Source organism: Ylistrum balloti, unplaced genomic scaffold (assembly GCF_031769215.1).
Source record: "Ylistrum balloti isolate Yb309-2 unplaced genomic scaffold, AGI_CSIRO_Ybal_v1 Utg369618, whole genome shotgun sequence".
NCBI lineage: Eukaryota > Metazoa > Mollusca > Bivalvia > Pectinida > Pectinidae > Ylistrum > Ylistrum balloti.
The window spans coordinates 1,215,356-1,359,534 of NW_026781890.1; the positions used below are offsets into that span (position 1 = coordinate 1,215,356).

At 34.9% G+C, this 144,179-nt stretch overlaps 6 protein-coding genes and 1 pseudogene across 6 annotated transcripts in view; 3 read left to right on the forward strand and 4 right to left on the reverse strand.

Moving 5' to 3' along the window:
* The first annotated feature begins 20,682 nt into the window (after window positions 1-20,682).
* Window positions 20,683-31,665, forward strand: LOC132549323 (aldo-keto reductase family 1 member A1-like). The gene is made up of 10 exons (XM_060213250.1): window positions 20,683-20,772; window positions 22,150-22,317; window positions 25,839-25,955; window positions 26,186-26,263; window positions 27,226-27,342; window positions 27,535-27,641; window positions 28,795-28,876; window positions 29,637-29,720; window positions 30,929-31,011; window positions 31,475-31,665. The coding sequence occupies exons 1-10, from the start codon at window positions 20,683-20,685 to the stop codon at window positions 31,515-31,517; spliced, it is 969 nt and encodes a 322-aa protein (XP_060069233.1). The 3' UTR covers window positions 31,518-31,665.
* Window positions 31,666-34,360: 2,695 nt separating this feature from the next.
* Window positions 34,361-41,641, forward strand: LOC132549389 (aldo-keto reductase family 1 member A1-like). Its single transcript, XM_060213319.1, has 10 exons — window positions 34,361-34,450; window positions 35,778-35,945; window positions 36,997-37,113; window positions 37,319-37,396; window positions 37,612-37,728; window positions 38,108-38,220; window positions 38,609-38,684; window positions 40,190-40,273; window positions 41,443-41,525; window positions 41,611-41,641. Exons 1-10 carry the CDS (start codon window positions 34,361-34,363, stop codon window positions 41,639-41,641), a joined length of 957 nt encoding a protein of 318 aa, XP_060069302.1.
* Window positions 41,642-47,804: 6,163 nt separating this feature from the next.
* On the reverse strand, window positions 47,805-58,141 carry LOC132549221 (glycine N-acyltransferase-like). The gene is made up of 5 exons (XM_060213139.1): window positions 57,991-58,141; window positions 56,702-56,815; window positions 53,097-53,211; window positions 52,497-52,623; window positions 47,805-49,430 (listed from the first exon to the last, which is right to left on the reverse strand). Exons 1-5 carry the CDS (start codon window positions 58,066-58,068, stop codon window positions 48,962-48,964), a joined length of 903 nt encoding a protein of 300 aa, XP_060069122.1. The 5' UTR covers window positions 58,069-58,141; the 3' UTR covers window positions 47,805-48,961.
* Window positions 58,142-66,558: 8,417 nt separating this feature from the next.
* LOC132549169 (uncharacterized) lies at window positions 66,559-68,916 on the reverse strand. The gene is made up of 4 exons (XM_060213092.1): window positions 68,455-68,916; window positions 68,090-68,260; window positions 67,295-67,582; window positions 66,559-67,098 (listed from the first exon to the last, which is right to left on the reverse strand). The coding sequence occupies exons 1-4, from the start codon at window positions 68,914-68,916 to the stop codon at window positions 66,559-66,561; spliced, it is 1,461 nt and encodes a 486-aa protein (XP_060069075.1).
* Window positions 68,917-70,348: 1,432 nt separating this feature from the next.
* Window positions 70,349-73,861, reverse strand: LOC132549231 (E3 ubiquitin-protein ligase Midline-1-like; annotated as a pseudogene).
* Window positions 73,862-75,210: 1,349 nt separating this feature from the next.
* LOC132548864 (sorting and assembly machinery component 50 homolog) lies at window positions 75,211-87,862 on the forward strand. The gene is made up of 14 exons (XM_060212763.1): window positions 75,211-75,298; window positions 76,934-77,005; window positions 77,285-77,386; window positions 77,623-77,710; window positions 78,034-78,137; window positions 78,353-78,498; window positions 79,556-79,643; window positions 80,463-80,591; window positions 81,856-81,927; window positions 83,029-83,112; window positions 83,888-84,029; window positions 84,463-84,609; window positions 85,183-85,324; window positions 87,177-87,862. The coding sequence occupies exons 1-14, from the start codon at window positions 75,278-75,280 to the stop codon at window positions 87,220-87,222; spliced, it is 1,383 nt and encodes a 460-aa protein (XP_060068746.1). The 5' UTR covers window positions 75,211-75,277; the 3' UTR covers window positions 87,223-87,862.
* Window positions 87,863-139,743: 51,881 nt separating this feature from the next.
* LOC132549313 (vesicular glutamate transporter 1-like) overlaps window positions 139,744-144,179 on the reverse strand; it is an 84,974-nt gene continuing 80,538 nt past the window's right edge. The window contains exons 11-12 of the mRNA XM_060213239.1: window positions 141,197-141,324; window positions 139,744-140,157 (exon numbers count right to left, since the gene is read on the reverse strand). Of these exons, the coding sequence (XP_060069222.1) occupies window positions 139,744-140,157; window positions 141,197-141,324 (542 nt within the window). The remainder of the gene's footprint in view (window positions 140,158-141,196; window positions 141,325-144,179) is intronic.

Here is a 144,179-nt window from a genome sequence, read left to right on the forward strand (position 1 = left end):
GGACGACTTTCAGAGAACAGCCAAGAGAAGGACTTCTTTAAAAGTGGCAATGAGGTCATTTCACATAGCTGGCAAAGGGGATTGTGTTAAAAAATAATGTACCCAGCCCTTAAATATGAGGTTCACAACTTATCGATCAAACCTCGTAGCTAATATTGTAACCAGAAGGAGTGGTGTATTCATTTAACCCTTCAACAGCTGTATCAATTATATTCACTTTGAAAAGAGACACCCAAATATTTTGTGGTGGCCAAGTTAAATCCCTCGCTACACATAAACTCTAATGTGCAATATTTCCCGTAGATGGATTCATCAAGTAAATGAAATTTACGAGAAAGCGTTTAAATAGGTAAATTCATTAAAACTCTAAAAAATGAGTTTCAAGTTAAACCCTTTTAAACAATTTTAAATCTTCTATTATGCCTATTTAATAATATGTTATGGTCAATTGCACGGAACAATTTAAATAGCTGCTAGAGCCATTACAGGATTACGCAGAGGTACCTCATTTGATACATCATGTAAAGAACTTTCTTGGGAATCTCTCTCTGATAGACCTCACATACATAAATTAATATTAATTTTAAATGTTACAGGAAACAGTTCATTAGCATTTTCCCTTAAATTTTAGGACATATTTAAGATATAAATTGGTTATGAAAATACATCCTTAAATGAATATATATATTTTTAAACTACATAACAGTAACAATAGAGAAACGAAAACTATGAAAAAGCAACAACCAAAAACAAAACATCCTCTAACTTCTGACTTGTAAGTACAAATAACACTGATTTCGACCCAAAACTACAACTCTATGGGAGGAATTTATTTCTAAACACCTGTCTATAATTAATGACAGTGTCATGGTAATAAATTACTTCAGTTTCAGCAAGTTCCTACCAGGAGCGGCTTCAAAACCTGACCACGTTTAGATACCAAGGAAAGTTCATTTCCTGTAAAGCTAGTTTTTGGTGAGTAGACACAGATTTGAGAGTAATCAAAAAGTAATCTCCAGAACAATGCAAAAATATGATTCTAAACCCTACATTGTCCACTTCATTATGATGGGCGAGGATTTATTTTTGAAATATAAAGGAAAAACTTTATCAAGGGATAATCCAATGAACGTCAATTATCAACCATAGCAACGCCTAGAAACTGTGTTGTTCTACTTAAGATACTTGATGACATGTCTCTACAGCAAACGAAGGATATAGTGTAACCTTTTATATAGCATAGTGAAAATAAAAGATATCCATTTAGTTCGACAAGATATTTCAATGCTCCATGGTGCAGACCAACAAGCTACATTTGTCGCTATTTCCCAAGTATACTTAGATAATTTGACTCGTTTGCTTGCGATTGCAATTTATCTAATGTAAATTCTCTATAACAATTTAAATATCTGTTGTTCAAAAATGGCGAAACTGTTTCTTTTACAATAAAGACTTTTGTAAATCACGGCATTCGAAATAAAGATGTAATCACGTATCAACTTTGAAATGAAGCCAGCAATTTGAGCTATGACCTTTTTCTTGGACATTTAAAAGATTCTCCATAATGTTCTTGCAACTTAGTGAAGAAACTGCAGCTTGTTATCTTTTACCTGTCATTCAACCATTCACAATATAAATACACCACACTTTAATATAAATACACCACACTTTAATATAAATACACCACACTTTAATATAGATACACCACGCTTTAATATAGATATACCTCACTTAAATATAGATATACCACACTTTAATATATATATACCTCACTTTAATATAGATATACCTCACTTTAATATAGATATACCCCACTTTAATATAGATATACCACACTTTAATATAGATAAACCACACTTTAATATAGATATACCTCACTTTAATATAGATATACCTCACTTAAATATAGATATATCACTTTAATATAGATATACCACACTTTAATATAGATATACCTCACTTAAATATAGATATACCACACTTTAATATTATAATATATATATACCCCACTTTAATATAGATATACACTTTAATATAGATATACCACATTTTAATATAGATATACCTACACTTTAATATAGATATACTTTAATATAGATATACCACACATTAATATATATACACACATTTAATATAGATAAACCACACTTTAATATAGATATACCACACTTTAATATAGATATACCACACTTTAATATAGATATACACCACTTTAATATATACATACCCCACTTTAATATAGATACACTACACTTTAATATAAATATACCATACTTTAATATAGATATACCACATTTTAATATAAATACAACACACTTTGATATATATACACTACTCATTAATATGTATATACTTCATTTTAATATATATATATACCACACATTAATATAGATACACTACACTTCTATATAGATTTGTGTCATGTGATCATTGATCTTATCACAGTAGATGTAGCTTCGTCATTTCATCACGTGATCATTTATGGTATCACAAGTTGAAGCATTGTGATTTTATCACGTGTACGAATGAAATTTTGTGTTTGCAACATTTTTCCATCGCCATAGGAACTTCGTGAAAATATATGATAAGAAAACATTAAATCACAAAGAAGAATAACATACCCTTGATAGAATATCGAGCATCAGCTAATATATAAAACATATATGATAAATATGAAATTAAAAAAGGAAGATTTAAACCACATACCGCTTACAAAGACACGAATAGATATTTATTCCGAACATTGTGTGAATGCGAAGGTCATCGGAAAGTCACGACAGAATCAAGACATTCCAGTTGTTGTTTTTGAGGACACAAGTCAAAATCAATGTCCAGTGTCTGCTTCCTCGAGTATGTTTAGTATAAGCACGATCATGCTGCAACTGATTTGCACATAACGCTCAGAAACAGACGGTAAATCTGCATCTGCTCTATTTGTAGATATAGACAGGTAAGTTCTGACGTCCTAATCAGTCTGCTCTATTTGTAGGTATAGACAGGTAAGTTTTGACGTCCTAATCAGTCTGCTCTATTTGTAGGTATAGACAGGTAAGTTCTGACGTCCTAATCAGTCTGCTCTATTTGTAGGTATAGACAGGTAAGTTCTGACGTCCTAATCAGTCTGCTCTATTTGTAGGTATAGACAGGTAAGTTTTGACGTCATAATCAGTCTGCTCTATTTGTAGGTATAGACACGTAAGTTCTGACGTCCTAATCAGTCTGCTCTATTTGTAGGTATAGACAGGTAAGTTCTGACGTCATAATCAGTCTGCTCTATTTGTAGGTATAGACAGGTAAGTTCTGACGTCCTAATCAGTCTGCTCTATTTGTAGGTATAGACAGGTACGTTTTGACGTCCTAATCAGTCTGCTCTATTTGTAGGTATAGACAGGTAAGTTCTGACGTCCTAATCAGTCTGCTCTATTTGTAGGTATAGACAGGTAAGTTTTGACGTCCTAATCAGTCTGCTCTATTTGTAGGTATAGACAGGTAAGTTCTGACGTCCTAATCAGTCTGCTCTATTTGTAGGTATAGACAGGTAAGTTCTGACGTCCTAATCAGTCTGCTCTATTTGTAGGTATAGACAGGTAAGTTTTGACGTCATAATCAGTCTGCTCTATTTGTAGGTATAGACACGTAAGTTCTGACGTCCTAATCAGTCTGCTCTATTTGTAGGTATAGACAGGTAAGTTCTGACGTCATAATCAGTCTGCTCTATTTGTAGGTATAGACAGGTAAGTTCTGACGTCCTAATCAGTCTGCTCTATTTGTAGGTATAGACAGGTACGTTTTGACGTCCTAATCAGTCTGCTCTATTTGTAGGTATAGACAGGTAAGTTCTGACGTCCTAATCAGTCTGCTCTATTTGTAGGTATAGACAGGTAAGTTCTGACGTCCTAATCAGTCTGCTCTATTTGTAGGTATAGACAGGTACGTTTTGACGTCCTAATCAGTCTGCTCTATTTGTAGGTATAGACATGTAAGTTCTGACGTCCTAATCAGTCTGCTCTATTGGTAGGTATAGACAGGTAAGTTCTGACGTCCTAATCAGTCTGCACTATTTGTAGGTATAGACAGGTACGTTTTGACGTCCTAATCAGTCTGCTCTATTTGCAGGTATGGACAGGTAAGTTTTGACGTCCTAATCAGTCTGTTTGCTCAAACAGTTTTCTTATGGAGAGTTTTATGCTAAACCACACAGAAGTAATTGGATTGATATGCTTCAGGCGGAAAATAGTTGATTTGGTCACTTAAGAGGCAGCTGTTTGAAGCATTACACCGATAATATTGCTTCTCATGAGGCGTAACAAATATCTTGCAAAACATTTTCACATTCTAAACGTTTATTTATCGTAGTAGATAACATGGTTTTACTATATTCTGCTTAACTTAAGATAATCTCGAAGAAAGTCAATTTTATTGTTATACATATCAAATGACCCTGGTCATAAAATGATTTTTTTTGGAACTGGCCCTATAACGCTGTCTCTGTTATTATAACATTGAGATTGATTTTCTGTACTAATCGTTTTTATGGCAACGTATCATTTTAGTAGTTCTTGCGTCTTCATCTGCATTTTTAGAAAAAAAAATCATCGTAACGTATATGATAACTTTTGTTTTATTATCATTATTGTTATTGTTGGAGTATTTCCGTGTGTTTCATGTCATCATTCCTATCACAAAGGTCGTGGCATCGTGATTAGTGTCATGTGACCATCGATATATTATCACGATATTTCACAAAGAAGTGCTGCATCGATATATTCGAAATCAGAACTGTCCACGTAAGGGTTAGAATATACTATATTACCATCATGGACGGCGCAGAATATTCATGCCAGTATTTAATTTTTGTTGGTATCACTGCAGATTTAAAACCATGACACATGTTACATTATGACTATAAAAGGGGTGATATTATGTTGACGACTGTTATAACCATATTTTTTATTTATAAAGTAAAACACTCCTTTAATGTCATATGTTGAATGTCTATCAATGTGCAAAAATGACTCTCTTCATCATATAAATCAATTTCTGAAAACTCTGTGTTTTAAGTACGTGTTGGAAATCTATTCCTAAAGAAAAACGATATTTTGTTTCTATGACCAAAGTTGGACAAAGTCAGTCTGTCATGAGATTTGAGGAATTATTGTAAGAGAGAAGACTGGTGTGAATTAGCTCTCATCATAATCTTAAATTGACTTAAAAACTGTTATCGGATTGAAGTTAGTAGCTTCGGAAATATGATGGACTCCAACATGTTTGAGATACTTCAATGTGACGAGATAAATAGCGAAACTTTATCTCAACAAAGTGTTAGTGACATCGAGTCAGCAACGGCGACAACGATGACAGTCAGTGAAGCGGACAGTGACAGAGTGGACAGCACTGTTGCGCTCGTGCAGAAACCTGTACAGGTGAGTGGCACACAGAGAAAACGTAAAAAGGCCAACGATACCGATCAGTGTTGTACTCCAAAAACTAAGAAATGTAAGACTCAACCGAAATTAAAACAATTATCGAAACGTAAGGGTAAAAAACAACACGACCCGGAATCTGACCCTACCCCTGACCCCCCAGTTACCAACCCCCCCGTCACCAATCCCACCTCATCCCAACGGTCTGATCAAACGGACATCGCACATATCAAAGACCTAATATCTTCACTAACAGACAACATGTCCAGCATGCATTATTTATTCACGAAAAGAATGGACAATCTTGAAAACAAAATAACTGATTCTTTACAAATCAAAATTAAAACTGAAGTTGAAAATGCGAAAAAGGAAGCTAAAAGTGATATTGAAAAAGAAATCCAAAATATGAGAATGGAGGTGGACAGAAAACTGAAAGGCTTGCGTGATTCGCTCAGGGATGAACTTAACCAAGGGACAAGGGGAAATACGAGTGTCAATGACCGACATTGCTTAGACATCTCAAACAACAAACACAGGAACATTGTAATTAAAAATTTGGAAATGTTAAAACAAGAAAAGAGTGACAATGGTAAAGACTTTACCAAACAAAACGTAAAAAAACTCCTACATGAAGGCCTAAACATGAACATCACCCTAGAAAACGTGGAGCGTAAACAATCTAGGAACACATACCCAGGTGTGCTAATTGTAACATTAGACACAACAGAAGAAAATAAGCAAAAAATAATGAGCACAAAGTCAAAACTAAGAAGCAACAGTAAATACAAAGACGTGTACATCGACAACGACAAAAGTAACATTGAACTGAAGGCCGACCGAGCTCTCAGACTAGCACAGAAAGGACCACGAGAACAAAATACGGCCGTGCACACACGTACCTGGGGTGATCGCACGGGTAACAACAACTGGGGTGAACGAAGTACATCCTCGTATTCTGGATCACTCCACCATGACGGGCAGCGTGACGGACAACGGGGCCCACGAAGGGACTCGACACCCTATAAACAACGCCGCAGCAGTTTCCAGGAGGATAGAGACGGATTTCAGGACAGACATAGGTACAACCAGAGAGGACGTAATAACAGGAGAGATCAAACTTCTAGATGGTCGGACTCGAAACGAAACGCATGGAGGTAGGAAGCACAGGAGTCGCGGGGTAAGGCACATATAGGTTTCCTCAATGTAGGTGGATGGGCTATGAGACAAGATGTTAAAGGTTCTCAAAATTCTTTTTTCAGAGAAACAGTTGTGAAATCCCTCAATTTTGATATATTTTGTTGTGCCGAAACATTTTGGAGAGATAAACATCACTTCAATATGACAGGTTACAAGTGTTTATATAAAAACAGAAAAACTAATTCTAGGGCCAAAAGAGGCAGTGGTGGTGTATGTATTTTCATAAAAGAGGATTTTTACCAAAAATATAAGTGTGTCACACTTGACGATTCAACTGAAGATTGTCTATGGGTTAAACTCGATGATGGTGATGGTGAAGTTTTTGTAATATGCGTATGTTACCTCCCTCCTAAAGATTCCTCACGAGCTTCTGACGCGGAAAGTTTCTTTAGTAGCTTGATAGAAAAAGTTTATCTATACCAAAACTTAGGACATGTCTATGTGATTGGGGACTTCAACGCAAGATGTGGTGACCTTACTGATTATGTTGAAGGTGTCGATGACATAACAGACCGTATCGTTATCGACAGTACCATAAATGATCATGGTTATCAGCTGATCGATTTCCTCTCTGATACCAATTTTTGTATTGTTAACGGCAGGTTAGGTAACCAAAATTTTACCCAGGTGTCATCAAAGGGGAAGTCGGTTGTAGACTACTTACTAGTATCTCATGAAGGATTGAGCAGCGTTAAAGATTTTAATGTTCAGCTCATGTCTGATATTAGTGAACGCTTGTCATTAAATCATATTGACCGTATTCCTGATCATTCCTTGCTAGAATTCAAAATCAATTTATGTAGTGTAGAAAATGAAACAGATGTCACGAAAACAAAGTGTAATGGACCTAAACGATACGACACCAAATATATTCCTGAAAATTTCATGAATGATGATGATGCAATGAGGAAAATTTTAACGGCAATTGACGAAATAGAGCATGATTTAGAGGTTTCCTCCGATGTTAACCAAGCATACAGCGACTTTACTAAGTTAATAGAAAGCGAAATGGAGGCTAAGTTACCAACACTAAAGGTTAGAGATAGTATGGGGAGAATAAACTCTACTCTGCGACGGAAACCTTATTGGACGGAAGAGTTACAGAACTTAGTTCACGAGCGTAATGAAAGTGAGAGAAAATGGCTTAAGTGTAAGGGTCATGCAAATTTAAAGCGATTACTAAAAATTCAATATATAAATGACCGTAAACTTTTTAATAAAACACTTAGACAAGAAAAGCACCGATACCAAAAACTTAAACAAGATGAATTGCTCGACGTGTAATAATTCCCCTACCGATTTCTGGAAGAAAATAGGTCAGCTTGGTATGCAAAGAGAGAGATCATATACCATACCAAATACAATGAGAGATGCAAGTGGTAACATTACGAAAAACTGTGATGAATCTTTAAAAGTTTGGTACGATTCTTTCCAGAATCTTCAAGGCGCTGACACGTCAGACGCTACAGTTGTAACAGAAGACATAGAAAGTATATTGGGGCCTAAGCTCGACACCGACAGTACTATATTGAACCTACCTATAACCCGTCAAGAAGTTGAAGATTCTGTTTATCGCGCTAAGTTAAATAAAGCGGCCGGTATCGACAATATTCAGACCAATGTCCTCAGAAACCCAGTTTGTGTTGATCTTTTATATACAATTATTGTTCATTGTTTTAATAATGGCATAGTACCAGACAAATGGACACAGAGTATTATTAACCCCATTTTAAAAGCAGGAAAGGATCCATTGAATCCTCAAAGCTACAGAGGAATCGCACTTATATCTATCCCATGTAAAATTTACGCCGATGTTTTAAATAATCGGTTGTCAAAATGGTTAGAAACGAATGAATTACTTGTAGATGAACAAAACGGTTTTAGAAAGAATAGAAGTTGTTTAGATCACCAGTATTTATTGTACTCTATCATAAATAACCGAAAAATCCAGAAAAAATCTACTTTTGTATGTTTTGTTGACATGAAGAAAGCATTTGATTGTGTAAACAGAGATCTTTTGTGGGCTAAGCTAGAACATTATGGTTTAAATGGATATTTCTTGGATGCTATTAAATCTTTATATTTTAATTATGAATGTAGAATTAGAATAAACCGTGTTCTTACTCAACCTGTAACTATGAAGCAAGGTTTAAAACAAGGCTGTAACGCATCACCGACACTTTTTTCCATGTACATAAATGACTTAGCTAAAGACATTAATGATTTAAAATGTGGAGTAGATATAGAATCATGTGTCACCTCCATTCTTCTCTATGCTGATGATATTGCTCTCATTGGACCCGACGAAAAGTCAATGAAAAAGATGTTGAATGTATTAAATATGTGGTGTAAAAAGTGGAAAATCGAAATAAATCAAGATAAAACTAATGTAGTACACTTTAGAAATAATTCCATGCCTGTTACTGATCACACGTTTTCATGTGGTGATATAGTTATCGCCTTAAATACTAAGTACAAGTACTTGGGGCTATGGTTTGAGGAGCACATGGATTTGCATTTCACTGTAAAAGAACTCTGTAAATCTGCGAGCAGAGCACTAACATCGTTGTATGTAAAATATTCTCATGCCGGTGAAATAACATATGATGTGTTTAACAAGTTATATCAAACTTTAGTTCAACCGGTTCTTTTTTATGGCTGTGGAATATGGGGTATAAATAAATACCGTGAGGTGTCCACTGTACTCCACAAAGCGTGTAGATACTTTTTAGGCGCCTCCCGTCGATCAAGTAACTTAGCCCTCCGAGGTGATATGGGATGGCATTCTTGTAATGTTAATCAGGTTTTAGAAACGGTACGCCTGTTTTTAAGAATAAAGTGTTGTAACGACAGCCGTCTTATGAAAAAAGTACACCTATGGTCTGTAAGGTTGAAAAAAATCCTGGGATTCTAGAGTTATTACAGTCATAGAAGAGAAAAAATTAAGTGAAATTGTAAACTCGACATTTTCTATTAGAAACAAGATAAGAAATATTAAAGAAAAGTTAATTACTATAGATACAGAGGAATGGTACAACAGCTTGTGGAATGATAGTAATAGTGTAAACGGTAACAAGTTGAGAACATACAGAACCTTTAAATCTGAGTTAGCGCCAGATTCTTATGTCAAACTCGTGACACAAAAAAAAAAAAAAAAATAAACGGAGGGTAATTTTTAATTTAAGATGTGGTTCTCTACCTCTTTCAGTCGAAACCGGCAGATTTACCAAACCTGAGATTCCATTAGAGAACCGTGTTTGCAAAATATGTACAAATGTAAATAATTCGATAGAGGATGAGATACACTTTTTAATTGAATGTAATGTATATAATGATATTAGATCATCCTTATTTAGAGCAGGAATCGAAATAAGAAATGATTTTTGAAGCCTTAACGATTTAGAAAAATTTGATTTTATAATGTCTTGCAGGGAATTACAAATTCCACTTGCTAATAATTTATACAATATGTTCCGGAGACGTAGCACTTTAAGTGAGTAATCAATGTTTTAACAGTGTCTTGTAAGCCATTTCTGGCTGAATATCACGTATGATTACATTTTTAGAATATATGCTTTAATTGATTCGTTGGGTAAATCAGGAACTTTTTTATATCGATTGATTATCTATTATTAATTATAATTAATTATTGTAGGTAGCGTAAGTTTGGCAAACCTCGATGGTAGGGTTCTCCCCAACCCTTGGAATGCCAAATTTCACTACTGATGAATGTATCATAAATAATTTTTGCCATGTGTATTGTTTTATTATTTCATATATAACATGTAGCTACAGTATGGATGAGACCTATTTTAGTATTACAATATATATTATAATTTATATATTTCGTATATAATCCAGAGAGCTTGTTAGGTAGGGGCTGTCCCAATCACCTGTTCTCTGGATTACGATCTGTGATAAGTAAGTTTTAATTCATGATATTGGATTTACCTGGTTTAGTTTAATATGATTGATCCCAACGGTCTCACTATGGTTTTATATTGTGTACTTTACATATGATGTAATTGTGATATATGACACTTTAATAAACAAATTTTGTATTGTATATTGTATTGTATTGTAAACTCACTATTTACCTGCGAATCTCCATAACAATGATCTTATTTAACGACGCCGTTAAGTATAATCAATGCACAGATATAAAGGAATCTTCCTTCTTTAAACATCTAGTAGTAATCACACTTAGATCTGAGGACGCGTGATCCACAAAAAAGTGTTTAAATCTTAATAACAATTAATTCAATGTCAATCGATACAGCATTTGAAATACTTCCCGGTTCTTGTTCTGATAAACACATGTTACACATACAATAACTAAGAGACAGATTAACGGGTCATCCTTTCATAGAAATTCAGCTGTCTGTGTTCAATATCCTTGTTTTGCATCTGATAGTTATTTAATTATTGAATGAAATATACCCTAGTAAGATTAATATGGCGAACATAGCATCGCTTAACTTGTACTGAAAATGTAAACCACTAACCTCAGCAAACGCGAACAGAATGAAGGCATAGCTGACCGCCTTAAATAGACAGCATCTTCAATCAGTCTCGTGCCAGTACGACTGATATAAACATCTAACAGCAAATTTTCTTTAAAAAATTTCGACTTATTTTGTATAGATAGATAATCACCACTGTTAAATACTATATTTGTTTGGGAAAAAAACTGTAAAATTAGAGAAAAAAAAACACTCATAAACTCTTCATATTTTGGCAGTAGCATAACTAATGCTATAGAAGGTATATGATATAAGCATAGAAGATCGGACAACAACATTATCATTTTGTAAGAATTACTAACGATGAAAACCAAAACAACTTTATGGATCTGGAAGTAGTCGAATTCCTCTTAAAAAATGAGAAAATGTAAAATGATACATTTCTGGTGAAGGGTTTCAAAATCTGAATATTGTATCAAGACATATTTGTCATATGATCATTAGAAAACACCATCACACAATTTTTGACAAATGTGGAAAAAATTCCTCATATGATATAAATATCAAATTTCACTCGTAAAATGCATGTACTTATACTTATTCTTTGTGAATGTCATTTCGAAGCTATAATGTGGAAAAATATATTAATATTATAGTTGTGTAACTTTCTGAAGTAGAACACGAAATGTAGTTTTATGGATCTTTAATAAAATTCTATTCTTAGATACCGTTTTTAATCATTCTGAGAAATACTTGTTTTAAAAGTATTCATGATATCAAATAATTGTAATAAATTAACCAGGATTTATGGCTATAATTTGTCTGAAATATTGAATAAAATGGTCACAGCAATTTTAACAGAATCTTGGAAAGTATATATAAATCACACGCGACAACAAACATGTATAATACATACCGCCTATGGCGTCCCGTCCTGTAACATATTCCAAACATGGTCCAACAAGTTCTCATTTAGAACATTCCAGCACAGTAATTGCACACATGTGCGTCCACTACAAAGTCCACTGGAACACACACTCGCCGCACCATTCTGTGTCCAGTGGAAACATGCTCGTCAATACCTCATCATTAGGAGCCAGCTGTTTGTTCGTAATATTGATGCAGCGAAACGCATTCAACGTAAAATGCTTGCGCACTCAACGAATCCTGGTTTATAAAAGGACGATATCTCAATGTTCTCTTTATATAAAATTAATATACTTATATATATAACAGTAAGTAGGATGTAAAGTAATGATATATATCAAATGACGAAGTGATCTGGAATAATCTCCCCGCGTTTAAAGACGAAACATAGTTTGACCTGTATTCGTCAGATTTGTATTAATGCCTATGAGAAATGTGATTAGGGCTAATGAGTACTTCTGATTTCCTGAGCCGAGATGTATATCACGTGATCAGTTGTTTGAATCAATAGCAGTGACATAATTAAATGTATCATAGCGACTGTGTCATTGTTAAGATTTGTCGCTAATCAGAAGTGTTAACGCAGTAGATTCTGTATATCATCACTGTATCTAACCCGAGTAAGGTCTGCAATATGTACTATTTCTAATGATGTAGTATAATGGTATTACCTTTCACACTAACACAGGATGATGCTTTGATTTTTCTCCAGTTCAAAGTTATTCATTATGAAATGTATTAAAATCATTTGAGTCATTTCTTAAATCAACCGCAGCATGCTTATGTTTGATTAAGAATATACTTTTTCAGGTGTGCAAAAAAATCCGCATTTAACAAATTTCGTTTATTAATAATGAAATTTCAATTTCAAAAAGTAGTGGGAACTCGGGATGTCTGAATGCACGATATTTAACAGCAAACATTTCACCGGGGTCAATTACTTGGTCACATCTTCACTAATTAAACAAAACACACCTGTTCTATTTCTGAGTCACGTGTTCTTTATCGACAAATGTATGTCAATGTTCACTTCATTTACCTACAAATTCATCAATAAATATTTTAAAGGACAGTGTAGCGCTAATTGTCGGGATAAACATATGTTACAGTGGCTATTAGTAAGATAAACTAAGTTAAAGAAACACTTATAAATAATCTATATCCTTTTGGCGGGTATTGTTATCAAATAATGAACTTTATTTCGGGAGAAATTGCTGATTCTCTTAAAATTATATGCAGAGAGAGAGAGAGAGAGAGAGAGAGAGAGAGAGAGAGAGAGAGAGAGAGAGAGAGAGAGGGGGGGGGGGGAGGAGGGGGGCACATGGTCAGTTCAAACAGGATATATAAATGTACTGTTAATTGGAATCGACTATGCGCTATGACCCTGACATAAGTCATATGTCATCGGTGATGTACGGCAAAGAGCGGGAATTTAATCAAAGACCATTAAAAATGGGTGGGCTCCATTCTCATTTCAATTGATGGATATGACAAATACGCAAATAAAGTATAAGACCGGTAGTTAGCTAATTCGGTGTTCAGGGAAAATGTGTCCATAGTAAGACAGAATGGAAGAAAACAGCGTGAGTGTCCAGAGAAAGATGTGGTAAAATGAGTGTCCCAAGGGAGATGTGGTGGACTTTGAGTGTTCCAAGGGAGATGTGGTGGACTGTAAGTGTTCCAAGGGAGATGTGGTGGACTGTAAGTGTTCAAAGGGAGATGTGGTGGACTGTAAGTGTCCCAAGGGAGATGTGGTGGACTGTAAGTGTCCCAAGGGAGATGTGGTGGACTGTAAGTGTTCCAAGGGATATGTGATGGACTTTGAGTGTAAGGGAGATATGATGGACTTTGAGTATCCCAAGGGAGATGCGGTGGACTGTAAGTGTTCCAAGGGAGATGTGGTGGACTGTAAGTGTTCCAAGGGAGATGTGGTGGACTGTAAGTGTTCCAAGGGAGATGTGGTGGACTGTAAGTGTCCTAAGGGAGATGTGGTGGACTGTAAGTGTTCCAAGGGAGATGTGATGGACTTTGAGTGTAAGGGAGATATGATGGACTTTGAGTGTCCCAAGGGAGATGTGATGGACTGTAAGTGTCCCAAGGGAGATGTGGTAGACTGTAAGTGTTCCAAGGGAGATATGGTAGACTGTAAGTGTCCCAAGGGAGATGTGGTGGACTGTAAGTGTCCCAAGGGAGATGTGGTGGACTGTAAGTGTCGCAAGGGAGATGTGGTGGACTGTAAGTGTTCCAAGGGAGATGTGATGGACTTTGAGTGTAAGGGAGATATGATGGACTTTGAGTGTCCCAAGGGAGATGCGGTGGACTGTAAGTGTTCCAAGGGAGATGTGGTGGACTGTAAGTGTTCCAAGGGAGATGTGGTGGACTGTAAGTGTTCAAAGGGAGATGTGGTAGACTGTAAGTGTTCAAAGGGAGATGTGGTAGACTGTAAGTGTCCCAAGGGAGATGTGGTGGACTGTAAGTGTTCCAAGGGAAATGTGATGGACTTTGAGTGTAAGGGAGATATGATGGACTTTGAGTGTCCCAAGGGAGATGTGATGGACTGTAAGTGTCCCAAGAAAGATGTGATGGACTGTGAGTGTCCCAAGAGAGATGTGATGGACTTTGGGTGTCCCAAGGGAGATGTAGTGGACTTAGAGTGTCCCAAGGGAGATGTGATGGACTAAGTGTCCCAAGAAAGATTTGATGGACTTTTAATGTCCCAAGGGAGATGTGATGGACTGTGAGTGTCCCAAGAGAGATGTGGTGGACTGTGAGTGTCCCAAGGGAGATGTGGTGGACTTTGAGCGTCCCGAGGGAGATGTGGTGGACTTTGAGCGTCCCGAGGGAGATGTGGTGGACTGTGAGAACTGGGCATATGTGATATAAATCTTCATTACAATAAAACTAATATACGTGTCTTTAAATATCACGATGTTGATACTTTAACAGAAGGTTTTTTCCCAGATGACAAGGTTACCTACGAGATGTATGTTTATGGGATAAGAACATTAGGTGTATGTTTTGTTCACAACCAGGTTAATATATACCGACTAACAATATTTGGTACATCAATACCACTGAAACGCTAGATTCCTATGTAAACTACCACTTTGACATAACCCTAACCGCATTTTCACGCCTTTGTATCGGTGATCGGTTAATCAATGATATTTTATTTACGTTTTATGTATCAATGTACTCAATGTGTAAATTTCAAATATGATATGTAAACACTGCATAGATACAACAATTATTTAGTCAGTATCAGGTGACCAGATACTCTATATCTCGATACAATAGGGTAAGTTAAAACAGTGAAGGAAATACCTAGCAGATTGACAAATAGTGAACGAATTGTGTATCATGGAGGCAAACTCATGCTGAAGGTGGTTGAGAAATAGTACCATTTATGGGTTTTTTTTTTAATGCATGGATTCAACTTATTTTTGTGCTTTAAGTAATGTTTATCTTCGTTAGTGTTACACAAACTGAGAAGTTGTTGAAAAGTATTCATTATTGTGATTTTTTTCTCAAAACATGAAAATTTGTAATCAATCAAACTGACAGAAAAGTCACGATTGTTCTGGTCAAACGAATGCACTGGCAAGTATTTGTCAGTACATACTGACAGAAGTTGGTCGACAGATTCCCCCTCTCCGTGCCTGTGATTGTATAGCCTGACAGTACCCCAAGACCCTTGGACCGGCGTTATTACGCTTTCTCTTTTTCGAAAAGCCACAGAGGGGTCTTTGGTGTGCGAGAGTGGGCAAACCTCACACGGGCCACCGTTTAAAGTCCTATCCGTTGGACTTTTGTTAGTGGTTAGTAGTTGGAACGGTTAGGTGTAATTAAAATTAAAACTTGTTTTTTGTTATTCCGTCTTGAAAACCTTTCCAATCATATCGAATGTATGGTCTTTAATTGGTTGTTTGTTTGTGTGTTGTGTTGTATGTGTGGTTGTGTGTATAATTCTAGATTTTGAGATAGCAAGTATCGGTGGTGTGTTTTGTTTTTTTGACCCAATAGTCAGTGTTGCATAAACAGTTCTGTAAAAAAATATCGTGAACTTTTTATTCTCGTTGACCTACCTAACAGGATTGTATATGCTACCAGCCAGGGTAGAAGACCCGAATCCGACTGCAAATCATTACATGACCAATGTACCCCGAGGTTCCCTTTATGTTTAATCTATGCTGGACGTAGGGCCTTAAATGTGGATTTTTTTGTGTGTGTTTTTCTTTCGATTTAGTCGTTTGTTTAACAAACACTTTAAAAGGTGTGCTTACTTGTGTGTGCTGTTTTATTTATATTTTTTCGGCAGCGAACCTTCCGCTCGGAAACCCCCGGGGGACACAACTGCCTTCGTTGTATGTGTAGACAATTTTACAAATGTGAATGCGGGGTTGGGGCACAGAGGAGGACACAACATACCTCATGAGGTTTCAGTATGCACCAATAAATGAGAAGGCAAGAAGTGATCCTCTCTTGTAAAGTATCCCTGTATATCCTGGGAACCCTATCTGTTGTGAGTAGTGTTGTTTTATGTTTCTGTTTAGGAGTTGTCTCCCTTCAACCTTTCTGATTACCGTTTATATTTTATCTAAGAAGTTGGTCTTTCTGAGAAATTCGACGAGCAGTCTATGTGACGTTAAAAGCTGGCAGACGGATGTGTTTTGGGTTTTTATTCTTTTGAATGGGATATTTTCTTTCCTGATCGAATCTCAAAACGAAAATCATTGTGTTTTGAGCTCTCTTTCAATTTTCTTTGATATCGTTTATATGGGGTACCCAGGTTAAGTTTTGCTCAAATATCATTCCTAAATATCGTGTTTTTGAAACAGATTTAAACATTTTGGTCGCCTAAGTAGAGCTCTGGTGTTATGACAGATTATATCTATCACTTTTGGCAATACGTAGCTTGTCGAATTTCCCGGAATATGTTAAAGTCTGCATCCTTCCCATGGTCGTCAGTTTTCACTTTCGACCGGCACAGAGAAGCTCAAACTTTTGACACAAGATCTCTTCTGGTTAAAAGGCGTTTTAGGCCTTTATTGTAATATTCTGTGAAGTGGTATTCTTTTTTAAAACATATTGTGATATGTGGTGGAAGCGACATGAAGAAGATATGACGAACACAGTCACGTGACAAGGTATGAAAGAATGGATATAAAAGAATACATGGTAAGTGCCTAAAATATCAGCTGAATTTTGCGACGGCAAAGGCAGACAAAAGAGGCGAGCCTTATAATTTAACCATGGTCATTGATTGAAAATCAGATAATCAAAACTTCATCAGTTTGGCTGTTCAACCTTTGTTTACCTGACGTTGACGTTACGCTAAATTTTGCCTGATGACGCACGCCAAAATAAATGCTCCGCGCAGAGGAGTAGTTCCAAACTTCAGCGGATATGACAGCACTTTTATGAATTTTCGTAAATAGAATTATTCATTACAACATATAAAATCACTTATCTAAACATTTATTTATGTTATTAAACGTAATTTTAAAGTCAATTCAGAAAGTGATTTTGTCGAATTACCGCACGTGCTAAAATACAGCTGTTTTCCGTCACATCCAAATACAGCAAAAATATATTTGGCAGGCTTATTCCTTTAACAACACTGCCAGTTGCACGATAAATATGTTTAGCTGATAGTATAATAATGCTGCTTTATGAACCGAGTCAACTTTGCAGATCTCTTTAACCGGGCATTTAAATCGCCATATGAAACGTTCCTGTAATTGTTTGGGGTGTGACGGTCTGGACTTTCCTGTGTCCTATATTTAGAACAGTGGTAGTGGGATTAGCTTCCTGTGGTTATGGTGTAGTGGTTGGGTGCATGGCAGAAAATGCATTCCTGTGGAAGTTGGCACTCCGTTTATTTCAAATGAGTTTTTTAACGATTCTTTACAAAGGTTTCAGTAAGTTGACGTTATGTTGGACCATATTAGTACATTTAGCTGATGTGGGAGATTTAGAATTTAACCTGTCATATTTTTTGACATTCTGATATTATCAACATATGATAGCCTAGTTGAAAGGCAAGAAAAACTAATCAGAACGTGCCGCTAAGACTGTCATCATCGTCCCCTCCGTCGAGTGATTCAATCATCATGCCAAGTCGTTATCATACCTTTCTCTAATTACATCATCTATCATCTACCTTAAAATGAAACATGGGTGACATGTTGGCGTACGTCAGAATTATTGCCATGACAACCTTTGTATACCGGTAATTAAATCGTTAAAAAAGCGTTATGTCAGCAATTAATTTTCTTTAACTCCCTTTTAGTATGAAGTTGACTGTTAATGTAGGTTTTGGTATACAAAAATTACAATTCAATTCCTAATGATAGATGCTAAATGTTGTTGTAAATGCAGATGATTAGCTGGTGGTCATTAAATGCTTGACCCTTGTCAACTCGCCCACAAGGTGATGAGTGACACTCTAGGTAGTCTGCACTAGGTAAAGCTGGTAAACAGACTAACTACAGTGATGGTAGACTACACATGCCGTTCGTGACACACTATAGACTTGATATATTATTCCTATTTCCACTGTGAATTATCACGATGTTGGCGATGATGTTGATGATATATTTGTATAACAGCCATGTCGGTGTGTAATAACCCGGAGCGGTATCATTAGTGCATAATTATCACTCTTCACAACACTGAACTGTTTTTAGAACATCCGTTTGTTTTGTTTCGGGTACTTCAAATTTACAGATATATTGTGGTAAAACTATACATATTTAAATGTTTACATATCATTTCATCAATGCAATCTCTGGAGATGATAGCATTTAAGATTATCGAAACAATTATCCTACACAGTTGCATGTTATTGACTAGGATAGGATTAGGATAGGACTAGGATAGGATTAGGATAGGACTAGGATAGACCAGCACTGGCTATAATTACCTATTAATTCTCTTATCGTCCAGGTATTGAACGTGCACGTCATATTGTACATATTACTTCGCATTTTTGAGACCCATTCGTTATGTAAAGTATAGGTAGATACACAGACCGATTACTTCCTGTTGGAGGAATGAATCGGCAAACGTACCCCGATTTACAACCTGTCACGAGAGTGCACGACAGTATCGTGAATATATTTATTTACCTGTACCTGTGAACCCGGACAGGCCAGAACTATCGAGAATACCATGATGATAAAGCATTGCATTCAGCTGTGATGTACTGTTAACTTTCGGACCACATAGAAATATGAATACTTTGGAACTACCAGTGTTGTTATCTTTATTTGTATTTAACAATATAAAGAAATATTTTCTCACAAATTTATCCAAATTATAAAAATGCTTTACAAAATTAATTACAATTTTTTTAAATAGAAAAAAAAAATTGAATTAGACTTTTCTTTGTCGAAGAGACTGAATTTTGCTGCATTATTCCAGTTTTTGATGAGATGTGAGGGAACATGCTTATTGCATGCTTATAAATATGCTTATTACATCATATTGGTCAATCAATGCAAACCAGCAATCATGTAAGCAATAAGGCCATCAGGAATTTGTCTTCTATTTTGTTATTTTGGAAACCTAACTAGTACTAAGTATACATCAAGTTTCAAGTTTCCACTTGAAATGGTTACACTAGGACGCAGGATTTTTTCTCGACTTCGTTTGCAATGTTGGCCCGCTCTCTACATATTTACCAAATATTGAACTGCTATATTTCATTATCAAACAATTCTGAAATCATTTTTTTCTGAAAGTGGGATAGGTATGCACTGATATCATAAAATCGGAAAAAAGACTTTGACAAAAACTTCATCGAATAATGGCATTCCGCCGTGAACTAAGTGTGAAATATTTGATCACGATCATCGGGATGAAGACATAGCTATATAAGATGTAGTAAAAGGGTTAGATGGTATGTTATTTACAGGTCACAGATTGCCAAAGATACACACAACAAAGTCATCACCTCTTACACGTGTAACTGACGTCAGCCATAGGGTATGGTTGGTCGGTTGTTTTACTTAACATCCGCTCCCACCCGTGGATGTACCTCACAAGCCACTTGTGCGAGTACGTCCCAGGTATATCGTTGTTAACCAGCAGGACGGGATTGGGGTTACCCCCTCCACTGGCGAGGTACTGATCTTGTCCATTAGGTACGTTGTCAGAGTCGGGGTCAAGATGCGGCGGGTGGTGCACTGTATAACTCCCTACGGTTCAGTACAGACGGCGTACTGACAGGGTCAAGCGCCCTTATGCGTCGTATCTCCTGGTATTTTATCTTAAAATTATTTTTTTTTTGTCTTGAAGTTTTGCCCTGGTAGATAAATGGATTATCACGTATCGATCATGTAGTTTAAATAATGTGTGATTTTTATTAACTTTATCTGCCATATCCAGGACTTATGCAAGTCTACAACTGACAGCGTGGTACATAGGGACAAGGGTTTGGTATGTATTGATCTGTCAAATGTCGTATAAACATACGTACAGTAAAAAGATGATCATATAATTTGTTGATTCATTCCTAATTTTGAAGACTCATTTTGTTTACACACGCGGATCACACGTATCCGGGTTTATCAGAAAATTTAGTGATAAGTAAAGACCATTCAGTTATCTCACACGCACAGACACACAGGCCAGGACACACACATACACAGGACTGTATCAGCGCTAATATGTCGGCTGGAGCTCCACTTACCGTTCCCATGCCGGGGAAGCCATATCCCACTGTAGGACTGGGAACGTTTACTATATTTGAGAAAACCGTAAGTATATGTTATGGATGGAAGGCAGGGGGCGTTAATTGGATACAGTTACAAGCCGCTCACAAGAATTTCGCTGCATTATGAATATCTTTTGAAATTTTTCAAACTTTGAAATATGAAAATATTGGGTTATATTCGAAAAAGTCAATCTTAATTTATCAAGGTAAGATTTGAGTTATAAATAAACCTACTTTTTGGAAAGAGCAGCGGGAGGTTATTTCATGACAACTCCATTTCCCCTCGCCGACGCCGGTGTCGGTTCACCGGTGTGGCGTGAAAATTGCACCCCATATTCATTCGAACATATCTTCTCTAGAGAACTTTAACTTTCTAGATCCATCGGTCCTCTCCAAACAACACTTGATAACATATTTTAAAAGATGGAATAGTTCTCGTTTATTATCGTTATCGATATAATAAGTATGAGAGGAAGGTAAGAAGGCGGGAGAGGACTGAGCGGGAGATGATTGAGCGGGAGGGGAGAGAAAGAGAACACAATGTGAAATTCTGTTTGTCTATTTTGTTTGGAATGGAAAGTTATTATCACCCCCTCCCCGCCCCCTAATGATATATTGACGTATAATATGGATACAGATGTTCACTAGGGAATGTGATAAACGTATTCGATGTTTTACATCTTCATCATCATCACATCATCAGTATCCACCAAAATTGAAGAGTTATCGAAAAAAATAACCTACCCTGTGTTAAAAAAAGATCCACGTTCTTATTGTCCTAATCTTATAAAGGTAACGTATTGTTTGGATTTCATTAACAAGAAAGGCCGATCAAGAGTATACATTTCTTTGTGGCCTTTACTCGAAATCTCCCTTCGGTTTTTTTTTCAAGGTCAGTTCCTCCCTCCACACGACAAAGGTTTGTTTTAAAAGTTGACTTCCGTCCCCCGTCAGATTTAGCTCCCCTTCACTGTGCAGACTTACAAACGAGATATCCTTATCGTGGTGTCTGAAGTGTTTGTTTAGTCACTGTATGTACACGTTAACTACTACTCTCTGGCAATGTCTAAACTTGTATAATCAGTTACTTCCATCGACATCAATAGACTGGGACTCTATTGATAAAAAATATAACGTGCATGTAAAAAGGAAGACAATACAAGGAAAATATGTAATAACAGGAGAGTTCAGATGTTGAAATTAAAATTTTCGTTTTAGTAAGCATTTAATTTGCTGAAGTACTGTAAAATGACATGTTAGCGCAAACGTGAAAATCGGGCTAATATAAACTCAACGCTATCAACATTTTAGTGATCAATAAATAATTATAATCGATAAGTATAATTCCAATAGCACGTAAATTATCACAAGGAATCTTCTTTTCTCCAATAGAAACCCCCATTTTTTCTTTCTTTAAAAGGGTGGTGCAGAGGAAGTGTACAACGCGGTCAAGGTCGCTATTGCTGAAGGTTACCGCCACGTGGATTGCGCGTTCGTTTACGGTAATGAGAAGGCAGTTGGGGACGCTATAAAGGCAAAAATCGCAGACGGAACTATTACCCGGAACGACATCTACATCACCACAAAGGTATGTGACGTCAGAACAGGACTGTCCCTGTTGATTGACCAATTTTTCATGAAGTTTGCTATGTCATTGTGTATGTATAAATCTATGCCTTATTTCGCAATAACGGATATATTCTTTCGTCACACCTTACGATCAGCAACTACAAGTATGTATGTGTTTTATATGATTTTCTGTGAGGTGTGTGTGAATATTTTTAAATCATCGCATCACTTTCAAACTTCTGCGGAAATTCCCTTATCGGGTTCTGTTGTCTTTGACCACGCTAATGTAAAGTTTACACACGATAATCCTATAAGAAACATATTGATACTATCATAGACGATTTCCCCTTGATCTCCCTATAAGAAAATTTTGCTCACATGATTAATGGGTTCTTTATAATAACCCTTTTAGAAAACACGACATTGTTACAATAATATGTAGTTTCTCCACGATAACCCTATTAAAAAACACGACATTGTTACAATAATATGTAGTTTCTCCACGATAACCCTATTAAAAAACTCGACATTGTTACAATAATATATAGTTTCTCCACGATAACCCTGTAAGAAAACACGACATTGTTACGATAATATATAGCTTATCCACGATAACCCTGTAAGAAAACACGACATTGTTACGATAATATATAGCTTATCCACGATAACCCGGTAAAAAAAAACACATTATTACAATAATATATGGTTTATCCACAATAACCCTGTAAGAAAACACATGTTACAATAATATATGGTTTATCCACAATAACCCTGTAAGAAAACACATTATTACAATAATATATGGTTTATCCACAATAACCCTGTAAGAAAACACATTGTTACAATAATATATGGTTTATCCACAATAACCCTGTAAGAAAACACATTGTTACAATAATATATGGTTTATCCACAATAACCCTGTAAGAAAACACATGTTACAATAATATATGGTTTATCCACAATAACCCTGTAAGAAAACACATTGTTACAATAATATATGGTTTATCCACAATAACCCTGTAAGAAAACACATTATTACAATAATATATGGTTTATCCACAATAACCCTGTAAGAAAACACTTTATTACAATAATATATGGTTTATCCACAATAACCCTGTAAGAAAACACGACATTGTTACGATAATATATAGTTTCTCCACGATAACCCTGTAAGAAAACACGACATTGTTACGATAATATATAGTTTCTCCACGATAACCCTGTAAGAAAACACGACATTGTTACGATAATATATAGTTTCTCCACGATAACCCTGTAAGAAAACACGACATTGTTACGATAATATATAGTTTCTCCACGATAACCCTGTAAGAAAACACGACATTGTTACGATAATGTATAGCTTATCCACGATAACCCTGTAAGAAAACACGACATTGTTACGATAATGTATAGCTTATCCACGATAACCCTGTAAGAAAACACGACATTGTTACAATAACATTTAGTTTCCCCACGATAACCCTGTAAGACAACAAATTATTACAATAATATATGGTTTATCCACAATAACCCTGTAAGAAAACACTTTATTACAATAATATATGGTTTCTCCACGATAACCCTGTAAGAAAACACGACATTGTTCTGATAATATATAGTTTCTCCACGATAACCCTGTAAGAAAACACGACATTGTTACGATGATATATAGTTTCTCCACGATAACCCTGTAAGAAAACACGACATTGTTACGATAATATATAGTTTCTCCACGATAACCCTGTAAGAAAACACGACATTGTTACGATAATGTATAGCTTATCCACGATAACCCTGTAAGAAAACACGACATTGTTACAATAACATTTAGTTTCCCCACGATAACCCTGTAAGAAAACACATTATTACAATAATATATGGTTTATCCACAATAACCCTGTAAGAAAACACGACATTGTTACGATAATATATAGTTTCTCCACGATAACCCTGTAAGAAAACACGACATTGTTACGATAATATATAGTTTCTCCACGATAACCCTGTAAGAAAACACGACATTGTTACGATAATATATAGCTTATCCACGATAACCCGGTAAAAAAAACCACATTATTACAATAATATATGGTTTATCCGCAATAACCCTGTAAGAAAACACATGTTACAATAATATATGGTTTATCCACAATAACCCTGTAAGACAACAAATTATTACAATAATATATGGTTTATCCACAATAACCCTGTAAGAAAACACGACATTGTTACGATAATATATAGTTTCTCCACGATAACCCTGTAAGAAAACACGACATTGTTACGATAATATATAGTTTCTCCACGATAACCCTGTAAGAAAACACGACATTGTTACGATAATATATAGCTTATCCACGATAACCCGGTAAAAAAAAACACATTATTACAATAATATATGGTTTATCCGCAATAACCCTGTAAGAAAACACATGTTACAATAATATATGGTTTATCCACAATAACCCTGTAAGACAACAAATTATTACAATAATATATGGTTTATCCACAATAACCCTGTAAGAAAACACATGTTACAATAATATATGGTTTATCCACAAGAACCTTGTAAGAAAACACATTGTTACAATATCATTTGTAAAGCTTGCATTATTGATAGTATTTACATTTTTGTACCTAATCACCAGTATAGAATAATCATATATGTAAAGTACACGCATTTTAGCTATGAAGATAATATCGACACTCAGAGAAAGGTCATATGCTTGTTTGAAGTATCTTTTAAACTCATCGAAGTATCCACCAATCATTATACTGGGTAGTTATCTGCCAGATCAGCAAAATGAATAACCAAACCTTTGTCAAAACGATAAGCATTTCACAAACATATACGTATATCTCATTTTCATTCTTTAACTCATAACATTCTTTCTTGGAATTAGACACAGCATACTATTAAACCATATATAATCAATCATTCTCTGCGACGGTCCTCTCGTATGTTATTCAATGAAAAAGTCACCAGCTACTTCAAGGTGATCCCGCCTCGGGATGACCCACTCTCTTTTACGATGAATCCATGAAATAAACAGTCCCTGATATTGCGGGATATCTATCAGTTCAGACGGTGTGTTCTATATGATAGTTTTGACACAATCTTGTGTTTTGTTGTTATGTTATTGTTCAGACAGAAATATGTTTGTAACGTTGTAGCAATAACATGAATAGAGAGTCTCACATGAGTTTTCGTTTGATATTTGAATTTCTAAAACGAGTCTTGAAATTTTTCATTGGCTAGATAAAATTATTTATCACGTGATCAATTTGCTAGCAGATATGATGTCAGTTCCGCTCTATGTCTATGATCTCTATAATTACGTCTCAAGTCTATTTGTGAATGTGTGACATCATTTAATAGTCTAAGGTGGTATCATAGTAAGCTTTATTACAGATGTGTAGTTTGCAAAAATATGGCATGGATATGTAAATTGTGTGAATTGAATAGCAAGGCAATCGTGTGACAAAGTTGTGATCACGTTGTAGATTCAACAGGTGTGTTTTACGTTATAGCTCTGGGACACCCATCACAATCCCGACCACGTGGAGGAATCTCTGAAGAAGTCACTCCGCGATCTCCAGACCGAATATGTTGACTTGTATCTTATACATTGGCCGTTTGCATTCAAGGTAACATAGAAAATACTGGAAGATTCCACTGTCGTTTTGGTTCGGGTTATTGTTAAACATCATATCAACAAAGACGGCCTCGTAGTGTATTGAGAGTTAAATACATGTGTTAAATGTGTGATTGGGGAGGGGGATGAATGAATCTGAAATATTTAATAATACGAAAAGAAAATCTTACAAATAAATAAGGGAAGAGACTGTTAATAATTCATTAATATTTATACTCCTAGGATGGAGATGAACTCTTCCCTAAAGATGCTGATGGTAATGTCATCTTTGCTGACCACGACTATGTTGATGTGTGGAAGGTGCGTATACATAACATACCTATATTGAAGTGTTGCGGACGGCACAAGTCTTTTCGTCTTCATGTTTTTATCTTACTGAAATTATTTGAGTATACGTGCGATGACACATGAAAACTCTAAATTATTTAATCGATTTGTAGTTTATTGTGTTTTTGTTTGATGACGCCCGTAGGTAAAACTGATAGAACATAAAAAAACAGGACACAGGGACTTGTTTTCGTTTATTTCAAGTTACGTTGACAGTCTATTTTCTTAACAAGACGTGCCTTGCTGGACCTAAAAGTGCACACTATGATTATTTGACTGGCAACGAATTACTCGCAGAATATGTCGTTGTTGCAAACATTCAAAGACCATCGTCATATACTCTTAACTTTGACGGTGTTTTCGTCAGGACAAACACGTAAAATTTTAGCAATTTTCCACACTCATGTCATTTATCTGATGAAACAACAATTTGTCCTGACGAAAACATCGTCAAAGTTAAGAGTATATGACGATGGTCTTTAAATGTTTGCAACAACGACATATTCTGCGAGTAATTCGTTGCCAGTCAAATAATCTTAGATGCATCAAATGTACTTTCGACCATCTCGATAAATGGGAAGTCGTGGGATAAGAGTAAAAAGTAAAACAGACTTACCGCGAAACGAGTGATACATCCGCCATCTTGTGACGTAGTTGCCCTACCGTGGAGTAGAGGACACTTTACACACGGAACTTGTCTTTTCCCCGTACTTTTGGAGGGTAACCGTATAAAGCTTTCCTTTGCTTTTCTCTATAGAACATTTCCCACTAGACATTAATACACCAAGAAATAGCACGAGGACACAGAAATTTAGACTCATTTCTATGACAACTTGTTTGACGTCCTGTTTTACTGTTTAGTTATCGAATTTGGTTCCTGTGGTGTATTTCCCGATTGTTGTAAAGACACGTTATAACAATATATCTATATTCAGGCGATGGAGAAACTCGTTGGAGCAGGATTAACTAAAGCAATAGGAATTTCCAACTTCAGCAAGAAACAGATAGAAAGAGTGCTAGAGGTCGCTACAGTAAAACCTTCTAATATTCAGGTATGTCTCTAGAGGCTTCACATTGTCGTTATAATATAATTCAATAACAACTGTATTGATGAAATCACGACTGTGGTTTTAGAAATTTCTTTGGTGACGCTGGATCATAAACATGATTAAATGTGTTCGCAATTATTACAATACGTTTTTTGACTGTATTGACTGCAATACATAAAACATCTATTTATTAAGATTGAAATCCATCCGTATTTCCTGAACGAGAAACTTGTTGCCTTCTGTAAACAAAATGGGATGACCGTCACAGCTTACGCTCCACTGGCGAACCCCAGCAGAACATGGTATGTATGTGCCTGTTGTGTATAGTTAAAGATTTTCTCTTTCCATATTGTTTCTCTGTCCGTAGCGGACAACACTTTTTTCATAGCAGGTTTAATATTTGAGGAGCAATTTTTTGTCCGTCACTTTGGCGAGGAAAATTTCATCACGGTGATAAAAAAGGTAGAAAAGCTTTAACGGGATTTCATTATTCTTCATCGAAATTTATCCATGATAAACCAGGAGAGGATTGAATAAGAATACTATTAATTGATCGCATCATTACTTATTATCATCGATTAGAATCTATTAACTTCGAAAATGCGACCAATTTCTCAAAATTAAATTCTCTTTCGTAATCATTGCATAAATTGTTTAAATCACGAGATTGCGGATGGAAGTTATCGCCTGGTCCCAAGTTTATCTATATAGATTATCTATATTATTTTTGTATTATTCTCGGTCGATAGTCAGAATTCCTCAAATTAATCTTAACGAACTATGCATGGGTTGGCACTATGGCAATGTTTTGTATGATTACAGCAGTGATAACAATGATTACAGCAGTGAAAACAATGCTTACAACAGTGATAACAATGATAACAGCAGTGATAACAATGATTACAACAGTGATAACAATGATAACAGCAGTGATAACAATGATTACAATGATAACAGCAGTGATAACAATGATTACAACAGTGATAACAATGATAACAGCAGTGATAACAATGATTACAATGATAACAGCAGTGATAACAATGATTACAACAGTGATAACAATGATAACAGCAGTGATAACAATGATTACAATGATTACAGCAGTGATAACAATGATTACAGCAGTGATAACAATGATTACAGCAGTGAAAACAATGATTACAGCAGTAATAACAATGATAACAGCAGTGATATCAATGATTACAGCAGTGAAAACAATGATTACAGCATTAATAACACTGATTACAGCAGTGAAAACAATGATTACAGCAGTAATAGCAATGATATCAATGATTACAGCAGTAATAACAATTATCACAGAAGTGAAATTGCTTTGACACATATGCAAATTAGTAAAACTATGTTTTGTTTTTCCCACATCAATATCTTCTGGAGGAAGAATATGCTTTTGAAATCTATTATTGAATTAATCTCACTTTATCATCGCCTTTGCAGGAAAAACGCAGAAGAACCTATCATTTTTGACGAGCAAGTTTTGAAAGACATATCATCCGCAAAGGGAAAATCTATTGCACAGGTAATAAAGACGTTATAAGCTGCTACAGTGAACGCAATCATATCATTCAGTCAATGAAATACTCGTTTAAATGTTTATAAATTCTTCAGTGCTTTTATGTATGGGGTTCGCATTACACGGAGTACAGGCTATTGTATATATTACGTTATATGTAACCTGTTGTGTTGGCTGTATATGGTCATTATGAAATAGTTTCAATAGAAATGTCTACTATACTTTCCAGTCGTTCAGGCGTGTTTATTTCCTTCACTGTGATTTCTATGTAACATTGATAAATAAATGACATGACCGGGTATGTTTATAATACATTTAATTGATGATTCCAGAAAAAATATAAACAGTACCCTGTAGTAGATATGTTGTATTACTATGTGCTTGTTAATTGGTGAAAATGTTTTCTATGAAATATTGTTTATTTCCATAAGCTTTTGTTAAACCTTTTGCCATAGCATTAAAAAAATATGGATTGACCTTATTGACATGTCGGTATTTCCTGTGAAGGTTTTGATAAGAAAAAAAAATATAAAGACAATATCAACATGGCAACATAATCATAATTCAAACTCAAATTCCATAAAACTGGGGCAAAATATGAACAAATGAAAGATTTTACTGGTGTAGAAGGAGCTCATGTTGTCAGCGAATTAAAGAAAGAGCTTAAAACGGTAGATTCTCGTGATATTTTGGATAAAGACTTAATAAAACTAACGGATGACTTAATGGTGCTGGTTACATGTACATAATTATGACATACTTGCAGGTTGTGTTAAGGTTCCACCTACAGAGGGGTATTGTCGTCATTCCCAAGAGTATAACTCCAGCCAGGATTAAAGAAAACTTTCAGGTTAGTGCCCAACTCAATTAATCCAATACTGACATCAGTTTCTAACGTTGGAGGTACTTTTTGTGAAACGAGTCACTTGGTTTGTTGAAAGGTAAACAGAGGTAAACAAAAGTTGCCGTTTATATGTAAATTATGCCATGTGTTTACATTTGTACAAATGTAATGTATCTATTTGTTAAAATACTTACACACAAAATTATATTAAATTTTATGACATTTTATGATAGGTGGCACCTACACCCATATATATATATATATATATATATATATATATATGGGCAGTTTGAGGCTCCCACGGGATACGCCAAACTCTAATGAAATATTGAATAATTTTCAAAGTAGTAGGTGCGAGAAAGAAGTATATTACCTGTATCTGAGCGAGAACGGGGTATCTCAGTCTCGGGCTTTGATCATGTAACATCCGGCGTCAGTCTGTCAACTTTTTCTACATATCACTACTAGTTATGAACGACTAAGCGTATGTTGACCAAATTTTGGTTAGAAACATCCATGAGGGGAGAGACATTTTCCCTCCGAATAAATGGTGGGTCTCAATCAACTGCGACGGGAGGGGCAGGACCCATTATAGGGGAAATTCAGCAAATTCTTAAAATTCCTAATCTTCCTGTAGGAATGATTGGAATTTGCTCAAAGTTTGTTTGAAACAGGGGCGTAGTGGGCGGGGCCCAATATTGGAAATATAGCGAATTATTTAAAATCCTACTTCTACTGTAGGGACGAGTAGAATTTGCCCAAATGTGGTTTGAAACATTGTTGAGTGAAGTGAAATCAGTTTTGTATAAAAGTTGTGTCTCGAGACCCTGGGGCAGGAGGGGCGGACCCTATAGGAGAAATAGAATAAATTCCTTCTGCTGTAGGATTGGCAGGATTGTTTTATGTTGTGTGCTTGGGTATTTAGAATTTCCCCGTTAGTTTGATGAAGCAATTTCAGGCAAACGAACCCGGATGAGCGATACATGCCCTATTGGCCTCTTGTTTTCTCATTAGACCCGTCTTGTCGGATCAATTACCGCGCACGATCTGTAATATGGAGGAATTGATGTTGAATAATTTTACCTCACACATCTTGACACGCCATGGACGAGTACGTCGCCAGGCACACCATTCAAGGAACGCCATTAATACTAAATTCCTCTTTTTTATCATATACAGTATATGTAATATAAAATTTGTATTTTTTTTTTCAGTTATACGACTTTGAACTTTCCGAATCTGAAATGCAACAGATAGCAGGATTAGATAGAAACATGCGTTTCTATAAAGAAGGAATGTAAGTAAATAGTCCGTTACAACACTTACACTAGTGGTACTGAACATTCACTCTGAATCAGTTACACTATCAGGCTTAAATTCTACAATTCTACAAAAGGTTTCCCCTGTGTGTCCCTTACCGTTCAGAACACCTGCCTGTCGAGTTTGATATGAAGCCAGTTGTGATTATATCAGGGAACTCTTACCGCCACCATCAAGATGTCCGATATCAACACTTCTAGATTATGTGTCTTCCAATTTATTTTAGTGTGTCTTTCGTTTATTCTCCCTCTCATATATATAATTTTATTTTTTGTAGCAGCTTTCGTTATAAAAAAAGAGTAAATACTTACTCACTCAATCTATATGTTCATGCAGATATTATATTATTTTAACGAAGATACACAATTAGTGAAAATAAAGATATTATTCTTATTTATAGTGATAGAAAATGCATACTAATATACCTTGTTTTATTACAGAGCCGCTAGTCACAAATATTATGGTTTCCACGACGAGTTCTAAGCCACGTGAAAAAACGATTGTTTGTACAACCAATCAAATAAACAGAAAAGACGTTTGATGTTATATAGTCAGTGGTACCATTACGTCATTTCCACCGAACGGGCATGCGGACCAATCAATATTGAATCCACTTTTCCTCACAAATGTGTCTGTATCCTCCTTTCTGTTATAGAATAAAAAAAAATTGAATATGATATGTGTTGTGATTTGTTTAAGTAATATTTTATCGTCAGGGATTACGCACACCAGACCATACATCCGTTTGAAACTGAAACCAAACTTCAACATTTCAGTACAAATATTGCCACTGTCGTTTTAAAGTGCATCTCCCATTCTAGATTTTGTCATTTCTTTCGATGAATTTTGTTCTGCATCAGTTGCTTAATAGATTACAAATTTAGGTTCTTACCGTAACTGACGTGTCCTAGAAGTACAAAACAGCGGTGAAACATACTTTGTACAGTTAAATTAATTATTATGTGATATATGTGTCAATAAAATGGCACCACGTTTTGTCAAACAACTATCCTCTCCACCCCCATCTTTGGCGATACCTAATTACAACATAAGACCGATTCACCCAATTATTGGGGTTACAATTTTTAAATGTTTAATGACGCATTACGCTTAAACATTAAAAAAACGTTTATCGCAAATGACCGAATGGTAACACGAAACACACGCATACAATGCAATTTAGACCGAATATTTAATTCTATCTTATAAATGTACATGTGTTCAAGGAGGATAAGTAGTTCGGATATAGAAAGGTGGTGGAAACAACGTGAAACAAAATAACCATATTTATGTACAGATGTATGTGTAGTGAAATGTGATTTTAATTTTTGTTCTCTGTACAACCTTCTACAAGTAGTCCTTTAGCTTGACAGAGGTTTAAACAAGCGGAGAGAACAAACACATTCCTTTAACCTTAGAAATAAGCACGTGAATTACCTGCATGGTGATATATTGTACAGGTGATGCATACAGTTTCAGCCTGGTTTTACTTTGATATCTAGTCCGTTCGTTTTTCCTGTTTATTGTCTCCTGTGCCAAGTACACTTATGCCTTAATGACAATGTACAATTAACTTGTCCTCACCTAGGACATCGAAAGAACCAATAATGGCGTCCTCATAACACCTGTGTCTATTTCCATTATAGATGTAAATTGGAAGTGAAATGTTTTCAGTCCAGGTTTGTTTTAATCAAAACGCTTTTGTTGAAACGGCATCAAAACAAATTAACATGATTTATAATACTGTTTCTGTTGAATTTTACAATCGAATCCCACATTTTTTGTATATAGTAGTATCTTTCAAGAATGAATAATATGTACTTGTTTTAGAACTTCGTCACCTAATGTTAACTACAGTAACATGTACAGAATACGTCAGTAACACGTGTCATGTAGGCAATCAAAGAGGTGCCAGATATATATATTACTTAAGTTTAGAAATGGTCTGTGTGTACATCATAACCTTTATCCGTGTTAAAGATCACAAGAACACATTGTATAGAAAAAATTGAAGAAAATCAAAATTTCGTTTTTTACTGTTCAGAAATACTAAAGAATTTATATGAGATAAACAGAAAATATAAGATAACAAGGATGGAAATTAATTTCAATCAGAGGAAATCGCACTTTATATAATAAATTATTTTTTTAACTTTACAAAGACAATCACTATTATTTAAAACCATTATTATGGTATTATACACCATCAATGGCGTTTGAAGAGCCTGGTATGTTTGAAGGATGTACTCCTGTGAGACGTTAAAGAAGTCCAGTATTAAACCCTTTTTTTCTGATGCACTTCATTTTCCAGTATAGACGTTAGCGTATGTGTAAAATGAAATAATTCATTTCCACATATTATTTTTTTAACACCCCCCCACCACTCTAACTCCCTGAATAACATATATTCTTAGTTATTTTTACGATGTCCTTTTTGAAATAGATTTTAGTCTTGTATTACAAAGTAAGGGTGTGCTGCTTGGATTTTAAGAAAAATTGAATGCGAAAATGCCATGTTTTCATTTGATGCAACGGGTTTTAAATAGCATAGAAACAAAAAAAGAGAAATTTTCTAAAATTACGTTAGTCTGACAATCTTCTATTATTCAATTTAAAAAAACTTTTCAGTTTTGATAGGAAAAAGTTTTTCCAAGATCACGAAATCGGCTGAAGCATTTATTTCCGGGTCCTAAAAACCTGGGTCACCAAGTCGGAATTCCCGAGTTTGAAATCGGTGATTTGTGGCGATCATTCATGCAAAATTTAGTTGAAATCTACCCACTACTTCTGGATTTATACTGAAGTGAAGTAACTTAGCAACTTAAGATTGTTGAAATTGTAGACACTATTAACCGAATCACGCCGTCAACTACGCCGTCCAAAATGTACTCCACGAGCGAAATTCTTTTAGACGTGATATAAATAGTCTGTTTTCAACTTGAAAGAACAACTAATATATAGCTGACAGAGCATATAAAAAGACATAAGTCTTAGATATTTTGTTGGCATTCATTTTATATTTAAGTAAGTCTTACTTCGGGTCTAAACCTCTAAGGAGTAGATAATTAAAAGTCAGGTATTTTTCTCCAAGTTAAAATTTGTTTTTAAATCATTTACAGTATATAGCCTATTCACATAGCCATTAAATGTACACGCAGATAACATCAGGAGCATCTTAGATAAAAAAAAAACGATGACAAAGCCATTATATATTCAAGAAGTTCATGAAAAGATAACGCATCATATTCATACACAGGGAGGGTGATGATAGCGGACAAACAGAGCAGAACATACACATCTACTTTGGTAATATCGGATATACTGACATGTCTTCCGGAGTTCCATTAACTGTTCCCATGCCAGGGAAACCTTATCCCACTGTGGGACTTGGCACGTTTACTTTATTAGGGAAAACCGTGAGTATATTGGGCCTCCGGTAACGGATACATGTACCCCCGTCCTTAAGACTACAAAGCTTGAAACGAGGACACCTGTCTATGTTAAATTGATGAGTAAGAAAAATTATACAAGTTCATGTATATATTAAGATTTTAGTTACTACGTATTACCTGGTAAATTATTAAACAATGCCATTGTTACTTCAAGGTGGATGTCACCATGTCACAGAGAGAATACATTAGTAGCAGCGATATATGTAGTGTTTCAGTCCTTAGTAACTGAGTGGGTCACCATCAGATCACATATCTTTGTCTTAATGTGGGTGTGTTATCAACATGATATACTCCAGCCTGGCGAGGTCTTAAGATATGAAAACATCACAGACAATCGAGGTCATGATATATAGAAGATCACGCCGAGAGAGAGAGAGACGAGTTCAGATAGTATCAAAACGTCATGAGAGGTGTGACCTTCAATTTGGAGGCGCTTTGCTCAAGTTTTGATTGTTCTGCTCTACTTTGCTCGATAGTATAGTGAGGACATTTAGTGATGTACCTAAGCACAGGTCAAACAATGGGGAATACGGTATGCGAATAGAAAGAAACTACCACCAGAATCATAATTCAAACTCTTATTTTACAAATCTCTCTTCCCATTGTGCGATACAGTCACCTCCCCTCAGACTTATTTTCGCCGGTAAAATACATTAACTTCCCACAAACTCACTTTCTCTTGTGAAATACATTTTTTTTCCACCAAACTCACATTCCTTTGTGATGTACACTAACTTTCCACAAACTCACTTTCTCTTGTGAAATATATTTTTTTCACCAAACTCACATTCCCTTGTGATGTACACTAACTTTCCACAAACTCACTTTCTCTTGTGAAATATATTTTTTCACCAAACTCACATTCCCTTGTGATGTACACTAACTTTCCACAAACTCACTTTCTCTTGTGAAATACATTTTTTTCACCAAACTTACTTCTCTTGTGATGTACACTAACTTTCCACAAACTCACTTACCCTTGTGAGATACATTAACTTTCTCCAAACTCACTCCCCACTGTGAGATTAAGTATCCTACTCCAAACTCACTCCCCCTGGTGAAAGTACCCACCTCCAAAGTCAGAGAACGTGTAGACTATTTTTCCCATTTCTTCTTAAACTGTCTTTAAATTGTCGAAGGTAACATCTTCACCTTTATGAATATATACGATTCATTTTGAATTTATTGTGGATACTTACAATGCTGACGAGTTTCTGTGATCTGACAGGTGATAACAGTTGGATTTCTAATTATATGCATTGCTTTCACGACATACGTCCACATTTAAAAGGGTGCTTCCGAGGAAGTAGCCAATGCGGTCAAGGTCGCCATTGCTGAAGGTTATCGCCACGTGGATTGCGCGTTCGTTTACGGTAATGAGAAGGCAGTTGGGGACGCTATAAAGGCAAAAATCGAAGACGGAACAATTACCCGGAACGACATCTACATCACCACCAAGGTAGGTGACGTCAGAACAGTATTGTTTCCGGTTATCAATTGTTTCGTTTTGTCGCACAATTGACAATGAGTAATATCAAAACAATATGTTACCTCCTTAACACTGATTTTTTTTTTTTTTTTTGGGGGGGGGGGGGGGGGGGGGGGGGGGGAGTTGGGGGGGGGGTTACTCCAATGCAGAAATATTGGGCGGTACTTCCTCAAGAGTCTACAATTTTGTGTATATATGACAGAGACAAAGACGGGCGGACGGGCGGACACACGGAGGGGAGAAAATCAGATAGACTGAGACAGCAAGAGACAGAGAGAAATAATGCAGGGAATATGAACATGTAAAACACCTGACCTAAACGGACAATTTTATAAGACATTTATAATTCTATAACTCGTCTATCTGCTAAACTACACAAGAGATCCAAACTGACTGCTGTGACGGGAACATCCAGTCACATTCATTTTAATAATTCATAGACTGATGATCTTAAGAAAAAAGTTTTGATAATTCCTAAGAAGCATTCGAAATAGAATGTAGACGTAACATGAAATCACAATTCAAACAGGTGCTCGTCCGTCCTCATTCCCTCAATAAACTACCATTTGAAACGCTGTATTTCAAGGATGTTACCATCTGTTCCCATTCGAATTTATTTTCCATTTAACTAAATCTTCAGTATCTTAGATATTCATTCAGTGAGTGCTGACTATTATTTTTAATGGGCAAATCGTTCACGCATCAATCATTAATGAACATATAAAAGAAGTGTTTTGGTTGGCATAACACCATGATGACATCACTCTTCACGAAATGACTGAATGGGTGTGGTGTAACATAACACCTTAATTCAGTGAACATTTCAGTAATATTGCAAAGATTAACAAAATAGCTTTTATATTCTGCATTCTCGTCATAGGAATAAAAATATGATATGCCAGCTAAACAATTGTGACATAGTTGACAATGACGTCACTTCTGACTACTACAGTTCAAAGTTCAGATTAGAAATGGGGTTCCAAACCATAAAACATCACTAAAGTTTTGCTTTACTTTGTAGATATGGAATACATATCACAATCCTGAACACGTGGAGGAAGCTCTGAGGAAGTCACTCCGTGGTCTCCAGACCGATTGCGTCGACCTTTATCTCATGCACTGGCCGTTTGCATATAAGGTAACATGGGCTCGCTCTACAAAGTGGGACGGAACAAAGGGAGACGTCGCAGTTCAGTCGATGAATGTCTGAGAATATTTTTCAGTCTTGTGGTCATCCAACTTCATATCAACCATATGTAATCAACCATAACTATTATTATAATGTGTGATAAGAATGAAATAGGTAAAGGTTTTCACAAAAACAATATTTATATCCGTTTCAGGACGGAGATAACTTGTTTCCACAAGATGCCGAAGGGAATTTCCTCTTCGCTGATCACGATTATGTCGATACATGGAAGGTAGGTTCATGTACCTGTTACTGTGTCATTCATTATATTGTGAATGCAACTTGATTAGCAATAGGTTAAACATGATTATGTTTTCATCAATGTAGTACAAGAGTGCTGCGTGTCATAAAAAGAGAATAGTGTACATTTGTATGATAGTGTTACTACATGTCTCGTTTCGTGACATTTAAGATCTCTCTCAATGTCAGAATTGTTCATATTATCAGGCTATGGAAAAACTAGTTGGAACAGGATTAACTAAAGCAATAGGACTTTCCAACTTCAACAAGAAACAGATAGAAAGAGTGCTAGAGGTCGCTACAGTAAAACCTTCAAATATACAGGTATGTTTAAACTCTGTGTAAAATTCTGTTACTGCTATCAGTGTTAAATATATCAAACAAACCAACAATTAACCATACTGAATTAAAGTGAATGAAAACTTCCTACTCGAGAACGATGATGATATTACTGTTGGCATTATACACACAAACACCAATGAAATATTATGACGTGTTGTTTCAAAGAAATTTAAGTTACTGCAATGTTCTCAAAAAATGAATATATCAAATGTCTGTTTTGCATGAGTATAAACATAATTATAGATAGAAATGCTATCTTCCTGTTTCCTACAATGATGCATTATTTGTCTGTATTCTAATTCTGATTTAATTTTGAAAGGCAATAGTCACATGTTTCTCTTGTTTACTCTCGTTTATTTAGATTGAAATACATCCCTATTTCTTGAACGAGGAACTGGTTTCTTTCTGTCAATTAAATGGGATGACGGTTACAGCGTACGCTCCACTGGCTAACCCCAGCCGAGTACTGTATGTGTATACTGATAATATGATGTGTCTATTTGAGACATCATTGTATGCTATAATCACTTCTTATAAACCATTTTATCCCACGCGTCGACAAGATGAATTGTAACAAACTACGGACATTCTTGTTAAACTTTCATAACTAAAGTGTAATGTTGAATAGATTACAAATTTGTCATTTCTTCAACTGTAGAAATCACGACAGCACATAGTCAAATGTCAAAGAGTAACATTGTCCTTGTTATAGTGTTCGTTTTGAATGACGATATTCATATTTGACTGTGGAAATATAAATGTCATTAATTTGTTATCAAATTGATTATTTTGGTTAATGTTTTTCGTAAATATCATGGATGTACATACACGAACGACAAAAATACTATCCTCAATTTTACAGGGAGTCGGAACCGAACATATTTGAAGAACCAATTTTAAAAGACATTTCGGCCGCCAAGGGAAAATCTATTGCTCAGGTAATGATTATTAAAGAGGAGTTATCTCCCCTTTGTCACCATTTAAACTTATTACTGACAACTATTCCTCGTTTGAATTAACATATAACAGAAAATAGTAATGCAACTTTACTTCATTTGAAAGCGTTGATCTGAATTTTGATTTATCAACATATTGATGATAAAAAAAATATTCGTGATTAGTGGCATTGTGGCAAACATTTAATAATTTATATGTGATTTGGAACGAAAGGAGAAATGTAGCTCATCATCTAATAAATTAACATAAAATCTCAGAATAAAGAAAAAAGAAAGTTTCATGAGGAACGATTCTAATCAGCTTTAGAACCACAACATTATCGCTAATGGAATGTGTACGGGCGAAAACATTTGATAACATTTTGAATAAGGCTATATACAAATGATAATAACATATGATAACATTTTGAATAAGGTTATATACAAATGATAATAACATTTGATAACATTGTGAATAAGGCTATATACTATTGATAATAACATTTGCTATATATACAAATGATAATAACATTTGATAACATTGTGAATAAGGCTATATACAATTGATAATAACATTTGATAACATTGTGAATAAGGCTATATACAAATGATAATAACATTTGATAACATTGTGAATAAGGCTATATACAAATGATAATAACATTTGATAACATTGTGAGAAAGGCTATATACAATTGATAATAACATTTGATAACATTGTGAGAAAGGCTATATACAATTGATAATAACATTTGATAACATTGTGAGAAAGGCTATATACAATTGATAATAACATTTGATAACATTGTGAGAAAGGCTATATACAATTGATAATCACATTTGATAACATTGTGAGAAAGGCTATATACAATTGATAATAACATTTGATAACATTGTGAGAAAGGCTATATACAATTGATAATAACATTTGATAACATTGTGAGAAAGGCTATATACAATTGATAATAACATTTGATAACATTGTGAGAAAGGCTATATACAATTGATAATAACATTTGATAACATTGTGAGAAAGGCTATATACAATTGATAATCACATTTGATAACATTGTGAGAAAGGCTATATACAAATGATAATAACATTTGATAACATTGTGAGAAAGGCTATATACAATTGATAATAACATTTGATAACATTGTGAGAAAGGCTATATACAATTGATAATAACATTTGATAACATTGTGAGAAAGGCTATATACAAATGATAATAACATTTGATAACATTGTGAGAAAGGCTATATACAATTGATAATAACATTTGATAACATTGTGAGAAAGGCTATATACAAATGATAATAACATTTGATAATATTGTGAGAAAGGCTATATACAAATGATAATAACATTTGATAATATTGTGAGAAAGGCTATATACAAATGATAATAACATTTGATAATATTGTGAGAAAGGCTATATACAATTGATAATAACATTTGATAACATTGTGAGAAAGGCTATATACAAATGATAATAACATTCTTACAGGTAGTGCTAAGGTTCCTCCTACAAAGAGGTGTCGTTGTCATCCCGAAAAGTATCAATCAAGCCAGGATCAAAGAAAATAAACAGGTATGTAACCTACTTAAAGATTTGTTTGTGGGTCGGTAGCTCTAGAACTAAATGTCTGGTAGGAACTTTTGACTTAAACTTGTCTTTATTTTATCAAATGTATATCGTAGGGGATAGGGCGCAAATTTTCTAAAACTCCAAGTTTCTCTCAAAAATAATATACAGCGCCTTAATATTTACAGAAGATAACACAAATCTGTAGATTAAACAAACTATTTGATAATTGATATATTTAGGTTGGGTAGATATGGGATGCAAAGATATTAAGAAATATATATAGAGGTTAGTGGTGGGGGGAGTGGAGGTCTCCTTCGTGTTCAATCTTTGAAGAATAGTAACTAAACTTTTGAATAATTTAATGAATTATGTTTAAGGATGAGTGAGTGAATTTTTCCCGACTCACCAGGCACTAGTTAACACTCCCCTATTCCATTCATTCGACTTTTCACAGTTCATAATTCTTTCCTTGAGTTGCTTTCTCCTGAAACTTCAAGCAAGTTTAAAAACTACTATATGAATGATTTTCATTCTAGTTTTCATTCAATGTAAATAGTATATATGTTTCTATAAATATATATATATATATATATGATCAATGTAAGTAATAACGACAGTATGGACAAGTAAATTGTCAAATTTTCGAGGCAATTTGGCCCTTCATCAAGACACAAATACTACATAAGTTACATCACATACATAGGACATAAAACAGATACAAAGTTATAAACTAAAATTGAGAACGATAGTGTAATTTTTTTGTAATGTTTGTAATTCCTTGTCGTTACCTTTCGAGTTAATGGTGAGTTACTTTCCCTTACTTAACGTATTTGTCATAGGTATTTACCTTAACATTTCAGCTCAGATACTTCTATGGTGTAATCTGTACTGTTTAGGTACTTCCCTCGTGTAACCTGTACTGTTTAGATACTCCCCTCCCCCCCTCTCTCTCTCGTTATATGTTGTGACTTTCTCCTCATTCGCTATATAACGTCCAAGGGGGGATTTTCCCTAATGTTACCTGTAACGTTCAAGTTTCACTTACGGTCCTTTCTCAACAAAAAACAGTGTCTTGATGTATGGTACATTTACTACCCAATAAATACACGAGACAGCGGAGAACAAATACCAGAGATAGTAACTGAAACACGAGACGTCTTGATATTTTTCAGTTATTCGACTTTGATCTGACCGAGTCTGAGATGCAACAAGTGGCAGGGTTAAACCGAAATTTCCGCCTCTTCAGGGAAGAGATGTAAGTTACTCTACTGTTACAGTAACAATGATGTTCTATTGTTTATAAATTACAAAAATACATTATAAGTTTCATTTCATTGCAGGGCGATACGTCACAAACACTACGCTTTCTAATAGGTTTGAAGCGCTCCCAAGACAAACAACGACCAATCATACCCGGAAATGTTGATGACGATCATCAAAAACAACTAATGAGAATGCTGACGAAAACAACAAATTCTGTCTCGACTTTCTGTTACAATATCACTAACTTAGTTTTTTTTTATTTCTGACATTTTTTTCTGTGATTTGGTTGGTAAACATACAAATTGTATTGCCCCCTGTACAGAAAAGTTTTCCAATTGCAATATAAACATTTACAATAGCGATGACCAACTCAAATGCGTATTTCAGGTAAGATAAACTGTATTGAACAAGAGATACATTTTGGATAAACAAGTTCGATGTTAAACAACGGAGTGATTTGGCATTCATATAATTTATGTACCTCTGGCTTGTATATGCAGATTCTTTCGGAAACTCTTTTTCAGGTTAAGTGTCGGTGACCCCTGCTGAAAACAGTATTTCATTGTACATTTCGATGGAAGTCCTGTCTCCTTGACTCTTCTTTCTCCCTCCTACTAAACAATTGTTGGCAGAAATGCCAACAAAGTAATAGACATGCAAGTGTAATTCAAACACCATACCAATGTTGTTGAAGTTCACAAAGCAGTATATTTACCCTGTCAAAACACTTAATGTTCTAGAAGCAATTGGCCTGTTTTGACCACATTCCAGTAGACTAACGAATTGTTTCGATATGACATCGGACAAACTTGATTTTTCTAGCCGATAAATAAAACAAATATGACGTGTCTATGATTTTGACTTCATTTTCTAAAAATTATCAATTCAAAGTCTTCTGTTTTGATATATTTATGTACTTAATTCCCTTTGTCAAAACTATTTGGGTCTTAATAAAACAATTCAGTGATGATCTCCAAGGCAAATAACAATGCTTATCGTTTGTTAAAATATTACACTTTGTAGGTATTCTGCTCATGGTCAAGTTAAAGTCTTCCATCTTATATTCATTACCGTCGATTTGAATCACAAGCGACTTCCGTATATTCACAGCTATTGACAATGTTATAAATATTTAAATTTTATTTTACTTTTGACCAAATCGTTTGTGATGTGTAGTTAAATAAATCAGAAAGACTCTTGTTATTGAGTGTCCTGACTATGGGTCTAGGTCACCAGGTGCACATAGTTTTGAAATTTAATAGAAACAATAACTCGTGTGCATAGATTAAATTTTCTTGGTTAAGGAAATGTCATTTTAATCCGATTCAACCCTAGACGAACCTAATAGATATGTGATCATGTTACGAAGTTACCGGGAAGTTCACTTAATTTCAGCTTAATTTCATTAGTAAGTCAATCTTTAAAAATTGTAATAAAATAATTTGAGAAGAAATGGAATATTGTTGAGCTTTGTTGGAAAATATGACTTCGCGTACTAGTAGTGCAAGAATATAAAGCTTTGCTGAGAATGATTTAATTCGGGAAAACTTGAAACTCAAGTAAACCCTAGTATATATATATATATGAAATACAGGTAAATACGCATGTTCGGATTACGAAATGTGAGTCAAAATATATCCTGACATGCGAGTGAACATTGGTAAGAATGCTGTTAATGCTGGGTTCTAGAAATCAGTTATCAATTACCAGGTACACATTCACAATATTACGTATTATTCAGAGTCACAACAGTTCTGATAATTATGAAGATTCCGAGAAAACTTTCCATAAGTCAGTAAATCTCCTTACAGTTGAATGCGATCTCAATGTATGATCGTATCTGTATAAAACAAGGGTAGTGTAGACTTATGGGACACAAAATACCTTCATCACAACAAAAGTTAAACTGAAAGTCCAAATCAATGAACAAAAGTCAACGTATGACCAAAATCAGGATGTACAAAAGATCTATGAAAAAGGAGAAAAGGTAAAATGTTTCAGAAGGTAACGCATGTCTTCATTAACAACTCTCACCATTTGTTGATATAAATTACAAAATACCATAACTGTCTCATGCACGAGAAAGACCATTCTTGCACTTATAAAGAAATACGGAAAATTCTGTTTTTGTTGTCATTCTCAACGTCAATCTACATATAAAATTTAAGGAAGTAATCCACAAAAATCTCTTATGAACAAGACATTTTCACAAGTTGGGCGTGTTTCTATGAGTGAGAGGGTGTGTGTGTGTGGATATCTTAAGGCAGGGGTGCTTGTATTGTATACATAAAAATATTCAGTGGATTACTCCTTTATGAGATGATATTTTTATAGAACATCGTCATGACTATATATAATTCGTGTTTAATTGTTACTCTCAAAGTCAAACATTAAACCAGAAACTTACAAAAAAAAAAAAAAAAAAAACAGCGCGTCAAATGTCTGTTGGTATGTAGTATGCGATTAATAGACACGTTTTATTACACAGTATCCAATTCGATCACCCATGCAATAGTTATAAATCTGTCACTTGTGTAATGTACCCTTATGCGTTTTTCATTTGCTGTAGCAATTAGAATTCAAGTGTGATGTCGTAATATATGATAACATTATGAAAGGGAACTGGTGCAACAAAATGGCTGTCTCCGTTTGATTTTTCATCTATAATTTGACTTTAAAACATGTCAAAATGTATTTTTCTCTCCGAGTAATGTAATAAAAAGTATCTTAAATATTCTTTTATTTCAAATGAGACGAGTTGAAACTCCTCTTGAAGTTTGCATTTTTAACTATTCGTTTCATAAACTTGATACATCAGTGTAATTACAAAGGTAGGGCGGTAGAGGTTTTATTGAATCTATAAATCAGAAAAAAGTCACAATGGCTCGTCTCGTCCAACAAAATGTCTGTACAGATGTACTGTAAGACGAGTATCGAGAATTGTACATAAAAAATAATTGAATTATGGGATTGGTGTACTTCTCCATTTTAAATTGTCATCGATCACTTTGGATTTTCTTCAGTCTCCTCCCAGGCATTACAAATCAAGTTCTAGAGGGACTGATGATGCAGTATGATGCAGATTAATTCATTATTTGGCTCTATTCTATCTAATTCTAAGGTTTCATTCACTCGTGTGTATTTTGTACCATCTTTTTATCGAGTGAAAAAGAACGACGAAAGGAGAAAGCAAATGAAAATGTTTGCGTCAATATAATATATATATAGTAAAGGCATGTTGAACTAATTTACTGTCTAAACTTTGAATTCGTCCTTCAGATATTTCATGAAGCTCATTATGTTCATCATGCTGGTTACTTGTTTTAACAAAAATAATAATAATATGAAAATAAAAAGCTTAAAACGTCAGAAATCCAGGAGGATTATTCTTTTCTCAAACGGTACTTTGGTTTATACTTTGAAAGACCATTAGCAACCAATTATGATGACATTACAAATGCAACAAGACATATTTGGAGTAGGACGTCATACCTGGTTTTAACCACGGCATTTTCTGAACATGCTATTTAAACTGAAATTTCTCACAGAGGAACTATAGCGAGTGGAGGGGAATCATATGAAGTTTTTTTTTATAGTGTTACCCTACAGCCCCGTCAGGAACATGACACAGCACGAGTACAGGCAACCGGATATAGTTAGGAAGCAAGCCCATACTATGGAATCATATAATTTATTTACAGGATATTTTTGCGCAAAAAATAATTCTGGATGTCAAGTTAGTATTTAAGTGGTCACTGTTTCAAGAATCTGCACGACGTCAAAACGAAGTCGCACTAGATTTGTCATTGCTTATATCGTCAATTTTTCGTTGCGTGCAAAAAAGTCCCTTCAAATTATTCTATACTAAACGATGACGTAGAATAAGATTCATATACCTATCTCAGCATATCCGTATTTTTTCAGGTACTGGGTTTTAAGTGTCTTCAGGGACCGATACCTCTGTATTCAAATCAAATGCCACTTGCAAGTTGAAAGAACACTGAAGAATGCAGGCATGTTGGTTTTAAATATATCTTAAAATATATGCAACTATTAAATATATGCTATGCTTTAAACTATGACTATTTCAGTATTATCTTGATTAGAATGTCGCATAAGAAACAACGCGGCAACCTAGCATTGTTGTCTAACACTACTGAAAAGATGCTGACTTTTCCGCACACAAAACATAACAGCTCTTTTTTTAAAGTTAATACAAGAGGCCCAATGGGCCTGCATCGCCCAGCTGTTTTTCCATTGACATTGAGTTGTGTAACATTGAATAGTTACAAGTTTCGACTACCTGTTAAGAATTCAAAACAGTTTACCTCGTAATGTTGAATAATCTTGTGCATTTCGACAAATTTGGAAACCATCATAACAGCATGTTATTGGCGAAATATCAATATCTAAGGCTTTCTGGTTAATAAGAATAAGTTGTTTTCAACCCATTTGACTAGGGTGACGTTGAATACGGATCGACATAGCTGTTCATTGGAACAATTAATGCTGTGATGATTTTGTAAATTGTCAGCATAACATTAAGATAGGGACTCTGGGTGGATGGCAAAAGTGGGAGCATGCACAGTATAAAGGTTTTAATTGTAATGTTATGGTCCAGGAATTATTTCAGAGGAAAGACTGAATTGAGTACAAGGCCTATCCTCAGTATGAACAAAAACATACAATTCAACTGTTTATTATTAGGTGGAGAATGGGGTAGATTGAGAAAATCACCTTGAAGCTGGGTCAAGGTCATTAATTAAGGTCCATTAATTTGGACAAACTTTTTAGCCCTTCATCCCAGCACGATACAAGCCAAATAACAGTACCGTGGGCCTTTCAGTTAAAAGGAAGAAAATCTTTCACGATTTTAACACATTTTAACAATTTTGGTAGACCTTTGTACCAATATACTAAAGGCCCAATGTTATTTCCATTTGCCTTTCCCTTACTGAGAAGAAATCGTTTGAAGATTGTTTAACACATTTGATTCTGCCTTTCGGTAACTAAAAAGTAATTTGACGATTTTCATATTTGACACATGTGAACTTGAACGTTTGTCAAGGTCTTTAATTTAAACAAACTTTATGACCCTCCATCCCTGCTTGTTACAGGCCCAATATCAATATGAGTAACTGTATGTTCTCAAATGAGAACCATGCTAGCAACAACGATTATATCGGGAGTACTAACGAATACCTACTTCATGTTCGACAAAGAAAATGTGCATCATAAAAAATTGGTATTTCCGTCACTTAAGTTGGAGTTACTATTGATTAGTTCACTTCGTCATTATCACATAGAAAATAAGACGCGTGCAAAAATCATTAATTAAGGTTACCCAACATAGGTGAACTGAACTCAGTACTTGGTTTGTATGGTATGTAATGTATTAGCAAGTAATAAAAGGATGCCGTTTACACGATATTATGTGTATCAGGTGTGAAAGGAGAAATATAAAAATATAAAACAAACTAAAATATACCGTACCTACATTGATACCTGCTTTCTCCAACTCAAACCGTCAAGTACCCATCTATTGGTCAAGATAGATAACAAGGCGTTTCCGAGCTATCTATGTTCACTTCCATAAACATTAATAGTTCAATGTCCCTTTTTAGGATATAACGAAGACTTCATGTTAAACTGGCGCTACTCTGGATTTCATATTGAAGACGTGATCCAGTATGAATTTGAAGGTTTAATCAATGTCACCAGTAAAAATGGACAGAGAAACTTGTCAGCTTATGGTGTTTTATGGATCATCCTGAAACTTATATATAGTGTCTTCAGCAGTAACAAATATATTTCACAAGTGTTTCTAATGTTTTAGTATCTTTTACGAGTGCGCAGCACTTCTATTTATTTACATTTTCACAAGCAAAATTGCTATATCACTGGCATATTTATAAATAGATGGAGCTGACTAGCCATTTCGCAGACACTACTCACTCATTATAACTTCGCGTCAAAACATAGTTAGCTTGTGATAAATTATTTCAAACATGATACAAAAAAAAATTTCAAAGTATATCTATTTTTATATTCACATAGATAATGTTACTTATCCATGTCAACATTAGGCAATATGTGCAAAATATCTATCTTTTCCCTTCTTTTTGCGACAGATAATTATCATATATATCAACTTTACAACACTCCGGCTAAAGGAAATGTAGTCCTTTGTCTGAGTGCAAACAAATGCCCGTAAGTTTTCACTCATATATTCCAGTTTTCGTTGAGAGACTTGCAAAATAGCCAGCAAACATCAGTGTAAACATGTTTTATTAGAATAGTTAAATACATTACATCAATAATTATTTATAATTTACAAAGATAATGTTAAACTCTACAATTAAATATTAAATATTCAACTAAGTTATCTCATTCCATTGTCATTTAGTCAACTGATTGATAATTGGTAACGATATAATTTTTATGGTATACTATAGCATTTACATGACATTTAAGGATGCCTTTTTCAAAATATAATGGAATTCTGTGTACAGGATGCTCAAAACGAATTATGAAAATAGCCTTCATTACTGCAGACGATCAATTGTATCGATCACAGAGTCTTTCACTAATGTTTGTTTTAGATTGTAATTAAACGCAACTTAACATTATGGATCCCGAGAGTTGTTTCATCAATGGAACAGTAACAGGTCCAGCAGGTCTTTCCAAGTTCTTAACCCTTAACAAACTATCCATCTACTATGACTACTGACATTTCTTATGTGTGAATATTGACATTTTCTACGAGCAAGAAACCAAGGAAAAAGCATTTCAGTTACAAAGACATGATGCATGAATATTAGACATATGTATAACATTCGCAACGTATTGATCGACACGGATACGAGAGCTTAATTTCGTTAAAAATGACACTTGATTTTAACAAGAAACTACATTTCATATTTGGATACCGTACAGATCAAATGAATGGCCCCAAAATACAACGTACAATATGTAGTTCCATATGAGGTTCAGTTAATTTCCATGTCCTATTGATTTATACCTTGGCCAATGAATATGTTATTATAGTGAGAACAATCTGTGGAGTCTTCCGACTTTATGAGTTTACTTTTACAATGTAGACATAATGGTATTATTTCATGGTTTTTACATTAAACGATATTTCATTTTAACAACGGAATCCATGATCATGTCAAATTGGTTGTACATTTGTGTATTCGATGACATTTGTGCGCCTTGTTTTAATGTCTCACACAATATTATTATTAAATCTGTCAGACAGACTAGCAACGACAGGCGAAATCATCTCTATTGCTCTTCCGGCTACCAAAAAACATGGCTAATGTTGAGACACGATGCCCTTCAGTTGATAGCCACCCGGGATCCTCGGAATCATACATAACTATAATTCTGTTTCACAATAATATTACGAACACAATAGATAGTTATTTATTTCCAGTACTTGCTCGCTGAAGACTGACTGGGAAGTTGTTCTATACTACTATGATTCAATCCTTTTCTATAGTAAAATGCTGTACTAAATGGCTGTTCCATTTTCGTAAACCCAATTCTTTCATGTAATGCCACCGATACCGAGTTTCCGTCATCTATACCGGCCATACAGCATCCATCCTGAGCTATCATTTTCTGTGTTAGAGCTACAGTTATGTATTTCCCTAACTTTTTATCCCTGTGTTCCGGAATGACGTATGTCATTCCCAACAATCCAGTGATGTGCTGTAATGTCCAGGCCACCAGCTGGCCGGATGAGTCTTCGATACCAACACTTAGACCCTCAAGCAGTAACATGCGCTTTACGCTCTTGACATAGTCAAAATCTTTGTACCACACACCCGTTATAATTGTTTCATAATCTTCTGATCGGAGACTTCTTACGGAATATCCTTGTGGTAGGTCACTGAAAGGAGTAAATATATATTCAAAGGATGTGACACTTTTTTGCGAGTAACCTATACGGCATTTTATCAGTTTGACAAAAATGACCACACATATATATATGATTTTACTTGTAATACATCCTCGACACTCCACGGGTTACGATCACATTCGCTCTCTGCACCTCTACAAAATGTCATGCCGAAATCAAAGGTTCCATTTGCCGACACTTTGTGGCAAAGACGAAAAGACTAGTTTGATTCATTGATGTATATCAAACGAATTTCGGGGTCGCATAACGATAAATGGTAATGGCTTAGAAGTTTGTAATCTTCAAAAGGAGCATATCAGTTTGTTTTTAGCCAGTGTTTTTTTCTCCTGGAACCAATCAAATTACTTCGTTTGTGCTTTCAAATCAACCATGACATGTTCCAGGGGTGCAGAGAGCGAAATTGATTGTAACCTCTGCAAAGAACACATTGTAACAAATGCATAAATCGATTGCAAATTTTACATAATCAAATCTCAAATATGAATGTTTCTTCATTCCTAAGGTACATATATTTGCTATGTGTTTCATTTCACCAACACTAACACTTTTATCCACAGAGAGCAATATTGCCTATTTTCCTTTTTTCTCATTTAGGAAGGTTTTCCATGGCGGGTGTCATCTATAATGCAAAAGATGTTTACCCTTCCGGAACGCCTAGTTTTATTGTCTTTATGATTTCCACGGGACAATGTTTACTAATTTGACATTAAAGATTCTGTTGACAAGTCGGTTTGATTGAAACGTACGAGTCAAAGAAAGCAATTATGTCGTGAATACTCATACTGAATCCATCAATCTGAATTCCAGTGTCCACTAGAAATATTTAAATAATTAATAAACAACAAAACACCTCATTATTTGTGCAAATATTGTTATAACTTCCCCACAACTATTGGTGTACTTGTTCCTTTCGAATCAAATGTGATGGCAGTCTAAATACCTATCAAGTGACTACACGCAAAGTGAATCCGCAACTCCACTTTAATGTCGGGGCTACATAAGGGCCAGAAAGCGCGTACCTTAATTGAGTGCCATATGCAATATTCTAGCATTTGATTGTGTTCGCTGCAAAGAATAGCTTATAACACTTGTTAAAGATTACTTTGAAATAAATTTGTAGTGTACACAGCAAAACATTTGTAAAAAAAAAAAGAAAAAAAAAGAATTAGGTAAAGTGTAATAGCAGAAATAAAAAACACGGTTATGATTGGTCAGAAATATAGATACATGTACATCTCTGGGGAAGATGTGTTGTCGCTAGTGATGACCAAATATATTGCATGATAATAATGTACATATTACCATTAATGTTGATTTTCATTATTCTATAGATGACAATACACAACGTTTCATTCCATGTCTTAATTTTACATTTCCTACCGAGTTGAGAAAAAATTAATTGTTGACATTTGACAAAAAGGGCTTTGTTAGCAATGATGATACTCAAAAAAATCAATCTGATCTCTCTCAAAAAATCTACCTCTGTGAAATGATAAAAAAATGCTCCAACTTGTTGTTTAACTCGTAGGTTGACCAACCAATTGCTAACCCTAACTAAGTTTTGGGCAACTGGAGTCAACTTTGAAATTCATTCTATTTCAAAGGTGAAAGAATCAAGTAATGTTCTCTGCTACATATTCGGATAGATACTTGCTTTATCTTTCTATTTAGAAAGTCCGTCCGCTACTTTTTACTGTCATAAATGAATAATGAAAAAATAACTTTCATATCATTAGTGTCATCATGTCAACAAAATCGCAATTCATATTCAGAATCGAAGAAACAAGCTCTCATTGTGTACAAAATAATGACTTGCAGAGTAACTCTTTGGGATATACAAGTCGAATAAAACAAGGTATTGTGGAATGTTTTTCGTCCTAAATTTCTCTAGAAAAAGCTCGTCATTGCACACTCGGTACATTCATAAACTATCGTGTAAAAGGAATAGAGCTGGGCAGTTGCGAATTTATAGAGAATACCAAAATGTATGGAGCAATGACAGAAAAGAAAACGATGTCGACATCTTTCCGATAGTTCAAAGCATTTTAATATGATATGCATTGGTAGGCACAGCAAATAAATGTGAAAATATCCTGTCCATAAACACCAATTCCAACATTTTAACAAGTAAATTTGACCCATAGCTTCCATTGTAAAGCCATACATTGAAGGTCTGATAAAGCATGACACAAATTAGAAATACTGAATATGAAGATACAATAGTTATGCAAATAAAAAATCATGTACTTCTGTAAACATTTTCAGAAATGTATCTATTTGATTTGTCAGCAAAGTGTATATATCGCAGAAGATGATTATGCAACTTATTCTAGCTCGTGATCTATAATATGATGTGCATATTTCATGTAGGTATTACCAATCAACTGATCAATAGAATTGGAAGCGTCATATATAACAGTGTACAATATATATTGAAAAACGAACGTTACCTTGATCAAGGTGATATTAAGTTAAGATAGATATTTTGGATGTGTTAAATATTTGTAAGTTTGCCAGTTGGTTCCGTTGTTTTATACATTCTTCTCATTTTAGAACGTCTCATTAGTTTCTTGGACTGACCAAGGTTTACATAGCGGGTTTCGTCGAGGAAGTAGAAGACGCTTTCTCTTCCTGAATACCTGGTCTTCTTCTCCTTGTACTATTTTTCAGGAGTCTCCTTGTAAATTTTTCTTTTGTTCATATTTTAATTTGAGTTTGGAATTTGATTGTGTTTACATGTTGGTTTTTTCTTGTTGTTTTCTACTACTCAAAATGTGTATCAAGTTAGAGTTAACATATTTATAGCGTGTGCAAGTACAAACACAGACGAACTTTTGAAATCAGTCTACAAACTACCAGCTCTGTCAAATAAACTATGCTTAATGTCCTGAAAATAGGAAAGTTACAAATGAAGTGAACTGGGATGAGATTACAGTTACATAAACGACGTAAGCGTTCCTCTTAAAGAATGGTTTTAAATCGCTGGAATGGAACTCCTACAACAATCACGCAAAAAAATAAAAAAAAACCACTTACGGTAATTGGATCCCTGTAGCACAGTAGTACAGTGGCACTTCCGCCGCCAAATGTTCCACATACAGTGCTTCCGGTGACGTACACAGAACGTTGTTAACTATCTGTAAGGTTTTGGTCCATAAACCAGCTATGAAAACAACAAGAAAATATCAGTCAAATTCGATATAACTAGGACAAAATATGTTCCGGAAGAGTAACCGTCTTCTGCTTAATCGACCGCCATGTAAACCTAGTCCAATTGAATATTGAAAATATCCCAGGGAAATAACTATGACAACCGTAAAACTTCCCCATAATTTTCCTTAACCTGCTTCTTTTGAAACCCTGTGTTATGAGTTTGTCAGTTCACATCTTGCACGATCATATAACAATTTTTCATTATTAGAAACGTTAAGTGCGTCAGTTTTCTCAACCTCAGTAATTATTTATATGTAATCGCTTCTGTTGAATTTAAACGCAGACATAGCGATGCTCAATCAATTCATCTTTAATTATCAAACTACAGTTATTTTTGTTTGACATTATGTAATGTTAGTCAGTTACTTGATCAATATTAGATAATTGGTTATTCGATGTTGTATTTTATTGTAGTTTGCTTACGAAAGAGGATAACAGGCTGGCTCAAGATACCACTTTTATAGAGCAAATTCCGTAACACATTATCTTCTGCCTCTTCAAACTTGTAAAGATGTGTGATTTTCTCGTGATCAGGATCCTAATTTTTTATAACAGAAAAATTGCAGTATTTGTAACATCAATATAACATGCACATGGCAATAATTTCAAATCAAAAATTCATTTAAATTGAATAAGTTGATATCATCAATTCGCTGATTGGTTAAAAAACCAAAATTATCAACATCTCTTCCTGATCTACAATCGATCATAACATTCTGTGATAGTATGCATGTGTTACTTCATCATATCAAATAGTGTTATATCAGCTTATTATAGCAAGTTATGGTAGTATCACCGTTTACCGTTTTGAAGTTTGAAAGTTTGACGATGAAGGGAAATTTCCAGGGGTAGAAAAAAGGTGTAAGTTTGGAGATGTTCAATCAACTAGCCGTAGGGAAGTAACGAAAGACATAATCGACCTGTTATACAGTTAATTCGTCTATGTAACCTTTAAGTGTATAATTCACTAGTGTTATATACACTTCCACTGGCAACGTCAGTCAAAAAGTGGATTGTGATATCATGATATAGAGATTGTACAAAAGACACACATGCAAGTAGAATATCCCCTTTAATAGACATTTAGAATTAGACACAACAGAGCCAAAACAAAAACAAAAAACAAAACAAGACAATACCAACATGTCAACATAATCACAATCCGGACTCAAATTCAATAAAACTAGGGCAAAATATGAACAAAAGAGATATTTACACGAAGATTTATGAAACCATGTATAACGAGTTTGTCCAGTAACGACTTCTTGTACGAAAAACGTAATAATGCGAACATACCTTTGACTATCCGGGGAAGGGTGTCGCTATCCAGAAATGGAAAAAAAGCGGGAAAATTTAAATGATCACACTTTTCATACAGCTTGGTTGAAAGCTGTTCATGTTAGTTTCGTAGTAGGAAAAGAAGGAAAACACCGAGATAAGCGGCTGTTGTAGAAGAGTCTGTCTTGTCCTTGGTTTCCAATTCTGATGATTATATACGATGGACTCGGTTAACAAGATTTTTGTGACCTGTTTTGATAAGCACTGCGATAAATTCTGCCCCTTAGGAAAACAATACAAGTCAGCCAAAATGCTAATTCATATCATTATCTTTCGGAGAGTGTAAACGAAGCTCCGAAAGATCACGTGTTGACGTTGGCTAACTCCAATCAAAACAGCCATGGGTGGTAGACTAGGTTAGTTGGAAGCTGATAACCTTTTTCTCTCAGACAGTGTTATAATTTTGTGAAGGGTCAAATTTTAATGATAACATTGATTAATTTCAAACGCATGGGAACAAAATAACGAAAGCTAAGCATTTAGTCTCTTTAAAGAGAAGAGATGGAGATACTGAGTCTGCCACTATACTTGCTAGTCAGAGGCATGCATTCGGAGATTTATACATAATATTGAACTTTGTCACATTGATCACGTAATGACATTGAGGACATGTCTGTTTGTACGTCGGAGATTGTATTCTGTTGATTTTCTTATTCAATTTGTGTCATTTACACAAAACTTTTGTCAGATAGTTGGCGGAACTTTCGGTTTATACATCTACGGAACATTCGAATGTTTTTCTGTGTTTATTGTGGAGTAATTTTGAATTCTTTGGAGGACAATAAATATGTCCAAGCACGGACTTACCGTGGACGGAGCGCCTACATGTACATGTACGTCTCATGTGAGCGGTGTTGAAAATGTTTCGATAACTGTTTCTCCTGTACAAACCGGTGTTAAAAGACTCACCCCAGATACTTCTCCTAGCCCAGACTCCGTAAATAATGTTTCGAAAAAAACCCCGCAAATTTCCGATACCCCGCCCAGCCACACCCAGTCCTCCGAACATTCAGAAGGGGTTTGTTCACCAAATCCTGACATCCCAATAAAACCAGATGATATTAAACGCATGGTAGATGAGCTTGTGGGTCCTGTATCACATTTAGTTGCTCAGGTATTGAAGACCATATTGATTGATGAGTTTCGTCCCATGATCGAGAGCTCGGTTAAAGAGATTATGGAATCCAACGACAGTATAGGTCGTATGATAGCCAGCTGTGTTGAGAGCAAAATTCAATCTGACCCTCATCTTGTAGAGAGGGAAGTTGCATTAAAGAATGTAGAAGTGCATGAAAATGAAATAGCAACACTGAAAAACTGTATTGATCTACGGGAAAAGAAAATCGAGAATCAAAATAATATCTTGAACCAACACGAACAATACTTGAAAAGAACTTGATTGAAATGTTTAAATGTGCCTGTTCCGCAAGAGCAAACGAGTTCGCCTTTTGACCCATTAAAAGCTGTACTGAATATTCTACGCATGCTTGATATTGACATGTCCCCTCATGCTATATCTAGATGTCACATCTTAGGTCAAATTTCTGATGGTAGAGTTACAATCGTCGCTAGATTTGTGCGATACTATGATCGTCAGATGGTTTTCGACGAAAAGAAAATGATGAAGGGTAACGAGCACAGGACAATGATAGTACAGTCCCTTACCAAACACCGACAGATGATAGTGAGCGAGTTAAATTCATTCCTTTTGGACACGAGACGGGAAAATCTTCGCGCTAAAGGGAGAGAGATCTACTAAGATCCTGGTGTCGAGGTCAAATCACCAATCTAGTACCAATGGGAGGAGTTCCTCCTAAGGATGTACTGTACATACAATCAGCCTCTGGATCTCAGACATGTCTATATGTTGTAAAAATGTTAAAACTTCGATTTTGAGGAATTCGTTGATTATTATTACTTTTTTCTAATTATATATTAAGAAAGTATTGTTACATATGAACTAATTCATAAAACTGGAAAACTGAATTGTTCTTGTATGTCATTGCCTTAAAATTTATATGTATATTGATTGGAGAGGGCGTCGATAATGCCGCTTGATAATCTATAGTTTAAAAAATTCGTTCATCTGGAGCAAGATATCCACGAATGCGCGACGCGGCATGTCCTCAATAGCTGCACAAGGTGAGTGTAGCAGGATAGTGCAACCCCGTACACTTGAACTCACTGGACTTTTTTCTTCTAGGGATATTTTAAAGATAGGGTATACCACCTATCTTAAACAATTACTATCAAGCTGAAATGTGGCGTTTGTAGAGAAATACGTTTTTGTACAAGAAATAAATTTGTATGGTTACAGCTTCAACAGCATTATCCTCACATTTCTAAATGTGTTTTTTTTTTCTTCAAAAAATATTAATCTTAAGAATAAGGACGGATATTATACAAAACCCTATAACCTGTACGATTTCGTTGTTGTAAATGAAAGACGAGTTGAGTCATATAACTAAAATACAGCTAGTAAAACTGTGTTAATGTGTGAGATACCAGTCTGTTAATAACTTCATAACTATATAAAATAATGATATTAAATATCAATGAATGTAATTAGATAAAGACCCGTTCTCGACACATCTTAAGTCTGGTAATCACATTAAAAATACATGATGGCTGAGGTTAAGAATAGTAGAAGTGACACGTACATGAAGATTAACAACTTTAGTGTCACTTACCTTCAAGGCTTGCTCTGTAGTTTTTATGAGAACAGCACTAAAGTCCGGCCATTTGTCCACATACACGTCATATCCGGTCAACCCTCGTACTATTAATGATATTGGTTGATAAACCTGAAACAGAAAACTATTGTTGCATATTAATATACCTAAACGTATAATTTTTCGTTATCACTAACCTGTCGCTGAAATTTCTTAAAATAATTCCTTTATTGAGATTTTCACTGCGAAGTACAAATTAGTAAATTTTCATCATGAATAGCTTTCTGATCTAATAAGATATGTAGTCGTGTATCTTAACACAGAGACTATCGATTCATTTTTGTACCATCTTCAAATACATCACAATAGATATCTTAAGCTCTTACAACTGCATCATGCTAGGTAAATATTCGGCCTTTAGTATATGTATAACTTTAACTACAATCATAGCTGAGTTCTGTAAACTGGTAATCACCTTGTACAGTCTTAAGACTGATTAGAATACACGTCCCTCAAGTCACGACCTTATTCCTAATAGACGTCAGTGCGTTTAAAAAAATACGTATGATTTAGGAATTTTATTCTATTTCGGATTTAGTGAACCATCTCATTTGCATTTTGAACATTCATTTTTTTTCGCTTGCTGAATTATATCACTTAATAATCTTAGCATCAGTGACGAGTCCTAGATGGACGAAAATAACAGTTTTCAAATTATTGAAAATCTTTCTGGATATTTCGCAAAGGACGACTGAAACTATAATCCCCATACACTGTATAATTAGACTGTCTACTGAAACTGTAAATCTGGTCATCTAGTTCGTTATTACATACAACATTATACATTTATTGACCGAGTTTGAGGTCGGCCGACGGCAAGTTTGGTCCGAAGGTTCAACATAACACACCGAAAGTCTAGTCTACAAATGTTTTATTTTGACTTCTACCGTTGATATTTAAGAAAACAGATCATTATAGATAAAGATAAATGACAGGAAATCATTTCAACAATTTTAATTCTGAAATGAATTTTCAACAACAACGTGGCTTGATATTATCGTTTAATGATGGAAATTGTCGAGTAACGACCGGCAAGTACCGAAAACGACCGGGAAGTACCGAAAACGACCAGGAAGTACCGAACAGTAATGAGCTGTGACGTAAGCAGTCAACATCGAGATGTTGACCTCTGAAATTTTTTCAGACTTTGTTCACTGTAGAAAAGTATAGAGAATAGAAAGTAAAAGTATAAAAATCAGTGTTTGATGTTTACACTGAATAAATTGAATGCTGGTAAAACCACTTACCATTATCGATTGTGGAAGGTGTTTCTTTAACACGAGCATCATATCAGGAAGATATTTGGGTTGTAGTAAAACCGCCATGTTATTTTTCTACAAACACAAAGGTACAGAAAAATTGGTTCTGAATACTCGCAAATACATATCATTAACCCAAATTGAAAAATATTTTTTCTCTTGATCATTCATTTGTATATATTTTGTAAATCGTAGTCCTAAAATAAAGTATATTAAACGAGATTGAAGATTCTGTCATATCGCATGTACATAGGACTGGTCAAAGTAACTTCCATTATTTTTTTTAAAATTTGATAAAAAAGTTAATATACATACTTTTGTGAACCTCGATTTCGAACCTGAACAAACAGAGATAAATAATTCTCACAACTTCATAAAACAATAATCCAACAGCTGTTTTTACACGGAAGTTCTCCCGAAAATACTTAAACGTGCGAATTTTAATACACACACACACACACACACACACACCGTCACTCTTCTTCACCCCTCACTCGTGCTCACAAACGTGTGATCAAATGTCTAAATAGCTAAACAATATACTGTTAACTTAATAACACAACATTCTTTGGAATTCATCGTTATTTCCTACACTCATTTTACTGTGGTTTTGTCGTACTTCCGGTAATGCACGATCCGGGATGTTCTAGTGCGCGACGCTCAGTCAGCCAGGACCTGAATACGTATGCAGTGTTAGCGGAAATTTTATTACTCTGAATATAACAAGATACTGCCATATAAATCAAAATATATTCTTTTTTACCCAATAACACTATCAAACACCAGGGCCTTATATAGATCTAAGTTATGAAATCGGCTTACATAACTATTGAAGTTCCTCCTAAAGAATAAACATTTATAAAATAATGAATTAAGAAGTTTATTGAATAATGGTGCACCTCCCAGTCTAGATCTTAACAATTCTTTTGTTCCTATTTGATATTCCTCACAGGTTCAAAACTTAGGTCTTTAACATCACTTGCGAGTCCTTGAACAGCTGTTAGATTTATTTAAGTTCTCTATTTGGTATCACTGTATTCAATCTAAATTTGTATTGAAAGGTGCTATTCATTTGTATGTATTTTGTAAATCGTACTCCTAAAATAAAGTATATTAAACGAGATTGAAGATTCTGTCATATCGCATGTACATAGGACTGGTCAAAGTATCTTCCGTAATTTTTTTTAAAGTTTGATAAAAAAGTTAATATACATACTTTTGTGAACCTCGATTTCGAACCTGAACAAACAGAGATATACTAATTCTCACAACTTCATACAATAATCCAACAGTTGTTTTTACACGGAGGTTCTCCCGAAAATACTTAAACGTGCGAATTTTAATACACACACACCGTCACTCTTCTTCACCCCTCACCCGTGCTCACAAACGCGTGATCAAATATCTATTTATGCTTGCAAACTAAAACATCTAAATATCTCAACAGTATACTGTTAAATTAATAACACAACATTTTTTGGAATTCATCGTTATTTCCTATACTCATTTTAATGTGGTTTTTATCGTAGTGACAAAATAAGTATTCTGCTAAATATATCGTACTTACGGTAATTCACGATCCGGGATGTTCTGGTGCGCGACGCTCAGTCAGCCTTGTGGTAGATTAACAGTCAATATTGATATTGAGCTGAAGTATAATATATTGGTATTCACAACAAATTGTCATATATAGTGTGTAGGTATTTAAGGATCAAAATAATACGGCTAATTCATCAAGATGACACAGCACAAGGTTTATAGATAACATGGCAGACGACAGACACTTTTCAACTCAAATATGTTTACAGTGTGTCTGGGTCACAGTAGACAATTGGTAGTACTAAAAGCAAGATATCACCTACCGGATCTTTACCGACACCTACCGATTAGCGGTAGTACAATACTAAACACGCCGGATGTTGACCATCACAAATTTATCAATACAGCTCCCAAGAAGATATATAAGAATATATTACATATCTCGTATTTCACTTATTCTTCATGTAAATATTTTCATATTACAAGGATTGTAAAAAAAAAAAAGAAAGTGAATAACGCCTTTCCATACAAATTTAGAATTACATATAGCATGACTCCATAATTTGAAGTATGGTAGTAAGATGATATAACAATGTATGACATCAAAATTTACGAATTATTAGTTTATTAACGAACTCTCACGTGACACTTACACTATATGTACTCTTGTTGTGTCATTGAAATGCGATGTTCGCGTTCCATGATGTGATCATTCTATTTGTGATACAAAGTCCACGTTAAAATCAGTGTTTACAAGATTACGTAAGAGATCGATGTTAAAAAGGTATCTCGTCTAACATAAACCTAAGAAGTTTATAAAAACAGTTTAAATCTAAGACTGTACATGTTATCTACACTGGCGTGTCAAAAAGTTACTAAACGAAAAAAAACATGGCAAATGAACAACAGTAGAAATATAGATGAACGATCAAATGAAACATTTACATTCATAAAAAAAACTGTTATTGTTATAGCGAGGAGACAGGAAGTTGTCAGAAATCCTACTTACCAGTAGTATGTGTTGTGAAGTATTATTCTTATGGGGGTGGCTAATCTATACGACAGACATTCCTCCTCTTGGTTTAAATAGTTATGATGAGAAGAAATAGAACGCGTGCCATAACTATAATAGTATGCTATCATTATTGTTTGTTTTTATCCATAATTGATTTTTACGATTGCACCTGTCCTGAACTAAACGTTCCACTGTATCTACATGTTCATTCGTTACATGGGAGATATACCAACTTATTGGTATTTAAACCGCTTGAAATGTAAATGTAAGTCTTATCAGCAGAACACTGAAAAAAGATGAGTACATACTCAAAAGTATCTAAAAGTATTTTCAATTTTCTCATCAAAGCAAAGATGAAGGAAATGCTGTTTTCTTTACAATTATTTAATTCGTTGTAGATGGTTCTCTATGTAAAGACAAAATATGGTGAGTGTTTCTCGTCTGTTTGAATGTCCAGGACTGTTCATGAATGGTTGTACGTGTATGTGTCTTCATATTGTCCATCTGTAGGGCTGTTTGATAGCTTGTCCATTATAACGTGGAATTATAGGGAAACACCGCAGTAAATCCAGCCAAGTAGACACAATACTGCTGAATGGATCTGGGTTTTTTTTTCTGAATGAGTCCTGATTTACAGAGCGAAGTAACGAAAACGAATTATACAAGTGTTTTATATATACTTTAGGTGTATACTTTGCAGTCACTGGTGATGAACTCTGACCTTCACAACCAGCAGATGATTAGGATAAATGAGGCAAGAGACCATTCATTAAATCATCTTGATTAACTCCACAATATCGATTTCTTAATTATCATTAATCAAAAGTGTCACTAAATTTATCTATTGCAACGCCATGTCTCAGCTTAAGGTTTTTCTCAAATAACTTTTTGTAGGTTGATACAAGGACTTGTCAACCTTCCAAAAGTGATATATCTCTTGATCTGCGTTTGTAGGTTACTACGAGGCCTTGTCGACCTGCGAAAGGTCATATATAACGAGGCTGTATTCCGAGGGAAACATCACAGTTCAATGACTGATTTGTGATATGATACGTATTTAAGTTGAGAGTTGAAAATAAAAAAAAAAACAAAAAACAAAAACAAAACAAAACAAAAAATAAAACGAAAACAAACAAACAAAACAAAAGTCCTAACTGGAAATATGAGACGATGTTATCTTTTCAGTATAAACTGCGCACAAATATAAAAACAAAACTTCAAATATGTAAAATCATATTTTGGCGGGGCTCATTTTTCGTAGGTTTCCAGAACAAAACTATTTTGTTGAGACTGAATTTCGTGGATAAATATAGCTCAATAGATCTGGTTATGTGCAATTTGTGGACATATGATTTCGTTGTTCTTAGACTACAGACGAAAATAAAACATCCACGAAAATTATTTTTATGAACAAGATACAATACACATATGAGTAAAATATTTTCCCATTGTCCACTGTAGCATGATATACTTTGACGGTTCAGTTAGGACATCATTCTCTGTTTTAGATTTTCAACAAATGTAACATGTATAAAGACATGTTATTGGAATGGCTTTAATGAAAAGAAATTCGGACAATATTCCTGATCTGTGTTTATGAATTTGACTTCCCACTAAGTAACGTATATATTCCAATCAGTCACGCGGTTCACTATCTGTAGTGAGTGACCCTGACTTCATTATCGCTTAAACCTAAACCTGGAACGAATTTAGCGAATGAATATTCAATAAGGCAAAATCTAAACACAATGTCAAGAGATTAAGCGTGCCATAATAGAGAACGCACCTGTTATGATGTTTTCGTTGGGGTACAGACAAATCCTTAGGTACCTTTGAGTAGTTCGTCAGGTCGCACAGGTTTTCGCTCATGTGGGTAAGAAAGTTACTTTGGCGAATAAAACATTTCAGGTATTCCAAACGTCCGGAGAGATTTAAGATGACACCCGAGCTTCAAAAATATGTAGTTATTACAAGTATCGACCATCAAAGTAGTACAATTTTTTTTCTTGAGTTGAAGCGATTTTTTCCTTTTATTGTAAACAATTGTAAAAAATGTTATAAAATATGTGGAGAATTGAAATTCTAAATTCTAGTTTCAACGCTGTAAATATGACAAAGAAGTGTTGTTTCTTAACCAACCTAACGAAATACTTTTATTGATAGAATATAATTTTTTTTGTAGTATTGTGTTTACAGCATGAGATATTCTTTGGCCCCTTTTCAATAAACTAGCTTTAACATGACATTGTAAATTAATTGTACATGACTGCAAGCTACAGTATCATTATGCAAGGTTGCCAAGGTAAAGGGACGACAATAATTTGTTCTCAGCGCTTAAGTCCTTCAGTGTTTACTTTACCGCCATCCGGTTCCCAGGCACGCCCATCAGGATTGAATTGAAGAGAAACGTGTAGCATGTTGCCATTTTGAAGGATATGAAGCTACGTTATATTCCTACAGCTCTTCTATCTACGAGCACCTCTCTGCAAGTGATAACTATATAGGTGTATATCGGTAATCATATATCATTATAATGCAAAGTTCCCAGATTCTTTAATATTAATAATATAGGCTATGAACTTTACATGTGCACCTCACCGCATGCGTCTAGGAAAACCTTTCACACGGAATAGCGTAAACGTCTCTTTTGATATTCAATTTCATCAGCTGGAAACTCGGCATTGGAGTGTATTTTAGTAAAAGTTCAATAGACATTGTAAAGTAATGGCACCAAATACATAGTGTAGTCAAGATATCTATTATATACGAACATTGGGGTCGGATACAAAGAGAAACAGAGATATATAAACATATATACAGTACATCTGTACTGTATAATTAATTTATGTCTCATCACGACACGGACGACACCAGTATTCATTTAACGACTATCACTTCATGTACCTTAGATAGCCTTTCTATTCGAAACCTTCTGGTGTATCCCTCTACAGGTGCCGCCAGAGTCAGGACGACCGAGTATTAGTACCATATCTAATTTTGTGGAGATAGAGAATGCTAGAGATACAGAGAGTAAATTCGAGTCAAGAATGTACTGTTGGATGTTTTGGCACATTTTTTCCGTTATCTTAAAAACATTACTACCATGCAATAATAACTAGGGGTCTAGCGGGATGAAGTAATTAAGTTCGCGGTACATCTGGTCTTTGTTTTCAATATGATATACACTGAGATAAAAAAAAAATTCCGGAAATTTCAATCCGTCGATACAGATATTTCATAGGATGTACAATGTATTTGGTCAGACACAGACACTATTTATAATTGTATAAAATGGTCAGGTCTTCCGGAATAAGATATATAGGTGCTTTCCTCATGCTCGGAGTTTTAGAAGAGACAACACAATATATAATGGCAAGAAAGACTATCAAATGTATTATGTATCAACGACACATGCTCATGAATCCTACAACACGCACACACAAACAATTTAGATCAAACATCACTAAAAATTCAATCGCATTTAAGATAACTTTACACATTGTTGTTTCCCGATATAACTACATATATTCAATTACGTCTCTTATCATTCATTCTAAAAGTAAATCTTCTCTCGGTATCAAGGGCAGTAACTCTTCGTCAGGTGGACTATTGAAGGTATGACAAGGCGTATTAGACCAAGTAGTTTGTTTATAATGCTATAATGCATATAATGACGAAGACTTTGACAATTTCTGAAAGGTTCGCACAAGACTGTCATCTAAGATTTAACAAATGTAGATAACCGTTTCTTCTGTCTAATTGGCGATATATTAAACATTATTCAGGGAAGTATGATACCAGGAACATCAACGTGAATTATTAGAAGACAAAAATTTCAACTGGAACCACTATACACATCATTGTACATGTACGCGCAACGAAAAACCGCTGTGCAAATGACAAACCGATAACAATAATTTCCTATCACTTTTGGAATACTCGGTCAAATATATTTCAAAAAGCCAGAAATCAACTTAAATTTAACATAAAAAGTAATTATATTTCGTTTGTACCGACGCACAATCTGAAATAGGAAATATGTTTAATTGTGACTGTGTCTGCATGTGCATCGACATTAATACTGAAGATTACAAATTGACGAAATTGACGACTCGTAACATCAGATAACACATCATATTAATGAACAGCAAGTGTTTTGACTTCAATGTTTTTTTTTCAGCTGGCGATTCTCGTGTTTGAAGTCCCAGATGTTTGTTGTAACCACACACGCCTATTTCTAATTTTATTTTGATGCCGAAATTATTCAGAATATAAACCTACATTTGTGGTTATTGTGAAATCATCTAGAATTAAATTTGTTGAATTGAAATCCACAAGTTTGTTGTAACCACACTCACCACGTTTTCATTTTATTTGGATACTGGAATAATTAGGAATATACACATGCGCTTGTTGTTAATTTGATGTCATCTAGAATTAAACAAATCTTTATTTAATCTTAAGTTTTGTACGCGTCCTTCTTTCTGTATCAACATTTATTTCGACCATTACTTACTTTCCTTAGTGACCTCTGGCATCACTTACGAAGCAGCAATAGTATGCATATTAATTCATCGTTGAGATATAATGTTTCTAATTCTAAATTTGTATTAACGTGCTATTTACCGTAGTGTCTATTATGAAACAGCGAAGCTGTGTAAGTCTGATAATAATTTTTTTTGTGAATTTTCAATTTCCCGAAAGTATGATTCATTACAGATGTTACTATGCTACATAACCCTTCTAAATTCGGGCACACGTTTGTATAGTCTTTATGATGACCTCTATTTGCCATTCCCTTTCCGGTTATATAGTCAAATGTTCTAGATGCTTGTCTGTACATATATGCTTGGTGGTTTCGTTAATACAAGTATGTTTCGCATTAAACAAGTTAGCATAACTCACTGGGATCGTACTTACTATATATGAAAAATGTTGTGGATGACGTAGAAGACGCTTATCCATTCTGTTCTAATTCTTGTTATTTCCTATTTGAACGTTAAAAAAAGTCAAATATGGTACCAGAAACACACAGAAGAGAATATAAGTCTACATGGTTGTTGTAATCATTATCCTGTCATTCCTTTCTTGTTCCTCTATTTACTGGTGTCAATCAGCTTCGTCACTGTATTTGAGTGTGTCATGGAGAAACTTTTTTATCTTAGAATGTTGAGGAATTCCATGTGTTATTTTGTTTGATGTTATCATTCTGTAAGGACCGAAGCGACACCATATGCTTTTCAAGTCGTTAGTTGAGTCTGTAGTGCAGCTTATTACAACGAGGGATTAACGCTTTGGTGTATTACAGTATCGTGAACCGACTTTGTCACATATTGAGATAAAATTTTAATAAAAGTGCCTTGTTGATCACAGGCAACGGTTGAAAGGGCAATGGGCCATCTACAAATGCATTTAGTGTATATGCATGTAGTTTCTTACTTGACCTCCTATATGAGTGTGTTGCAATAGCTACATAAACACAACTGACCACACTTATGAGTAATGAGTGAATTTCATAAATCTGTTTTTGGGTTTGGAATATAGAAATAAAAATCCATTTCACTTGTGGTTATTCTTAAATCTTATTGAGAGGAATATTTAAAGACTCCTATGTTTTGTAGATATAATTTCCATGAGCGATATGACGTTTGAAGCTATGCTTTGTGAGGCTAATACTCTTCCGTACATAGACATATCGAATAGGAATTGCAAGAAAATGATGGATCAAAAAGGCACCTAGCCTAATCATAGAAGACAAAGGTAGGTCGAAAATGGATAGTATGATTAGCAATTAGAGTAGACATTTTAAAAACTGTATTTCTGTGTTAGCACGGGGATTAGTAACTGCTCATTTTGCTTATAAATCATAACTAGTCAATTCTAAACAAATAAAACTAATTTTAATAAATAAATAAAAGTACGAAATTTCATTTTTGTCTTATATAAAAATACATAAACTTTGTCCTTAAGTAGATTTCATTGTCATGTCCAAGCTTGATCACTTAATTACTGCTGCAGTTATCGGAAATCATCACATTATCTCGTACTACACGTCTAGGTTTCCGTGTGAATTTCTGGGGGCTCCATGCGTAGCTGTAATCTTTTAACGAGTCCAGTTTCGAAAGTTGTCTTTTCGAAACGAGTGCTCGCCGTACAAACACCTTACATCCAAAATCGACCACGGATTGTATTTGATTCAGAAGACGTTTCCTCCCTCCAAGAAGAAGGTCGTGTTCCCAATCGACACAATTCCCTTTCCTTGTGACAATTTGTGAGTATACTACATGTCGCTTTCCTCGTGTTTTCGTTTGCACTGATACCTCATAAACTGCAGTTTTTCTCGACCTGTCTTTGAATAGCTGTTTGCGTTTTAAACATTTACCTCCAAATGTTGTAGTAAAGCCTCGTTTTAAACTCGGTCCAAAGGCGTTCACTGGAGTATATGCAATACGCCATGTAGACCAATCTAAACGGCTGCACGGGAATGAAGAGCGTGTTACTTTCTCTCTATGTATGAGTTTTGAGTCTTCCTTGGCCTTTCTCTGTAAAAACGCCTACAGTGTATGTATGCAGTTTATGTAAACAATATACATGCATTTATCATGTGTACGTTTACGACATATTTAGTGATCTATTTCAACGTTTATCTGTTTGTAAAATAATCAGACTTATGGCATTTCTTATTATTATTGTTTTGAAGGAGAGATGTTTCAGTATCTATGTTTTATACAAAATAACATTGATGTGAATGAGATTCTTTTGAAATACTATTACCTGTTTTTGCTTTTTCACAATTGGTTTTTTTTGTTGACTGCCTGGCTTTTGTTTTCGTAATGGCACCGGCGCTTTTCCTTTTATCATTTTCGGACTAGTAACTTTAGGCGGTGGTACTACTATAGGACATGATGCAGTTGAGCTTGTGCTACTGGCTCCAGACTCGTTCTTGCGGAGTGTTCCAAAGAGTCCCTCCAATTCTCTATTGATACCGCCAGGTCCATATCTGGAACGCACTTCAGCTTCATATTCCTTCAACGAAAGAGTAAAAATACTGAACACATCAGGTAAATTTGTAAACCGGTTTGAGAATTCAAAGACATAAGGGAAAACTGTTGTTAGTATACCTGATTCACTGGTATGCGTTGTTAACGATAACATGAGAACATGTGGTCCCCTTGTAGATTACTTTTCTTTCGATCGCTTTGGATTTTTCTCAGTCGCCCCCTAGGCTTCAAAATCTAGGCCTTTAGCATCGCATCACTGAAGAGTCCAAGAAGGACAAAACAGCTGTAAGATGCAGTTAAATTCATTGTTTGGCGCTAAACTTGAAATGATTGACATTTTGCTAGTAAAGATGTTCGTATTTTTTTCTAATCTGAAATGCCAAAATAGATTTTAAACCTCTTGATCTACTGGAAATGGACGTCTTATAGCAGTGTATTTAATTATGTGATGCATACCGAAACAAACAAATTATCAGGAATTTAATTGATGTTCACGATAGGTTGATTAGTTGAAATACATTTATGTAAGTACCGTGAAAAGGTGCTCGCCTCTCTCTCGATAGCAGATAGCCATCAGGAAATCACAGATGTTGGAGAATTCACCCAGTCTGAGGTAGTGGCCATCTGTTTGTAGGGCCATTGTCTTGTAGAAGTCCTCCACACCTTCATGTTCAAACGCCTGGACTCCGTATATCTTAACTCCCTTTAAAATAACGTTTTTAAAATGGTTTTATATATGTTTCATCACCCAGGAAACACATAAATAAAATAATACATCATATTATAACGAACTGTTTGTGACTTCGTGGACGTTTAAATTCGAGAATGTTGTATAGTAACGGCGAAATGAACGAAAATAAACATCCATAAAAATGATTTTACAAAAGGTATACACACACTGTTTTTAAGATGGTTAATCTCCTGTCTCCAGTCTATATTATCCACATTCAGTTCATACTCGGGCTCGTGTGGGTTTGCGTCTCCAATCATTACCAGTATTTTCTGTGACACGTGTGTCCAGGAAAACTTCTGTCGGACCATACGGAGAATTAGTTCGTAGCATTCGTCGGCATCCCCGCCACCTGTACCTCCCACACCCTTCACAAAGTTACAAAGTTCCACTACGTCGGTGCAAAAATCTAGCTCCTGGGTCAAATAGAAAACGTCTTTGTCGCAGTAGTCCCCGTGGGCTATAACACCAATTCTAATGCCGGGAATGTCCGCCTGGAGGCGCTGTATCATGTCCTGTAATCTTCCCTGAACCTCCTCAAGTATGGAGGACATTGATCCCGTTGTGTCGAACGAGAAAACTATTTCCATAAGACCTCCAGGAGGAAGTGTGTAGGTTCCTGCTGCCATTCTGAACCTTTAAACAAAGGTAAGACCAACGAACAATCCCGCAAATATCGAATGATCAGCAATAAAAGAAAGTATATAATGACATGTCTATTGAGTCTTATTTCAAACTAAAATTCGATAAAGTGACCCAGAGAAAAAAAAATTACACAGAAATACAAGTGTATTTCCTACCTTATAATAGCTGGAATAGCATGTCCTAATTTGATACTTGGAACACAATGATCTATACATTTTCAAGGATTGTACAGGAAAACATACAACACAGCTTTCATCATCTTTCTTTAGTCTTTATTTTGGCAAAGTTTCATTGAATTTATGTTTGAATTCAGATTCTTTTAATATGTCGGTATTTTCTTTGTTGTTTTATTCTGTCAGCTCCTTCTATTTCTGAAGGTAGATTCAAACACAGATATTATTGATATAATCTTAGTCGTTATCAAAATATTTATAGGGTCAGTTTGCTGTGCATCAATTCTGTGACTGGTTTATCTAGTATGATTTAGCCCTCTCCAAATACCTGTGCTGTTCATTGTTAGATGTCTATCACTGACACAGCACTTTACTTTAAGGGCAAGGTCCAGTAATTTCTGTGTCAAATAGCCATTAGATAACAAATAATGAAGTATGATCCTCTACGGTCTGAAATTTGACAGCGTCAGATGATGCACTACCGCTGTAAAATTAATAAACATTACACCGAAACTATGATAAGTGATTTATAACCCGGAAGTCGGTTTATGCTGTGTCAGCATGCTCAATATTTAGCAGTATATTATACTGTATATCAACTCTAAGCCCCTTTTTACAATAATAATTTACAGCACTTGTCTGTATTAACCTACCTTGGTAGTCTGTGTTACCTTACCGCTCGCATACGGTGGTCGGTAGTTATTCTGCTGTGTGCATGTGGCACATGTGTAACACCATCATCTGGTATCTGTACATACGGGTAGATATGGGCCACAGCGCTGATTGTATGCAAGTTTTGTCATGTTCGTTTATTTCTGTACACATGTATTGGAAATAGAGTTACATGGGCTCCGGTGTACATTCTCCGTCAAATATTGATATACATGTATATTAAACATACATAAGAACACTTTGATTTTATGTTATGATTTTATTCCCCAAAACAACCCATACGTATCATATGTTTGAGTTGAATTGTTAAATATTGGATAGATATAGTAAAAAAATCTCAGATTAGATATGTCTGATTGAAAAATTACGCAAAAGTCACATCCTTGAGCCAATATAAACGGCTTGGATGATATATATCATGAACATATTGGGAAAGGAATGAATATAAGGTTTCAAATATCTATATATACAGTAATGTTGATTGAAAACGTGAACACATTCTGCAAATTAAGCTAACATTTTATCAATATCATCGTTGCAGAAACAAATTACGACAACACACTGCCTTTTACCGTTGTTGTTCATTTGGTGCTTACTGCTGTCATTGCTACCACGGTATACACGCGAAAACTTACAAAAACCTGTTCATTTTCGGCCTGTTGCCCTAACATAATGGCATATAATTCCGCTTTAACTCGTCTTTTAAATTCCTCTTTAATTTTGACAAAAAGGAGAAATGGGCAAAATTGACGAAAATTTCCCCAGCGTATCTGTATCATGTTGTTTCTAAGATTTGAATGGCTTGTAAACTGCTGCCACTGAGAAATTAAACGACACAAAATATGTTCTTGTATATTGATGTGTATCTTTTCAACAAGGCACATCTAATCTATACCTCAGTCCCTCAAACAGTATTGCCTTTGGTGCCAACCGATTTCTTACTTACTTGTCCGGTTACATATATTTATCACGATGTCAACATGTCCCAATTAGATCATAATACATGAATCGGCTGTAATTAATGATTTCGATTTATTGTATTTTAACAAAATATGTAAAGGATTACAATAATGGTTTATGAATTACACATCTGACATTAATGAGTTATGATAATTGGCTACACATCAAGCAAATTGCGGAGTTATATCTTCGCCTCTTCAAGTAGTTTTTAATAAGAAAATATCGCTATGTGGTATGGCTTAAATTTGATATTTTTAACTTGTACTACATTAATATGCAGGTTTTCATATACAATAAGGCCCCTTTAAATAAGAAATAATGGCTGCAACAAATGAATACAGGAGGACGTACCATGTAATAGCTACTCTGACACATAAGTTGTATAAATTTGGTCAAGTGGGAATATAACAACTGGTAGTATCAGCATTGATCAAACAATTAAACTACAATAACTTTTCATGTAGTACCAAATAATTATGAACCCTTTCCATTTATCGGAAATTAAGTTCTTATAAATTCCGTGGAAAACTATGCCAGAGTGGAGAGTGGCGTGGGACTGGGGGAATTCACTTACAGTGGTTTAAATTCATAAGGTCTAATATTCCCAAAGAATCAGTATTTTAAAATCTAACATGAAAACAAAACAAGTCTGCATCCCTTGATCCTGATGTAAAATCATCACATTTACGAAATAGTTATTCCATTATACCTGTAAACAAGGCGTCAGATAACTTCATTCTGTTTGTGGTCATTTTAGATGAAGAAGGAAACCGAAAATACATATTATGCAGTCTATCCAAAGAATAATATCTAATCAAATAACAAAAATATTAATCGATTAAAATGGTGGAACGTGAAACTTTCAAAATAGGTTTTCAAGATGGCGGTCAATGAGGACATTTCTCCGATAAACAAGAACACTTTGACAGTACCATCTCAGGATCATCCATTCCAAGTTTCACATTACAAGTTTCACATGACTGACGGTGCTCAAAGCCGGACAAAACGTGATGGATATAGATCAGCTTGATCTTTCGGATCAGATTATCTAAAAACCGCACAGCCTTACATTGTATTAAGTAAACATATAGACTTTCAGGAAAGCATTGCTATTATTTTGTGCTTTAGAATAACTCATAAATTGTGATATGATTGCTTGTATCAGGGGCAGCATTTGACAAAATAAATTTATTACCACAGACAGATAACGTACATGGTTTGCTTAATCTTTCTGGTTTCACAAGTTCTCTAACTGCTGTTCCATTTCTCGAGATTTGAATAACGTTGTTTGAACTCCTGCCACAGACGTACAAGTTCCCTTCTCTGTCAACGTCCAAACCGTTTCCGTTCTTTAAGAGGCCTACCTTTGCAATTTCCTCCGTTGTTCCGTTCGGTGAAAGTCGGTACACTATCGTTTTATTAATCGTGTCGGTGAATACACTGACTATGACATCCTTTGAGTAGGGATCACACACAAGATAATAAGGCTGGTACTCTGGCCTATGTAGGATCCGAATGTCAGTTCTGTCCGTCGTCAGACTGTTTATTTCTGTTGGGTATACCGATGCAACAATAAATCTACCGTTGTTGTATACTATTCCTTTGCCACACTTTCCCGTTTTGATTTCAGCACCTGGTATAAGGTAAAGTTTCGAAGACCTGATTTCGACCATTGATATGAGTTGTTTGCTGCTAATGCTGACAGCAACAGTATCGTTGTTCACCAAGCACAGATCCCAATGTGCTTGTGGCAAAGACACCGCATCGACAAACTCGCCGTTTTCCTTAAACATTTTTACCTTCAAATTACCATTATCTGCCAATAAGATGTGCCCGTTAGCTAGGTAGAGCAATCCCGTTATTTTACATTGCCATGTATCAGACGCAGTCTTTATACAGAGTTCTTTTACGTCAGCAAGTGACAATGGCTTACTTGTAAGATGATTGACAGGAACTTCACGTCTTGTTCGAGTGACATTTAATCTACCAAGCATCATTATCTCATCGAACACATCGGCATCGTCGTGATCGAGGTTCAATTCTACGGTAGCATATGTTCCGGCTACCTGTGTAGTAAGGTCTTTACATGCCTTTATTTCCATCCTTCCTCTTTGGAGAGCTGATAGCATTTGTATGTTGTTCTTCTCAATGTTGTTACTTTCTAACAAAACCTGCGTTGTTCTGACACTATTGTGCATTCTCTCACATCTGTGTAACATGTCATCCAGGTGTTGTTTCTCTTTCTTGTATGTGGTAACAAGTTCATCTATGATATTCTGTTGTAGTTTGCTTAGGAGCGTCTCGAAGTTCTGACGTAAATCTGCAGTCTTCAAGGTTTTTTGTCTGCTTCTTTATATCATCAGCAACGGATTCCATATCTGAAGCTATTTCCTGGAGACTTGTCCGCATGTCCTGTATCTCGGAGCCACATCGGACTTTATCTCCAAACTCTGAGAGAGTTGTCACTACGTCACATCGTCTGTGCGCTACAGCAATACATGTGGAGCACACAGACCGATGGTCTTCACAATAAAGATCCATCTCCTTCTTGTGTTTAGGACAGTATGTGTGTGATGGAGCAGTGTTTGGGGACAAGTTCTGTCCGGTCCTCACCTCTACCAATGTTATCCCTGTATGGTCGTCATCCATAACGTCCTGAAGCTTACTGAGGCAAGTGTCACAAAGGAAACGGTTGGACTCTACCCACCACACATTTGCTGCAATATTTCTTTCATCCTTTTGTCTACATGGATCACATTCGTGTACCTGTGTTTCTCTAATGCATCCTTTTGACATTGCAGCAGTCAAGTTATTAGTAGGGAATTGTTTTGCCCAATTTCCTCTATCTTCCTTACAGTCTATGGGAACAGTTTCTGACCGACATATTGGACAAGGGAAGGAAACACATGGCGTATCAAATTCCTGTGTAATGTACGCACATAGGCATTCCTCACAGAATGTGTGGAGACAGGGAAGTGATTTCGGGTGTTGGAGTCGTTCCAGACAGATTGGGCACTCTATCAGACGGGGGTCAATATTTGTACTTGTCTCTGTCACATAAGGTGAGACAGTAGTAGGATTTTCTGATGTTCCACCTTCGGCCATATTCAACACCAGTTAACGTCAGCGTGCCACCATACCAGACCTGAAAGTAATTATTGAAGGCAAAAATTGATTTTAAAGTGAAGTCTCGGGTTTAATAATCGGGCATCGCTCTCTTTAAATATGTAAGATATCAATCTTAGATTTCCAGTATAAATACTTCAGCTAGTGAATTCACAGCTAGAAAATCGTGAGTATATCAATATATTATATAGGAGCATAGAAAGGAACCCCTTCGAAATACTTTGAGATCGAGATGTATTGCCTAACAATTTAACCCACGGAAGTTTCCTACTGCCTGTCTTTTACGGGGTTAATCGTTGTTACTTGTACCAGCTATATTTCATTAATAAAAATGAAATAGATATCCGAAATGTATATATCTATTAGTATATCCCACGCATAATTATTGAACAATATTAATGAGAATGATAAGATTTCTCTCCCCTTCGTCATGTATAGCAAAATCAAGAAGTGTTGGGGATCACATCAATGTTCTAAAATATTCGTGCTACATCATCAGGTATACTTGATTTTAACAAACAATTTTTCGTTTAATATCCGAAGTTATACATGTTCATAGTGTATATGAAAATAAGAAGGAAGAAATGGGCAATAAATCAAATAGACTTTGGCATGTGCATATCGCACACAGACATTGTGTCATCGTGTTAATCTACTATCGACATATGCATCAAAACATTCAGTTCTTTATGGATCTAGACCATTCTCTTCAAGAAAAAATAAATTTCTCGGTCAACTTTCGGTTTCGACGTCCAGACTGTACATGACATTGTGAGATCAGAAACTCATATCGCTTTCATATTAATATCAATTAATGCTATTTGTTAATCGCGAAACACATAAAATGAAATTGTTGTTATTTAAAATACTAACTTACATGTATATGACCGAGTCAAATATATCAAAATGTATTACCAATATACATCACGCCAAAATCCGGTCGGTGCAACTCTAGTGATAGCAGTTCGAGGGTATCTGTACGAAACTAACTGGCTGAATTCCAAAGTACAAAATTTCTTCATAAATATCTTATTTTTTGGTCATTGTTTTATATTTGACAAAATATCCAAAACTGCATTTTGATTTGTATTTATCATATATTTCCAACAACCGGCACGTGCCGCGAAAGCGGATCTTTATAAAAAGAAAAGTAGAGACAGATCAGATATTTGTATCTGTTGTCCAGATGTAAGGGTTGTTTGTTTAATATATGCATGTGAGATATTCTGCATACCCTCAGTTTGTAAGAGAATATAGGAAAACATATTCCTGAAAATTATGGTTTTTTTTCTGTAATACCTGTGATAGAGTACGTCATGCAGCAAATTAAATTGGAGTTATCTCCCTTCCACAGCTGACCTTCACTTCCTGCAATGTTGTGTGATTGACTTTCTGTTTGCCGGTCTCACACACGATGGGCACCGTACAAGCTAAAGTAAGGAAAGATCATTTACTTTGACAAATAGAATTGAATATGCAGTCACATATTTGTTCAGCTAGACATCATGCCAACCATTATGTCAGAACTTGAAGCATTTGTTTAGGTTAAGCTGTTCAGTGCCGACTGGCATGTCACTGATACCCTGACATTATCGATACATTTAGTCATTTTTTGTTTACTTGTGTCGATTATCAAATGCATAAAAACATTTTTATTTGACCAAACTTATCAAATCTGGAAACAAAGTGTAATGTTTACAATGAATAATATTATTTTCAATAACTTGCTGATATGCATTGCATTGGTTTTGGATTTTACAACATACATGTACTCAATTACTTCACAGAAATAATCCTTTTATATGTGAAATAATTGTTTATTTGCTGGATTCATTGCCCGTTAATAGCCCTGGTCATTTTGAGGTGGGGTCTGGTTGTAGAAACTGGTGGTTAACTCTATAAAATGTTCTGGGTACACGTCACATCACACGCAAAGTAATTGCGTTACACATAGAGGGTAAGGTATCTTGCCCATGGATACGATAACGGTCACTCTGCCAAGTCCGTTTCTCAGCTTCCTGAGAGCACAAACCACCATGGATATGAAACATCAAATCATGCACCTTGGAACTCCACCTAAAAACACTTAGCCAACACTCTATCCAACTGAGCTATCTAGGTCCTTTTTGAAATGATAAAAATAATACTGTTGTAACATGTATGTAATAAAGATATTCCTTGTGTATCATTATTCTTACAACTAGTTCACATATAAAACTGCCAATTACTTTGAATACTGTGTACAGTACATGCACCATGACACGCCAACAAGAAATACCACAACACAAGTTCACATTGTGATAGGATTAAATATCAATAACATTCCCATCAGACATGCAGCGCTAGAATACATCTCAAATTCTTCAAACAAATCATAAATTATGTGTATCATCATATGCACAATTATCCTCAATACTGCACCACAGAACACAATGTGGGTATGTACATTGTAGGTACATTATGTGCAATCATATCCGGACATACATATATATGTATAGACACATAAATATTCCTTCCTTCTGCCATAAAACAGTGGAACTTTCTTCTCATCACAATTAGCAAAAGGAAAAAAATTAAGAATTCAAAACCAAAGCGACAAATAACATCCTTGCATTCATCCTCAAGCATTATAAGAAAGTTACAAAGCTACAATCATCAGATTGTGAGCTTTCATCAATCTACCCATCTGTACATCCATCCCATTTTGTGCCAGTTTCATTTTGGGACTGATCAGAAAAACAAAATGGCCAACAGGTGGTCATCTTGTTGTTTGATAATAAAGTTGAAATGCACATCATGAAGGACAGAAGACTTTTTTACCGAAACAAATAAAAATGACAAGACTCAGTGAAATGAAAAAGTGTCTGTATTACTGATTTGCAATTGATTCCTGAGTGGACTGTTTGCTAAAATCTTATAATGTGGAATGACAAATTCCATGTCATATTATATAGCAGATTTTATCTTGACTCACTGTAAACACAACTGGGTGTTTTGATGAGCAGTGTAAACATTCTTTTTCCCCACTAGTTTAGAAATTTATCTCCATTTTGTTAACATTTATTTCCAGGAAATGGAAGGCCACACACAAATTGATGATTCAGCTCCGCGGACAAGAAGATCAGTAGACTTTAGGCGACCTGTAAGATAACCAGTCTGGAATTTTTTTCTTTTCGTTTTACCTTTTGATTTTTTACTTGTTACTTGTAATGGTGTTATTGATAATTCACCAAAGTTTATAAAGTGTGTTTGCACAAAGAAAAACAAAGAAATGAAAAACCTTTCAGCTTGAAAACAAGAAAAATGGATATTGATTACTAGAATACTCAGGATATGGTTTAGTGGGAACTAGTAATCATAAAACTGAAAGATATTTGTGGTAAATATGGTAGATGCAGTCATTGTGTTTTCATTTATATAGGCCAAAGTACGGAGAGTTTTGATTGAAGGGCTAGTGAGAACAAAAGAGGACTTTCTTCTTCCAAAGATCAGAGATGCATTTTCTGCTGAAAATTTTGAACAGGTGAGCTGAAGCAAAAGTGTTTAATTTTGTTAATTATGACAGAGAAAAATCAGTGATAATAAAAATTATATCTGATTTTTCATTTTCTTGTTAGTTGTGGTTAATTTAAGTAGATTAAAATTCTATTTCTGAATATTTGTTTTTGAAGTTTTAAATCATCAGGATTTACAGAATGAGTATATTTCTTTTAATGCTACAAAAATGATTTGTGTTTTGTAACTGGTTTAATTTTGTAGGTAGTGAGACAATGTGTTGTATCCAAGGCTAATCTCCAGGAACTGGGTATCTTCAAAACTGTGAAAATAACAGTAGACACATGTCAAGGTATAGCATAAATAAAGAATTCAAGTTCCTTGTCTTGCAGATCGAGTTATTTCATTTCTAATATCAATGCCTTTCAATAATGCTGTAAGTGTTCTGTTCTGTATACCCATCTTTATTTATGCCAAGGAACTTGTGTCACATTGCATTGTGACTGGATACAAATGGTAACAAACTGGGCTCTCTTTTGTAATTCTTTCTGATCTTTTACTTGTACAAAGAAGAAGTTATTTCATCTGTGTATGCATGTATATATTATCCCATCTTAATTTCACACTACAGGGTGTGTCATGTACATTGAAATTACTCTATGTTTTTGTTGCTAGCCCCTGGTGCTTCTCAAACAGATTATGATGTCAAGTTTATAGTGGAGGAGAAACGAGTTGAGGGTGGCGTGCACACATCTGCAGGAAACAATGACATAGAGTCGGTAAGGTCATGTTGTGACTGTTGTACTGATCATTCAGATATCAGATACTGGTATATTAAAAGTGAGATAAACCATCAAAAAGAAGGGTATAACTTCAACAACCTAATCCTATAAGACATTTAATGTAAAACACATATCAATAGTCTGATGAAATAACGTTTTACCTGTTTTGAATTAGGTTGATATTTAATAAACCATTACATGCTGATTTGCAGTCCTTGACGCTGGGTTTGAATAATTTGTTTGGGAGAGCTGAGAAATTGGCTGCTAGATATGCCCACACAAGAAACTTCCGAAGTAGGAAGAACAACCAGGCTCACATACAGTTCACTAAGCCACTCAATGGAAACCCCAAAGTCAGGTAACTGAGCAGTTCAGTAAGTGACTCAATGGAAATACCAACATCAGGTCACATGACTACATGTAAACAACTTGATTGTCACTCCAGTGTCAGGTAATGGTATTATGTCACAGGAAAATGCCAGTGTCAGGCGAGGTTCATAATTCACAGCTGTATGTTGACTCTAACTTCAAACCTGTGATCATCAATGAATCTATATTAGGTTGACTTCATATTTTGACTCTGTACTGGTTGTTTGACTCTTTATATTGACTCTGTTCCTGTAGGTTGAGGCCATAACTTCACTCACTTCTGATACCTGTTGACTCAATGTATATTAACTATGTACTGGTAGGTTTATTCTTTATATTGACTGTCAATATAATTTGACATTGTGCAATGTATGTTGAGTGGGTATCTGAAAGGATGACTCTGTATATTAACCATGTACCTGTAGTTGATTCCATATATTGATTCTGTAGTTTTAGGTAAACTCCTTAATGTATGTAACCAAAAAGGTTAAATCTGTATACAATTTTTTTTATGATATTAAGGGGTTCCATTGCTTAAATATGGTAGTCTCATAACTTAGTGAGTCCTTCAGGAAAAGAATGAGTACAGAATTCAGTCATCTGAGTGTGAAAAAATACTGCATATATTGACAATATACAAATGTACACGATCCTGTAGATTGACTCTATATATTGATTCTGTTCTTGTAGAATGACAGTATACCTGTAACTGACTCCATATATTGACTTTGCATATGTAGATTAACTCTTGAAGAGGAATCTGTATACTAGTCGCAGGTTGGCTTACCACTTCCATCCAAACCTGGCATGTCCTTAAATGCCCTGACTGTTGATAGAATGTAAAGCAACAAATACCAAACCCAAACTTTTATTTTGACTCCGTACTTTAAGGTTGACTCCTTGTATTGACTCTGTACCTGTTGATTGACTCAACATGTATATTGACTATGTACCGGTACCTGTACATTGACTCATATGCCTATAAGTTGATTTTGTATTGTGACGTATCTGGAGATTGTCTCAGGATATTATCTCTTTACCTGTAGATTGGCCTTGGGAGGGTACAGCACCAATACAGATGTCCTACTTAGTGGTTACAAAGAGGCCAGTAAAGGATTGTTGGCAGCATTCACTGTAAGTTTTTAAAACCAAAGTGTTTGAATATCTCTAGATCCTATGCTAGCTGAATTATTGTGACGTGCATTTAATATGTTAATACCACATAGATCATATGACAAATCATGTGTAACTGCTGTGTGATGAATGGCGTCTGATATTTGTCTTGATATGGAGTCAATGTCGGTCAAAATTCAATGAGGAAATTCCTTGTGGGTTTTTAATTATTTTCTCAAAACCTTTATGATAAAGTCTATATTTTTAAGACTTTGTAATATGATCTGTTTATTAAGTTGCTGATTATGTCACTTTTCTAAAGGCTTGTGACATATCTAACAATTGAACTTACTTAATTTACTTCGTTTCAATACAAGATTGAAAAGCACGTGAACCTGGTACTACCACATTAAGAGTTCAATCTGTAATAATGATATCACAGCAGATTGTTCTATCTCCATCTTCCAGCTGTAATACCTGGTAATGGCAGATACTTGGTAATATTTAGTAAGTTTTGTTGGATCAGACTAAAGATGATTGGTCTGCTGTGATGTGAAATGTTTTTAATGTATTGGTAGTCATTTTTTGTGATCTTAGAAGTATAATATTGACAGCAAGCATTTTTGTTTAATGTTGTTAATTGTTTAAACTATATTTATTATTGTATCTAATGCTACATATTAGTTGGTCAAGATTATTGAAGATAGTGAAACTATTTTGAAATAGAGATCTGGCTAAAGGTCTCAGTGAAATGGTAAGGACGTTGTTTATAGACCTCACATATAATGAACAGCCACTGAAAACTTTTGAATCATTCTGTAATTGTTTGGTGTCTTGTAGTTCCCATCCACACTGGGGACCCACACTGTACAATGGGATGGGGTGTGGAGGGATCTCAGAGCCTTATCTAGGACCACACCCTTCGCTGTCAGAGAGCAGGCAGGCCATACCCTCAAGTCAAGTGTACAGGTAAGATAGAACACCTTTCATTAACAGAGAGCTGTAGAACCATACTCTCAAGTCAAGTGTACAGGTAAGATAGAACACCTTTCATTAACAGAGAGCTGGAGAGCCATACCCTCAAGTCAAGTGTACAGGTAAGATAGAACACCTGTCATTAACAGAGAGCTGTAGAACCATACTCTCAAGTCAAGTGTACAGGTAAGATAGAACACCTTTCATTAACAGAGAGCTGGAGAGCCATACCCTCAAGTCAAGTGTACAGGTAAGATAGAACACCTTTCATTAACAGAGAGCTGTAGAACCATACTCTCAAGTCAAGTGTACAGGTAAGATAGAACACCTTTCATTAACAGAGAGCTGGAGAGCCATACTCTCAAGTCAAGTGTACAGGTAAGATAGAACACCTTTCATTAACAGAGAGCTGGAGAGCCATACTCTCAAGTCAAGTGTACAGGTAAGATAGAACACCTTTCATTAACAGAGAGCTGGAGAACCATACTCTCAAGTCAAGTGTACAGGTAAGATAGAACACCTTTCATTAACAGAGAGCTGGAGAGCCATACTCTCAAGTCAAGTGTACAGGTAAGATAGAACACCTTTCATTAACAGAGAGCTGGAGAACCATACTCTCAAGTCAAGTGTACAGGTAAGATAGAACACCTTTCATTAACAGAGAGCTGGAGAGCCATACTCTCAAGTCAAGTGTACAGGTAAGATAGAACACTTTTCCCCATCATTGAGCAGAAGGACCACACCCTTAAGTCCAGTGTACAGGTAAGACAGAACACTTTTCCCCATTACAGAGCAGAAGGACAATACATTTATGTCCAGTGTACAGGTAAGACAGAACACTTTTCCCCAATATAGAGCGGGAGGACAATACATTTATGTACAGGTAAGATAGAAAAGCCTTTTCGATCAGTGTTTTTTATTTTCTCTTGTAAAAACTATTCACTTTTGCCAGGTGTTGAAATGTCTTTAAAGTTTAAAATGAAATAATAATAACAAAAAAAAACATAGTTTTAGCTTTAATATCAAACTTAAAGCTCTCTTTCATTTTTATCATTTTGGCAAAAGTTAGACTTGAGTAAACATTTTCCTAGACACACCCTTAAAAGTAAGCTTTGAATAGAATCGGTAGTGAGTCTGTATTAAAGGGAAAAGTAAGCATCAGTTGGAACCTTAATGACTTACAATAATTGTGGTTAGAGGCCTGTCTTAGCCAGATTAAATCAATTACGAGTACTATAGAAGTCTGTTCTGTTTTCAGCACACAGTCACCACTGACACAAGGGATGATAAGATACTTCCCCATGCTGGATTCTTGTTAAGAGCTGCTCAGGTATGATAGAAAATATTATGAAATAGAAGTAAGTAAGATGTAGATTAAGAACTTTTCAGCAGTGAGTGATATCTTTCTGGTTGAGTATTAATTGCAACCTAGACTTCGGGAATTTTAATTTGAGGGTTGAACTTTCACTGTCTACATCACACAGCAGTGGTTGTGTTTCTCTGTTCTTTCCTACAACACTTACATGCAAATGTGAACCACCTGAACTCACAATAATTGTTAGACTCTGTGACAAATGGTGACACAAACTTATTATGATATGGTCACACTTCATACACAATTTGATTCACAACTATCTATGGTGTTGAAAATTTGAAGTTTTCAAAAACACCTGTTCGTCTTTTTAGCTTGCCTCTAAAAAAAAGGTGAGCTTATGTAGTCACCCTGGTGTCAATGTTAGCATTGACGTTTGTTTCTAAATGTTGACAGGCATCAGTAAACTCCTTTGTAAGTGTACTAGGGAGCTGATATTTGGTTTGTGGGTTGGTGTGGGAGTGAACTGTTACTGTATGGAGTTGAATAGTTTGATGGAAGAAAATGTTGGTTTTTTTTTTTAAACATTATGACTTCAAAATTATGTCTCAAATCTAACCTAATCAAATCTAATGTCAAGTTTTTGTGCCAGTGTTGAAAGACATAATTTCCTGTTCAAATTTCAGGATATATTTAGATACCTATTCCAGTTGTTGAAACCATCACATAATGCTTGTGTGAGGTTTAGTGTTAAACAATGTATGACAAGCTTTTGTACTGTTGGAGGTTCTCTCGTTCTACATGTAGATTGTTATGGATTGACTCGCCATTCCTCTGAAAGCATAAAACAGTTTTGTACTGTTGGAGGTTCTCTCGTTCTGAATGTTAATTAACTCAATTATTCCTCTGAAAATATAAAACATTTTGTAAGGTTGGAGGTTCTCTCATTCTACATTTAGGTAGGTATGGATTGACTCATCATTCCACTGAAAATATTAAAGGGATGTACAGGTAGAGATTACCATGTATAGGTTTATGTTGAAATCTTACTTGACTCAAGAATTTTATTTTAAAACTAGGATTGTTGATATACATTATCTGTTATGTCTCTTCTTACAGGAATATGCTGGTCTAGGAGGAAATGTAGAGTTTGTCAAATTAAATACAGAATTTCAAGTCAATAAAGAAATCTTACCATACATAGTAAGTATTTACTGAAATGTAAGTATATATGTACATATACCTAATACATCCCTAGAGAAAAGGCGATCACTGAAATAATGAAGGCAAGGCTCAGATACATCTACAACAAAAAACAGAGGTCACTGTCTTACAGCTAAACAGTTTACCCTACCACTCAATAACATTCTACCAAAATTAGATATTGTATGGTTTGTACTCACTTTTATTATTATTGGTCAGTAATATCAGTAAATGTAATGGTGGGTTTTAATTTTTATTACTTAGGGAAAGGAAGAAGTGATAAGGTATAGATTGGTACTTATGTATATTACTTGGATGGATGTTTACATGTTTTCCTTTCTGTGACTCTTCCTAAATCTTTTCATGTATATAACTTGCAGTGATAGTTATAACTAGCTTTTGGGTTTAATTTGTGCCTCTATGTAATTTAATTATTGTGACAGTGATGGCTAGGCTACATGCACCTCAGTATAATTTGTAGTGATAGATATGGCAAGCCTATGTCTCTTTGTAAAACTTGTGGTAACAGTGATGACTTACCTGTGTGTCTTGATAAAATTGTATTAGCAAATGATGACAAGGCCATGTGTCTTGTTATAATTTGTAGTGATAGATATGGCAAGCCTATGTCTCTTTGTAAAATTTGTGGTAACAGTGATGACAAGCCCATGTGTCTCGGTATAAATTGTGGTGATAGTTATGGCTAACCTTTGTGCCTCTTTATAATTTCATCTTTGTGACAGTGTTGGCTAGTCTATTTTTGATTTATTTTAAGGTTGTCCAGTTGTCTGCAGCATGTGGTACCATGTGGGGAGTTGGCAACAACAAGAAAATAGCTATCAATGACAAATTTTTCCTGGGAGGTCCACTTACCCTGAGAGGCTTTCATGACAGAGGAGTCGGGCCACATGTGGAAGGTTAGTTACCTTTTCTATCCATAAGGTAGTTTTAACCAGATGTAGGTACATTAGGACAAGAAATGCCTACTGGTGTTTTATTCTGTGGGCTGTTTAATGTCTTTAGGTTAACAGGAATCAGTGTGAGCTGAATATAATATGTTGTTACTTTTTGTACCAATTTTGAAATTTCATACTAAAACTGTACTTTGTGTAAATGTAAATTTATAATTCATGTAAGTAAGAGAAACACTTAGACAACTGATAGTGGTACATGAATGTATTCTTTTGTAAGGAAATTTTATTTGATGGAAAGATGTTAGGAACTGATATTTGTATTTTGCATTATATTATTAGGAAATGCTGTAGAAGTGAGATTTTCATACTTTAGTTTACAGAAATGCCACATGAACAACTGATAAATGTGTATTATATGTGTATACTTTATCTGAAGGAAACGCTCTAGGAACAGATGCTTACTGGCTTTGTGCTGCCCACATCTACACACCTCTGCCGTTCAGACCAGGCCTAGGAGGGTTTGGGGACTTATTCAGATCTCATGCTTTTGTTAATGTAGGAAATGTTGGCAGTGTTGAATTAGGTAAGAAATTTTTTTTTTCTGGAATGTTTTGTAACAGAACTTAGAGTACTAGGTTCTCTTTAACTACTGGAAGTTAACTCTGTATTCCACGTGGTGTCCAGAGATATATAGTCAAATGTGTGTGTCTATCTTTGTAATGCATTATCAGTCATACAATAAACTACATATTCTTCGCCTTGTCTTAACATGGTATATCACAGAATTATCTGTGATTAGGTAACACAGTTTCTGCTTTCTCTGTGAAGTCTCCTATGACAGGTTATTGTGTACTTTTACACCAATCACAGATTTTGCTGACATCATATAATATGGCATTAACTTTCAGAAATGCATTTTGATATGATTAACTTTAACAACACATTGTATGGAAGTTTATGTAATGTTGCTGTAGACATATAGTATGTTTCTAATAGTTTGATAGATAATATACAGACCTCTATTTTGGAGAACTTTCCTGGTACGTGTACTAGTAAGCGAGTAGACAACCATTACATCATGTCATCAACTTTACACTTTTTATTTTAGAATGTATACATTTAACATCAGTTACTTGATATTTTATTTTGATTACAGATAAATCTTTAAAAGAAAACATCGAACAGTTATCTAATGAGTTCCGGCTAGCATATGGTGCAGGACTCGTCCTCAAGCTTGGCAACATTGCACGGATGGAACTGAACTACGTTGTCCCTGTACGGGTCATGAATGGAGACTGGTAAGTGATCCAAATGTGGTGCTAAAATGATTACGAATTGTCTTTGATTCACCTGTTAGTCAAAGGGCTCTACATTAAAAGCTGTTAGCCACACAAACTACATACTACCAGTTAATGTGTCCCTAAGACATCAATCAGTAAAAGTACAACTTTAGTGTATTACATTAGAGTGGATTGAACATTTATGAATGTTATTTAAGTTACTAAGTAATTTGAAGTCGATTCTTAATGTAATTATAAAAGAAGTTTTTTTCTATCTTCAGTAAAAGCATGATTAATGTTCAAGTAGATCAATACGTGCCCTACATCAAAGATATGTGATAAGTCTGTGGCAGTTGTTTGTGTCGTGACAGTTACCTCCCTTTGTACAGTACTGAGCTTGACATTTGAGTACTAGTAGCTGACTAGATTTATATTAGGAATGATATAAGAGAGCGGCTGCCATGTACTGTAAATCATCTAGATTTTACGAATATTTCATTTTGTGAGCTTTCATGTACTTCTTCAGACATATTTGGGAATACAAGATATCGTGAACAGTGATCTAGAAATGACTTGAAATTCACAGAAGATGGGCTATTAGACATGTGGATTCCGATATCAGGAACTGAATCAGCAAGGATATCATCAAGATTTATTTGTTTACAAATAATAATAAGGGATTTAATTTTACCATTAATCTCCTCGCATCTTAATGTAAAAATAAATCACACGCAAAATGATTTACACTGCGATGAACTTTGTCGTACATTAATGTTGTTGCTCATGTTAGAAAGTTACGTTCATACAATTAGTAGGAATGTCAGGTATTATTGCCTTGTTGAAAATCAGTTATACAGGATGTTGCATCTTTAAACTAAGTGAAAGGTCCTCCTTTGTTAGGCAATGATTTTATAATATATTTTTCATACAGGTTTTTAGGTCACCTGAGACAAAGTCTCATGGTGATCTTTTGTGATCACTTCTGGCGTTGCGTGTCCGTAAACAGTTTTACATTTTAACTTCTCAAAAACCCTGAACCTATTTAAACGAAATTTTGAATAAACCTTTCTTGGCCCAAGATGAGACCAACTAGTGAATTATATGGTCACCACCCTACAGGAGCCTGAGGGCAGGGCCAGAAGGGATAAAATTGACTCGAATTTCAAAAATCTTCTTCTCAATACCCTGATATGTTAGAATTTAGTACTCTTCCTGTATAAAAGAGTCGTATTTTTAAAAATAAGGAGCTTTACCAATATTGTGAATTTCATGGCCCCAGGGTCTCACATTTCCCCGTGGTTAAGGGGTAAATTTGACTATAGTTTATATAAAAAAAATTGATTTAGGAGCATAATATATCATCAAACTTGGTCAGAATGATGAGGGAAGGATGACGGCATGATGATATGCCCATATTGATCCTATCTGACCCCCAGGGTTTTATGAGCAGAGCCAAAAGAGGTCAAATAGACTGATTTGAAAAAAATATCTGCTCAATTACTGTAATTTTTAAGGAAAAATGCATTTTGAACATAGTGTTGTTACTATTGGGTTACTATTATCAATGTCACAATTTCTTTTTTAACCTCACGTGGCCTGAAGGTCCAAGTGGGCTTATGCCATGGTCCAGGTTTAACTTTTTCATTTACACAACTTCTTCTGAATAACCAATGGACCAGATGTTTTGATATTTGGCTGGTATGTACCAAGGATGAATCATGACAGGTGAGCACTGCAGGCCCATTGGGACACTTGAAAGCTATCTACATTTTAATCTTTATAATCAATATTGCTTATCTGAGGTGACCATCAAGGCCGCTAGGCCCCTTGTTTGTGGACATTTTCTACACTTTCTTTATTTTGGTTGTAGTGTGAATCCTGGGATACAGTTTGGTGTTGGGATGACCTTCCTCTGATTCATCGATGTCATTTTAGTGAGCACAATAAGAATATTAGTGTGAATTGCTGCATGTGGACACTATAAATTGCATTGTCAACCAGAGAAATTCCCAGAGCGTCATTGTGATAAACGCCCACTGAAGTCTAGTAACTACTATTAATCATAATCTCTTGAGACCTGGAATATGCAGTAAACTTTCACAGTCTAAAGAACATAAGGTCCAGACTGAGTTTGTCAAGTTTCAAGATCTGGCTCAGAGGAACTCTTCAATGTGTCAGTATGGAAATTTAACAAGTCAGTATTAAAGTGTACTGTGTTGAATTGTACGACACTCTGGTTTGACAATAAAGTTTTGACAAATTTCTGCTTCTCTGTGTAATGTGAGTGGAAATATGATCAGTGGAATTTTTAAAATGATGGCTTTTTTGACAGAGTATACAAGATTATTGTTACTAAATTGACAGGATGCCGAACAGAAAATATAAAAGAAGCAAGAAGATTTTGCAACAAAAATAATTCAGTGGTGAAAATATCAGATTTACATTTGATTAAAACATTTCAGTAACACTTGTTTTGTGAGAGAATGGTATTTGACTCATTTTGCTGTTGAATATAACCCTCCATTGTAACAGTAAAGATTAAACACCATGATCATACACCGTTGTTGTTTGGTTTATTTACCAGTAGAAATTTGTACTAACTAATTTTATTACTTAAATGGGTGCCTTCCATCATATGTCTTGTAGTTGCAGATGTCAGACTTCATTCTACAGTTTATTTCAGCTCCTTTAGGTCACACTACACACATGTAAAACTTCATTCTACAGTTTATTTCAGCTCCTTCAGGTCACACTACACACATGTAAGACTTCATTCTACAGTTTATTTCAGCTCCTTTAGGTCACACTACACACATGTCAGACTTCATTCTACAGTTTATTTCAGCTCCTTCAGGTCACACTACACACATGTAAGACTTCATTCTACAGTTTATTTCAGCTCCTTCAGGTCACACTACACACATGTAAGACTTCATTCTACAGTTTATTTCAGCTCCTTCAGGTCACACTACACACATGTAAAACTTCATTCTACAGTTTATTTCAGCTCCTTTAGGTCACACTACACACATATAAGAACAAAAACACAGGTGTTGAGTGTTGTTACACTGAAGACAGGTTTACAGTTGTGACATGTGACAACAGGTAACACCACGGCTCCTTCTGGAATACATTGTTTCTATTGTTTGTTTTGATTGACATAGTTACTTCTTATTGTGAATAGCTCATCATTTCATATATAGATGTATGTAGTCTTTTTTATGTTAAAGTCTGCGTTTTTAAATGAATCTTACTCTAAAATCCAGTGACTCGATATTCACCAACTTTGGTGTGCCTAAAGGTGAGTCAGTTGAGATGAACACTCTAGATAAATTTCTCAACTGACTTTGTGTTTGTATCAGTTTGAAACAAAGCTGTATATCATCATCACATGGTATTGTATCAACATATCTCATATTCATACTAATACTATTAAACCATATTCAAACCATCCCTTAAAATAAAATGTAATTTTGCTGTTACATGCTCGAAAATGAAAACATGTCTGGATTTGAAACCTTGGGGTAAGTCTTCAGTCATTACCTTAACTGTTTTTGTAGGGTATTGTAACCTTTGGCTAAGTCTCCCATCAACACGTTTACTATTTTTCCTTGTAGTGTTGTTGCCTTGTGGTAAGTCTCATCGGTACCTATACTGTTTTCCCTAAAGTGTTGCAGTCATTTAATGATTTTATTGCAGCTTCAGCGTTAGTACTTGATCAGAACTATCTAGTGTACTTCCTGAAGTGTTGTAGACTCTGCGTTAGTACTTGATCAGAACTATCTAGTGTACTTCCTGAAGTGTTGTAGCCTCGGCGTTAGTACTTGATCAGAACCATTCAGTGTACTCCCTGAAGTGTTGTAGCTTCGGCGTTAGTACTTGATCAGAACCATTCAGTGTACTCCCTGAAGTGTTGTAGCTTCGGCGTTAGTACTTGATCAGAACCATTCAGTGTACTCCCTGAAGTGTTGTAGCTTCGGCGTTAGTACTTGATCAGAACCATTCAGTGTACTCCCTGAAGTGTTGTAGCTTCGGCGTTAGTACTTGATCAGAACCATTCAGTGTACTCCCTGAAGTGTTGTAGCTTCGGCGTTAGTACTTGATCAGAACCATTCAGTGTACTCCCTGAAGTGTTGTAGCTTCGGCGTTAGTACTTAATCAGAACCATTCAGTGTACTCCCTGAAGTGTTGTAGCTTCGGCGTTAGTACTTGATCAGAACCATTCAGTGTACTCCCTGAAGTGTTGTAGCTTCGGCGTTAGTACTTGATCAGAATTATCTAGTGTACTCCCTGAAGTGTTGTATCCTCGGCGTTAGTACTTGATCAGAACCATTCAGTGTACTCCCTGAAGTGTTGTAGCCTCGGCGTTAGTACTTGATCAGAATTATTCAGTGTACTCCCTGAAGTGTTGTAGCTTCGGCGTTAGTGCTTGATCAGAATTATCTAGTGTACACCCTGAAGTGTTGTAGCTTCGGCGTTAGTACTTGATCAGAATCACTCAGTGTACTCCCTGAAGTGTTGTAGCTTCGGCGTTAGTACTTCATCAGTGTACTCCCCGAAACGGTTCGACCTTGACGTTAGTCTTAGATCAGAACCATCACCAAGTATTCCCCCCACCAATTGTTTGGCCTCTGATCAGTACCTTGAACCCGTCCCCCGATTGCTTTTTTTGGTCTTACCCGCGATTATGACCCAATACTTCATTTAAAAAGCCTGGCCTTTTCCCTATAGAAAGGACTTTGATGTATGCGTCTGGCTTTACAAACAAGTTTCATACACCTTAAATAATGTAGCTTAAAATGAAAGTAATTCTTAACCAATTAGCATCTGTGATTGTATCACGCAAACGGTACACAAAGAAATTCAGTTTTCCGAGATAAAGTACATGCGCACTTTAGCAGAAATACTTTTGAAGTTAGTCGTGAAACTGTCATAATGTCTATTCTAATTACCTGTGTTAAACGGAAATGATGATAGAATAACGTTTAGTCTAATTTATTGGAAATGTTCAAAGACGGGGACGGACTTTGTTCGACTGGTATGAAGCAGAAAAGAAACTCGTTTAGACTAATTATCTTAAGGGATGTGTTTAATATCGAGTACTTAATCATAACTCCATCATGAATTGAGTTTTAAATGCATCTTGCATATTACCAGAACCTAGTCCTGTTTCATCAGCCATCAGTTTTCGATTGATATGTAAAGTGGTTTGTTTACTATACCTGTGAAACAAAACGAAGTGTTTACAAGTTTTCTCCTATCATGATTGAATTAATTCTAGTAAAGAAAATGATTTTTGAAAGTTGATGTTTCTATTGAAGTATAAAGGACCAAACATTTGAATATAAAACATAAAATCGAACTTTCGATATGATTGATTAGTTTAAGAGGTTTTGACTTGTTTGTGTGACAATTTATACCATCAACGACAAACAAAAGTCTTCGGTTGTCATTATTTTGTTAATGAAATTAAAAACGAGCTAGATGATGTCAGTACCATACGACTGAACACGAATACAGAAATTACATGCTGTCAACCAATCATAATATTTATCCATCTTAACCGCGCCGATCAAAAACGGGTGGTGGAGTATAACACCGGATAGCAGGGTTAAATTGTGTGATCCCAGAGTAGGACTGATTGCGTAATGATGGAGCTTGATTGCAACAATATCATTTTATTACTTGTATTCTGAGAAATCAAACAAATGGTCTGGAAAAAGCTGATTGTTGTTGGATGTCGCATACCACTTTCAATGTAATATTATAAGGACTGGTACGATTTAGAATATACTAATGGAATCGATGTTTTTATTACCATCTAATATTGAACCCTAACGAAAATACCTAACAGGTGACACAACTTTATCTTTATTTCAGTACAGGTTTGTATGTGGTTTTCAGAATACAGTTTTCCACATTTTATCATCACCGAAGAACCGAGTCATAGTTAATGGTTTACGGATACAAAAATAATACACACAGGTAGATAGTTAATGGTTAAAGAATGCACACATGTAGATAGCTAATGGTTTAACAATGCACACAGGTAGATAGTTAATGGTTTAAGAATACACACAGGTAGATAGTTAATGGTTTAAGAATGCACACAGGTAGATAGTTAATGGTTTAAGAATACACACAGGTAGATAGTTAATGGTTAAAGAATACACACAGGTAGATAATTAGTGGTTTAAGAATACACACAGGTAGATAGTTAATGGTTTAAGAATACACACAGGTAGATAGCTAATGGTTTAAGAATACACACAGGTAGATAGTTAATGGTTTAAGAATACCCACAGGTAGATAGCTAATGGTTTAAAATACACACAGGTAGATAGTTAATGGTTTAAGAATGCACACAGGTAGATAGTTACTGGTTTAAGAATGCACACATGTAGATAGTTAATGGTTTAAGAATACACACAGGTAGATAGCTAATGGTTTAAGAATACACACAGGTAGATAGTTAATGGTTTAAGAATACACACAGGTAGATAGCTAATGGTTTAAGAATACACACAGGTAGATAGCTAATGGTTTAACACAGGTAGATAGCTAATGGTTTAAGAATACACACAGGTAGATAGCTAATGGTTTAACACAGGTAGATAGCTAATGGTTTAAGAATACACACAGGTAGATAGCTAATGGTTTAAGAATACACACAGTTAAATAGGTAATGGTTTAATCATACACACAGATAGATAGTTACTGGTTTAAGAATACACACATGTAGATAGTTAATGGTTTAAGAATACACACAGGTAAATAGTTAATGGTTTAAGAATACACACAGTTAAATAGGTAATGGTTTAAGAATACACACAGTTAGATAGGATAAGGTTTAAGAATACGCACAGGTAGATAGTTAATGGTTTAAGAACACACACAGGTAGATAGTGAATGATTTAAGGATACACACATGTAGGTAGTTAATGGTTTAAGAATACACACAGGTAGGTAGTTAATGGTTTAAGAATACACACAGTTAAATAGGTAATGGTTTAATCATACACACAGTTAGATAGGATATGGTTTAAGAATACGCACAGGTAGATAGTGAATGATTTAAGGATACACACAGGTAGGTAGTTAATGGTTTAAGAATACACACAGGTAGGTAGTTAATGGTTTAAGAATACACACAGGTAGTTAATGGTTTAAGAACACACAAGAATACACACAGGTAGATAGTTAATGGTTAAAGAATACACACAGGTAGATAGTTTATGGTTTAAGAACACACACAGGTAGATAGCTAATGGTTTAAGAATACACACAGGTAGATAGCTAATGGTTTAAGGATACACACAGGTAGATAGTTAATGGTTTAAGAACACACACAGGTAGATAATTTAAGGATACACACAGGTAGATAGTTAATGGTTTAAGAACACACACAGGTAGATAGTGAATGATAAGGATACACACTAATGGTTTAAGAACACACACAGGTAGATAGTTTATTATTTAGGATACACACAGGTAGATAGTTAATGGTTTAAGAACACACACAGGTAGATAGTGAATGATTTAAGGATACACACAGGTAGGTAGTTAATGGTTTAAGAATACACACAGGTAGATAGTTAATGGTTTAAGAATGCACACAGGTAGATAGTTAATGGTTTAATCATACACACAGTTAGATAGGATATGGTTTAAGAATACGCACAGGTAGGTAGTTAATGGTTTAAGAATACACACAGTTAAATAGGTAATGGTTTAATCATACACACAGTTAGCACAGGTAGATAGTGAATGATTTAAGGATACACACAGGTAGGTAGTTAATGGTTTAAGAATACACACAGGTAGGTAGTTAATGGTTTAAGAATACACACAGGTAGATAGTTAATGGTTTAAGAATACACACAGGTAGATAGTTTATGGTTTAAGAACACACACAGGTAGATAGCTAATGGTTTAAGAATACACACAGGTAGATAGCTAATGGTTTAAAGGATACACACAGGTAGATAGTTAATGGTTTAAGAACACACACAGGTAGATAGTGAATGATTTAAGGATACACACAGGTAGATAGCTAATGGTTTAAGAATACACACAGGTAGATAGCTAATGGTTTAAGGATACACACAGGTAGATAGTTAATGGTTTAAGAACACACACAGGTAGATAGTGAATGATTTAAGGATACACACAGGTAGGTAGTTAATGGTTTAAGAATACACACAGGTAGATAGTTTATGGTTTAAGAACACACACAGGTAGATAGCTAATGGTTTAAGAATACACACAGGTAGATAGCTAATGGTTTAAGGATACACACAGGTAGATAGTCAATGGTTTAAGAACACACACAGGTAGATAGTGAATGATTTAAGGATACACACAGGTAGGTAGTTAATGGTTTAAGAACACACACAGGTAGATAGTGAATGATTTAAGGATACACACAGGTAGATAGTTAATGGTTTAATAACACACACAGGTAGATAGTGAATGATTTAAGGATACACACAGGTAGATAGCTAATGGTTTAAGAATACACACAGGTAGATAGCTAATGGTTTAAGGATACACACAGGTAGATAGTTAATGGTTTAAGAACACACACAGGTAGATAGTGAATGATTTAAGGATACACACAGGTAGGTAGTTAATGGTTTAAGAACACACACAGGTAGATAGTGAATGATTTAAGAATACACACAGGTAGATAGCTAATGGTTTAAGAATACACACAGGTAGATAGTTAATGGTTTAAGGATACACACAGGTAGATAGTTAATGGTTTAAGAACACACACAGGTAGATAGTGAATGATTTAAGGATACACACAGGTAGATAGCTAATGGTTTAAGAATACACACAGGTAGATAGCTAATGGTTTAAGGATACACACAGGTAGATAGTTAATGGTTTAAGAACACACACAGGTAGATAGTGAATGATTTAAGGATACACACAGGTATGTAGTTAATGGTTTAAGAACACACACAGGTAGATAGTTAATGGTTTAAGGATACACACAGGTAGGTAGTTAATGGTTTAAGGATACACACAGGTAGGTAGTTAATGGTTTAACGATACACACAGGTAGGTAGTTAATGGTTTAAGGATACACACAGGTAGGTAGTTAATGGTTTAAGGATACACACAGGTAGGTAGTTAATGGTTTAAGGATACACACAGGTAGGTAGTTAATGGTGTACGAATATACACAGATAATCAACATCTGGTTTAAATATAGACACAGGTAGAAAGCTTATGGTTCAAGAATTTTATTCAAGAATGCACACAAGGAGATTGTGAGTAGTTTAAAGATATAACAAGGATTGTTTCTGATAAATAACACTACATTCCCCATGGATTCAGAAGACAGAACACCTATGGATAAAGAACAATAAAGGTATACTATCAATAAATAACACACCAAAAAGTAACTATTGTTCATTAAGTTGTTATGGTAACAGGAAATTTCAATAACAAAGATTAGTAAGGACACTAAACATTGAGGAAGATTTCACGATTGGAATATACAAGGCAGACTGTGTGATCTTACGGATATTGTCAAAGGGTAAAGATAACACAAGACAATTGATCTTGTGTTTGAAATTAGTTAGATTGCAAATATCATCAGTCGTAAAGCTCCTGGTGAACGCAATTACATATTACATGGCATATTCAATTATGGGTGTGTTGGATTTCATTAAGATGACACTTACAATCGTGTTCTTACGACAAGTGTATTGAAATACCATCGCATTGCTACTGAACACATTACCAGATATTGTCGTGACATCGTCCAACGTCAAACCCAACAGTGTTCATTTTTTCACCTATAGAGCCGAGCTGACAACGTTGATTATAGCCAGGTCCGTGTTCCGGGTTGTTACTATACCCACGGTTGACACGCGTCATGGAAACCGATGTTGTCAGGTCTGGATGGGAATGACATGTAATTTCGAGGAAAGGTCACGTAACAAAATGACATATGATGCAGGAGAGATTATTCAACATTACAAAGACGTTCCTTTAGAAGGAATGTAATTACGGTGTAACACAGCGATGCTTTTCTTCTATCTGGTGTCAATAAGCGTCTTCTTACTTAAATTAAGGGGATTAGTAATTATCAGTAAACCTTACATCAGTATACATCAGTATATATCACATCAGTATACATCACCTCAGTATACATCAGTATACATCAGTATACATCACCTCAGTATACATCAGTATACATCAGTATACCTAACCTAAGTACACATCACTATACATCACCTCAGTATACATCAGTATACATCACTGTACATCACCTCAGTATACATCAGTATATATCACATCAGTATATATCACATCAGTATACATCACTATACATCACCTCATTATACATCAGTATATATCACATCAGTATATATCACATCAGTATACATCAGTATACGTCACTATACATCACCTCAGTATACATCAGTATACCTAACCTAAGTACACATCACTATACCTCACCTAAGTATACATCAGCATATATTACATCAGTATACATCACCTCAGTATACATCAGTATACATCACATCAGTATATCTCACATCAGTATACATCAGTATACATCAGTACACATCACTATACATCACCTCAGTATACATCAGTATACATCAGTACACATCAGTATACATCAGTATATATCACATCAGTACACATCACTATACATCACCTCAGTATACATCAGTATACCTCACTATACCTCACCTCACTATACATCACCTCAGTATACATCAGCATACATCAGTACACATCAGTATACATCAGTATATATCACATCAGTATACATCAGTATACCTCACCTCAGTATACATCAGTATACATCAGTATATATCACATCAGTATACATCAGTATACATCAGTATATATCACATCAGTATACATCACCTCAGTATACATCAGTATACATCAGTATACCTTACCTCAGTATACATCAGTATACATCAGTATACCTAACCTAAGTACACATCACTATACATCACCTCAGTATACATCAGTATATATCACATCAGTATACATCAGTATACATCAGTATACATCACCTCAGTATACATCAGTATACCTCACCTAAGTATACATCACCTCAGTATACATCAGTATACATCAGTATATATCACATCAGTATATCTCACATCAGTATACATCAGTATACATCAGTACACATCACTATACATCACCTCATTATACATCAGTATACATCACTATACCTCACCTCAGTATACATCATCTCAGTATACATCAGTATACATCAGTATACATCACCTCATTATACATTAGCATACATCAGTACACATCACTATACATCACCTCAGTATACATCACCTCAGTATACATCAGTATACATCAGTATATATCACATCAGTATACATCACCTCAGTATACATCAGTATACATCACTATACCTCACCTCAGTATACATCACCTCAGTACACATCAGTATACATCACCTTCAACATACATCAGTATACATCACCTCAGTATACATCACCTCAGTATACATCAGTATACATCAGTATACCTCACATCAGTATACATCACATCAGTATACCTCACCTCAGTATACATCAGTATACATCACATCAGTATATCTCACATCAGTATACATCAGTATACATCAGTACACATCACTATACATCACCTCAGTATACATCAGTATACATCAGTATACCTCACCTCAGTATACATCACCTCAGTATACATCAGTATACATCACCTCAGTATACACCAGTATACATCAGTTTACATCAGTATACATCACCTCAGCATATATCAGTATACATCAGTATACCTCACCTCAGTATACATCACCTCAGTATACATCAGTATACATCATCTCAGTATACATCACCTCAGTATACACCAGTATACATCACCTCAGTATACATCAGTATACATCAGTATACCTCACCTCAGTATACATCAGTATACATCACCTCAGTATACCTCAGTATACATCAGTATACCTCACCTCAGTATACCTCAGTATACATCAGTATACATCACCTCAGTATACATCAGTATATATCACCTCAGTATACCTCAGTATACATCAGTATACATCACATCAGTATACATCAGTATACATCAGTATACATCACCTCAGGATACATCAGTATACCTCACCTCAGTATACCTCACCTCAATATACACCAGTATACATAACCTCAGTATACATCAGTATACATCACCTTCAGTATAGATCAGTATACATCACCTCAGTATACATCAGTATACATCAGTTTACATCACCTCAGTATACGTCAGTATACATCACCTCAGTATACATCAGTTTACATCAGTATACATCAGTATACATCACCTTCAGTATACATCAGTATACATCACCTCAGTATACATCAGTTTACATCAGTATACATCAGTATACCTCACCTCAGTATACATCAGTATACATCACCTTCAGTATACATCAGTATACATCACCTCAGTATACATCAGTATACATCACCTCAGTATACATCACCTCAGTATACATCAGTATACATCACCTCAGTATACATCAGTATACATCAGTATACCTCACCTCAGTATACATCAGTATACATCACCTCAGTATACATCAGTATACATCAGTATACATCACCTCAGTATACATCAGTATACATCACCTCAGTATACATCAGTATACATCACCTCAGTATACATCAGTATACATCAGTATACATCAGTTCATTCCCGAGTATACATTAGTATATCAGACATACGCCTCAGATATAAAGAACTATTATTGAAAATTGAATCGTTATGAATGCGAATATATTTCATTGATGTGATAATCGATCATCGTGTAATTTCTGGTTTTATTTATAAAACCTCCCTCTTGCAATTTCATAAGTCGGATGCGTTACCAGGAAACTAATCGTTTCTTAAACATTTTTTTCTTCTAATTTTCTTCATAAATGTCTGTTCAGACGCGCAACTGTCGCCTCTGTTTTAATACTGCCCCTGTTGATACATTCGCTTAAAGGCAAAGTTGAAGGAAGCCATAAAAATGAGGAAAACTGTCTACTCTTGACACCATCAGCGAGCTATGACGTCATAGGGTCGATAGAAAACACAGTGATGAATGGGTTTCCACACATGTCTAAGCAGAATAATAAAATAACAGAACAGAATTAAACTTTATTGCAATTTCATTTAATTTGTCAAAGCCCCCGACTGCGTACAGGAAGTGGTCCCGGCCGGTAAGAGAACACCACACCCCTTGTCGGTCTGTTTCAGGCTGCCAAATATCAGTACGCTGGGCACGACACAAGAGGAACATCACCAACAAAGAGTGATGAATTTTAATTAAGCTGATATTACCAGTCAGGCGGTTTCGGTATTTTCATGACTCTATTGTGAGATAATTAGATTGGATAATACACTTTTGCAATGTTAATCCTGAGATGTTTCCTTGTGCTGACAAAGAAATAGTGCATTCACTGTATGGGCGCGTCACTGGCGTTCTGTGCAAGGGGCGGGTACCGGTAGTGTTGTCGATGAAGTGAATTCATAATGTGGTCCCGTTACAGGGTTTCTGTATACGTTTAGTAAATTCGCTATATGTACCCTTCACTGGAGTTCTGTGTTAGGGACGGTTACCGATAGTATTGTCGATATAGTGAATTCACAGTATGGACGAGTCACTGGTGTTCCTTGTAAGGGGCGGTTACCGATAGTGTTGTCGATTTAGATAATTCACAGTATGGGCGCGTCACTGGCGTTCCTAGTAAGGGACAATTACTGATATTATTGCCGATTTAGATAATTCACAGTATGGGCGCGTCACTGGCGTTCCTAGTAAGGGACAATTACTGATATTATTGCCGATTTAGTGAATTCACAGTATGGGCGCGTCACTGGCGTTCCTAGTAAGGGACAATTACTGATGATATTGCCGATTTAGTGAATTCACAGTATGGGCGCGTCACTGGCGTTCTGTGTTAGGGACAATTACTGAAAATATTGCCGATTTAGTGAATTCACAGTATGGGCGCGTCACTGGCGTTCCTAGTAAGGGACAATTACTGATATTATTGCCGATTTAGATAATTCACAGTATGGGCGCGTCACTGGCGTTCCTAGTAAGGGAAAATTACTGATAATATTGCCGATTTAGTGAATTCACAGTATGGGCGCGTCACTGGCGTTCTGTGTTAGGGACGGTCATGGATAATTTTGTTGGCTGACCGGATTTGGTTTGCCATTATTATTGTGGCTTTTATAAATGCATTAAAAAAACTTTTTGACGACGTTGATTCAAGACACAACTGACTTCATTGGTTGTTGGATTTGTTTTATTTTCATGGTTCAATGATTAAATTTTCTTTTTCACATTACTACAGTACATTTTAACATCAAATTTTAATGCTTCGCACGTGAAAAATAGTTTATAACATAGAGTAACTACATACTGTTGAAAACAATCATATCAGTCAAAATTATAATTATTTGTTTTTTATTTAGTTGATGATTATATTATCGGATAAAGAAAAGTAAAAAAAAAATCATACTTTGGACTATAAATTGTTAACGCATGCTTGTTTAAAACCGAAGATTACAAAAACAATGTCATAAATAAAACACTAAGAATATTATTTTAATGAATAAATATGTAATTCAATGCTTAATGCATTTTCAAAAATATGTTTAGTAGGAAAAATAATGTAGATCACAATCATTGTTTGATAGATATGAGCTTCCTGTTGCGTGATTGCGACACCACCAATTTTAATGGCAACAGTTGGCCACTAACGCCTACACAGGAAAAAAATAAGGTGGGCCACTAAGATATAATCAGGTAGATATGAAATAAGGTGGACCACTAGCTTATTCACAGTTAAAAAGATAAGGTGGGCCACTAAAATATAATCTGGTAGATATGAAACAAGGTGGACCACTAGCTTATTCACAGGAAGAGACAAAAGAAGGTGGGACAGTGACGTAGACACATGAAGAGACAAAAGAAGGTGGGACACTTACATAGACATAGAATATAATTTCTTATTGCGTTATAGCGAGACCATGTATAATTAATGGCAGCAGTTGGCATTCTTAGAAATATCAAAAAAGACTGATGCTCTAGTATGAATTAATGATAACACAATTGAGATATTGAAAGACTTGTGTGAAGGGTCCATCATACATGAAGTTTATCCAAGCTTAACGGTCCAAGTTTGATTAAGTACAAAGTGAGAAATGATATTTTCTGCCATTTGTCGTTCCGCCTATGCGCAACTCCTTTCACAATCATTGTTTAGAAAAAAAAGTATTACGAATATCAATATCTTTTCTTTTTCATTCCAATGACAATACATGGCATTGCACACTACAACAAAATCAAGCTAGAGTGGGGAAACCGAAATCTTTATTAAAGAGGATTAAGATAATATTAAGCTGTGCGATCAGTTTTGCCTTTAATGCCTATGGCCGTGATTCAATGATAGTGGATATCTGAGTTTACTTGTGAAATCATAGGATATAATATTAATTGTTGAAGTATATATAAGTTTAACCCCCAGAATATCATATAAAATAATATTATTACATATGATATGTACAAGTAAATGAACGTTAAAGACGCAAAGAAATAAATTTAGTATTTTTTTATGAATCAACAGGTAGTAATTTGATTTGAGATAGGTCTTTTTCACGGTGTTGTGTTCCGTTGTTTAGGCATGTTTTGATATGTAAGGACCGTCCTGTATTTTATCTAACGTTTATTTTATAAAACAAGTATGTATTAGTGCTTATAGATAACAAGAGTGCAATTTTACAGCTACGGAGGAATAATTTGGCCATACTCAGATGATGCTTGGTATGTTTAATATGTTATCGAAAGGTAGAATATTGACAGACATACGAAATAAATGGTAGGTTGATTTTTTTCACATTGAAATTGATTAATAGACATGATAAATGTTCTTCTCCAAATGCAAAGATAAAACTATTAACTGTTTAGATTTCTGGAGAATCAGCACATGACGAGACAGGTAACACAGATCACAGGTACAGATGTACTAGTCTCTCGGTATATAGGGTACATTATAATACGGATGTAATCCCAGACTTGGCTAGCACCTGTAAGATCAACCTATCATTCCATTATGTTTTCTCAGAGTCAGTCCAGTTCAAGGTCTACAGCTAGGAAACAACACCTTCCCAGACAAAAGAGCTATATATATGACATCAAACAAGTGTTGCGTTGTTTTACATGGCCAAATAATAAATGGAGATTTTGTGTAGGCGGAAAGAGCGGTGAAAGAACTCATTAATGTGTATTGTTTTAAATAGATTTTACACACTTTGCACACTTGGCTTTATTGAAATTAATGTATTTTCTGTATGTTTAATTCGATTACAAACTCTAACAATTTACTCGGTTAAGGTTTTGGGAAATATTTTTTGAGTTTTAAGGCGGAACGTAAGTACATGGGTATGGCCTGTCACATCTCACAATATATATTCTTGTCATTTGCCACAGGAGGATGTTAATTTATTTCATTCAATTCGGAAGAATGTTGATTTATGTCATTCACTTTGGGAGGGTGTTAATTTATGTCATTCACTTTGGGAGGATGTTAATTTATTTCATTCAATTTGGAAGAATGTTAATTTATGTCATTCACATTGGGAGGATGTTGGTTTCATTCTATTTCTGTGAGAGGATGTTAGTTTATGTCATTCACATTGGGAGAATTTAAGACATTCTTTGTGGAAGGATGTTGATTCATGTTGTTCAAGGTGGGAGGTTGTTAATTGTGAGAGGATGTTAATTCGTTATTTTGGGTGTGGGTAATATACGTCATTCGGTGTGGAGGATGTCGACTGACGTTGTTCAGTGTAGGATTATATCAATTCAAATATATACGCACTGAGCAAAGTGAAATTAAAGTCCCTTCTTATTTTCATTTAAGTGAAGCGTATAGGCGGTTTGGGAATGTTCGTTTATATCGTAAATTATATTTGGATTGGAATATGACTGGTTTGATCTCAAAAAAATCAAACACTCCTTGCTATATATGTATATCCTCTCTAGACATTCGATATGTCAGTCATATCGTTTCTCCTTTACAATTACATTTGTTTTTTAGTACCTATCCATGGGATTAACTTTAAGCCGAATCATTGAAAATTTGACTATTGGAGTGTGGCGTGAATTTACTAGTTCGTTATAGTCATCTCACATTGTCCTCAAGGTGGCACAAGCAAATCGTTTTGTCATTACGTGTACAAAATCCTCGATTGTTGAAGAAGATATGTTTAGCCAGAGCAGAACCATTGATTTTTAAGGGTGACATGGACAAACAAATACATATTTAGAATCTAGTCGATTTGAAAGACCCGCTGTTTATTCACTACTAACACTTCATAAAGACAACAGGAGCCTTAATCATACAACCTGGATGGTTAAGATATAGCGAACGGGAAATTCTATGTCATCATTGATATATCACGGCAACTCTCATTTATTACATTACATTATATGTAAAAATAAAGACCTTTTCATATCACCCTCCATCAAATTTTATTATTTCAGATCCTGAAAGTTGACTTGGATGTGTAGGTGTGATTGGGAATCCTTCTCCAATATCAAACCAATGTGATTATTTCAGTGCATGTACATTTATGTTAACACCCAACGATATACCAATGGTTTTTACTGTTCTCATCTGAAGACACATGGGGATCTGAATGAGGATCAGTCACGCAAACCGAATTATTAAATACACTGCATAGTATTCAGCGTCAGGTTCACGTGCCTCGCGAAAAGGCTGTGCACGTAAAAACAAGGATCGTTATAGATTCATTGTTAAAACAACCTATGTAGCTGACCACTTCTGTAGTCATATAGCAGTGTTGTATTGGATTGATATGAACGTTACAAATATAGCAAAAAATCCACAGCTTCGTAGGAAAATTTTGACACAGACGATAACATTGGCAGGCCATTTTCTTTCCTGATATTTCAATTTCATTTCTAAGAAAACAAAGGTAACGAAAGTAAAATAAGTGATGTTTATGAAAGTCTCTGTATAGGATTTTGAGATGATGTTTCCATGATGGGGTATTTAAAAGCCTCAGTTTTGAGATTAATTCGTTGTAATTCATATTTACTGAAATACATGAAAGCGTCAACTGGTCTTGAAACGTGCATTCATAAATAAGAAAACTGTAAGAAATTGCATTTCTAAAAAGATAAAAACCTCAACCTCTCACGTGAATTTGTGTAGGCACTGGAAACTATTCAAAGCGAACTAGTACCTAAGAATTAGAAAGATCTGGAGATATCAGGTGTTACTAATGTTCTCACCTTTCCTGTAGTGCAAGCGTACTTTTAGCTGCCGTTGACACAGTTAGTGACGTCATACATAATCTGTCACACTGAGCGCGTGTACAACATTGCCAGCACTGACGGTACCTACATACGGTGACGTGGCAGAGATGTAATTATGACGATCCAATAACACCGTTTATGTATTGTCTAGTTGACCTTATAAGATGTATGTAGCTGCTTTCCCTCCGTTGTCACAACGTTTTATCTTTCTACGAATTTGTGAATTCTTCCTTATGACCTTTCAACAATGGCGAGAACGGGTCTCACGGGGACAAGATCCACGCAGTGTATGTACCACAGATATGTCAGCATTGTGCCTTATGTTCTTAATGCAAATGACGACGCCGAAAAAGGTCTAAGAAATTAGATTTGTTCGTCATTGTAGATTCCAAGCATTAGTCACACCTGCCAAAATTAAATTTGATGGATTATGTAACGACCGCAAGCTACACAATGACCTTTATAATAACAAAGATAAATATTTACCAACACTGTGTGTTTTCCCGGAGAAAAGAATGGTATCGTACGTTAGGGAGTTTAATGGTCCTTTTTATCTTCATCTTCTGAACCTGTTATATCTACAGGGATATTATATCCTCACAAATCACAGCAAATGTTACTGTGTAGAGGTGCTTTAAGCAGGAATATTTAGTTGTTTCATTATCATTATTGAACGTAGAATGTATGCTCTGAGTGTATTTCTGGCAGTTCCGAGATAAATCTTTGATTTCTCAAATGTTGATATCATTGGTTGCTGACCTGGGGTAATGCCTTCGTTCCAACACCACTGAATCAGGATTAAACTGAACAAGACAAGAGACTTCATCGTCCTACAGACCGAATTATTGGTCTTCATGTCTACACGTGCTTAACTGGTCATGCTGCTGGTGACTTACCCTAGGGACTCGAACTGACCAAGGGAACGAGGAAGACGATTTGGATGAATGTGCAAATTAGGTAGCAGTCAGTTTTGCCTTGTAGAATAATTGGTCTGTCCACTTTGTACAAATGAGTTCGGTGTTCCAAGGGAGACTATTGTCAATATAATCTGGCCTGGTGTTTAAATATGTGGTTTACATAAATACAATGGTAAATCTCAATTTGGGAATGGAAATTTCAAAACTAAAGTTCGTTTTAGAGCGCGTGATCTTACTCTCCATGTACGTATTCATTGATCTCTTTGTACTCATTTCATTTGATTATAATTGTACTGGGTTTGTAAGGAATCTAGATTTCTGGCATCTCAGTCAGGGTTATCCCACGCAATACTCCATCCTAGATTTTTTTACCTCGCCCGATCTGTCTAGTACCCTTAAATGCATTTTCACGGATTTTTTTTTACTTTTACGCATCGTTGTATTCATCCGCATTTAGGCGTAGCTGGCACCTACAACCGTGCATTTCAATAAAGACATTGGTTATATTATCTGTTCGTGTATTTTTTGATGTTGTTGAGATTCCTGATGTTGTAGATGATATAAGATCTTCACTATAAAATGTGTTGTATTTTTTTAAAGTGCGGCCTACATTGTTTACGCGGCACTATCCAAACGTTATTTAAAAGTGAAGAGGCTATGTGGGCAGCTTGAAGCTCCCACGCGATACGTCAAACTTTAATGAAATATTGAATAATTTTCAGAGTAGCAGGTGCGAGAAAAAAAATCTATTACCTGTAACTAACGCCTCGGTTGTGATTATGTTACAGAATCTTAGCCCTCGACTGAGACACCCCGATCTCGCTAAGTTACAGGTAACAGATTTTATTATTCTAATTCTTTAAATCGTATCAGTGATTGCAAGCTGTTGTTTACAATGTATCGACATATTTATTTTTCGTTATGTTTAAAGTTTAAAGTATATATGATACTTTTCCGTAATACCGTAATTCATATATATATATATAACAAATGTTTTGATGAAAATCAAGTCAGCAGCAGCATATTGATCCCTAGCTTCTTATTAGGAATTACGGAGGTGAAAACCAAGTAACCAGGACCTAACTTTTATTTCTTATCATCCATTCATTTAATTTAATCCAACTACGATTAGATACAATTTCATAGGGGAGACATAATTTGAAAATTATCATCTTGCATTTCGATTTGCCAATTATAATATGTACAGGCGTGTTTTTCCCGAAAAATGTCTAGCAATAACCTTTCCGTGCAAGAATCAGCCACTTGTCTATCTGATTTCACCCCTTGTGATCCTGGGAGAGAGCAGATAGCCTTTATCAAAACAAGCGACAGTTAAATCTGACCAAGGTTAACAGGTCAGGAGGAGGAACAGTTGACACAGACACGTGATAGCATCTTCCAGACTGCAGGCAGTGTAGCACTGCTAGATTACCCTCGCAAATATATAACCGAGATATGTCAACATCATCTACCGCGCAAATATCACCAGGGACGTCTAATACGTCCTGCCATTGTCCCCACAACAAACCAGGCTCTGTCCACACTCTAAGCCTAATCTCATACGTATTATACGCTCTATGTAATTAATCCGGATACCTTTTCTTGTGTCTGGGCAGTATCAATACACGGACATCACATACAGATAATGTGGAGGACAGTGGTATCAGGAACGTTCAGTAACACACGGTAAAATGAAAATCGGCGCAACCATTATCTTCTTTGCAGGGAACGTGACTTTTCTGCACGATCATTTCGAATTGATGATAGGAAAAATGATGTTCTGTTTTGTATATTATTTCGTTGAAATCATGAAATATTACCTAGATGAAATATATCTCGGGAACGCTATCATAATGACATTATACTGGTAGGAATCCGTGACACTATCCCGAAGCATACAGTGCACCCTTCTTGGATGCTTTATTTGTTTTGGTTTATGACTAATTCATTCTAAGGTGTCATGGGAATATACATTTAAATGTTATTTTTTCCTATCATCTCAATGCTGTATACTCCACTAGACTTTTACATGTGCATCGTATTTGGTAAATGTGATTAGCATGATGATTTGAATTCTATCCGTGAATTTCATTTTTCTTTCGAACAATATCTCCCGCAGTTTCAAAATAAGGCAGATGATTCGATTATCAAGAACTGTTCCTTAATTTACGATTTCCTCTTAAAATGTAAAATAATGCATTTTAGTATATTGGTGCCGTTTGATTGTCGCCATCATGAACTCGTTTTTATCATTCTGCTTCCGAGAACGATAGGAAGACTGGTACATATGAAATTACAAGGATCTGACAAAGATCGACAGATATCCTCGTTGAAACAGCAGGGACTTTTCCGGAATACGTACAGTACCTGGTTTTATTTTTATTCTCTTCAAATATTGATTATAATTAGATAATTGTTTACTTAGCACCTGGTTTTAACTTAAATTTCCATATTTTCCTGTGTTTAGTTACTTTTTATCTGTTTCTGTAGGTATTCCTGAATTCTAAACAGATATCAAACATACTTTGTATTTTGGAAACTTTATACTATTTCATATCTATTAATTTGCTTTAAAGCACAAGAGGTGACATGGAAATGTATCTAGGAATCCAGTACTCTACCTTTGTTTAAATCTATCTAATTTTGCAGTTCATCAAAACATCTCGTTAAATTTGCACTTTTTAAGACGTACTACGTACTCTTTAAAATTAATTTTTAAGAAGATTCTTTTTAATGGCATAGTTCGTGTTGGTACATCAATAATGCAATATGCTTAACTTAATCTTGAAGGCATCTTTATCGGGAGTATCGATGACGTCAATACATAAAAGCCACAGCATTACGATAATGTGAAGTTTATATATAGAAATATATCAACTGAGAATTTCATGATAAAATTTGTCCTTATCAGCCGTCATAGCAGCAGGTAGAATATTTAATGGTACACAGCTAATCAACAGTGTTAAGAACAATTTCTAAAAACTTCTGGAACTACTTTATATTAAAATTTTTTAATCTGTTTGTTAAAACCAGTAAATAATAATGAGATAAACAACGTTTTACATGTAGAAGCCACTTTCACAACACTGTACCACGATGAACATGTCTTTCTGGAAATCAGCGTTGTTTTAGTTGCTAAAAGCAGTAAAGAATAATCGACTTAGAATACCCAATCTCCGTCTGTGATAACAATTCCACGATCTGCTCCAGTGGGACCTAGGTGAGGATGGGTATGTAATGATAGTCTTTCCTCACTAAAAACACCCCGAGGGTGTTATCAGCTGTATCTATGGCGCTTTTAGTGCAGGGTAAATCAATGCCTTAAAACAGCAGCATGTATTCTTAAATTAGTTACCCTGGCTGAGAATGCCGTCTAAAATGAGTGGGGTTAGAGCTTTCTGTATTTCTGAAAGGTTTCCAGCGGCGTCTCTAGGGACTAAGGATACATAATTTGCTTTAAATTTTCATCAGAAAAGTGCACTCTCGGCCATTTTTGCTTCACGGATTATAAATAGAGATGTACAAGTGCGCGTCATCCTTTTCCGGAGCCGATTACAGGGAGTTAGTGATGGTCTTCTCGTTATAAATTCCTCTTGTTTTGATGGAACCGTACATATTCAAATCGTTAGTTTCTACAGGATAGGGTATCCAAATCATCAAGCTGATTTGAAAGAAGAAGCACAACCATGTTGGAAAATAGCTCACAGCATAATGTTCAATGACATACAAACAATGACAAATACATGAACAGTCAATGAAATAACACAAACAACTACATAAATGACAAGTCTATTTATCACATGCGACAGGAAATCAAGTAATGTCCCTTTTATCCCTTCTCAACTTCCTAGACCGATTGTGACAACATGTTGCAAATGCGGGGTAAGGGATGTGGAGTGTGAGGGTTTTCAATATCATTGACCAACAATGGTTCTCAGGTAACAGTTATTATTCAACGTCCTGCATTTTCACAAAAGAGAAGACACAGCTGTGTGATAAATGACAGGTGGTCAGGGTTAAGTGGGGGAGTCTATTGTTTAAAAGAAAATTACGCATGGTTTAACACCATAAGATTGCATATAATTATATAGCTAACATAATTACGTATAGGGTTATACTGTCGGAAAATTTAGCTATAAATCTATATAATTGTAACACATTGCTTGCTGCACTTCCTGTTTCGAACTCATATATCCATTATTGTCTGGATGAAAGCAGATGCTACAATGTCCAGTTACTCGAGAGTTGCATGACATTCTTAAATTCATCACGTGCAACACATGTAAACGCCAACACTGGTGGATAAAATATTTTAACACCATAAGCGATATCTATATTACACCTGAAATATGTACGTATGTAAGTTAACACATTTGCGGATAGAATACATTCAACAACTGACATGATTATCTTATCAACGACAGGGAACGATGAGATATAATTCACAAAGAGTGATGATCATCCTCGAGGTTTAGATATACTTTATAGCTATCATAATGACGCTTTTGATGACATTTACGTTTAAATCAATCTGATACTGTTGAGAAATATGTAAGATTAAAAGACAGAATCACATTAATTATCATGTACTGATTTATGTCTCTTAACTATGATAATATAAGAAGAAAATGCATCCTATATATATTCGTGAGACGGTTTCGAAACACACTTGAATTATTGCTTTAATTACCTGTTTCTCTCAAGCTGTTCGAAATGTCTATACTTTGGACTGTTGTAACGTTTTGAATAAATTTTTAATCATTTCTGAACAGGATTAAGGAATTCTCTTTGTACACCAATGTTTCAGTTTAACCAATGAACAGTAATTATCAATCCCTATTTCCATACCGGACACTTGTATATATATTTATGCTAGAGAAACCATTGAATGATCTCCAGTTCCAATGCTGACTGACAGAGAAGGAAGACACGTATTATAGCTATCTTTTATTTGCTGAGCCTTAAGGCTATAATATAATGTCGTTCTGATACCTTGCAGATTACCAATTCGAGAGAGAGGTATGACCGAAGGCTTGAACCATGCGTGCAGGGTAAACGTAAGTTACGTCAAATGGTAAAGAGCAAATTTCTTCTCTACTAAAACACATCATTCTAAAGAGGTTTGGTCGAGGACATATAAACATATCAGCTTTTTTGCTTATGAAGTTGTCAAATAAACAAATGACCGGTCTTAATGACCGTAGATGCCGCGGGCAGACAGACACCGTTGTTTGTGCTTACCTCATTCCCCTGAAGACATGCCATGTTACATGACGGGGTCAGATTCACGAGCGTATTGCGTGAGGCGTGGACAGCGGGAGGAGACACTGCGACCCCCGACACCTGACCGTGTGGCAGTACGTAACGTATTTCCTAACAACATGTATCAAGTCGCAAGTAATTCTTTTCCAATTTTTGAAATCACGCCATTCCTATTTATTTTCTCGCGTTTCCGTTGATTTTTCTTTGTCTTATGCGATTGTTTTTCACACAAATGTGCTGAAATTTGATTTCCTGTTTTCCACTGTAAAAGTTTAATTAAGACAATCTGATTTATGTTTTCTTGGCAATGTCTCCCAACTGTAGATTGGATTGCTGGTAAACATGTTATCAGGACTGCTCTGATTTAGCTACATACAAACGTGACAGTTTCAGCAACATATTTAAAAAAGTACCGTTACGCTACCTTATAGTTGTTCTTGAGCTAGAATTTAGTCTGTGTTGTCTCAAATCAGATGACGTTGACATTCAATTCCATTGACAAATCATTTCTTAGTACATTGAATGTACGTTGATGTTGGAGCTACATGTACTAACGTCATCTGACAATGACTGTGAAGAAATAAGTACCACGTAAAACCGAAGTTTACTTATTTCAATAAATGCAGTTTAAAGGAAGAAGATTTGAGTCATTCACTGCAAATTCCACAGCTTTAATATAACATAAAACGTTCAATTAACTGACCTTAAATATTTTGGAATGATGAGCACATTAGAACAAGACCATGGACGGTATTGTCACGGTTTCCTAAACGGGGTCATGCAGTGCATTATGAATATTCATGAGCTTTTTGTTGGACATTACCTTCAATTAAACATGGTAGAAATGATTCCAAGCAGTTGAAGATCAGAATATATATACGATTAAATGCAGGCTGATCCTTCGACACCCCAAGGACCCCCGACGACCCCCGAAGATCGTTCCTTCTCCCTCCTCAAAGAATCAGACGTTTGCAGAGAATGTATTCTCATCACCGCCTGCATAGGTTGACTTTTGCCAAAACTCTATCATGGTATTGCCTTCTATCTTTACAGTGCAACGAAATTGAGACTGCAAGTCTCTATTCAGTTCCTTCCAAGAGAAGTTTCCGGAAGTTGTGCCACCTTGTAGGTACGAGGTTTCATCAATTTGTATTTTCAATCAGCTAAGCGTAAAATTAAATTAGATCTCAATGAAATAAAAAACAAATTAATAAAAGAATAAGACAAGTACGTGTGCTCTCGTGATGCATTAAGAGTTTGGTTCCAGGTGGAAATATAGAAAACATAGATATCAAAGAAATTTTGTGATAATCAGTCATGTTTGGTTTACAGTACCTTATTAACATGTTGTATATCACTTAATTACCAGCTAATTCTGTACGCATTATTTAAGCTGTTTATGTCTATTCCACTATCTCGATGGTAGCAAAAGGACACTAAACCAGACCTCACGGAGCTACAGCTTATAGATGCAATAGTAGAATTCCTCAATTCCTGGAATTAGCCAATCTATGACGTATGAAACGAACGCTTTATCTAAAGTACAGTTAATTGGTGTTGATCTCCAAAAGATTTTCGTACTTTGTGATCTTAAAACCATCAGTTTTGTTGTGAAAAAAATCCAGGGCTTCAAATAAGAAGTGCATATCGTCATATGTATAAACCTAATGTCTTCATCAGATTTGTGTTGGACACATCGTCTTGGATTCCACTGGTTTCGTGTACCTAAAATGATACCACTCCAGGTTCAAGGCGTGGGCGAACGCTGCACGTGTAGGCTAATCTCGTGATGGATCGAAGGATAATTGGCCACTCATGAAGCTTGTTCAGAACCATAATCAAGACAAAAGCCTTCCCTGTCGTATTAACATTTGACGAGTTGAAGACAGGACAAGTCAAGTTCCTCATTAAGACGATTTAAAGGTATATACATGTTGGTAAAGGTCGTTACAAGACTTAAGATGACACAGGTGTTCCTTTAGTCCCAATATGCCTCGTGATGCCTTTTTAATACGTGTATATAACAAACAAAAAAATATTAATGATAACCGCTACATAAAACATTTACATACATGGGTATTTATATTAATCCTACATATAACTACTTTAACCCCCGACATATAACACCTACATATAACACCTACATATAACTCCTATATATAACACCTATAAAAAGTGTCAAAAATCTTCAGATACATGCTGAGTGCCTCCTAAGTTTTCATTCACTCTAATTTCCCCTATTTTCAAAATTAGCCTCTCTTCGCCTACATCTCTCCTAAGTTTCAGGGCCATTCCTCATTGATAGATAAACTATCATAGACCTAACTTGAGTGAACAAAATGAGACTAGGCAAAGCTGAATGTATACGCATTAAAAGTTGATACTAACATCTACTACGAGGGCTAATTTAAAAGTTGTGTTCCTCATATATAAGAGTTTGACTTTTGGTGGACGGTTATTCTTAAACATAATCCCCTTCAGTATCTATATGCGTTTGCTAGCGATGTTTCAGGCCTCGATGCCACTTTTAAAGAAGTCCTTTTAATGACCGGTCAGAAAGTCCTCCACTGCATGTATGATGTCATCATCTGACCGAAAGTAGGTACCGGAAATGGCCTTTTTCAATTTTGGAAATAGATGAAAGTCTGATGGAGCAATATCAGGCAAATAAGGCGGATGCTCAATCAATTCAGATTCTCAATCGTTCATGGCTATGACAGACTTGTGAATATGGGCATTGTTCTTGTGGAACAGCACAACTCTAACGAGGTTTCTGCAGGCTTGAGTTTAATATTTTCTGGATATGTGACATTGATTGTTTGTCTCTTTTCAGATAATCAACAATAAGAATACCATCAGCATCCACGAAAACCGAGGCCACAGTCTTTCTAGCTAATGAACAGTCTTTGCCTACTTTGGCGTGGGTGAACCAGAGTGCTTCCATTGCTAAGACTATTGTTTGGCCTCTGGGATGAAATGATGAACCCATGTTTCATCCATAGCCACAAACCTCTGCAGAAAGTGAGCAAGATTTGCGTCTAAGGGTTCAGATAAGCACGCAACAAAGCCAGCCTTGTGTTTTTACTGGTCAACTGTCAGAAGTCTTGGTACCTACCAAACTGAGAGCACGGAATGAACTTTTTCTTGTCAAATCCCAACTGTACCTGCTACATATCTCTTTGTTAGTCGCCTGTCAGCCATATCAATATCGTGGGTTTTGTTGACCATTTCTGGGGTTGCAACAGTGACTGACCTTCCAGGACGGGCGCCACCCATAAGTTTCTGCCATGCTTAAATTCCGCCACACACCTTTTCACTGTAGCATATAAAGGGGCATAATTCCCTAGTGTTGCTACAACATCAGTATGGATATCCTTAGGTGCTAGACATTTCTTTCTTCTTTCATGAATAGAAGAGCTGAAAAAGGACATTCCTGTTTCATTCTTTAAAACAAGCCTCACAACTTATCAATCAGCCCTACTACACCAAAACAATATATATTCGAAATATAATATAGACCAAAATACTTTCACCTATTCAATATCACATACAGATCAACTCATTGTCATCTTCTCAATGTCATATCATACGGATATCGGTCAAAACACTTTCAACCTGTCTAGTGTCATATCATACGGACATTGGTCAACACAATTTGACCCTCTCAATGTATCATATGGACATCGGTCAAAAGACTTTCAACTATTCAGTATCATATACAGATAACGGTCAACACATTGTCATCTTCTCAATGTCATATCATACGGAAATCGGTTAAACACTTTCAACCTGTTTAGTAACATATCATACGGACATCGGTCAAAGGACTTTCAACTATTCAGTATGATATACAGATATCGGTCAAAAGACTTTTACCATCTCATTGTCATATCATACGGACATTGGTCAACACAATTTTACCCTATCAATGTATCATACGGACATCGGTCAAAGGACTTTCAACTATTCAGTATCATATACAGATATCGGTCAAAAGACTTTTACCATCTCATTGTCATTTCAGACGGACATTGGTCAACACAATTGTACCTTCGCAGTGTCATATCATACGCTAATCGGTCAAAAGACTTTCATTTTCTTTGAGTCATACCATCGTTCTAAAGTATTTTCTACGTTCATGTATTATCCCAAAGACATCTATGGAACGTCGCCTGATACAAAGACGTGTAAAGGATGGTTAGACACTTCATTTAGGATCTTGACAAACAAAACGAAATGCTTACCAATACATATTCATTCAGGAGTATGGACTCAAATCCAGTCAACATCTCATTGATATTCTATCGGCACCAATGTCTCTTTATTAAGATAATGCCTGGTTATAAATTATCCAAAGGAAGGTATTGTAGAAATGATGACCAATTACAGTCCTAACTGAGGACATACTTATCACATTTATGCAATACTTTCTTAAGGGAAACTTTTTGTTAAGGACAATTTCAAAACAGGACAAAGAACCATATTATACAAGTAGAGAAAAAAGCGACAAATATGTAGCAGAAAGTGACCTTGTGGAGTACGTGTTCAAAAAAGAATATATAGTCGTCAAGTGTTCAGATATTGATTCAATTTTCCAGATATTGTTACTGTAATGAAGATAAAAATAAAATAATATGTGCTCAGTTAATCAATAAAACCTCGTGGGTTTGTCGGTAATTGAATTGCTAGGCCGAGATTGGAGGAGTAAGGTAAATATTTGTGCTCAGGTGTATCTGTTGCAATCAACTAAGTTTAATTAACACGAGTATATCAAGATTCCATAGAATTTAATTGATTAATCGATTATCATGCACGATACACGGTCACCAGAGGATATGATACCTGAGTGATATAGCACAGAGAGAGAGAGAGAGAGAGAGAGAGAGAGAGAGAGAGAGAGAGAGAGAGAGAGAGAGAGAGAGAGAGAGAGACAGAGAGAGAGAGAGAGACAGAGAGACAGAGAGAGAGACAGAGACACAGAGAAAGACAGTGACGGAGATAGTGCCTTTAACACCCACTCTGCCTCTCACCTTTTGAACGTTTATAGTTGCATTGAATTTTGATGAAATCTTTTCATTAGAAATACTTTATTAAATCATTTAAATCATAAATGACAGTATCAATCGCATTTGCTCACATTTTGTCTGATTTGTATGAATTCTTTATACAACATGCTATTCCCATCTTGTTACCTGGTATCATTCTACCATCGTGTCATTGTTGACATTGTATATCTGACACAACAGCACAATGTATCATATATCGAGTATAAGATCCGGCCATCACGACGTTGGAATACTTTTTTTGCGTGATGATTTATTTTTCTAATTACGCTACCTGAGCATGTTATATATGATCTTCTGAGACCTTAACTGTCTGTTTCCTCTAATGATTTCTCGACATAGACAAAATAAGTTTATCAGCATCACTCTTCTGTCATTCCCCTACGCACGCAAATAACTGATTCCCCTGTCCAAATTAACATTGAAACCGCTCATTTTTGTAAGATGCATGCGTGAAAAGTTAGAGCCGAAGTAAGTAACTAATCATTCCGAGATATCAGAGTTCATTTCGACCTTTATTACGTCTGTCATTAGAATGCATCTTCTTCATCTTGTGCGTCTACTGTACAATCTTCGAGGTAGCAGGTGATAGACATTGCTGTTGGACGTTTAGCAACAGGGTTTTGCTATGACCTGGAAGCTACGTTTGAATTCATTTCAATACTGGCGCGATTCAGATTATACTAATATACTTGGCGTTATCGGATATATGAAAATTGATAAACTTTATGATTTTTTGGAGCTATTGCACCTTTCCATCTATAATTTTCCATTACATTTGATAAATTTCCTTTTCCACAACCGTCTCCAAATTTCCAAACTTTAGGCCCTCATCATCACTGACGAGTCTTTGAAGGCTACAACCGCTGTATGATACAGTTTTATTCTAATTTATTCTGAATTAACATTACATGTCTTTTGTACAAGCTTTCTATACATTAAACTGTTATCACCATCATGGCAGTTTACTGCGGAATCCAAGTAAAAATAAAAAATGCGATATTATAGACTTCTTGAGCGTAATCACTAATATATGATTTTTATTTTAGGAAAAATTTAAAGTCTGCCTGCAAGTCTACCCTCAACACTTTCAGCATGACGACGATTTGTCTGTATCCCTTCAAATGAACATTAAAGGCGTCAACTTGCCAGGAGCCCTGTAGTTTGTTTCAGCCGTCTGGTAAGACCTCCACTACTTTTATGGCACTGCTCTGCTTTTGAATAGTCCGTTAGCACCATGGGGTGTTAGTTTTCGAGACGGCCAGTCTGATACATTTGATATATATCATTAATTCGAGGACGCCGTCTTGTGAAGGGACCGAGAACTTCATGCACGTCCTATTGAGGTTGGAAGTAACACTGATACGCGTGTCATGTCTTTATCGTTTGGATTTATCAGACTGTGGGTGGCGACCAGTGACGGCCATGGTCTCCACTTCTTCTAAGAATGCAGTATAAGATCCAACCTGTACGAAGGCCAATAGTCCCACACGATGCCATCTAATAAAGCCGCAATTAATACCATAAGGTTATATTCTGCTATAAAATTGTGATCCTTTGTCGTTACTAGGCGTGATCTGTCCTTACCTGTTGAGATGCAAGAATTGTGATATCATGCCCTTACAATGTCTGATCTGTCCTTACCTGTTGAGATGCTAAAATTGTGATATCTTGCCCTTATCATGAGCGATCCGTCCTTTTATGTTGAAATGTCGGATTTATGACCTCTTGTCCTTGCCGCGTGTGGTTTGTTGCTACTTGTTGGGGTGCTAGGATCGTGACCTCTTGTTGTTGCCATGTGTTAGCTGTCCTTACCTGTTGAGATGCTGGAATCGTAACCTCTTGTCCTAGTCGGGTGTGATCTGTCCTTATCTGACCTCTTGTTCTTGCTAGATGTAATCTGTCTTTACCTGATAAAATGCAAGAATTGTAATCTCTTGCCATTATCATGTGTTATCTGTCCTTAAATGTTGAGATGCCGTAATTGTGGCCTCTTGTTGTTGCCATGTGTAATATGTCCTTGCCGCGTCTGATATGTTCTTACTTGTTGAGATGCTAGAATCGTGACCTCTTGTTGTTGCCATGTGTAATATGTCCTTACCTGTTGAAGTGCTAGCATTGTGACCTCTTGTCCTTAGCTGACCTCTTGTCCTTGTCACGTGTGATCTGACCTTCACTATGGAGACGCCGGTATGGTGACCTCTAGTCCTCAACACGTCTGGTCCCGAGAGTCAGGTAACGGACAATGTAGAAATCAATTAAAGAACTTGACATACCTCTGCAAGCTTGCATGACTATAAATTTCTGAACTTGAGTTTCATTCCTTCCCTATAACAGTCCCGACGTTCGAGACATCTGTATGAGTTTCAACACATGTACAGGTGTTTCATTATAGCTATCGGGCGTACAGGTCGATAACTCTCATTATTTTACCAGTTCAGACAAGGAAGGTGGGGAAAATCACAGCACAGATAAGCTACCATATCTCTCATTAATCAAATATTTATGTATCGCCTCCGCAAGTGGCGTGATGGGCCGTCTGAAAGTATCAAGTCTACCCTTCGACAATCTTTTCTGGGCCTCGACACACTTCATATATATCCATCAATAATTTGTGAAAGGGTGCGTACCAGGTCTTCAACAGGTGTTCGTATCCGGCAGATTGACTGCTCCGTTTTTTATCAAACGAAAATGCTACAAAATGCCGGGAAACATAAATAGACTGGATATATGCTTTGGCACGCAATGAGCTTGATACATCTCAACATCTTCCCTTTTTATCATGCTTCAAAGTGCACAGCCATGTTTGGTATGATTACAGCGCTAAAGAATTGCCGATTGCGGTAGGAACCGGGGATTAAACAATAAAAAAAGAGTTCCTGCACAGTAACACTAATGCTGACTCTGAGACATAAAACACGGTCAGCATCGGTATTGAATATCAAGTATTCTAACCATCGCTTAATGTGATTTTCTCGAGTTCCTGAAATGGATTCTTCGTAATGAATTTGTTGATTAATTGACATGGGCGGTGTTGTTTGATGGTTCCCAGTTTCTACACACCAAATGTTTCATTGTAAAGTATTAACATGCTGACAAAAATGAAACCGGAACATAGGGAAATGAAATCAATTTATTTATATTACTGTCGGTTGATTAAAGATCACATTTGATATTTCAACTGAAATTAAATCTTCCGTTGGCAATAAATATCATTGAGAATGAAAAACCTGCGGGAATTGAAAACTTTAGTGAAAACTCCCAACGCTGCCAAACTGATTTCTAGATTATAATCTTGATATCTAGAGAGATGAATCTGTACAAAATGTGACGAAGGGAGATCATTACTAAATTGATGAAACTCAGGAAGCGGAGACTATCTTTTGTATAAACGACCACATGTGGAGAGGATATGATGGAGCTTTTGTCATATATATCATATGTCTAACATCACCACTATCATATCAATTGATATCGTCTAGGTACAAGAGACTTCATTTCTATGGAATACAATCACAATAATATCCATTCCATACCCTTCCGGGCGTGTCACTGAACATTTCTACGGGGGCGTATGTACATTAAACGATACACACTGGCTGAAGGCTTTCACAGTCCAACGTGAAGTATGTGTAAAGTGAAAGTCGGCAGTAATATGATTGCATTTGATTGATTCGATATGCTGTGAGAACAAAACAGTAATCAAACACACACACTTTGATGTTTTGTACAGATAAAAGCTGTGCTGTGCGTGTAAAAAAAGCTTGAGCATTACTTGTGCCAACATACTGTGAAAATTGACATGTTTGTGCCTCATAAAGCTGTGTTTATATTTTATCTATTTTCATATCATTGCTTTTACTTGGCCTCCGGAGTTGATTTATGTATTGACTAGGATAGGAAAATTAAAGTGTTGATATGTAACTGTTTTACTTCTCCTGGTTCTCGTTGGACTGGGATTTCATTGTGAATAACTTACATACTTGATCCAGTCGAGCTTCCTAGATCATCATACAGTTTTCACATGTCTTCACCAGTTGTTGCTGAAACAGAACAATACACGTCAACGTTTAAAATTTGGACATCAAATTAAGTGTTCTGAGAATGTTCCTATTCAAGTTACCAACAGACATTTTCATGTACAAAAATACTGGGAAATAACAGAAAGTTAACACAATTCAATTACAAAATTGGTTGACATCAGACTTTATGTAAGCAGAAACATCAAGAAAATACCAACATGACAACATAATCCTAATTCAAACTCAAATTTCACAAAACTAGGGCAAAATATGAACAATGATTAAGCATTTATTTTATCACTGACACTCACCAGTTGCATGACACCATTTATACTTACGTATTGAACTTTATATATTAACAACGTTAAATACACATTTAACAACATATACAGATGGGAAACTGTAGATAAACCTATAACAGCAGCCGTTTCTCCATTCTAGACTTCTCTTTGATAATAGACGTAAAAAGGAGTGTACAGACTGAACAAAGAATTCACGAAATCAAATCTGGCTTGCAGATAAAACAAAATGTAACAGTTAAGCTATGATGTTGTATCTAATTCTAATTAATTTCATCACATTTGCTACTTGTACTTTTTCTGAATCACTAATCGAAAGAATGATAAAGTCGCACGGAGGGTTATATCAAGTAATGATTTGAAAGAAAAAAATTACATTGCATGACCATCATACTTCTATGGTGACTGTGTATAGCAGCTGGTCTATCTAGGATTTAATAGTTCTAAATGGTTAGATATTGTAATTATTGCGACAATGAATATAATTCTAGTCGATAGAATTGCACGATGCCCTTCTGGCAAATCCTCCTTGAAACCTATACGACAATTAAAATGATATCTTCGAGATTGCAGGTGGTAGACACTGTTTGTTCAACTAGGACGTAATATGAAAGAAAATACCAACATGGCAACATCATCATAATTCAAACGCAAATTCAATAAAAACTAGGGTAAAGCAGGAACAAAAGAAAGATTTACATGCAGACCCCTGAAAAAGTTCGAGGAGAATACGACCAGGTGTTCCAGAAGAGTAAGCGTCTTCTGCTTAATCGCGACATCTGCCGTGTAAACCTCGATCAATCCAAGTAAGTTATGTCTCTTCTCAAATGAGAGCAAGGTATTAAACAATGGAATCAACAGGCAAACAACTAAGAGCATCAAACACGTCTAGCTTCATGTCACACAAAAGAATATAATATTTCTCTATGAGATCACTATGAATACCGCAAAACTCTCCCATAATTTTCCACAACCTTCATGTTTTGAAACCTTGTGTTACGAGTTTGTGCTTAAGTTGACGACATCTTTAGCAAAAACACGTGATAATGGGAACAGGCCGATGAATATCGAATCGACTACAACATGCAAACTTCGTAGGTGGGGGTTCAGGAATGTTGCTATCTGGAAACGGAAAATTCACAATAGGAAAATTGAAATCATCACGCTTATCAACTCTTTGGTGAAAAGCTGTCCATGTCGGTTTTGTTGAAGGAAACAATCGAGATAAGTGGCTGATTTGGAAAAATATGCCGTATCTTTGATTTTCAATTCTGGTATTTATATACGATGGACGTAGTCAATTAATTTCTTGTTATTTATCAAATATATGAAAATGTAGAAAGTTATTGAATTACAGGCCTAGAGAATCGCAACAATGAATTCTTGATATTTCTTTTGGCCATTTTGGATTTTCTTCAGTCGCCTCTGAGGCTTTCGTTCATCATTTGGCTCTACCCGATCCAATTCTTAATTTCTTATTCAAAGGTGCTGTACATTTGTGTAATCAACGACTACAATCATATTCAGAAAAAAAATTATAGTCACGAATAAAAGATAAATAAAAAAAATGAGGATATCTTAAACTGCAATGCAAATATTTTGAAAGGAATTATATGTGAAAGTAAAAGAAACGCTTTCAATGAAATTGAAGTTTAAAAAAGAAAATATAATACATCACTAAACAAATAAATGTTTCTATATTTAGAACAGTTGGACCATATGAACCTACGGAATATGATATATGTGTCTTGGATAATTTATGATACCAGAGAGTAGACACATTTGTTGATCACAACGTATTTGTCTGTTCAGATTTAAGGTAAAACTGCTTCATGGCAGTAATCAAATTACGGTATAAGTAATAAAAGCTAGAGGAAATGTGTTATATCGACCTGATCGAAAAACATTGACCAAGAACTCATCTAATGTAAATAATTGATCAATATAAGGATATCTCTTAACGAAGTAAACAGGTCTAACCAAAACAAAAATACAAGTATAAATAAACAAAATGAATATGTATAAAAGAAATGAAGGTAAATAAATATAGGAAATTAAAACGATACATACGAATATTCAGAAGAACTATCTATAGACGCGACACATATGTAAACGGAAAAGACACACCTGGAAAAAATTAACACATATCTAGAGATATATAGATATTTCTAAAGAAATAACGCTATCACACAAACGAATAAATAGATATAGTTAAAGAAATCAACATATATCTATATATAGATATATATAAATGGTAAATGATGATTATCTCAGACGGAGATATAACAATATCTAGAGAAATAAAGACATACCTAAATTAAATAAAGATATATATATCTGAGTGAAATTAAGTTATATCTACAAAAATAAAGTCATATCTATGTGAAAATTAAGTTAAATCTTATGAAATAAAGACAGATCTGAGTGAAATTAAGATATATCTACAAAAATAAAGGCATATCTATGTGAAAATTAAGTTAAATCTTATGAAATAAAGACAGATCTGAGTGAAATTAAGATATATCTACAAAAATAAAGTCATATCTATGTGAAAATTAAGTTAAATCTTATGAAATAAAGACAGATCTGAGTGAAATTAAGTTATATCTACAAAAATAAAGTCATATCTATGTGAAAATTAAGTTAAATCTTATGAAATAAAGACAGATCTGAGTGAAATTAAGTTATATCTACAAAAATAAAGTCATATCTATGTGAAAATTAAGTTAAATCTTATGAAATAAAGACATATCTGAGTGAAATTAAGTTATATCTACAAAAATAAAGTCATATCTATGTGAAAATTAAGTTAAATCTTATGAAATAAAGACAGATCTGAGTGAAATTAAGTTATATCTACAAAAATAAAGTCATATCTATGTGAAAATTAAGTTAAATCTTATGAAATAAAGACAGATCTGAGTGAAATTAAGTTATATCTACAAAAATAAAGTCATATCTATGTGAAAATTAAGTTAAATCTTATGAAATAAAGACAGATCTGAGTGAAATTAAGATATATCTACAAAAATAAAGTCATATCTATGTGAAAATTAAATTAAATCTTATGAAATAAAGACAGATCTGAGTGAAATCAAGTTAAATATTATGATATAAAGGCATGTCTAAGTGAAATTAAGTTTAATCTTAAGAAATAAAGACATTTCTAAAGAAATGAAGATACACCCATATAAAAATGATCTAATAAGTTTAAATCATCAATAGATATACTAGATAATTCATTTTTTTCTTACTGCAATACACATATCCCTACAAGATATAGATACAGTTTATACTGTAAAAAATATGAAAAATCTCTATTTCTGTAAGAAATATATCAATTTTAAGCTATGTTTGGTAATAAGTGTATGCTTATTGTAGGTGAGAAATAGCATTATGGATCCTTATTTTGATATTTACACATTTAGAAGGATTAAATCCTACTGCTGTCGCTTGCATCGAAAAAATAGATACCATTAAAAAAAAAAAAATCACACACGGCTCAAATCAAATGTGCAAGTCGAACGACTGTGGATCTTTTGTAAACAAATGTCTGTATTTTTTTAAAACCAATAAATTCATGTGACTGGAATTGCAAAAATTATAAAAAGCTTTGTAAGAGGTGCGTAATAATCAAAGTTAGCGGCTTATTGATTTGAGTTAAAATCGCTTGAAGGTATCTAGGGAAAATAGGTGGAGACTGCTCAAAGATTGAATATAGCTAAAACAGAAAATTAGTCAGTAAGGATTTTTTTGGTAATTTTCTCTAACTTTTCTTTGCTTCAAAACGAAATTTTGTTCTGGTCTAAATTGGATTTTCGCTGTCTAATATGGATGGGAGAGCTATATCTGTATCAGTCTTGGCGTAACATTGGATACCATTACACCCACGACCTGCAGAGGAAAGATATGAGAGACTAAAATCCAATTACATGTTGAAACATGCTTTAAAAACATAATTCGTATACTGTTATTATAGGCACCTTAATTTGGGACATAAAATCCTGAAAATGACATGTTTGTGCTCCCGTTAATTGATAAATGAATTTCAGACAATTTTTATAGTTCTGTGTATGGGTGTAAAGATAATCTGTATCTGTAAGTCCGTGTGTACATATTTTGTATGTTTTATTACTGCAAATGAAGTTATATGTTGTAGACGTTAAAGACATTTTAGTCATATTGTAGGTATACAAAGAGTTTTCTGTATATAAATTTTTGTAAACACATCTGTGTGATACCGCAGGCAGGTAATTTTTTTTGTCAATTTATTTATAAAGATTTTAAGCAGATAAATAAAGCATTATCTGTTAATAAGTTGGTACAGATTTTTGAATGATATGGTTGATAAATAAACCTGTATTTATAAAGGAATGGGTAATGGTTTGTATATAACTAAAGATATATCAATAATACTATTCATATAAGTGGAAATCATTCCATATTTGATGGATGATTTTTTATACATGTATCTCTAAATGAATCGATATTCTATTATTTATATAATACTGAAGATTAGCTATACATGTATCTGTAAACGAGTCGCTATTATTTAATAAAGTAGATTAGCTATACATGTATCTGTAAACGAGTCGCTATTATTTAATACTGTAGATTAGCTATACATGTATCTGTAAACGAGTCGCTATTATTTAATACTGTAGATTAGCTATACATGTATCTGTAAACGAGTCTATTATTTGTGTAATACTGTAGATTAGCTATACATGTATCTGTAAACGAGTCTATTATTTGTGTAATACTGTAGATTAGCTATACATGTATCTGTAAACGAGTCTATTATTTGTGTAATACTGTAGATTAGCTATACATGTATCTGTAAACGAGTCGCTATTATTTATATAATACTGTAGATTAGCTATACATGTATCTGTAAACGAATCTATTATTTGTGTAATACTGTAGATTAGCTATACATGTATCTGTAAACGAGTCTATTATTTAATACTGTAGATTAGCTATACATGTATCTGTAAACGAGTCGCTATTATTTAATACTGTAGATTAGCTATACATGTATCTGTAAACGAGTCTATTATTTAATACTGTAGATTAGCTATACATGTATCTGTAAACGAGTCGCTATTATTTGTGTAATACTGTAGATTAGCTATACATGTATCTGTAAACGAGTCGCTATTATATAATACTGTAGATTAGCTATACATGTATCTGTAAACGAGTCTATATTATTTAATACTGTAGATTAGCTATACATGTATCTGTAAACGAGTCTATTATTTAATACTGTAGATTAGCTATACATGTATCTGTAAACGAGTCTATTATTTGTGTAATACTGAAGATTAGCTATACATGTATCTGTAAACGAGTCGCTATTATTTATATAATACTGTAGATTAGCTATACATGTATCTGTAAACGAGTCGCTATTATTTAATACTGAAGATTAGCTATACATGTATCTGTAAACGAGTCGCTATTATTTACATAATACTGTAGATTAGCTATACATGTATCTGTAAACGAGTCTATTATTTGTGTAATACTGTAGATTAGCTATACATGTATCTGTAAACGAGTCTATTATTTGTGTAATACTGTAGATTAGCTATACATGTATTTGTAAACGAGTCTATTATTTGTGTAATACTGTAGATTAGCTATACATGTATCTGTAAACGAGTCTATTATTTGTGTAATACTGTAGATTAGCTATACATGTATTTGTAAACGAGTCTATTATTTGTGTAATACTGTAGATTAGCTATACATGTATTTGTAAACGAGTCTATTATTTGTGTAATACTGTAGATTAGCTATACATGTATCTGTAAACGAGTCGCTATTATTTGTGTAATACTGTAGATTAGCTATACATGTATTTGTAAACGAGTCTATTATTTGTGTAATACTGTAGATTAGCTATACATGTATTTGTAAACGAGTCTATTATTTGTGTAATACTGTAGATTAGCTATACATGTATCTGTAAACGAGTCTATTATTTGTGTAATACTGTAGATTAGCTATACATGTATTTGTAAACGAGTCTATTATTTGTGTAATACTGTAGATTAGCTATACATGTATCTGTAAACGAGTCGCTATTATTTTTAATACTGTAGATTAGCTATACATGTATCTGTAAACGAGTCTATTATTTGTGTAATACTGTAGATTAGCTATACATGTATCTGTAAACGAGTCGCTATTATTTAATACTGTAGATTAGCTATACATGTATCTGTAAACGAGTCTATTATGTAATACTGTAGATTAGCTATACATGTATCTGTAAACGAGTCTATTATTTGTGTAATACTGTAGATTAGCTATACATGTATTTGTAAACGAGTCTATTATTTGTTTAATACTGTAGATTAGCTATACATGTATCTGTCAACGAGTCTATGTTTTGTGTAATACTGAAGATTAGCTATACATGTATCTGTAAACGAGTCTATTATTTGTGTAATACTGTAGATTAGCTATACATGTATCTGTAAACGAGTCGCTATTATTTAATACTGTAGATTAGCTATACATGTATCTGTAAACGAGTCTATTATTTAATACTGTAGATTAGCTATACATGTATCTGTAAACGAGTCGCTATTATTTGTGTAATACTGTAGATTAGCTATACATGTATCTGTAAACGAGTCGCTATTATTTGTGTAATACTGTAGATTAACTATACATGTATCTGTAAACGAGTCGCTATTATATAATACTGTAGATTAGCTATACATGTATCTGTAAACGAGTCTATTATTTAATACTGTAGATTAGCTATACATGTATCTGTAAACGAGTCTATTATTTGTGTAATACTGTAGATTAGCTATACATGTATCTGTAAACGAGTCGCTATTATTTATATAATACTGTAGATTAGCTATACATGTATCTGTAAACGAGTCGCTATTATTTGTGTAATACTGTAGATTAGCTATACATGTATCTGTAAACGAGTCTATTATTTGTTAATACTGTAGATTAGCTATACTGTAGATTAGCTATACATGTAGATTGCTATACATGTATCTGTAAACGAGTCTATTATTTGTGTAATACTGTAGATTAGCTATACATGTATCTGTAAACGAGTCTATTATTTGTGTAATACTGTAGATTAGCTATACATGTATCTGTAAACGAGTCTATTATTTGTGTAATACTGTAGATTAGCTATACATGTATCTGTAAACGAGTCTATTATTTGTGTAATACTGTAGATTAGCTATACATGTATTTGTAAACGAGTAGCTATTATTTGTGTAATACTGTAGATTAGCTATACATGTATCTGTAAACGAGTCTATTATTTGTGTAATACTGTAGATTAGCTATACATGTATTTGTAAACGAGTCTATTATTTGTGTAATACTGTAGATTAGCTATACATGTATTTGTAAACGAGTCTATTATTTGTGTAATACTGTAGATTAGCTATACATGTATTTGTGTCTATTATTTGTGTAATACTGTAGATTAGCTATACATGTATCTGTAAACGAGTCTATTATTTGTGTAATACTGTAGATTAGCTATACATGTATTTGTAAACGAGTCTATTATTTGTGTAATACTGTAGATTAGCTATACATGTATTTGTAAACGAGTCTATTATTTGTGTAATACTGTAGATTAGCTATACATGTATTTGTAAACGAGTCTATTATTTGTGTAATACTGTAGATTAGCTATACATGTATTTGTAAACGAGTCTATTATTTGTGTAATACTGTAGATTAGCTATACATGTATTTGTAAACGAGTCTATTATTTGTGTAATACTGTAGATTAGCTATACATGTATTTGTAAACGAGTCGCTATTATTTAATACTGTAGATTAGCTATACATGTATCTGTAAACGAGTCTATTATTTGTGTAATACTGTAGATTAGCTATACATGTATCTGTAAACGAGTCGCTATTATTTGTGTAATACTGTAGATTAGCTATACATGTATATCACATACATGTCTCTGTACCATAGTTTTTGTGGGTGATTGTTGACAGGTGAATAATTTTGTCTACCCTCATAAGCTATATATCTGAGAATCCATTTTCCATTATCAAAAGTTACGACATGCAGATAAGTTCATATGGCCTCTCAGAAAGTACTGACATAACGATAAAACGATGATAAAGTGTGAATGCCAAATCTTTCCCAGAAAAGTACTTTATCATCCACAAGCGTATATCCCGCCAGGAAAACACGAACTGGAAGAAAGCATGTCTTAAGTTCTAATGTACTTCAATCATCTATATATGGTATTGCATGTTGCCGCTATCGCAAAATTGTTACATAACAAATGAAAAGAAATGAAATTATCCTTTCCTGATAAGATATTATGAGAATTGAATGCTTCAAGAATGCGATAAAAACTAATCCTTCTGGTAAATCCCTTCTCTATATCAAAGTATATATAAGATTGTATCGATACTTTTCAATTTAAATTTCAAAACCACACACTCACACACACCCTCACATACACCCCTCCACACCCTCTCCCACCCAATACACACACACACACACACACACACACACACACACACACACACACACACACACACACACACACACACACACACACACACACACACACCCTCTCCCACCCACACACACACACACACACACACACACACACACACACACACACACACACACACACACACACACACACACACACACACACACACACACACACACACACACACACACACACACACACACACACACACACACACACACACACACACACACACACACACACACACCCACACACACACACACACACACACACACACACACACACACACACACACACACACACACACACACACACACACACACACACACACACACACACACACACACGTTTATTCCTTAATTTACGTAATGTCAATTAACAACATACAAGCCCGATTACGAACGCTGTAAGTCAGAACACATTTGTGACTGGCTCAATTAGAAAGTGGAGTTATAAAGCTCTTTTACGTTAATTGCTTAAGCTTAAATGTACTAACAACTTGACCAATATGAATATCATGCTATTACGTTACGTGAACATATGATTGTTTTGCTTAGACTATCGTGAATTAACGTTTCCTTAATGATTGTATTCCCACTTTCTCTACTAGTGGTAGAAGACCGTTGATATTACACGGTTTTTCTGAGACTAAAATGATGGAAGGTCTATTCCTATTCTATATGCGATATCACTAAACAATGTTCACCTCGCTTATGATTGCTTGGTTTTGATATCATTTCCCAGCCACCACTGGAGAACATGCTGCATGTATTCTCCAATCTTGATTTTGATATTGTTTCCTTATCAAATTTAGTTTTACCTATTCGTCTCCTAGGTTTTAAAATTGGGGCCCTAAGCATCGCTCACGAGTCCCTGAAGGACGAAACAGCTGTCTGATAAATTCATTTTGGCTCTACCGAATGAATGTCTGTCCTTTGTTCAACGAATAAGATGTGCATGTATAATGTCATAGGTGAATCATCCTTTAACACAATAAACTGCAGTTTTACTGCCGACATGTACTTTGTTCTTGCGTATGCAAGCATTTCATTTCACTCTTCAGTTTTCTTTCTTTTTTTCCGCACCGAGCTCTAAATACGGCGTTGTTTACTTTTCTGCACTCTCTTTCTTATATAACATATCGATTATTTATGTTTTCTAGTGTGTAAAAAGGAACAGCCAACTAAATATTTCATAATGAGTTGTTAAAAGAGGAAACTGTAATATGTTACCAACATCATTTGATAAAAGGGTCATATATGGATCTTGAAAGTAGCTCCTGAAATAACGCGACATGGAAGGTTTAACACGAAGGTAGAGTCACCTATGGCATCCTTAAACTCATCCTTTAATATCACAGACCACCTGATCATGATTAGGTTTATACGTCACGTCACTGGTTGCTAAAGATAGATGATGCAATCAGTTAAAAATATCAGTCAGAAAGTCAATATTTTAAGCTTAAAATGCCTTTTAACGTTTTTGTGTGGGCTGTTAATGATACTCTGTAATGACATGAAGGCAATTTCACTCTTGAACACACACTGTGACTATAAACAAGAAACATCCACGTACATTTTAAGATATCCGGAGCCAGCTCCAACAATAGCTTCCTATTACTTAAGATAGTAACAATATGATAACATGATACAGACTTACTTACCTACTTCAGTGTTGTTATATTATGGAAAGTTTAAATTTGCACGAGATTGTCATAGATTAATAATTAATATAATTTCACTGTAAGTTCAAAGTTTTTTCAACACTCGAAAGTACGTCACCAGATCAACTAATACATTTAATATTTCTGCTTTTGACCATTCAAAGGCTTGATACTAGAGCGAATAAGAAATTATTCTGTTTTTACCGTTCAAATGTGTGCTCCTTGACCGGGAATTATATGCTTCTGTTTCTGACTGTCCGACCGTCCGGTACCAGATCTAGCGAAATTTTGACCGTGCAAATGTGCATGAATAGATCGGATAATACATATCTCTAGTTTTGACCGTACGAACGTGTGTCACTATATCGGTTAATATATAGATATCTGTATTTTTTACCTTGCGAACGTGCGTCACTAGATCGGTTAATATGTATATGTATCTGTGTATTTTTGACCTTGCGAACGTGCGTCCCTATATCGGGTAATACATATTTCTGATTTTACCGTGCGAATGTGCGTTTGTTAATGGTTATTTTGAAAGTGTAAGGTTCTTTTACCGTTCTTTTGTGTTTCCATTGGCTGATACTTATGATTAGTAATATCATTGTATGTTAGTCGATAAATAAGTTGATATTGGTGTAAATATAAAAAATTAAGTCAGTCAGTTCTAAAGCGTTTTCGTATGCTAGTGTATATACCGATAATAATGGGTTCAGAATTAGACTTTTTCATGTGTTTGAAAATGATGCGAACACTGAATTAAAAAAAATATTGTGCCTCCGTGATGTCACCAGAAGGAACAAGAGAGTGCCTATTTTCTTAAATGTGTTAAGTGCATCAAGTTAGGTTTAGCTTTCTTGACGAAGTCCATGAGAGCTGTAGAAAGGGATATAAGTACAGATATTGAAATATTGTGGAGACGGTTCTCAAAAAAGGTACAATTTCCTGTATTGAGCTGGAGACTCTGGATTGGCCGTAATATTAACCAGAACTTTATGGAGAGTTTATTTGTTTTAGTGTATTTTATCTAAACGAGGTATATTGTGTCACAGGAACTTGTCGACTGCGCCTTAGCATGCCCATTGTAATTTATATATACATTGTCATTAATAATATCACAATTTGGATATTATGTAATAAACCCAGGAGCTAATTTGTGACACCCTCTGTATGATTGAAGACGTTGAGATTTCTGGAACACACATGCATCTCCGACTCCACTGCTGTTGTAAAATAAAAGATAAAATCTGGGAATCGGTTTAGTATTATATAAGGAGATGGTGTGTCGCATGGATATATATTTGATAACTTAATAACGCCGATGTCATGATATATGTAACGTTTTAACACCATTTATATGTGGCGACAAACTTGAGATATAACGGTTTATATACTGATAACATTTTCCAAACGTAGGATGAAGTTTAAGGGTTTATTAAAAGCTGTGTCGAGAGCAGATCCACAAGCGTCGATATTCTATAATATACAAACAAGTGTCCAGAGAGCTACGAGGACCTGATGTTGTATTTTGTTTCCACTCGCAACGATGGCTCTTTAAACATTAATCTCCACAATCCAAAAAAAAATCTCACCATAGAACAATTCCGAGAAAACACAATATTGTCAAAATGTCGCATCGTAGGATTTCTATCTATCAGTAACCAAAATACATTAGTTATGAATTAAACGCAATTGGATATCAAATTATAAAACAATAACTTTATATCGTTAAAAAATTGAAATATTTGTCTCAGCATTTATTCAGGGAATAATAGAAGGCAGCTAATAAGTAATCAGAAATATATGGTAACTAAACCATGTTGTTCCTTAATTAGACCTAATATGTAATAGTATGTCAATATCATAATGGCGATAAAACATACTCAAATGATGCGCTATTCCACAGAATCAGTATTATATGGCGATATTTCTAAGGAATGACACCAAGGTAAGCAGTCAAATAGAAACGCTTAGAACCTAATATGTTATGTCAGAAGTGGATTAAGATTGAGACAATAAGTGTTGGCGTGCTCGTATACATGTTCGCGGATTGATTTTTGGTAAGTATATCGCCCATCCTAATATTTTTTTAGTCTAGGGTTGATTCCCTAACGTGCAATATAGATCTACACACTATAGGCTCCTTTCATCAGTGGCTAGACTTTGATGAAACAGCCTACTGATGAAGTTTGTTTTATTATCTAGCAGATATTGTACTTGTTTTTTTTATTTGAAGAGAAAGCTGCTTTCCACCCTTATCCTTTTGGAAGATCCTTTTTTATAGTCCGCTGAAAGAATTTTGTCCCCAAAATTTCCCTTTACCGCACATGTTATCTTTAAATTCATATGAATAGCGGTACTTGTATGCTTTAACATCCATATGTAAACATTTGTGTTGGCAAATTTTGTTTCCCTAGTATAATCAATAGATTTCAACTCTGACAGAAGAATTAATACAGTAAATATGTTACGTTATCCAATTTAATTGTAAGTGTAAAGTTATATTGTTTAAAACGTGAAGTGTTATAAATATATCTTTAAAACATTGCGACTTCATGTATATATCATACATATCGTCAAATGCACCCCATCACATACAGGTGGAAAGAGACAACGCAGTTGGACGAATGTTGTAAAGTGATGATGTTCGACAAAGTGTGTGTTTATTCTTTGTTCGTCGCCGGTTTGCCTGAAGATTTTGTACGTTCGGTTCTGCCTGAAGTTAGTACTAATCATCGCCTTTCTTCACAGCTTTCCCTTGACACTTTCTCTATTAAACAATTTTATCGATTCATATCTCTTTCTCATGAACTATGGAGGAAAAAGTGGATTCTTGAACATTCTCTCGAGTCTTCCTGCTTGGTGTTACTGGGCGGATGTTGCTCATTAAAGTGAAATTGTGCTGGTTTTAAAGAAAGTGCTCCCCAAAGGCCACCAATACACGGCATTCACAATCGAGAGATAATTTGAGTCTTTTTTCCTTTCAAATATATCCTCGGAATTGATTAAATTCATTTAAACTGTTTCTGACTATAGGAAATGAAATCATGTGGACAGCAGGAATTCAAGAACGTCTGGTGGAGCTAGAGCACAAACATTTTGACAAGGGTTAGAAGGCATACTGTGCATTTCTCGTAATTGAGGAAAATATCAATTAGGTTGCTTTCAGGCTTGAATTCTAAAACCACTGTTAGATTTTCCAATCGTGCTGAGAAGTGACAAAACAGATTGTGCCATATTGGATGTTATTAGAGAGGCCGTCCCCTTTAACAGATGACAGTTCGTCTTTGTCCTCAGGCATGAGAACTTCTAGTTACAAGGAGCCATTAGCCGAATAGAAAACCTGCCTTTAAGGCTACTGCTGCAGTACTGGGATGGGTGCACATATGCAATAGATTGGTAATTTGTATTAGCATCATCATTTTCTGTATCCATAGTAATTTGTATCCGTATTCTCTTCTTCTGTATCCGTAGTAATATGGATACAAATTATGAATAGGCAAAGGACTTATTACATTCGAGTACAACAAAGCTAAGAACTGAAAAAAAATCACAAATTACTTGAAATGTTTACCTTACTGTCAGTGAACCTTTGTACATGAACAACAACACATATGTGGATGAAACAGTAAAGATGTGACATAGGATATATGATAGGTTGCGGAGTTACAAGTAATCGATATCAGTGTAAACATTAACAATGACCTTATTGACAGTTTGATATATAAATGCCCTCAAATCAACACCGATTCACATATGGATTCGTAAGTGAGTAGTACATTTAAATATGATTTCAGTAAAAACTTCGGTATATTTCTAAAAACGGATAAACCATCGTCATGAATCTTATTCCAATTAACTGAATGCTGCATTATCAAAGTATGACAATGAGACATGATAACATATCATTGTTTTCAAAATCTTTGTTTTACTACATGGTCTGGCTACTTGCAGTCAACACCACAATCTATGGCCTTGGGACAATTTCTATCGAATATATGACAAGCAAAGATTCTACTGCAAAGGAAGGAAATATCGGAATAAGATTGCTTTTATTATTGCTTTCTGCCTGAAACTTTGCTGGAAGTAGTCAATGATAGTCACGGTTTAAAAAAATAAGAACATTTGATTAAAGGTCAAGACAGGAAATAATCTATGTAGTCAACAAATTTGTTACTAGGGTAAGAGAAATTATGCGTCAATATGTCTGAGTATGAAAGTTAAAGTAAAAAAAACTTTTTGACTCCGGTAAAGTCGGTCTCATATGAAAACAGTTCAGTGGAACTAATAAAGCCTCACTGGAGGTCTCATTACGTACATCTTCCTTATCCCTTGACGAACAAAGATTAAATTCCTTGTCCCATATTGCAATAAGTGTATTTAATCCTGTTCTGAATTCGTGGTCATTATGTACAGATGCTACAAAACAGCTTACATTTATTCCAATTTACGCGTCGACAATAACATCGCAGAATTTACTTTAAAGGAAATAAAATATCTCAGATAATAAGAGTGATCTTATTGTTATAAAATTGTACAACATACTCATAAATGAATAGGAATTTTTTAATATGTATTTAGAATAAGACACAGTAAAGTCGGGTAGTGAATAGAGCTCAGTGTTAAATTGAGGTAAGGACTTGAACTATAAGAGAAAGATGGTTCTTTGTATCATGAATGTTAAATGCCTGTCATACACAAGTGTGTGTTACCACTGCCTTTTATACCAATTATGGTTTCGGTATCTTCCTAAATATGCAGTTTGATGGAGCAGTCATAAATTCAAAGGCATAGAATCGCCATATGATGGTGACGAATTAAAATAAAAAATAAAAGCATGAATCATCTCAGCATTTAAACACTTAGAATTGCATATTGCAATAAATAATCTGTCGTAAGTCCCCACCTTTAATAAAATAGGTCAATCTGAACTATCGGATATATTGGCTTTACACATTTTCCATTGTATCTTGCAGACAAGATCGTCTCGCTATAGCTTCCGTGGTAGACGATAGCACGTAGCGGCTGCCATGATGTGTAATCCCCTTGTCAGTCTATAGCAGCTTAGAACTGCAATGTCCCTGGCGCGGTGTACAACAACAGAATATATATTTTATAGGATTGGAAATAATTAAACGTAGACTGTAATATATTTTGTTACCATCGTAATCAAGTACCTTTGCGCAATAATCTCCAACGGCTCAAAATTTAGATCAGGTGCTCGCTGTTGTTTCCCGGAGAGAACACGTCACACTCATAAAGCTTGGACTCTGATCACAATCTTATAATTTTATGTCAGTTCACTTGATAATTATAACGGCTTCTTTTATAAATATAAATCATCATTCATATCAATCAGTTATTGCTTGTATGTCTGCTTCGTTTCTGCCGTGTTGTGAAGGTCAACAACCGACCATAGCCGACATTGCAGTTCATATGCTATGTGTCTGGTCGGCCAAATCTTTTAGTTCAGGGATGACAAAACAGGCGTCTTAACGTGTTACCGGACAGCATCCTCTTGTATGGTGACACACGACAGTAGCTTCCGGTGGAGACCATACTGACGATTGAATTCTCACTCATTTAATCCCGGCACCACTTTAGTATCAAGCCTTTCAAATCTTATTGGCACTACAAAGGACACATAGGAATGGATTTGTTAGTGTTTAATAACTGCCTTCCTTCTTCTATATGCCATGTTCAAAATAATGTATATCTAAAATAGAATATATTTCATTAAATATGAGCTGTCTTACAACTTCCATCTAAATGTATTTAAAATCATTATCTGTGGACGTTTCATTAAAAAATGATAGCATATTTAAGTATTTTCGTGGCTTCAACGTACACAAGTCATGCTGGGAAGACCTCATACAATTTAATTGATTTTGCTAATATATTTTGTGAGATCGCAAGTTTACATGTTTATATGACTTAACGGGACTAAGCCATTAAAGTGATGTGTGTTCTGACACTTTTTTGTTCCGCTTTTATTTTAATATGAAATATATGAACAACGAAAGGTTATAAAACACGTGTTAAAGATAAATAAATTCGGTGTAATATTTGAACTCTTGCCAACATTTGGTACCAAGTCGTAAGGTGATAGACAGAAAAAACAACAAGTAGCAAACAGTTAAATCACTGAAATCGGGAATTGTGGGATAATGAACGTATTATACACACAGGAAAGCAAGCCGTCAAAAGCTCAGAAAACACCTAGAAAATACTAAAGAGCAAGATAATCATTATCCAGACTCAAATTCTATAAAACTAGAGCAAAATATGAACAAAGGAAAACATTACATAGAGATTGCTGAAAAAGTACAAAAGGAATAAGACTAGGTGTCAATCCAAGTTAGTATCGTCATGCATAGAAATAAAAAGAGTATAAAGAGACAGAGAAACAAACGACACAAGTGGCATTATGGACCTTCAGATGTACACAAAAAGAGATGGACAGAAGAGAGAAAAAAATCAGAAATTAGTGATTTCAAGGTAAATGATTGTCAATAAGATCTAAGAAAGGAAATAGGAAAATGCATAAATACATAAAAGATATATATGAATTTAAACTCAGAAAAGCAGGCAAATACGGTGTCATAAATTTTCTTTAGTACTAAAAATGGTACTCGGTATTGGTACTTGAAAATAAACCCTGCAAAAGTCTAGAATAACCTTTGGATTCGTTCTCGCTACCGTAAGTGATATATGTAGTTCTATGATTAGAAATTTTATTGATTTTTCTTTCCTATTTCTAAAGAAATAACACATCCAAGTTATGGATGATATTTGAGAGGCTGGTTAGGGGAATCACCAGGCATCTTATCACACGATATGTCGGAGGCAACTGATGATACTGGTTCGATATAAATGAACTTATTTTATTGCTTCACATCAGGAGACACTCAGAAGATAACAATACCATTAAAATTGAACGTATTTCGTTGTCAAAATAACTATTTCAGTATGTTTTTCTTAATCGAATAAAATTGTGACAGTACTTGTAATAAGAAAAATGTTTACAACTAAATACATCAGTATTAATGGCATTTTCTGTGCTAGACCTGCTGTTGCAATATTTGAAGCAATTGAAGCAAAATGTGTCCATTTTGTGTTATGCAATGAACATGTAAAGATATCGATATATATTTTCTTTATTTCCTTGACACAAAAATCGCATAAATGCTCAATGCAGCGTCGTTTGTGACAGCCTTCAGGAACTCAAAACCGCAATTAAGAGGGAAGTGTTGAAAATAAAGGCTGAAATGTGGAAAGAAGAAATCAGTAATTTCAAGGAAACACTCAACGCCGTCAGTATGTAGAAAGGACGTCTAGAGAAGGTTGTGTGGTTTTTGTGATCTGTTCAATCCATGTTTTCTCATGAAAACATATTTTCACATTATGTTTCTTTGAAGACTTGTTAGTGTGGGTTTTAAAATTATATATCCCATTAAACATGGTTGAAATGTTATAAAATATAATTGATCTTAACCACTACCATTTCAGACATCATGACATTTATATGAAGTCATATTTTATACTGACATTCCCAATCACGTTGTACCCACCTTTCCGGCTTTGTTTTGTATCTTCCTTAATCTATATGCATATACACCCATAGCCTGACCTACTTAATTATCATTATAGTGCCACTGCACGGTTTTTTCATATACCTATCAGTATTCTAACTTGTCTTAATGAATACACCTTAGTATCTTAGTATAATGTAAAATATCAACAAAAATAATACATTTGTTGGTATTTCGAATTTAAGTTAATTGAAAGTACAGCTAATAGCATGATCTCTGTAAATGAGAAAAATTAAAGATCCTTTGACGTCACTTTTAGTGTGGTCCAACAACTGAAGGCTCGATAGCACGTACTGATAGAGTTGGAACAAATCAGCAAAATATCTCCAATATTCTCTAGATTCTGTATAATCTATTTCATAGTGTTTGTATTGTACTTGAAGGATGACAAAGATGTTGAATGACTTGTAAAACAAAACCACAAAGACAATCTATGCGTCAAATTATCGAATTATATTTGCATAACCGATACAACTGATTTAATATCTTGTCAAACTACAAGGTTCTCTAACACATATAGACCTATGGTACTTACATAGAACAGTGATTTATTACAGAATTGTAGCAAAATAACAAACATATTGTAAGTATATTGTTATACAATTAAAGAATTAATAACATAAACAGGATATCACTCTGTGGTATCACAAACATGTTTGTTATATTTTTTTTCATTTAATTTCTTAGAAAAAAATATTAAAACATGAAGTACTGATATAACATAAATTAACATCAAGTAACCAGTAAAACACAGCGCTTTATGAAATATATCGTATTCTACAGAACTAACATCTTAACAGGTATCAAATGACATACACAACCACACATTCAGAGATCGTTTGTCAATATTCTCTACCCTTTCTTGTAGATAATATGAAATCCAAAAAGACAATGAATGATATGATCAAAACAGTATGATGCCGACTTGTCGGTAGAGTTGTCCTGAATGAATCATTATCTCAAAACGGGACTAATCTAATTCATGTATTCACAAAAATCATCTAAAATATCATACTTGGAATATTAGTTTAAACAATATTTCGTTCAGTATTCAATAATATAACACATACGCGTTTTATATATAAGTACCCAATATAGCGAGCCAGACATCATGACAAGGAAACTCGATTTGTTCACACTGTCTAACGTTCATCAATTTCAATAAGAATTTGCAATAAAGTCTGGTCTTCCTGTTTAGTGTTTTAGAACAATTTTGTCTCGTCAAGTATGTTCAGTCAAACATCATTTTCTTTTGTAGACATAATCCACCTTCATTCGTAAACAGTTTTCATCGTTATCAACAATATAACCTTTAACCTTTTGTTTAACGTTGCCAATACACGACTTATTGTGTCTACAAAGGTAGTGTTTTATCTATAAATGTTTGTGCAATAACTTCACTGATTTTTCTTATCTATATAAAGTCTCTATAGTTTCTATTTTTTTAAAAACTTTTATAAATGCTTCATTTCGTCAAATCAAGGGAATTACTATTTTCAATTATTTATTTTGTTGAAACGAAAATTTTTGTGTAAAGGGAAATTTACATCTGATAAAACCAATTAAATGAAAAATAAAAAGTGATAAAATTTATATTTGTAAATATTTACAAAGTTATGAACCTGTCACCGTAATGATTTATATGCAGTTGTCAGTTTTCTCCTCTTAACTGTTTTCAAATATGATTAGAGTGGAGCTATGTTAGAAGAGAGTGTTTTCTATACTGCACACCAATGTTTGTAAGCCAGCAATCTCACTGTTAAATCATAACAGTACTAAGTATATACCTATTGTAATATCTGCTGATTGTAAGTTTGATCAGTAGAATTCAGGAATTCGATTGTGGTATATATACTAGGATATCCTTTATGTTCGGACAGGTAAAAGCCTATTTAATAGGTCACCAGGACGACACAAGGTTACACATGTCAACAATGCCTACAACAAACCTACATAACATTGACATCAGGAAAGATGAAAAGTGGATATACGGTTGACTGGTAAAAATATAACAAATGTAAATAAAAACGTCAATCAGTTATTCAATAATATATAAATGATTCGTGTTTCACTAATCAAAACGTTTCTTCAGAGTCCATCAACATCCTTCTACGAGTAATATACCATGTGACAGTATGACTGATTTTTTGTATTACCATCTATTTGCTAGAAACCTAATCCTTTGACACAGGTCACGCCACGGTTTTCTTTTTTAAAACATATTGTCAACACTATGGTAAAATGATACAAAATAAAACTATAACAAAATACCTTTCAACTACTTATTGATGGTCTCGATATGCCTCCAGATTGTATATAAAGATGCTACACCTAGCACATTGACTTTATGTTGGTCGTGAAACTAAAGTTCATTTAGCAACGACTTCTGTATCGGTCAAATTGATTTCTAAAAATATATTATTCTGTTTGCTTAAAATCATTATCAATTCCTAAAATATCCTGATTCATACAAATCATATTTACTATTTTGAGGAATTTATGACGTACTTATAATAGTATCTAGGTGGTTTATAATATTAAATAAATCACCCGATGGATTTATTCAATCAAACAACTACTGTGAAAGATGACCTATGCGTCTGATAGAATGAAATAATTCAATTCTACTGTTTACATATTTATATATATACTATATTCACTATAAACGTCCTTAAATCGCTCGCCCGTCTTTTGTAACTCTACGACAACCTATAATTTGATCTTACTATAGAAGAGAAAGCTTCATAAATCCCTTTCATCCGTCAGATATCTGTCCTTTGCTTGTACTTGAACAAGTTCCTCCTTGGTCTGATACATTGGACCATCAAACGAATATTTAGCATGTGCGTTATATGGGCCTTCATATTCGTCTCCGTAATCGTAGGGAATCTGACCATTAGTCACGCCAGCTTTCCCGTTCATAGTGGGTCCCCCTACCACGCCACCCTTGTTTCCTGAGTCGTCCTCAAAAGCACCATAAGAAAACATTTTGCCAGAGCCGTCAGACTTCAGGGTGTCCTCGGGTTTCCACATATCTTCTGAAGGAGCTTCTGCCCATGGTTGTTTTTCTCCTGAGGCGAAGATTCCGTAAAATGTGATACCAAGAAAATGGACGACACTGGCAATGATGAAGACGACCTCCCATTCATCTGCGGTCTGAGCAAAGAATATAAGATTAAAGTAAAGCTTGTATATATATTTTACTTGTTTCCCTGATTCGGAAATGTTAGAAATATATGCATGGATGTGGAGAAAATTGTTACGCACAAACATGCTAATGTATTCCAAAATCTCTGCAAAATTGATTTTTATGCACATTTTGATATAATTGCCTGTGAATGAGACGAGACGAGAAAAGAAGTGAAATATGAAATTGATCATTCTTAAATCCTTCCGTGACAAAGATCCGACTTACGAAATTTCGGTTTTACTTTTGATTGAGCAAATAACATATTTTCTTGCAACAAAAGTAATGTTATCTTGATTAAATAGGCAACGAATGGATTTATTTCTCAATAATTATCTACATTGACACTGACATTATTCATATTCAAACATATTTTCGCAATTAGGTGTCAAGTTGTGCGTTTTAATTTAATAAATTTAAGATCTCGTTTTCCTTATTAAAATAATTCATTGTGACTTCATGGTGAATTGATAAAGCTAACATGACATTCTTTTACTAACCTCAGAAGAGAAAGTTGTATGATTTTATTCATATTACATTAAATTTGCGAGAGTAATGACCTGATAAAAGTATATCATCTTTTTTTCTCGCTATGTCTTAAGACTACCTTTTCCCTCAATCGTCAGCATAAAAACGTGAATTTTCATGTTTTAATTTCTAAGCACCTCCGAACAAAATTTCTCTTCCATATGCATTCAAATTTGTGTGGATATCTTTGATTCCATCAATAGTTTTCTTAGAAACAGATAATAAAACTATCTGATGTGTATTTATAAGTGATAGCTATAGAGTAATCGAGCCTGGTAGTAACCTTCGTATATTGTATTAATGGATAAAACATCCTGTAGTCCCTTTTGTAAGTGTTTCGTCCATGATTTGACATGCCAAATTGCTTTTTTGAGTATTTCTTTTTGTGACCACATATTACTTAAGAATTACATATTTACCATTCCCTTTATGAATATTTCTGAGAAGACAAAACAATACAAATATCAATTAGTTACTTACCGCCCCCTTTGTGAGTAATTCCGTGAAGATTGGACACAACATGCCAGCAAGAGTTCCGACACCATTTGAGAGTCCCATCAAGATACTGGCATATCGGGGGGCGATATCCAGGTGGTTTACGTTAAACCCTGCAAAACAAAATCAACGAATGATAATCGGCGATTGGAACGTTATGACAGCCTGGGCATATAAAAGGTTCGTTTATTAACGAAGTTTGAAGTTTGGAATTATTCATTCCCCATTAGCCGACCATCTAATCATTGGCAAGTTAAGCGACAATATCAAACTACTACAACATTATGAGAAATGTTTCTTTGGGTATGACTTTTACTATCGTACAGTCATTCCATGATGCAGCTTTGTTGATACCAATACAACGGAAGAAGAATGCTATGCATTGCATACGTTGAAACGTTAATCTTGACAAGTACGTGCAAAAAATGATTTTCGCTGATCAATTCAAACACAGTTCATGTGTACAATTAGTAATAATAGAATGAGAAATAATTTCCGTAATAAACATTAGAACGATGAACTTGTTTTAATAGAGAAAATATTGTATCAACTGATAAATTTCACACTCGTATAGAAAATATAAATATCAATAGCAAATTATTTTCCTTACCATTGATAAATTACATGTTTTTATCATAATCTATACCTGACTGAATAGGGTCTATATATTCTTAAAGCAGGTTCGACTCCAGCTTCAAGCATTTATCTCAAACCGATAGAATGTTTTGGTAGACCATCTACACCTATGTCGAATAAAATCATAAAAGTGTGACGAGAGCACTCATATAGGTCTTACAGAAAACGAAAAGCAATTTTGCATTTTGAAAGGTAAAAGTTCTGGAAATTTTCTGTAACCTAATTTAAATCATGGAAACATCTAAATATTCCGCGTAAAGCACATTAAGGCAACGCTTACTATATTACCAAGGACGGAATGTCAACACTATGGGAGTGATAGTTGTATTGGGTAACGGGCAGGAGCATGAAGATAATCAGGACTGTAGAAATGCCAAAGGATCAGACTAGCTGTATGTTAACACATTTTGATATTGCAATTCTATAAACGCACAGAGAGAAGGTTAAATCTGACCTGCTAGAAATGACAACTTTCTCATGTAAGCTACACAGCACATCCAATAAAAACCGTAATACTGTAATTGGTGGCATGCTGTAAGGAAATTGACGCCTAATGATGCAGAGATAATTTGATCATAGTCGACACCATTGGACAAGCACTTGCTATTTTATAACTAAACAATCAAACGGCGATTGCATTCAGAATGTTTATTATTACCATATATGGTAGGCTACAGAAATAATTGGCATATTATAGTCATTATTGGCCTGTATGCGCCAGTAATGTGTGATTGGATTGTCGGTATTGTGGCTACAAAAACCGTGGATTATCATCACTAAGGGTCTATAATTTTTATCAAAGCGATGATTAGAAGATAACACTAGGAATAGGGTATGAATATCGCCTGACTAATTATCAATATTTCCTTTCTCTTTTGACATGAATTGCTCAAGCGTGGATACACTCACAATCTCTTTGTTTCACTCTGCTGGCTTACACGAGTTTTACATTTAAATCTCTTTTAACGCACGGTTCCATACACAATCGACACTTTTCTAAAAAAACAAATCTGAAAGGCTATCTTTGTGTTACAGCAACCGACGCTTTTCATTAATCATTTTGATTAACGGGTAAAATGTAACATAACAAAATAAGTTGTTTGCCTAGCTAATTCACTTTGAACATTATTGCTCTTGTCTTTCCCATTCAATTTCAGTTTTAATCTATAACTGTCAGAAATAGTTTTATGGAAATATTTGTCAAAAGTAATAGTTACTGCGAATTTCATCCCAAACGTAAACAACCTCTATAGCGTTTCAGGAATTTAAAAATCAGATATATGTGACTCTAGTCTAATTTCAGATGGAGGTTATTTTTTCTCTTAATCCTATTCGGGAGCATTCCAAATGATTTAATTATAAAAGCTTACACATGTAATAGTATGCTATCAGCGTGTAATACATAGTCAACGTTTGGTTTAATAAAATGTGGTTATTGTTATATAAATGCACGACATTTTCTTGATCAAGACTTTTGTTATTTTGTCTTTTTAATCTATGAAATTCGTAAGATGTACCGAAATAGCTATGTTATTTCTATATTCGCATTATTCTGACTCGATCTTTCCGATCAACAAATTCGGCGATAAAAATAGCAATTTGTAGGAAAGCTTCTTTGGGAAATGGAAGAGATATACAGGAGATCTCGAGGAGATTTTCACGCCCACCAATTTATTATCTTCATTAGCTCATCATTAGTATAATTTTTAACTATGCTAACAATTGCTGTTATATTGTTTTGATATAAATAAACAATCTAAATCAATTAAAATTTCTATCCAGTGAATCGGCGAAAAGAATTTTTAAAAATCTGCAGATACCACAAACAAGTGATATTGTTCTTTCAAGTCATTAACAAAATTGAACATGCACCGATGAAATTTCAAAATGGAAATCTACAACAATTAATCAAATTGGGATATCTTAATATATAGACAAGGATCCTTTTGGTATCAAAGAAATCCAAGATGGTTGATTTATCAATTAATTCAAAAATAGACTCTGCACAACTATGGAGAAAGGGGAACCTATATATATAATGTGAGAAAGACCTGAGTACTTAAAAAACATGACAACTAAAACTGTTAAAATTCAAAATAACTATCCCTCGGCCTTCACGCTTTTCCGATTAATCCTTAAATGGTTATATCACAAATAGGAACCAGGGAATCATACATACATATGAAATTTGAGAATAATATTTTTGGAACTTCTTTAGAAATAAAAAATAAAGCTGAAATTATCAAAAATGTACAAAGCACAAAGAAAAAAATACAGGGGATATACACACGAAATCTAAGAATGATCTATTTGGCACTTCTGCAGAAACGAA

Excerpts from the sequence above, each read along its gene's own strand:
- LOC132549323 (XM_060213250.1), top strand. The coding sequence starts at position 20,683 with ATGTCGGCTGGAGCTCCACTTACCGTTCCCATGCCGGGGAAGCCATAT. Across the intron at positions 22,318-25,838 it reads ACATCTACATCACCACAAAG|CTCTGGGACACCCATCACAA; the intron begins GTATGTGACGTC and ends TTTACGTTATAG. Across the intron at positions 25,956-26,185 it reads ATTGGCCGTTTGCATTCAAG|GATGGAGATGAACTCTTCCC; the intron begins GTAACATAGAAA and ends TTATACTCCTAG.
- LOC132549389 (XM_060213319.1), top strand. The coding sequence starts at position 34,361 with ATGTCTTCCGGAGTTCCATTAACTGTTCCCATGCCAGGGAAACCTTAT. Across the intron at positions 34,451-35,777 it reads TTACTTTATTAGGGAAAACC|GGTGCTTCCGAGGAAGTAGC; the intron begins GTGAGTATATTG and ends CACATTTAAAAG. Across the intron at positions 37,397-37,611 it reads ATTATGTCGATACATGGAAG|GCTATGGAAAAACTAGTTGG; the intron begins GTAGGTTCATGT and ends TCATATTATCAG.
- LOC132549221 (XM_060213139.1), bottom strand. The coding sequence starts at position 58,068 with ATGGCGGTTTTACTACAACCCAAATATCTTCCTGATATGATGCTCGTG. Across the intron at positions 56,816-57,990 it reads ACCTTCCACAATCGATAATG|GTTTATCAACCAATATCATT; the intron begins GTAAGTGGTTTT and ends TTTCTGTTTCAG. Across the intron at positions 53,212-56,701 it reads CTACAGAGCAAGCCTTGAAG|GATCCTGATCACGAGAAAAT; the intron begins GTAAGTGACACT and ends ATAAAAAATTAG.
- LOC132549169 (XM_060213092.1), bottom strand. The coding sequence starts at position 68,916 with ATGGCAGCAGGAACCTACACACTTCCTCCTGGAGGTCTTATGGAAATA. Across the intron at positions 68,261-68,454 it reads TTAACCATCTTAAAAACAGT|GGAGTTAAGATATACGGAGT; the intron begins GTGTGTATACCT and ends GTTATTTTAAAG. Across the intron at positions 67,099-67,294 it reads AGAATCTCATTCACATCAAT|AGAAAGGCCAAGGAAGACTC; the intron begins GTTATTTTGTAT and ends GCGTTTTTACAG.
- LOC132548864 (XM_060212763.1), top strand. The coding sequence starts at position 75,278 with ATGGGCACCGTACAAGCTAAA. Across the intron at positions 78,499-79,555 it reads AATGGAAACCCCAAAGTCAG|ATTGGCCTTGGGAGGGTACA; the intron begins GTAACTGAGCAG and ends CTTTACCTGTAG. Across the intron at positions 85,325-87,176 it reads CGGGTCATGAATGGAGACTG|TGTGAATCCTGGGATACAGT; the intron begins GTAAGTGATCCA and ends TTTTGGTTGTAG.